The sequence below is a fragment of the Mixophyes fleayi genome, chromosome 3 (genome assembly GCF_038048845.1).
Source record: "Mixophyes fleayi isolate aMixFle1 chromosome 3, aMixFle1.hap1, whole genome shotgun sequence".
Taxonomy (NCBI): Eukaryota; Metazoa; Chordata; class Amphibia; order Anura; family Limnodynastidae; genus Mixophyes; species Mixophyes fleayi.
In genome coordinates this window covers 145123495-145267673 of record NC_134404.1, presented here as the reverse complement: position 1 = coordinate 145267673, position 144179 = coordinate 145123495, and the positions used below count along the sequence as shown (strand labels likewise).

The window sequence follows — 144179 nt, the reverse complement described above, 5'->3', positions numbered from 1 at the left end:
ATGCAAAAGAAATTCTCCAAAAGAGGTCTCCAGCTGGCGGCAGAGAGGATGTGAACCAGGTCACCCAGGTTTGTGCTGTAGTAATAATGGTAAATCTGTTGCACCAAAAAGTTTGTAAATTGCTTTGGCACAAATTAGTTAAGGTTTAACACATGTATCAACTACTGCTATGGCTCAGTTGATTAAGGCTTATGAGTATGCTCCAGGATACTCTACTCTCGCTAAAAAAACGTAATAGATTATAACTATAATAAGTTAAAATAAATAATGTAATAACAACCTCTCAAAGGGCAATAAAGAACTGGAAAGTTTAGGGGTAACTAACATGGATGCTAAGAAAATTACTTCAGTGTAGCCAGTTTCAATTTGAAGCCAAATGGAAAGGGCTTGGGGGACCAGGCCACAATTAACCCAAGTGTGCAATATTTACAAATGTCAGGAACTCCCCTACCGCCTCCATCCGCCTATCTAACAAGAGTAGAGAATTTAAGCCCATGTACTGATTCAATGCGCTTAGATCCTATTGCAATTCATAAAACAGAGTAGGAAAATATTCCTTATACTGAGGGGTACAGTTGGTTGTAATGTGATTTTTTTTTCATTCGTCAATTGAAATAATAGGTCTAGGACGATAAGTGTTTTTCATATTAAAAATGTGTACGGGAAGAGCTTCCGATTTGGAGTGATCTATTTTATATCCAGAAATTGCCCAATAGAAATGTAATACTTTGTATAAATTTGGGGGGGAGGTGTATGTGTATGTGTATGTATGTGTGTGTGTGGGGGGATCGATAGAGTAAGAAGTATGTCATCAGCAAAGAGCAACAGTTTATAAGTCTTACTTCCCACACCTATCTCCCCAATGTTTAGATAGCATCAAATAAGATCTGCTAATCACTCTATGATGACTCCAAATATGAGAGGCAACAGATGGCAACCCTGTCTAGTGGCTTTTCAAGTAAGCTCTGAAGTGGCCCCATTTATTACCAATCTAGCTGAGGGCTTTGTATATAAGTTCTCAATACCTTTCAAAAAATCATCACTCTCATCCCAGTATATTAGCAAAGCTGGTATTTTAAATGTGTATATTCTTTGGCTTGTTTTCCTGGCACAAATCCCACTTGATCATTAAGAATTACTGATGGGGTCACTTGATTTAGTCTAGAGGCTAAGATCTTTAATAGCTTCACATCATTATTTATAAAGGAGATAGGGCGGTAGCTACTGCAAAGATATGGGGCTTTACCAGGCTTGTGCATTAAAGAGACTTTGGCTTCTAGAGCTTGCGATAAATGTTTTGTAGCAACTTCCCATCATTTTTATGATTTACTTAAACCATAACTGAGGGCAAACTGAGCATTATTTTAGGAGAAAAATGGGACTGAGATGTTTATGGTTTATCCACTGACCAACAAAGTTAGGCAGAGATTGAATCAGCTATCTGATCATAGTTACCATGCCCACTGATGCTATCATGTTTAAATATTTGAAATACTCTGAATTCTGATGTCATCTGTTATAATTAAGGGTTAATGATGTCCTCACTAGTATTCATTAAGAGAATGAAATATTAGCAGTAAATTAAAGAGTACTGTGCCCTGTGTAAAAGCATTTGACTTGCAGCATTACAATTTAGACTATTTGGTTTTGAATTGTATAGCATACATGATACATGCATACAGTATATGCGATGTCACCAGACCATGCTGGGTGCAATATGAGTAATAACAGGAGAGCTACTGAATACTAAGATGCTAAAACTGTTCAAGCAAGTTCAAAATATGATTATACCAGTAAGATGGCCTCAAACATGTTTGCGGTTCGCTCAAGATTTGGGACCACTTCATTTGCGGTTAGATCTCACTGTAATTAAATATAAAATGTCAACTAGAAAATGCACTAGGATCATGGCAAACATTAAGCAGACTCTAACCATAGTGGAATCATCCTATTGCAAAGTTTGAGAATTTTCTCTGTTTTTTTTGTTGTGTGTGTAGATTTGACAAACTAATTTGAGAAGTGTTTTCAAGGCTCCAGCATCTTTACTGAATGAATATAAAAGAAGATTGAATTGAACGCATTTGAAATAACAATGTAAATATAAAAAGAAAATTGCTATACAAATTACAAAGTTATTACCTTTTTTACATTTAAAATCCTGACATACTACCCAATTGAACAGTTATCAACATTTCCATGTTTTGTTCCAGGTAAAACAATATAATAAAAACCACAGTTTAATTAACATGGTTTAATCTTGTTTTGCAAAAGTCTAATGTTATACAATGAATATCCACCATATTTTGGGAAAAATGTTGAAAACTCAATCATGACATTCTCTTTACAGGTTCTTAACAAGAAATATAATTACACTTTTGTGTCATCCAAAACACTGTAATGATTTTTCCTTTGGTAGCCTGATATTGTAGTCAGCTTTACACATAAATCTCTCTGCACTCTGGAGCTTAAAATATAATAGCATTGGTCCATATGAAACATGAAATTGAAATATGGGGACAAATGTGAGTTCCTGAAGGCAAACAAAAGATATTACAGATTTTTCCAGAGCAGACTTATTTAATTTACTGTTATTTTGCCCACTACAACTGCTTGGGCTTTGTACCAAGTAATTTCTAACAGAACAGCGTAAAAGGAGGATGTATTTTTATGGTCACATAAAGGGACTTAAATCCTCAATTATCTGATCTAAAGACAGAAGCCTTATGCTAGCCACACATGTTCTTACATCACTGTGCATAGCAGACAAATTTCCTGATACAGTACTGGATGTGGTTCTAAATGTCAATCATTTAATTTTAATTATTCAGACCATTATTATTCTTTATTTTTCTGGTGCCACAGAACTCCATAGTGATGCACAATGGGATAAAGCATTAATACACAATTAGCAGGGAAATAAGCAATACTGTGCAGAAGGCATAATAGGTAAGGTATATAACAATCATGTGTGACAAAGAACATGCAAGAGGCATTACAGAAGGAGGCTGAGGTAGATGAGGTTGGACAAGACAGGAGGACAGAGGGCACTGCTTGTAAAATCATACAATCGAATGGACTTATTGGTCACGCTCAAAAATCTGTTTGCAGGATGACTGCTACTCAGTGTTGGACTGGGGCATTAAGGGTCCACCGGGGGACTGCAATGCTAGGGGCCTACCAGAGAGGGTGTGGCCAGCCATCATAGAGGCATGACTAGACACTAGAAGGGGAGTGGTCAGCTCACAAAGGACAGCTAGCACCATAGTGTAGTATATAAAGAATGTAGTGTGACTATAAAGAGTACACAGTGTTGACCTGCCCCTTAGATTGGGCAGAACAGTCACCAAAAATCAGGATTGTCCCGCTAGACCAGGCTTGACTAACCTGTAGCACTCCAGGTGTTGTGAAAGTACAAGCCCCAGCAGGCTTTGCCAATATATAGCAGCTTATTGCTGGAAGGGTATGCTGGGACTTGTAGTTTCACAACACCTGGAGTGTCACAGGTATTAAAGTAATTCTATCGTTTTAAAATAAGCATTGCCCAATCAATTGTATGTGTTTCCAAAGCACATAGTGGTTTATTTTAGCAGATGTAAATAATCAACAATTCAATACATTATTATATTGGGATAAAGTACAGTACAGCACAGCCAATACCAAAAGTTACATACATACATACCGCTGCAATCGCTGCGCTTCCATGGGTCCCAATGGAACAGTGTATCTGTTAGATAACTGTGGTCAGAGTTAACTGACCCTGGTGGGGGATGCAGCTAATATATACAGTCAGTGTTTCATTGTGAACAATAGAGATGACGTAGCTTGCTTCCATAGGTCCAGGCACAGGGTGGCTTCAGGGTAAACAGTTCATAGGCTGATTCAATCTAAGGAATCCAAAGGAGGGGGTCGTCTCTCCAGGGGGTCTGCTCCTTTCATAGCCAGCATCATACAAAGGTTTATTCCCTAATATCAATAACTAAAGTATGCAATGTGCGATCTCTTCGCCGACTGCACCGGACAGCTGCTGATGATTAGGGCTTCAATATGATATCAGGCATGACACCTTTCCTATAACCTAAACCTTTAATAACACTAAAATGTACATATAATCATATTATATAAACTAATAATAAACCAAATGCTATCTGCTCATAAATTACAGTGTAACGGAACCAATATGAATTGTATAAATAACTAAATGTTGTAATGCTAGTGTGTGCGTGCATATTTTACCACGCGATCGCATCACGCCACGTATTACGTGGCGTACGCTTCGCAATACGCACGGCAAACCAATATTAAACCAATATACTTTCGTTCATCCAATTATACGACTTCAACAGTCCACCCTTTGATAGTATAATAAACTATCACCTTAAAGATGTTATATGCAGGATCTCAGTACCACGTTTCATTGTTATGTAATACAAATCTCCCTTGGCCACGCTGTTTGTAGATCTAAACAAGTTATCATAAGAGAGAGTCTTAATCCTCTAAACGATTTCTTCTTTTACTATAAACCGTATACTTCTGGAGCTTGGAGATAACCTTTTGTATGCCTTTCAAGGGTGCAGTAAAACACTTAATACATTATTTGGAAAGGTACAAGGTACAGTAGAACATGTATCAGCTATACAGAATTCTCTACTACAGTTCTTCAAGTTTAACAGGTTTTTCTGTCCAACACATGTCTTTAAGTTCAGAATACATTTAAACACTGCATGTTCATCAATAGCATCATCCTATGTCTATCGATAATGTCATATACAATCTCCTTCAGCTTGCGTTAATATAAACACTTCTAATAATGTCATCAGTTCTTTTTCATCAACACTTGTGGGCGGGCTATTGTCTGCTCGTTCTTCCCAGTCTCCCAATACTCAGTTTTAACAGTGATCGGCTTGCAAAGCATTGGGAGACTTCAGATTAAGGGACCTAGGTGTCCTACTTTTTTCCTTAGTGACCTCCCGCCTATAGTTCGGGTACCTCAAGAATATTTAGTGGAAAGAGAACTAATCCTACTTGATATAATCACTGAGGCACATGTGAGCACGCCCAGCACTTTGTTTGGTCTAAAACCTTACCCTCCCAAGAATGATAATCATTCTCAAGGATGCCTGCTCAAGTCCGAATATTACTGGACTGGCATCGCTGGGTGTATCTCTTTTCTAACCATGGGGTCGCCGTACTTACGGACGTAATGCTACTCAGACAATAGCCCCTCGCACTTTCTCCAAGCTCGAAGGTTTCTAAATTTTCCTTTACTCCTGAATTGAATAGAGTAATTGGCTGGACTGAATATGCTACTAACTTCTTCCTCCCCAATACCTCCTTATCATTACCTGAACCAGTCTCTGTCACCTGCTAATAATCAAAAGAATTAACCACCCTGAGAAGAGAATGAAATGAGAGAACACAAAACAGGAAAAACTACAACTTCATGCTGGACAACAGTCTTAGCATTTGGCTCAGGTGCTACTAACTGCATTCGAGGCCTTTCAGTACAGACTCATGAGTGCCCTTGGACCCTTCTCTGAGTGTTGGCCCCTCTGCAGTGGGTGGAATGGGCACCAGTGTGTCTCTGCTACCCTTGAAGCCGTGATGCTGGTAGCCTACACCTGGTACCTGTCTGTCAAATAACGTAAGCTTAAGAAATTTCTGCTCCACAACTTACTCTCCCGATCCAACATCCTGACAGTTAGTGTGACTTTTCAGGAAACAGTGTTTTGGACGTTCTTTGTTGTCTCACTATTTACCTTCTCTTAAGGTCTAACCTAGCCTCCCAGTTACAATCTCATCTCACGAGGGGTCAAGAACATTTCAAAAACTGACAGGTTAGGAGTCTGCCCAGGAGTGATCTTTTGGTAGCGGGAAAGGACTAGTGGCCGAAGCTATCAGTCACTTCAATCAAGTTCCAACTCTTATTCTATTCAATTCGTTCTACCGAGTACCATTACTTTATGTTCACACTGGTTTATGGTTAATTGAAAGTATGTGATTTGTTACCACTACTCATACATTATACATCTGTTATTAATAACATGAATACCCCTATCATCTATTATAACTCTAGGACTATCACATTTAATAACAAAAGCTTTGAGTATGACACAGTAATACATTAGACACATTTCAATATACCTTTACCCAGACATATTTCATTGGTACACCAGTGTATACTTGAGGATCCTGTATGGTGGTAATTGGATGACGTGTATTTGTTTTACCTGGAGGAAAACCCATCAGCAGGAGGGATATGGGATGGCTCTATTGGTCTACCTTGTCCATCTCTCCAGAGTCCACCAGACTCTTCACCACATCTCTTCACCTTCCAGACAGTTTATCCCTCAGGTAACACAAATCTTCCTATATTAACCAATATGTGTATGCGTGCATGTGTGTGTGTGTGTTCACATTTTAAAACTTAAAACAATACAACGAAAAACAAAACAAAACATAGATTTGTTAGCTGTCACATAAAACCCTGCTGTCTATTTGACAGCTATGTTCGCCCTGGTGTGACAGCCATGTATGGTTGTGTGTAAGTGTGGATCAGCAGTTTCTATACACATGAAAACAAAACCCCTGACTGTTTCTGTAACTCATGTCAATCTAGTGTGTGCATCTCTGAATTTGTCTTATGTAAAAAAATAAAAATATATTTTAGCCCATTTGTTGAGACTGTGTCTGATTCTATCTCTACCAGAGCAGAGAGAGGGAGAGGGAGAGCGAGGGAGAGAGAGAGAGGTACTAGCGTTTGTGTAAAGAATGAGAAATAGGAAAGCAATGAATGATGGGAATATAAAGATTTGAATACAAACATACATGCAGAAAGGGAGATTTTTTTACAACAAAATGACAGCTGGATTGGACTCTGACTCTATGGGGAAATGGCTGTATTCATTTAACTATGATCCCTCCCAAGAATGACTAGGGGGTCTTAACCGTGCAATCCAGTGTCGTCCGTCATTTGTTCATTAAGAACTCGGTATCTCATTGACTACATACCTTTTCAACGGACTTTCCTAACTTATAATAGAGAAATGTAAAATTTAACTGTTGATGACTCATCTGAGATACCTAAACGATATTTTGGAGCAAAGTATGTATATACTTCATTGTTGGATAGTGATTCTCAGCCAAACAAATTATCATGAGACACTGCAGCCTAAAACAAAGAGTGTTCCATTTGTCTATTGTTAATTAGTCTTTCAAGAGTAATTCTTCTATTTCTCTATCTCACCCCTCTAATCATTAAGTCTATACTCCTTTTTTGTCCCCTTTATCTGTGAGAAGAAAAACAAGATAGTTATCTTAAAACAGCAAACAAAACAAACATTTCCATTCTTTTCCATCGGCCAGCGATTTAGGAAAGCAAACATGTGACAACATAAAACAAACAAACAAAATCAACAAAGATTACCTTTTAAACTCAGTTTCTTCCTAAAAGTACACACTAATACTTACCATAGATTGAACCCCCCTGGTTGTAGGACTGCAATGTCTGATCTGAACTCTGGAGTTGGTTATAGTTCTCCCCCAAAGTATTAGTTGTTACAGAGTGTGCAATCAATTGTAGGGGAACCTCTGAGAGAAGTGTACGCCTCTTTTGTGGATGTCTATGTGATTTCCAACCCAGGTATCCGTTCTTCTCTCTACACAGTTCCTACTCATGTGTCCCTTCTTACGGCAGTAGAAACACGTCCCTGTCATGTCTGCACACTGTTTTGCTAGGTGTCCTATTTTATTACATTGAAAACACTTCCTCAACTCATGTTGTTTCTCTTCCTTTTTACAATCTCTTGCGAAATGGCCTTCTTCGTTACACTTAAAACACCTGATTTTTCTGTTTCTTATTATGTGGGTTGTATGCTGGTGGTCGGGTGTGCAGACCCTCTAATGCTGGGATACTTACCATCATTACCCTATCACTTAGTGTCTCTTTCTCTTTATTCATACTTCTATCATGTTCTATAGCTGACTCCCTGAGAGCACTTACAGTGATTCCTTTCCAGTATGGTAATGAAGTTTGCACCCTTCTTTTCAAGTTTTCCCTGAGGCCATCCATTAGAACTTTAACAGCAACCTCTCTGTAGCGTACATTACCTTTTATGTCTGGTACCCCAGTATATTTGCCCATTGCTATCAGAGCTCTGCAAAAATAGTCTGTTGTATTTTCACTTTCTTTTTGCTGGATAGTAAATATTTTACTCCAGTCCACTATCACTGGGAAATATATGGCCAACCATGTGATTATTTGTCTTATATTGTCCTGATTATCATCCTCGGTTAAGGATTCATCCTCCTCCAACATACAATCCTTAATGAACTTTTGTATATCAGTATTGAGAGGAAGACAGGTTTCAATAATACTTGCCAATCGTTATTAGTTGGCTCATACATATTACCATAATATCTAATAAACTGCTGACATTTGGTCAAATCTTTCCTAGGATCAGGGAAATCAGACAAAATTGAAAATGTTTCAGACCTAGTGCATGTATCATGCTTTGTTACATGTTTTAAGGGAACGTCACCATCTCTGTCTGCTTTCCCATTGGGAACTGTTGTAGTGCAGACAGGATGTAAGTCTACCAAATGACTATGTTCTGAACTAGTTGCTGAAATGACTGCTGCAGTACAATGGATGTCTCCCCCTGTGTTAACCTTTTCATTATTCTCACCACTTTCAGCCGCTGCCCCTGCTGGTGGGACCATCCCTCTTCTTTGTCCTGAAACATTACTTTTAACATTACTTAAAACAACATACAGGTTACTAGTTACAGTTTTCACATTTTTGGTATTGGCTGTACTTCCGCCCCGACCGAAATTATCGGGGGCGTGTTTGCGCTCAGTGCGCCACACTTAGCAACGCACACTTCCGGAATGCTTGTTTCCGGTACGCTTACTTCCGCTGAACACGCGTTTTTCACCACACTCATTTCCGCTGTGCGTTCGCTGCTCTGCCACGTGTTACCTTCCATTTGCCACGATTTTAAACAATGATTATGTGCATTTCTCACTTTCGTTGACTTAATTAACCGTACTTTATCTTTTACGGTATTTAGTACCTCTGCATTAAGACTCCCTGTTGTTGGGAAAGGCCTATCACAATCTTTGGTCATTTCGACCCACGTGTCACAATACACAGTTGCGTATGCACCATATTTTTCACACATGAGAAATCTCGCTGACTCAATAAGACCTTCCTTAGGCAGTACAATGGCCATCTCTAGCGTATGCTTAGCACCCATGTTGAACAATAACGCTTTCAACAATTTGCTACAAACACTCTACCGCTAGAGATTACTCTTACTGGCCGTGGACGTATTTGCTCAAGCCGCGTCCACTCACTTCCTCTTGTATTAAACAAGGACCCCAAACACAGACAATATCACTGTGGGACCCAAGGGCTATCAGCTCCTCGATACCATGGCTAAACCACAAAAATCTGCTGAGTTTATTATAACTGGGAGAACAAAGTCGATACAATCAACCAGCCTTTCCAACATAATTCCTCCTAGCTGCTTCACCAATTCGCACTGATGGTTGTCATGCGGTTAGATCACACAGCCTACCAATACTTATTATTAGCAAACCTTGCAATCTATTGGTAGCGCTTTGCGAAAATTCGGTTTTCGCATTCGGTATACCTGCCCTGTATACCGTCCTTCAGTTGGGCAATCCGCCTCGTCAGACAGCAACTGAGTACAATGAATAATAACAGTGTATCTATGTTACAAAATCACACACTATACACCTTTTATGCGCAGAAAATTGAAAGTTCCCAACAATAGTAATAATGTCTCAGAGGTTTTCACAAGTAATTATACTATGCACATATACTACCTATCAAGACGATTGTTTAACCACGTGGCAAATCTACCGGAAGTTCGCGTACGCACAGCAGGAAATACACATACGCTCAGCAATGCAATACACTTTAAAAACGTAAAACAACAATAAAAAGAAACATTTTTCCTTCTTGTCCCTAGATTCCAATTAGCGTTCCTCCAGTCTATGCAACAACGGACATTCGGTTTCTCAACACAAAGTGAACCACAGGTCTTGAACACATTACGTTCTTTCCTGCCATGCGACGCGTCCGTCAATCCACCCTTTGTTGAGGAACGGAATACCGTGAACGTTGCATACCTGCCGATAACGTAACTCCTAAACTCACGAGCCCCCAATTATTAAAGTAATTCTATTGTTTTAAAATAAGCATTGCCCAATCAATTGTATGTGTTTCCAAAGCACATGGTGGTTTATTTTAGCAGATGTAAATAATCAACAATTCAATACATTATTATATTGGGATAAAGTACAGTACAGCACAGCCAATACCAAAAGTTACATACATACATACCGCTGCAATCGCTACGCTTCCATGGGTCCCAATGGAACAGTGTATCTGTTAGATAACTGTGGTCAGAGTTGACTGACCCTGATGGGGGATGCAGCTAATATATACAGTCAGTGTTTCATTGTGAACAATAGAGATGACGTAGCTTGCTTCCATAGGTCCAGGCACAGGGTGGCTTCAGGGTAAACAGTTCATAGGCTGATTCAATCTAAGGAATCCAAAGAAGGGGTCGTCTCTCCAGGGGGTCTGCTCCTTTCATAGCTAGCATCATACAAAGGTTTATTCCCTAATATCAATAACTAAAGTATGCAATGTGCGATCTCTTCGCCGACTGCACCGGACAGCCGCTGATGATTAGGGCTTCAATATGATATCAGGCATGACACCTTTCCTATAACCTAAACCTTTAATAACACTAAAATGTACATATAATCATATTATATAAACTAATAATAAACCAAATGCTATCTGCTCATAAATTACAGTGTAACGGAACCAATAGGAATTGTATAAATAACTAAATGTTGTAATGCTAGTGTGTGCGTGCGTATTTTACCGTGCGATCGCATCACGCCACGTGTTACGTGGCGTACGCTTCGCAATACGCTCGGCAAACCAATATTAAACCAATATACTTTCGTTCATCCAATTATACGACTTCAACACAGGTTAGCCAAGTCTGCACTAGACTCAGAACATTTGACAGACTGTCCTACCTGTTCTTGTCACTTTTACCATCTGTGGCTGCTGGTTTCTTTAGTTGCGGCTTGTCTGGATCCTGGAATGTTGAGGGCCCTATTTGGAAAAAATAATGGGTACATTTCGAAAATTTCAACCAGCTCCGGCATTAAATAAATAGGACCCACAATTAATACTTAGGCCTTCCTCCAGCCGCAACATTAAATAGTATTCCCATTTAATAAATAAACCTGATACCCCCCCTCCAAACAGCCCCAGCAAAAAATTAATAGCATTTACATTTAATACATCCATTTCCCACAACCATTTCCAGGATTAAATAATATTCACATTTAATATATAGCCCTCCTACCCACACTCAGCCCCACATTCAACTATAGACCCAAAACACCTCAGCATTAAACTAAAAGGTCCTATCAGCCCCTCCCTATAGTGTTCTCTGTGCAGCCCTCCTCCCTATAGTTTAGTATAGAACTGCAGCCCACCTATAGTTAGTATAGTCAGCCCCCCTATGCCACACAGTAGTGCCCCCAAATATTATGCCACACAGTAGTGCCCCAAAACAATATTATGCCACACAGTGCTGCCCCCAAACAATATTATGCCACACAGGAATGCCCCCAATGTTATCCCACACAGTAGTGCCATGTTATGCCACACAGTAGTAAAAAAAATTCACAAATGCCACGCTATAGTGTCCCCAATTCATATTATGCCTGCAATAGTGCCGCCCAAATCATTTTATATATATATATATATATATATATATATATATATACATATACACACACACAAACAAGTTAACCCGTGCATGATACTCATGCATTCTAGTCAAGTCAAGCTACTTAAGGTGTTAAAAAGGTTTTTGTCATGCATTTGGGCCTAGCCCAGGCCTCCTCAGGGGAAGAGCGTTACTTCCCGACGCAAGCGCCCTTTTTTAACGTGGTTTTGTCCACGTCACCACCTCATCATTTTTCTCCATCACCTCATCCTTCATCTTCATCGCCACATCCTTCATCAAGCTGCTTAAGGTGTTAAAAACTCCCCACTGTCACCCCCAGCAACCACCAACCACTCCCAACTGTCACTTCTCCTTCAAGAAATATATAGGTCAGTGTATAACTCTGCCCAGCAGGTGGCGCTGCAGCTTGTTTTTTTTTTTTTCACACACGCCACTAGGCATTTATATAGTAGATATATGTATATATATATTTATATATATATATATATGTATATATATATATATATATATATATATATATATATATATATATATATATATGTATATATATATATATATATATATATATATATATATATATACATACATATATACATACACACACATACACATATATACATACACACACACAGTGATAGCACAAAAAATATAAACAACTTACCCATATGTTGATTGTAGAAGCCTCTCCTTGATGCTCCCGGCAGGCTCTCTACTTTTGATGCTCCCACTGCCGGGAACATCAGGCAATCAACTGACAGGGGGAGGGGGCAGGTCACAAGATCGCAGCTGTGATCGCATTTGAAAGATGACTGGCTGTCAGTGACAGCAAGTCATCTTTCAAATGCGATCGCAGCTGGGATCGCATTTGAAGCAGCGGGGACACCAGGGAGGACAGCGGGCTCCCTAGTACGGACAACGGGTCACCACGGCAGCACCGCCCACTTTTGAAAGGGGGTGTGCTCGTAAGGCAGCGGGGCCCACCGGTGATTTTTACGGTATCCAGTAGGCCAGTCCGATGCTGCTGCTACCTGACTGGTCTGCTGTACTGAATATTACTGGATGGATTGTGTCCTCCTGTGCTGTTAGATACAGAGGCTACTTCAACATACATGGTAAGGTCAAGCTCCTGGCTTCAGGCAAAATGGAGATACCACCCTCCGATTTGTTATCAGGACAAAGACTTAAAAGGATATTTACAGTTTTATATTGAAAGTTGGGACATGTAAACTTTCCCCTGCATTGCTCTCACAAAGCCATTTCAATGGTTCCAACACAACAACTATTGGGACTGGCACGACGTTGTGAGAGCAGAAGATTGGGCCCACACGGCTTGTCATCTGCCACCTGCAGGTTCCTCATGTAATCATAGATCCAATGATTTACTTTTTAAAATTTTAGGCAAGCAATTTGATTATAGTAGAGAATGAAATATTACAACTTTTATTGTTGAACAAGGAATTGCTGCTGATTTTCAGAAACTCATTTATATTCTAAAGACCTTTTTAATCCCAGACTCAGCAGTGAACAGCACAGGCAGCCTCAGCTGTTCTAGTCTAACACATTTACAGATAAATAAGAATCTAGTGACATATGACAGTGTGAACTTTCCTGTTTAATACTGCCATCTGGTGGATATTACCATATATATATTTTACATTTTTCAATAGCTTCAACAGATTAAAGAGTATTTTAAAAGATTACCAATTTGCTGCATTTACATTTGTAGTTAAAGAAACTCTAAACCAAAAAAATTAAACCCTGGTTTACATCATGGTCCCTGTCTTTGTGTATGAATCAACCAATCCACACAATGCATTTCTGCCAAGCAAGTCTACCTAGCTGCCAACACAGTTTACTTTCTTAGTTAGAGAAGCACCTTCCTCCAAAGAGAGCATGGTGTTAAGCATAACCATTTTGGTAATTTATAGATTATTCAGTTCTATAATACACAGCTCATCATACATATATTAATATCATACTTGTTTACTCTTCCGGAATTTCTGGGAGTACTCCCAGAGAGTAGGCATCCTCCTAGGTCTTGGTGGAGGCGGGGCTTAATGCTGCAATTCCCGTAATCAAGCCCTGTGAATATGAGCATTTCATAGCAGACAGCGGGATAGTGGTACCACGCCCCCTGCTGCACTTGTCATATGACCTCCCCTCCGGGATCTCCCAGAGGGGAGGTTTTAAAGGTGGACAAGTATGAATGCAAGAGGATAATTTATATAGAAGGGAGAGAAAAAACCTTAAGGTTGAAAGTGCTTGGGAGGAACGTGAGCTAGGAAGGGAAACAGGGTGGGGATTGAAAAACACATTAGGATAAACAGAATTGTTTTTTTGTCTTTTTATTTGTATCTTTGTGTATGTATAAGAAATTAGTGAAACCAAGGTGTGCTCTTTTAAATTAATGAAATGTTTACAAGAATAATAAAATAGTTTGAGAAAGTGCTGCCAGGACAATTAAGACCACTATGTATGTGAACACAAAAGATAGTCCGTCACTCTAAAACAAACAATATATAAATCACTGTGTCAGCATATACCTAAGTAAGAGAATTTCATGCACAGTAGCTATATTGGGGTTAACTCTCCTGCCCACGTCATGTTATCTCCTGTAAGTGAGGTACTTCCTCCTAACTCCCTTGTCTTGGCTTTCACCCCCACTCGAGACCACACTATTTGTTTTCTTTAGAATGTAAGCTCTCACGAGCAGGGTCCTCCTTGTGTTCTCCTTCTACTATTCCATCACCCTCTGTACTTCTTGGCCTGCCTCCCTAGCCCTGTATTGTTAAGTGCAGGCCTACTTCATGCTGGTCATTACCATCACTCACACTCACTGGCCCATAAATAATTTGATCTGCATTGATGTTGTATCTGTAAATTTGTTCAGTGTTGGACTGGGGCATGAAGGGCCCACCGGGGAACTGCAACGCTAGGGGCCCACCAGAGGCGGTGTGGCCAGCCATCATAGAGGTGTGACCAGACACTAGTGGGGGAGTGGTCAGCCCACGAAGGACAGCTAGCACCATAGTGTAGTATATAAATAATGTAGTGTGTATATATAAAGAGTACACAGTGTTGACCTGCCCCTTAGATTGGCAAAACAGTCACACAAAAAATCGGGATTGTCCCACTAGACCAGGCTTGGCTAACCTGTGGCACTCCAGGTGTTGTGAAAGTACAAGCCCCAGCATGCTTTGCCAATATATAGCAGCTTATTGCTGGAAGGGTATGCTGGGACTTGTAGTTTCACAACACCTGGAGTGCTACAGGTTAGCCAAGCCTGCTCTAGACTCTGAACATTTGACAGACTGTCCTACCTGTTCTTGTCACTTTTACCATCTGTGGCTGCTGGTTTCTTTAGTTGCGGCTTGTCTGGATCCTGGAATGTTGTTGGGCCCTATTTGGAAAAAATAATGGGTACATTTAGAAAATTCCAACCAGCCTCAGCATTAAATAAATAGAACCCACAATTAATACTTAGGCCTTCCTCTAGACCCAACATTAAATTAATAGTATTCCCATTTAATAAATAAACCCTCCAAACAGCCCCAGCAATAAATTAATAGCATTTACATTTAATACATCCATTTCCCACAACCATTCCCAGCATTAATATTCACATTTAATAGATAGCCGCCCTCCCCACACTCAGCTCCACATTCAATTATAGGCCCAAAACACCTCATATATATATATATATGACACACACATATATATATGGCACATATATATATGTCATATATATATATGTGTGTCATATATATATATATATATACATACATACACACACACACAAGTTAACCCGTGCATGATACTCATGCATTCTAGTCAAATCAAGCTACTTAAGGTGTTAAAAAGGTTCTTGTCATGCATTTGGGCCTAGCCCAGGCCTCCTCAGGGGAAGAGCGTTACTTCCCGACGCAAGCGCCCTTTTTTAACGTGGTTTTGTCCACATGTCACCACCTTATCATTTTTCTCCATCACCTCATCCTCCATCTTCATCGCCACATCCTTCATCATGCTGCTTAAGGTGTTAAAAACTCCCCACTGTCACCCCCGGCAACCACCAACCACTCCCAACTGTCACTTCTCCTTCAAGAAATATATAGGTCAGTGTATAACTCTGCCCAGCAGGTGGCACTGCAGCTTGGTTTTTTTTTTCACACACGCCACTAGGCATTTATATAGTAGATATATATATATATATATATATATATACAGTGATAGCACAAAAAATATATACAAGTGGCCGAAAGCTACTTACCCATTTGTTGAGTGTCCCCATTTCATATTATAGCAGCAATAGTGCCACCTAATTCATATATATATATATATATATATATATATATCTATCTATATCTATATCTATCTATATCCATATACACAGTGATAGCACAAAAAAGATATACAAGTGGCTGAAAGCGACTTACTCATTTGTTGATTGTAGCAGCCTCTTAGTTCCTTGATGCTCCCGGCAGCCTCTCAGGCATCAATCAGGCAATCAGCTGACAGGGGGAGGGGAGGGGGCGGGTCACATGATCGCAGCTGCGATCACATTTGAAGCAACGGGGACATGGAGGACGACAGCAGGCCCCCTAGTGGGGACAACGGGTCCCCAGGGCAGCTCCGCCCACTCTTAAAAGGGGGTGAGGCAGCGGGGCCCACCGCTGATTTTTCCGGAATCACGGTGGGCCAGTCCGACGCTGTATTTGTTTATTCAGAAGGTCTGGTCTTCCTATTTTGTTCTTCATGTAATGTGTTATGGATCACTGTCTTCCATATATATCCTGAATGACGCTGCAAAACTTTTTATGGCGCCTTACAAAAGATAACAATAATAATCATAAGGATAAAAACTGTCACTTTCAAACAGAATCAGATGTTTAATAAACGCTATATAAAACAAACAGTACCCTACTATTAAATGCATACGTATGAGAATTCTTCTGCATCTACAAAAAGTTTCAGAACATAGTATTCTTACATCATACTATGGGACAATGTCTATCATAGAGTTATAATACATATTACCATCTCCTATACTAGATACATGATGGGAAGTGGAATCATATTAACAGTGGGGCTAGACGACCTCCAGGCCCAGTACAAGTTTTGACTAATAAAACTATATGTTTTGTCCGACAACGTGGAAGTGTAGGCGTGTTTAATTATTTAAATGACTTATTAGCATTGTCAAAATAATTTATGGCACATGAAATGGTTTAAAGCACAGAAAAACTTTATGCTAGTCTGTCTTGCCTCTATTAGTACAGTAAGTGACAGTTACAATTACTGTATTTGAAAGCCTTCAGCTGGTGTGACCAAATCCACTTGAGGTTATTTACAAAGTGAAATTAATAAGTATGTAGGGTACTATATAGTAAAAAAAAACAAAAAAAACCCAGAAAAATAGAAAATTTGGCTCAAATTATTTACTAATGCAAAAAAAGAACACTGCTTTTGTTCATTGAAATACTCACTGCAGTTTGTGGGGTTTAAATTAGAGATGCTCAGGCTCAGTTCCTTGGAAACCGAACACACCCGAAATTAGGGGATCCGTGTACCTAGCCGTGTCGGCTCGGTACTTTCCCGCTTTTTCGGATTCCAAAACGAGGCAAAACGCCATTGCGACGTCATCGGATCTCGGTAGTTTTGGAAGCTATAAATACCGCCCTCCATGGCGATCTAGCGCCATTTGAGAGAGGGATACAGAAGGGGTAGAATAGAGTGTAGAGCAGTTGGGCAGGCAAAATTAGAGTATTTAAAGAGGAGGGTGGTAGCAGTGTTAAAGAAAACTCCATTGCTAATTGTCATTGCTGAAATACAAATATACTAGTCCTTGCAAGTTTTTCTTCTGAGTTTGCACCAAAAAGTGTACAGTGCTATATACACCCAAAGACAAGCGCTCCATTGCTAAGAGTCACTGCTGAAGTACAAATAGGAGGGCTAGCAGGCTTATCTTCTGAATTTGCAGGCAAATTCTACTGTGCCATAAAAGGTAACAGACAAAGAAGAGTGCTCCATTGCTAAGAGTCATTGCTGAAATAGAAATTATAGAGTTGGCTGGCTTGGTCTAAATCTGCAGTTACATTTTACTGTACTGCTCACTCAGAAACAGGAGAGGTGGCAGGGATCAGTGCTGAAAGTGAAATTGTATTAATAGGGCTGTCAGTGTTCTTCAAAGTGACATTGTATTGTGCCATAACTCATACAGAAACAGGAGGGGTGACATTATTGTTGTCACTCTCCAGTCTCAGTCATGATGATACTAATCCCTCTACCTCATGTGCTAAAGCCTATGTTCAAGTGCATAGTGATTTTAAGTCAGGGAAACAAAAATGTAAATAAAAAGTTTATACCTTTTTAAAGAAAAAAACCTCTCTGAAAAAAGGTGAAAGTTTACTGTAGAAAAACATAGATGTCAAGATACCATTCTATCCAAAATATTACCAGGCATACCAGCATCAGGTACCTCCCTCCTCTTAGCTAGATTTCGGAACCTGCAATCTACACTGTCATCATATTCACCCTCATCATTGTGTACATCTTCCTCAAACAATACTAATTCATCCCCGCTGAAATCCACCATCACAGAAGTCTGTGTACTTTGATGTAATTGACGATAATGGCTTTCCTCATGGAATTTGTAGTTCATTTTATAGCAGAGCTATCATGATTTTTTGGCAATTCTTTTAGAGCAGAGCAAATGTCAAAATGTTGTGCTGACTCATCTGCATCACCACTGGGTGTCTTGGGAAAGCTAAGTTTTTCTGAGAAGCAGTTGTCAGAGAAACTGAAGGAGGAGACGTCATTAAAAGATGTTGATAGCTCTTGGATCCTGGCGAAGCGAATTAAGTCATAGATCTACAATTACAATATAGTTAGCAGATTTGCTTAGTTTAATTTCATCCTTCAATTTCTCTAGCTGCTTCTCAAAAAGTATAATTAAGGCAATCACTTGAATCAAGCTAACCGTGTCTGCATTCTCTTCACAGGTGACTACTTCACTGGACTAAAGTACATTCTCCCTCAAATTCTGGTCTTCTTGCAGCTGCTGCATTCTCCTACATGCTGTTGCAGAATCCCAAAAATGACCCTAAATATTTTGGGACACCGACAGCATCTCATGCATGTCATTGTCATTTTGTAGTTGCTGAACCGCTGATGGGAATCGCTGTTCTAAACAGAAAACGTTAGTTCCAGTTTTGTAATTGCTCACTGCTGCTTATAAGTCTTGCTATCATTTGTATGGCTGTGCCCCTAGTTGCTACTCTGAGTGTACACCAAGATTGAAGTGTCATCAGGTGTGTGTGTTTTCTGTATAGAGCTCGAGAAAATCTTGTAATGGCTGCTTGGCTTATAAGGAAGATACAAGGTAACTTACAAATCGCCAAGGTCTGCGTCAATATTTAATGGTCTTTGTATCTCACGTCCACATTGGTGGTACGTGGTTAGACCACGTAATTGGTATGATAGTAGCTTGCTGATCTTGTTGGATCCATCCATTTAAATAAGTTCTACATGTGAATAAAAATTATGCACGTGTGTAAAAAAATATATACTATTTAATAGTAGGGTGCTCAGCCTACCAGACATCATCCAAATTATACTCATGTAGGAATTTATGGTTGGGTTATCCATCTATCTTCAGGCCGGGGATTATATTAAAGTCTCCCATTAGTATTATTGAACCTTTTCCCTTTTTCCGAATTTCATTAAAGACTTTTTTTTAATGAATAGAGTTTGGGTGCATATATTGATGCCAAAGTGACATCTGTATTATTTAATTTGCCTACCAGAATTATATCTATATATAGTGCCCCCACTAGAAGATAATCTTTTTCTTCTATTGGTCAATATATGGTTTTCTATTCTCTAGGGGTAGCACTCTCTGCTGATATGAATAAAACGGCATACTCTAAATTTGAGCATTTAATAGAATAGAATTCATTTTGAGTAGACAATTCATCATATCCCATTACTCCTTATAATAATAGTAGGGAATCTGTGTGGGGACAAATACAGTAATAAGCAAGGCTGAGCCAGAAGGTTGTCAATGTTTGAGCTATGTGAAGGGTGGTAATAGGGGAACCTAGTGAGGTTAAGATGGTGGTTGACGAAAATTATAAATTTGCCTGAAGAGGTGGGTTTTAAGAGAACACTTGAGTACACCAGAGGAAAGTGTTAGTGTGCAAGAGAGGGAATTCCATAGATTGGTTGCAGCTCTAAAAAAACTCCTATAAACGGGAATGGGAGCATGTAATGAAGCAGATGAGAGGCACAGGTCTTGTGCAGAACGGAGTTGTCGAGTTGGGAGATATTTTGAGACAAGTGAGGAGATGTATGTTGGTGCAGTTTTGTTGACGGCCTTGTAGGTTATTAAAAGTCATTTATATTGGATTCGGTAAAAAACAGGCAACCAATGTAGAGTCTGACCGAGTGCTTCAGCAGAGAAAGAATGGTTTTCCTTGCAAATCAATCTAGCTGCTGCGTGCAGAATAGATTGTAGGAGTAAGAGTCTGGTTTGGGGAAGACCAGTAAGGAGGGAATTGTCAGTGAGGGAGAGGTTGAGTGTATGAACTTGAGTTTATGCAGTGTCTTATGTAAGATGTGTTTGTATTCTGGAAATGTTTTTTTTAAATGTATGTAACATTTAAAGCACTCTGGAAGAGATGGCAGACAGGTGATGTATTTGAGGTTTTGGTAGTGTTCTGATATATGTGTATTGGAGCAGTGTGGGGGACCTGGATTTGGTGACATATCACCAGCTAATAGGAACAGAGAGAGACAGTAAGAGGATTGTACAATGAGTGACATATTTTCTGGTGCCAGGATGAGGCTGTTCCAATTAGCGAATATAAATAGAACAAAAGTTAACTAGAGGGGAGTGGAATAATGATGGGGTAATATGGAAAAACATTGCAGGAAGGGTGAAGGATGAGATAGTCCTGAAGATAATGCCATGAAAGGAGACCAAGAAAAGCAATTTGTTAAACATTGTGATTTAAGAGTTAAAAACAACAAAATTGTGGGAATTTAAAAGAAATACCTAGTTGCAATGTCTGCTTTGAGAATTCTCTTTTACATGGAAATAGTGGAGCCTCATTAGAATGTCTAGGAGCACTTTCAGGCATGCTTTTCAGCTTTGAGAGGCAATGGATACAATCAATGAGAAGGTTTATACGTGGCTCAGAAGGGAGCAGCTTCTTAAACAGTGTGATGGCAAAATCGCCCAAATCAGTATTGTTGACAGATTTAGGGATGCCACAGATTTTAATTTTACTTTGTGATATGTCCTCTATAGCGATTAGTTTAGATCTTAAAAGCGGTTACTTCATTCTGTGAAATGGGCATTTATAAGATTCTACTAACTCCCCCATCTTATTCTCCACATGATCCATACATCTTCCCAGATCTGAAATGTCTTCTTTCATTTTTCTAATTCTCTCAGGGACAATTGCAGGGTAAAGGCTATATTGTTCTGTTAAATTAGAAGTTCAGAGGTCAACATATCTTTGTTTAAGAAGCCATTTATTAGGAATATGTTATGGCAATCTTGAAGCACACAGTTGTTCTATTAGAGAGCAGACTTAATCCAAGAGGTATTTCTAGGAAAAGTAGTGGAGCAAGAAGGGGTGTGTTAATCTCAAAGTAGGTCTGAATCTCTTATTGTCATATAGAAGTCTCATGTAGACTTCTTTGGGTCTGAATAAACTTACATCAGCTCCAGTAAGCATTAAGTGTTAATTGTTCATTAAAGTGCCTGTTCCATTCCCCATATACAGCATTCAGGAAAGAACTGCTCCAACTATAGGTTCGGCACAAAGACTCACAAAAGGCAGAATCTAATTAAGTGATTACGAGTAATTGCTGAAGGCCTCTTGTGCGATTCAGGTACCAGAGACCATGACAGAGTTATATCAGCATCACCTCTCACACAGGTTGTTTTGTAATAGAGTATCACTTGGTCATCCTTGTTTATCTGGCAGGGAGAGGTGATGATCTTCATGCGAGTTCTGCTGTGGAAGGAGGCGGTTGGGCAGACCCCCTGCCACTGAGATGTATAAACAGATTTTGGTAAGAAACTCTTTCACCTCTTAGAGTGAGGATCCTGTACAATCTGTGTTTATGATGCTAGCCTTTGGATAAGCATATGGGTGCTCCAATCGTACCTAGGTTTGAGTCCGAGGGTGGACCCCAATATTTACATCTAGTTACTGGCTTTTGGGCTGCTTACTCTGTAAGTTGAAGTTCTAACGGAGCAAGACTAAATGGGCAGTATACATTCAGGAGCTTAATACCTCTGACTTCCAAGCCACACTAAAATAAGTTTATTTTATTTTCTCTATGCTATATAAGCCCTTAGAGAAGTAACAACTGTAGCTGCCTATGGGTAATTTGTGTGATTAGCCACAGTTAGAGTTGGTAATTATGGAGAGAGAAAAAAAAGAGCTGGCCTTCTTTGAACAACATAATATTTAGTGGCCACTAAACTATAAAAAGGTCACTGGAGGAGCACAGAGAGTGACTGGGAGAGGTCAGAAATACAGGCGGGAGAGGCGTTAGAAAGGAATTTGTAGGCAGGCAATGCCAAGCACTTAGAATTTTATGAGAAGCCAATGCAGGGATTGACAAAGAGGGGAGGCAGATGAGGAAGCATGGTAATTGCAGAGAAGTTTTGCATTCATGATAGGAGGTGACAGTTTCATCACTGACCTGACAGAAAGAGGTTGCAAAAGTCAAGGTGAGAAATTTTAAAGGACTTCGACCAGGAGCTGGTGCCACCTTATGTAATGAAAGGATATGTTGCGTAGGTGGAAGCAACATGACTTGGAACTTGTCCAAGTGCAAGAAATAACGGACAATATGTAGTTAAGGTGACATCTTGGGTAGTGGGTAGAATTATAGTGCCATTGATTGTTAAAACTATCAGGCAGTTGTTTGAAAGGTAAAATAATATATAAACAGTTACATTTTTATATGCATTTTAGATGCATTTTTGACATTTGTGAGCAGATGGTTGAAACAGTTTGAGATGTTGGCCAATACAATGGTAGTGAGTTCAGGGATGGAGAGATAATGTGGGTCTTAAGTGCATACAAATTGTACTGGAGCACATGTGAATATAAATGTACAATAGTGTAAAATTGAGAAAAGTAATGGGATATGGACCCTGGGTACTCCAAAATAGTGGGGGAGAATGAGTGCTTCATTTAAGAAAGCCATGAATGATCGGTTGTACAAATATGATGAAAACTGGGAGAGGATAGTATTTTAGAGAATAAGGGAATAGTAGAAAGGGTGGTCAGAAAATGCAGGAGAGATCCAGGACAGAAAAGCAAAAAAAACAACAAAAAAATACCATTAGACAAATCTGAGTATTTTTATACAGAATCTGTTCCAGACCATAAAAAGGATCTTTGGTAGTAAGGAATGGATGTACCTTTCTTTTATTTCCTCAATTTAATATTTTGTTGTGTACCAAATCTAACAATTGAAAACATGTTTCAAAACAATTGTTTGACAGTTCTAGTATTATTTATTAGAATATAAACCAATTCATACATAAATTGACAAAATAGCATTTTGTTTAAGGCACCAAGCATGGAGGAAAAAAAAATATGAACAATTTGTTGTTTGCCATTTCAAACTAAATCATAGGAACTTTGAGAGCATCACAGCATCTTAAAATTTATCTTGGTCCTACTCTGTTCTTGAAAGCTCGCATGGATTTTGCCATCATCGGTGCAATTTCTAAAGGACGAGAAAACAAGGTTTTAGAACAATTACTGAAAATGAAAATCCGATGCTCTAAAATATTCAAACACATTTCCCTATAACAAAACTGAAAAAAAGGTTTATATGTGTCTAGTGCAGTCCATTTTTCACACATTCTGCATTCACCTGTATGAAGTTGTGGCTTGACAGTGATTAATATTGCTAGTTTTTCCTTTAGTTGCCTACACTTTTCAGTAAAACTAAAGCTGTCAAAATTGACCCCTTCACTAGGAGAAAAAGACTATCCCCAAGTGAGTGTTGCAAGTTAAGGACGACGTCAAAAAGTAAAAAAATAAATAAATAAAAAAAAACATGGACCATTCACTTAGTTTTTGCCTCTTCCTTATTCCGAAGAAATATATGATAATGCTGGTTTAAGAAACTGGGGAGTTATGTTTAAAGTCGGTCTCCTGTAGGAAAGCTACAACAGGCCTGTCAGCTTGTAAACGCAGTGATGGGTAACCTGATATACTTTATGTGCACCCCACAACTTTCAAAAAAGTTTCATGCATTACCCTTAATTTCAATAGAAAAAAATCTCCAAAATACTTCCATATGATCCCTAAAACTTATTTTTGATCCAAAACCACACCTGCTTGCCACAAAATTAAACCACGTGCTCCGACTCATTAGCAGTACTAGAGATCTCCCACTACTAATTGAGTAACTTACACATATTAAATTTAAATAAATTTTATCAATGGCAGCCTAAAACTTGCTAACCATCAATCCGGAACCTTTAGAATAAGGTGGCAGACCCAGGGCGGGATTAAGGGAATGGAGGCCCCTGGGCTAAGGGGGCCTCCATTCCCCCGTGAGGCCCCCCTCCCCCCGTGATCTGAGCTGCCCGCCCCCCCAGCACTTACCTCCTTCTCCGGCGCGCTGTACGCTCTTTGCTGAGGAGATCTCGTAAGAGTGAGACCCACGAGATCTCCTCAGTAAGGAGACTACAGCGCGCCGGAGAAGGAGCGCAGTGAAAGTGCTCAGCAGCACTGATCGCGCCGGGGGCGCCCCCGACCGATCAATACTGCTGCTGAGCACTTTCAAGGGCCCCCGGGCTGTAGCCCAGTTAGCCCTATGGTTAATCCGGCCCTGGGCAGACCACATGGTGCAGAAAGCATTGTACTCTCTCCACCTCTAATGTGCTTCATAACCTCAGCATTACGCAGAAGTAGCCACATGATACGGAAGCTGGCTGCTCCCATTCAAACTTATGAATACAGCAAATCAAAGCAGAGAGTAAGTCAGAATGGGGGATTAGAGCTGGGGTCTCAAGTGAAGATTTGCTAGGCCACATGTTGCCCATCACTGATGTAATGCATAAAGCAATTTGAAGTGTTAAGCCATTTGGAGTTGAAAAATTGTAACCCAAGAAAATTCTGGGTGTGTGCCACTAGTTTTAATCTGGGAAAGAAACTATTTGATAGCATGCTGTGCTAGTTAAAGGGTAAATCTCAGATTATGTATAAGCCTAGGTATGGTGCATTTGGGTGATGGAAGAGGAAGGACAAGAAGTGAAATGGAATAAGGAGGCAGAGTGGGAAAACACATGGTGTAGGCACAATAACTAAGGATAAGCGAGAGATAAATTTTGCTCCTGCGGAACCTGAATGACAAATTAAAGCCCATATCTGGATATCTTTCAGAGGAGAAAACAGAAGGGTGTGTCCACAGTACCCCCTGGCAAAAAGGGCAGCAAGTCAGAAATGATGAATACAAGAGCCAAAAACAACAAATTGGTTCCAGTGACTGTTAAAAACCGCTCAAAAACCTAAATTACACTGCACACAAATATGTCCCTAAGAAGTCAGACAGTGAGCATTGAGCTTTCCAGTATTCATCCAATCAGTATACCTGGGAACATGTGGCCAGTGATTCTTCAGAGCATGAATCAAATCAGTCTGGGAGGGATATGTTGCTGATGTTAAGGGCATAACATAAGGGTCCTATGTTATCTGCTTATTACAGTCATATGGCTTTCCCCATACTGGCGCATGCGCAGAATAAGCCCCCCCCCCCCCCCACACACTTTTTCCAGCCAGTCCCCTCTCACCTTTGTCCTGTAACTGCTGTGCCACCCTGCAGTGGTGGTAGTTTTGCCACTGCGTGTGATTAAGACTTCTGACAGGCTTCAGAAATTCCTGTGCACCCATTTAAGCTCATCCAGACGCTTGTAGATGTCCCTGAGCTCTAAACAGTGGGGTTTAATGATGCTTTGAAGCATTATAACACTTGTTAGAGGTTTCTCTCTGCTCCTTTACCATGTATAATCATGTGACAATCTGACGTATGTCAGTTTGCAGGGAGGAAAGTTCCTGGCAGAGCCTCACTTCGATAATGGATACCAGTGTCTGAAAGTCTTCCATGGTCGGCAGGGAGTTCGGTTGCTGAAGAATTTCTCACAGCTCTGCCAGCTTTTTTCCTCTTCAAGTGTAAATACAGATCCAACACTATATTGGAAGTTCCTTACGATAATGGAGGCATTTTCAGAGGTCAGAACAAGGACACATCTCTTCATATTTAACTTCTTATTTTGCACATTATGTGGGTTTTCAGGTTGCTGGTATAAGTTTAATTGATACGGGCATTAGAAAGTGTCAGATTCTGCCCACAGCCCACATCACTGTATAGCAAGCACTCACATGGATGAGAATGGGTGTTATCCACAAAAGTGTACAAATTCTACACACCATGAGGCTTACATATGCCCAATGGCAAAATTTATTAAAATTGTATTAAAAATCTGGTATCAATGCAAGATTAAACTTTGCATTTATGTACAACACACCAATTTCTGGCAATGATGTTTAAGTCCCAGCAGGTGAATCTGCCAAGTTGGTTTAAGAGTCTGCATGAATCTTAGAGTTATCCAGTTACAATATATGCTGTACTTTTCTTTTGTGTACTCTTCGTATAAGTCATTTGGAATGAACTTCGCTGCATATACACCGATTCTGCGGGGGGCGTATTAGCCATTGGGAAAACTAGCTGTTTCTCACAGATGGACATAACCATCAATCCTTGTGGATGATTCAACCTTTTGGCCTGAGAACATAACTGTCTGAATGCCCAATCTGGCCATACACAGAGGGGCCTAGTTGGATGATATTTGGCTGCCTAGTTCTTTGAGCAGAGCAGCCAGACCCCCTTACTGCTTGACTGATGCCCGTTAGCAGAAAATAATACAAGCACAGGTCAAGTTTCGACCGCATATACCAACATGGTGATGTTCTATTCAATTCAAGCATAGAATTATTATTTTAGGCCACATATTCTGGAATATATGGCTGGCGTTATTTTCATTTAGAGAATGCACCGATGCACTGAACAATAATCAAATTCAATAATTATTAGAGATGCTTCATTCTCCGAGAACCAAGCCCACCCGATCTTTGCCGATCCAAGTACCGAGCCGAGCCAGCTCAGTACTTTCGCACGCCCTCGGAAGTAAAAACAAGGCAAAACGTCATTGTTGCGTAATAGGGCTGTCAGTGATCTTCAAAATCTGCAGTCACATTGCACTGTTATTATAGCACACACAGAAACAGGAGAGGTCTCAGTGTTGTTGCCAGTCTACGTGCCATTGCTAATGGTAATTCCTGAAATAGAAATAATAGGACTGGCAGTGTTCATTAAAGTCTCCAGTGACATTCTACTGTGCCATAGCTCATACAGAAATAGGAGGGGTGGCAGTGTCCTTGTCGCTCTCCAGTCTCAGTCACGATGATACTAATCCCTCTACGTCATGTGCTGAAGCCTATGTTCAAGTGCAGAATGTTTTTCAGTCAGGGAAAAAAAAAAAAATGTAAAAAACAAAACAAAAACTTGTAGGTGTTTTTTTTTTCTTTTCTTTAAAAAAAAACAAAAAAAAAACCCCCAAAAAACACCTCTCTAATAAAGGTGAGGGTTTGTTGTAGAAAAACATAAAATTGCCTACATGCCATTCTACACAAAATATTAACAAGCATTGCAGCATTAGCTAGCTCCCTTCTCTCAGCTTGATCCCATCAACTGCAATCTACACTGTCATCATCCTCACCCTCATCAGTGTGTACATCATCCTCACCCAATGATAATTTATTCCTGCTGGAATCCACCATTACAAAAGTATCTGTACTTTGATGTAATTGCCAGTAATGGCCTTCCCTGTGGAATTTGTAGTTCATTTTACAACAGAGCTGTCACAATTTTTGGGCAATTCTTTTAGACCAGACCAAATGGCAAAATGTTGTGCCGACTCATCAGCTTTCCCAAGACACCCAGTGGTGATGCAAAGTTTATTCCTAGCAGCCATTGCACTTACACAAACATCATCCTCATCAACATCCTTGTTAGCACCCTCATCAGCTACACAAATATCCCCCTCAACCTGTTGCAAATACACAAATGTAGGATACCACTTTGTATCACCAGCTACACTAAAAGGCATATCGATGACAACCTGTTTGAAAAACTAAGATATCATTGCAACCTGGCTTATCCCGTTTGGATATCCCCTGAGGATATGTAATTTATGATAATACCACCAATATTGTGAGAGCATTACAGCTGGGTGAAATCCATCACATTCCCTGTTTTGTTCACACAATCTACTTGGTGGTACAGTGCCTTTTGAAAAATGACAGGGATGCTGTCTGTGGCCCAAATAATTTTGGGACATTTTTGGCATTCTGCAACAGCATGTACGAAATTGCAGCAGCTGCAAGAACAATTTATTTTGTCCTGCCACCAACTGAAGCAGGAAGTGGTAACAAGGTGGAATTCCACACTTTATATGCTTGTCAGGATGGAGGAACAGCGAAAAGCCATCTACGCTTACTCCACAAGCCATAACATTGGGAAAGGAGGGGGATGTATTTCAGTCCAGCGCAGTGGAAAATACTTTCCATGTTGTGCAAGGTGCTGAAACAATTCAAAGTAGTAACCTGTGAACAGAGTTCAGACACCGACAGCTTGAGCAAAGTGATTCCCTTAATTAAACTTTTGGAAAACAGCCTTGGAAAATTGAAGGAGGTGATGAGACAAAGAAATTACGCTAAGTATCTCAAACTTGTAGATGAAGTACAGGATCGAAGGGTTATCAACTTCTGGAAATCGTATCACTACATTTTGGCAACTATGCTTTATCCTAGGTTTAAGAGCTATGTCTTCTCTTTATTTCCCACTATGCCAGATTACAAACGATGCAATGAGCTCCTGGTGAGCAAGTTGACAGCTGAAGTGGTACCTGACACGACAGCGTCCCCTCCTTCAGTTTCTCAGGCTACGGCTGCTAGGAAAAAGCTAAGAGTTTCTAAGAGACCCAAGGCTGAAGCAGATGATTCAGCAGAACATTTTGACATTTGGTCTGGTCTAAAAGAATTGCCCGAAAATTGTGACAGCTCTGTCATGAAATGAACTACATATTCCACAAGGAAGGTCTTTACTGGCATTTAGATCAAAGTACAGAAACTTTTGTAATGGTGAATTCCAGCCAGGATTAATTAGTATTGAGCGATGATGTACACACTGATGAGGGGAAGGATGATGAAAATGTATATTGCAGGTGCTGGGATCTAGCTGACAGAAGGAAGCTTGCTGATCCTGGAAGGTTTATTAATATTTGGGAAAAATGACATGTTGGCAATTTTATGTTTTTCTACAGTAAAGTTTCACCTTTACTAAAGAAGTGTATTTTTCTTTAAAAAAAGGTAAAAGCTTTTTTTTTTTACATTTTTGCTTTTGACATTTATGTTCGAGACTTCCGTAATGGTCGTTTCCTGCGGGGTTGAATTAATATTGTGTTAGGATGATGTACACACTGATGAGGGTGAGGATGAGACTGAAGATAATGACAACAACATCTTGCCACTGTAGAGTTCATTGACAGCACTATTACCTTAGCTGCCTTAAGCCCATTGGTTTGTTTGGGCACCCCACAAAACAAGGTAACAAACACTTTACACATTACTATACCCATTAGCAAAAGTAGTGCCCAGCAACAGAAATATTGTCAGTAATACAGCCAGCAGGAGTTATATAGCCAGGAAGATGCCATGCAACAGAAACATTGCTGCTACTACTACTGAATATTTCTAGCAATGTGTCCAGGAGCACTGGTCATCTGACAACCACCAGAAATATGTCCAGCAACAACAAAAACATGTTCAGTAGCAGAAACATGGACATTAATATACCTAGCAGTCATGTCATCGACTGCTGTGGTGCTGTTTCCCCCACCTCCTTTGTCCCATACTGATCCTACAATAGTGCGATATACTTATCAACAGATCTCTTCTCTTGTGAAAAGAGATTCCACAGTTGCTAGATCACCACTGTGGATAGTTGTTTGCTTTGCTAGTGCTCCAATGTGTGCCTACTTTTCCAGTCTCCTTTTTCCCCCAAAATCTTATATTCAATACTTGTTTTCCCATACTTAAAACTCCTGACTTTGACAACAACCGTATGTTGGCAATCCTCTATAGACTAAAGCACTAGCATTAATAAGCCACTCCATGCTCAAACACAATTGCTTATTATAACAGGGCAAAATCCTGCTGTGCCAGAATTATTCAATAAAAAAAAAGTTGACATGAAAAAAAAAAAAAGTTGTGTGCAAGCTACTGTCCTCAGTTCTTAGACACAACAAACAGAAATCTGCTGTATGTTGAAAATATATTCCTTACATTTTAAAAGCCCCAAAACCTTTAGCATGAGTATCTGATAAGGTTATTATCTTCTCTAGAAGACAAATGGGTTTTTAATTTAAAAGGAGCACAGGCTGGGTAGTTCTCACAAGAATGGCCGCCATCAGTGGGGTACAGGGTGTGCCAGTGAACGGGACCCAGACTGACCAGAGGGCCCGTACTCCCAGGACCAGTCACCAATGAGATGCCTTTCTAGTCACATTACTCTCCCTTTCTTCATCTCTTCTCCATCCCAGTCAACCACTCTAATCCTACTTCCACTTCCTCTAGATTGTTCACCACTCCCCTCTCTACATATGTGCTTGCCTTCATTAGGTTTGGAATGTAGGCAGGGGCGGATTTGGCCATAGGCTGGTGATCTTTTGAGGCCGCCTGCTATTCTTTCCATTCATTCGGGGTTTTTTTTTGGTTTTTTTAATTTCACCACAAAGGGGCGCCCCAAAGGGCGACAGTGACGCACTCCTGGAAGTAAATCGCCAGGCTGCCATTCACTGAGAGTGGGCTGCAGCTTGCAGGATCACCACACGCAGGAAGGAGTTATCCTATATAGCGCAGCGTCCTGGAGCTCAGGAAGGCGTGCTCACAGCCCTTCCATTAACCAATGCGGAACAGACATCAGTGTGAGAGGTGAGTTGACTCACATATAGGACTACAGAGCAGTGTTTAGTGTTTTAGTGGGTGTCACAATTTAAATTGGTACAAAAGTATGTGGGCATAACATCATCTGGGGGCACTACTGTGTGGCAAATCTGGGGGCACTATTGTGTGGCATATCATCTGGGAGCACTACTGTGTGGCATATCATCTGGGAGCACTACTGTGTGGCATAATATGATCTTGGGGCTCCAATGTTTTGCATAGTATGATTTGGGGGCACTGTTTGGCGTTTAGCATTATATAAACTGGAGGCTCTATTGTTTGGCGTTGCATGAACTGGGGGCCCTATTAGGCACCCTACTCCTAGACTTTGCTATACACGCCCTTTCGGCAGCGAGCAGCGGCACAGAGTTTCCCTCGGTTTCCTGGGGTGCACACCCTAATGGAGGGTTCTGCGCACTCCTATGTGTAAGTGATCTGAACTGAACATTCAGAGTACTGAGCTAATATCAGATAATCATTGGCAACAAAATTTTCTTGTGGAATAGTTCTGCTTCCAGCCTACTGCATCATCTTCCTGTGTCTTCTAACATCCGAAATTGTATTTCATCCTCATTATTTGGTAGCATTTAAGGTGTTTATTCGTGTTATGAGACCATGTTACATGTTTATGTTTTGATTCTACTACAGAACAGTGATACTCTCACACCCGACAGTGCTGCTGTCCTTGCAATATTCCAGCACTGGCATATTTCTCAATTTCTCTACCTGGTCACTTTTAAGTAGGTATTGCAAGTAAATTCATTAGGAATTGAATGGATTATCCTGCAAATTTGGAAACTCGCAATTACTCTTCTGTATAGCGTTTACTTATTATTATTATTACTCTCTATTTATTACGAACATGTGTTACATCTGTGTGGAACACCAACATTTTATTCATGCACGTCAGTCCCTGTGGACATTACAATATAATTTACCTACCACATACTCGCACACGTGAGGAGCAATTTAGTCATTGTTAAATGCTTGATGGGGGGAGGCTATAGGAAGGGGAGAGGGATCTCAGAAGTGAATGAGTTAGGAGGCTGGCATGGCCTGCCTGTGCGGTGTGTGAAACGTCTTTTTGTTTACACAATGTAGTCTCATTCCTCTTGCATCTCAGTCTTCAGTTCTTTACATTCATTGGAGAGAATTCAATTGGCTGCCTTACTGTTAACAGTAACGAGGCCGTTATTACGGTATTAGTGTGCATAATTACTGTTCGTACGGTAATTTTTTAACGCTGGTTTTTGCTCGCAGCTCCCTGAGCCGGGTTGAATTTGCTGTATTAACGGTAATGCTCTTAACGCTGTGATGTTCAGGGGGAATTTAATTCCCCCCATTAAATACCTGGGGTATAGCATCATCATAATTTATTTATATAGTGCCAACATATTCCGTAAGAAATATGTTATAGCCTTTCTTTGTGTCTATTTACTTGTGACGCCGCCTACCACTGCGTGTTGCATTAGCCTCGTCTGCCACTGATGACCGATGTGGTTACGGATAATTGAGTTAACCCTGCGTACTTTTGTTTTGGTCCCACCATGTGTGGCCAATTCCAGAATTTTTCCAGGGCCACTAAGTTCCCAATCCGCCACCTGAATGTGGGCAAGTGATATTGGGCGATTAAATTGGGAGGCGTTTTTTATATTATGTTGGGTAGGTCTGAGGGGCATGTGGTGAGGTCTGATGGCAGGTTGGGAGGTCTGATGGCATATAAAGGGCATGTGGGGATGTGTGGGGGGAAAATCCTTGTTCCGGGCATCATGGCTTCATGCTATACTTCTTCACCAAGGAGGGTGGGGTGGTCTACCAGTTTCAATTGTACTTGGCCCCACAATTTCTAAAGGCAGCCCTGATCACAAGAATCTTAAAAAGAGGGAAATAAAACTGTTTTCAGATCTTACAATATATAAAAAGACACAAGTAAAACAAAAACCTGACACTTACTTTTCACAGTTTTCTTGGGATCTTGATTTTGACTACCAAATTGGCTATTACTCACAGGCACACTGGTAGTAACGGGTGCACTTTGGTTTTGATTTGAGACAGTTGTTCCCTTTGATTCCAATTTTTGTAACCTGTAAGATAATAAACACAGATCAGAAAGAGTAATTATAAAAAAAAAGGGAGAAAGGGAGAGAAATAAAAAATAAATAAATCTCAAAATGTGTTAATGTATGTAATGTAAAGAAAATTACACACACACATACATATACATATATATATATATATATATATATATATACACACACACACACATACATACACACACACACACACGAGTTAACCCGTGCATGATACTCATGCATTCTAGTCAAATCAAGCTACTTAAGGTGTTAAAAAGGTTATCATGCATTTAGGGCTAGGCCAGACCTCCTCAGGGGAAGAGGGTTACTTCCCGACGTAAGCGCCCTTTTTTAACGTGGTTTTGTCCACATGTCACCACCTCATCATTCTTCTCCATCACCTCATCCTTCATCTTCATCGCCACATCCTTAATCTCCATCGTCTTACTGGTCTAAAACCTCTCAATACACAACGTTTCTGCTAAACACCTTATCGCTGTGCTCAATCAGTCTTCCTTGAAGGGCAGTATTCATAACCTGCACTTTCACATCACTGCTTCTCCGTACTCGTGAAAATGCGACATATAATTGTTCATGACCAAAGACAGGCTCTGGTAAATAAATAGCCACACGGTCAAGTGTTTGATCCTGTGACTTGTTAATGGTCATAGTAAATGCCGCCTTCAAAAGGGAACTGCCGCCGTCTTAGCTTAAACGGCAGTTCTGTTTCGGATGGACATAAGTAAATCCGAGGTATCATCACCTTCTCTCCTTCAGCAAAGCCAGTCAAAACTTCTGCTTGTATCACATTCGTTTTCAGTGCTTTCACTACTAATCGAGTGCCATTGCACAGTCCTCTCTTAACATTCAGATTTCTCAATAGCATAATAATGCTTCCAACTTTCAATCTTAATCTGTGCCTTGGCATTCCGGAAGGAATCAAGAGTTTGAGTCCTCAACTCGTAAATTTAGCCTTTACTACCCCTCCCACGGGGGGAAGGGGGGATGATGGAAGTTAACTGACTTCACTATTATAATTTTTTTTGTCAAATAATGTCAGTATACCAAATTTCAGGTCAATTGGATGAGCCCTTTCTGAGAAAATAGTTTTTTCCACACACACACGCCGCTAGGCGCATATATATATATATATATATATATATATATATATATATATATATATATATAGTCAGGGGAACAGGTATCATCTCCCGGGTGAACAGCAGCAGTAAAACACACGAGTCCAGAAGTTTCTGAATAACAGCCACAGCCAGTTTATTCACCAGCTTGAAAATAGGAACAAAACACAAATAAAATCCTAGCTGTCTGGCTTCTAGCTAATACATTTATGGAGGCCCTCTCTCATGTGTAGGACCTTATGTCCACACATACACCAAACCACATGCAACTGTTGCTCCCTGCAACAGAGTGTCTCGGGAGGCAGCTCACCTCTCCCAGGTCTGAGACACTGGCTGCATATCCCAGCTGCCTTATTACAAGCACCTCACAGGTGCATCCCTTGATCAGTCTGTTAGAGACTGATAGAACAGAAGACCCGGACTGGGCCTTATGTATACAATGCTGGAAGTCTGGGACACATACCTCTGTATCTAGCCTCCTTCCAATGACTCTGTCACAATATACATACACACAGTCCTCTCGAGCTCTCTTTTAAGCCCAAAAATGACATCATCAGCAATTTCAGGACCTGCCTGATTTTCTGCGTTTACCTTTTCACAGGTAAAGATACAGACAAAGGGATAGCAGTTGAGTCACTCCTGATTTAAGTAGGGACAGGTATTGTTCTGTGGCTGTACAGCAGAGTTTGTTTAAAGAGGAGAGATCACAATCCAGACATATTTACATTTAAATACACAATGCAGTTCTCGGTAATTAAACATAGAGCTCACAGCTAAACAAAGACAAGAAACCCCCTGGTGTGATGTACATTCATACAGGACTGGCGGACAATAATCCTTTTTCCTAGGCTGGAACAATGGACTAGTCTGCAAGATAGCAAAACCATGCCGGCATACATTTTAACTACTTTCAAAATAGAATATATACAAGCTTAAATATGACTGACAAATATGGGGAACCAGAGGGCTAGAAAAATTATATGTTTTTATAATTCGCAGTTTGTGAGAAACGAGGTACAGATAGGTTAAGGGGATATTAATACCTCATTTCCCCACAATATAATATAATATAATATAATATAATAATAATATATATATATATATATATATATATATATATATATATATACACATACATACACACACACACACACACATATATAGATACCTCCACTAATACTCAAAACAAACCTATCATAAGAGGTAAAATACACTGTTCAGTGTTAACCAGACATACCCTTGCATCTGATAATATATTAATTCCCCACACCATTAAAAGACTTTAGAAGCTCAGCTCGCATTAGGATGTGTGTTTGTGGATCTCACACAGCACAAAAATCTGAGACTTCATTGCTGTGAAATCACTGGCCCTGCCTCTTTATATAAAATCAACCAGTTCACACAGTGCCTTTCTGCAAAAAATATCTTCTAAACCATTCAGCAGGGATTGGGGGAGAGGACAGGGGGGGGGGGAGATATATATACACACATACTTGGCAACTCTCCCAGAATGTCCAGGAGACTCCCGAAATTCGGGTCGGTCTCATGGACTCCTGAGAAAGCAGGCAAGTCTCCCGCACCCGCCTAGCCTAAATGACACGATTCGCAGTGAATCGCGACATTTTGGCCCTCCCGCGACGAAAATGCAGTTTTGCGGGGCCAAAATGACGCGCTTGACAGCGCCCACCCGCCTTCTAGTCACGCCCCTCTCCCGGACTACACTTGCCGAATGTAGGCAAGTATGTATATATATCTGCAAAAGTTTTTGCAAGGTGTGGAAAAAATGCTGCAAAAGTAAGAATGCTTAAAAAAAATAAAAAAAAAAATAGAAGGGGTAATAGTTTATTTTTAGTAATTAACAAAATGTGAAATGAATGACTAGAAGAGCAATCTAAATCAAATCAATATTTGGTATGACAACCCTTTGCCAGAAGGATTTGAGCAAGTCTACATCCACAGAAGTTCTGTGGTAAGTTCCCCAAGATGTTTATAACAACCTCCCTGCAGAGTTCCTTCTAAAACTGTGTTTAAGTGTACTCAGAAGAATTGACACACACACACACACACACACACACACACACACACACACACACACACACACACACACACACAACCACTTCCTTGGACTGAAACCTGAATTAGTTTCTTGGCTATTGGTTCTTATATTGAGTGCTCTTACATTATCATAATGAGGTTTTTCTTTTTATAATTAAGTATATTTATTCCAGTGCCTCTGTTTTTTTGAATATACATGTGGCTGGATCACTTACAAATAACTTATTGTATAAAGATATTTCAATTAGTGGTATATAATTGCAAATGTACTGACTTTTGTATTAGAAATATATTGATTTCTGATGCAGTAGGCATATGTTGGAGGAAGTGTGTGTGCGTGTGTGTGTGTGTGTAATGATCTTTGTAAAAACCCAGTTACCCAATAAACATCACTGTTTGAAGATTCTGCCTTACACCTATTGCCAGCAGTATCCTGTGACCAACAGATAAGAGCTTATACTCTAATTGTTTCCACAGATGTCCTGTGTTGAACCCAGCGTCCGTGTCAACGCTCTGCCCACTACCCAGCAGTCCTGATTCAAAGACAGGAGGTACCAGTCAGCCCACAGCAAAGAGGCACTGCAACAGTTATACCAGCTACCCAGCAGCGGTTCTATGCGCCATTAAAGGAGCCTAGTGGTGGCAGCAGAGTCCTCCTACAACTCGTTGGTATCCTTTCTGCCATCCAAATGACAGAAGTCACAAATATAACACATTGGGGACATCTGCACTATTGAGCATACCTGTCCCATTAAACACTTCTTTGTTTTGGAAAACACTCTTTTCTTGGCTTTTATATACGGATTAGTACGGGCTTAAAGTTTGAAGCACTCTGATGCTTCCATTATATATCTTGAGAGCCTCACAGAAGTCGTTACTAATGGGGGAAGGTAAAGTAATGGTCTAGTTCCCATCTCCATTGGGTTGCAAATTAACCTAAGTAATAAGAGAACTCTCAAATCTGCTACCAACTAAACTAATTAGAGGCGGTCCACTTATCGCTGAGGACATATTTTTCTGGTAAAACACATAGGTTTATAAACACAAAACACTGTTGTTTTTACATTCACCTCCTTGCATTTTAGCCAGCACCCAGCTGACATCTGTTCCTTACCTTGATTTACTAACATTAATGGTCTGCTATTACCCACAACTGGTTTACAATTGTATTCTCTGATAGAGTTATTGTGGTTTAAACTTACTTTTGACCATTATATTTGTTTTTCTATCATGCTATCCAATTTTGCACCTTAAGATTGGTTTATTTTATTCTGAAGGATTAGGCTCATTATACAAATGTATACAGTCAGGACCATCTAAACTAGAATAAAATGTCGTCTCAACAAGCCCTTTTAGCGCATATAAACAGTAAAGGAAATTTAAAAGGTGATTAAAACTGTAAAACCCCTCAAGATAACAGGATCAGGTGAGCCAAGTGGGGAATTTTATACAATTCTACAAAACAAAATAAGCAAATATTTACAGGTATTTTTTAATGCAATAATAAAAGAAAAACTGCTATAAATACACGTTAAGGTCATGATCAAAAGCCGGGAAGAAACCTTAAAATTACAAACCTCTTACAGGCCAATTTCACTATTGATCGTGGACTATACAATCTGAACATAAACCCAAGCTGAGAGATTTAAGTTGACTCTACCAGGGCTCACACATAGAAACCAAACAGGGTTTCTATGGGGATGAAATTCCATTACGAATATGAGAGAAGTTTTAATCGGACCTGGGGTCATTAAGAAAAAATATTTTACATGTGGTGTCAGACCAGGATTCAGCTATTCCTGTTATACCTTTCCAGTCTTCTCTCATAAGGGGCTTGGACAAAATCCCAGAGTAAAACCTGAGAAAATTAGAAGGAGGCGGCAGGGGGTACCATGGGAGAAAAACTTCCTCACCCACAATAAGAACCAGTTGGATTCAACAATTTTGGTCAATGAATCTTCATTTTGTTGCTTTATAAAAGTTCTCTTCAAGAACCATTATATATATTTGTTGTACCATTGTTGTTACACATTTCAAGCACTAGTAAAACTTTATTTTTATAGAAATCTTTTATTTTGCCTTTTTAAAAATGGTATAACCATAAAGTTTATACAAATAAAGAGAAAGTGCTCAAGGTGGTGTCACAGGCACTAGGAGTTGCTACCAGAGTTTCACCAGATGGTACTCTGCTGGAGAGGCGGGGATATGGCACGCACCTCAAAGCAGGCAGGTGAATGATTGGAGCGACACAACAGCAGTAGAGTAGAGATAGTCTGAGGCAATCAACGACTTGGAGCTGTAAACTGGAGACTGAAGATAATGTAGACACGAGGAGTGGACGTGGATATGTGATGATAAGTAGAGGAGGAGTCAGTGGTCTGCGTACAGCAAGTTGTACCACTGCTCTGATGGGAAGAATAGGATTGGTGCAGGTAGGTAGCAGGGTAGTCGGTGGTCTGCGAGTAGCAAGTTGTACCACCGCTGTGATAGGAGGACTTGTTCAGGTGCAGGTATGTAGCAGGGAAGTCAGTGGTCTGCGTGCAGCAAGTTGTACCACTGCTGTGGAGGGAGTGAGGACTTGTCCAGGTGCAGGAGAGTGAAGTTGAAAGGCAAACTGTGGCTGTATGGGAACAGCGCGAGTATAGCAATGTCTTGGAAGGCACAATGAATAGTTTGTATATATAGTTGATGCCTTGCAGTGAGGAGAAGCTGAACACAGCAGTTTATGCACAATGACGCCAAGTAGTAGCGTGAGTAGGTAACGAGCTTGAGTGACAGCAGTCCTAACTGGAGCAATGCGGAAACACAGTCTATATGGGTACCTGTACCTTGCGCAATAAACAATAATGGATGCAACTGGTATGTGAGTAGCATAGATAATAGTCAATAGTAGTAACGCATACCCAGTTGTGTATATCCGGAATCAGCTGGGAGATGAAGCGTTGTAGCGGTATGGGAACCGCCGCTAAGTTGAGCAGGGAAGCAGCGTGGAAGCTGTAACACGATCAGCAGGGTGTCAGCGTTGGAACGGTCAGAGGACCGCTGCTGAATAGAGCCAGGAGCAGCGTGGAAGCTGTCACACGATCAGCGGGATGATAGTGTTGTAGCGGTGTGGGAACCGCCGCCGAGTTTAACCAGGGAGCAGTGTGGAAGCTGTAGAAAGAACAATCTGCACACAGTTTGGAAACTGTATAACGAGTAAAGCTGGAAGCAGTCTGGGATCTGCACACACCTATAGAAGTTCACTGGGAATGAGACTTCAAGATCAGGCCCCTACCTAGGGTTGCAGGTGCCTCAAATAGGGTGAGGTGATTGATCTGTCAATCACCTCCATGGACAGGTGAAGCTACTAGCGAGACCTGCGCATGCGCAGATGGCAGGATAGCGAGCGGCCACGATTCCACACAGGTGTAGCGAGAAAAGATGGAGGACCTCGCACCAGAGTAGAGGCACTCACGGTCCGGTGAGTGACAGGTGGTATGCGAAATAAAGGAGCACACAAACACACACAATCTAGCAGATGACGTGAACAACGTGCCATATCATGTGCAGCCATCACTGCTTATTCACATACAGAGTGAGTGAGTAGGTGCAGCTGAACAGACATGGGTACCCGACACGCCATGTCAAACACGCCTACTCTGCAGTGAGGTGTCCCTGAAAATTATTTTCAAATGTGGTCTTGTGTGAAATTCGCCTGAATAAACCCCTTTGACTGCCTGAATTTACAATATAATCTATATATTATATGTGAGCTCCCCCAAAGATTCAAATAGTAACTACAGTAAGAAATGGTTGATCAAGCTTCCTTATAACACCTTGTGTAAAGCATGTAGAGGTACGTAAACTAATTACAAAACTTTAATTATAACATTAAACAGCTGCAGGATCATTGCCAACCTTCACATGTACAAGACTAATTATAAACCTGTTACATTGTAAGGAGTATTCAGCACAGAGGTCTCACAACATAATTCAAAAACTAACTCCATTCAAAAACAGTAGAGAACGTGCGATTGTATGTATGAAGTAAATGTTTAGTAAAAGCATGTAGCATGTCCCCTGCAGACAGGTATTTTAACAGTAATGAGAAAAAGTCACATAACTATTTTATAATAATATTCAGGACAGATTTTCTATGTAGGGGGCTACAAAGTATATGAAAACAAACTTAAGAAAACTCTAGCCATTGCTTAATAAAAAAAAAAAATCAGATTCAATAGATATTAATACATGATTACGCTACAAGATGAAAACAAAAACTTATTTATTTAATGTGCGTCACAAGGCATGGCAGTGTGAGTGACAGCAACAGCAGGCTACCGAATTCCCTAACATTTCCAAGGTCGTGTTTCACGCTATGGATACCCAGCCAAAATAGTTTATTACCTTCAGGTACACAAAACAGCATCTGCTTGTAACCCAAAGTGGTACAGTACACTGAAAGAGAAGGTATAAACTAGAAATGTTCACCGACACCCGTGTTCTGGTTTTGGATCTGGATTAACTTCGTGTTTTGGTTTTGGAAAAACCACCCTTTGCTGTTTTGGATTCTGATTTTTTTCTAAAAATCCATATTTTTTTTTGCTAAAAGTCACATATTATTGCTTTTTTTCAGTGTCAGTAAAGAAAAGTGCTGCAAAATGGAATGGTGCTTGGATCATGAAATCAGTTATGGTTCATTGGATAACTGTGGTAATTCTACAGCCAAAACATGGCAACGAGCTCTGCACCCCTCCCCTAGGGGATGCGTGCTTTTATCAGACCCAGACCAATCCAGGGTGCCTGACAATCCATTAAAGAGCCATTGTAATTCATAGCAAAAAGCAAGCATCACTAAGCTTCTAATCAGCCCCAATTCCCCAAAAATTATAATATAGTTAGGTACCTTTGACGTAAAGTGCAGATTACAAACACTTTGTGCAATACTGATTAAACAGCAGCAAAGTGGAGGGTAATACATATATACGTCTATTTAGACATCCATACTTACATTACCTCTGCAAGCAACGTTGTTCTTTGTTAATAAAATGGTTGTCTTTATTCAAAAGAATTAAAAGTAATCCTCCACCATTCTTTGGATGTTGATAGTTAATAGTAGTAGAATCAGGTGGAGTTACAGCAGAGGTGTCACTAATTCTGGTCAATTCTTTTACAGTAGACAAGACCAAATGTCAAAATGTTGTGCCGAGTCATCTGCATCATCAATGATGTCTAAGAATTTTGCTAAGCACATAACAGTATATAGTACATGTAGGTAACATTGGCACACAGCGGTAGCTGAAAGGAAAAGTGGTGCAAGATGGAATTGTACTTGGATCTTCCAACCCACCATTATGTTGGATCTTAAAAAGGACATCCACACTTTAACAAACCAAGGACTTCAGTGACAAAGAGTGCCACTTTTGAGGCTGATGTGCTTGGTTTGTTTGGGCCCCCCACAAAACAAGCTAACAATGGGCTTAAGGTAACAGTGCTGCTAATGAACTCTACTGTGGTAACATGTTGTTGTCATCATCCTCACCTTCATCAGTGTGTACATCATCCTCACACATTATTAAATCATCACCACTGGAATCCACCATTACAGAAGTCTCAGTATTTTGATGTAATTGGCGGAAAAGGCCTCCCATGTGGAAATTGAGGTACATTTTTATAATCATCTTTTCCACATTTTGAGGAAGTAGCCTCCTACACCGATCGCTGACAAGGTTCCAGGCAGTGCTGAAAACTCTTTCCGAGTACACACTGGAAGGTGGGCAGCTTAGGCAGTGCAAAGCAAGTTGGTACATGTGTACCCAAATTCCCTTTTTTTCCTCCCAGTATGTAAAGGGACTGTCTCTGATGTGTCTATTTCTATGCTGTTGTGCAAATAATCTTCCACCATCCTTTGGATGTTGATAGTAGGATTAGATGGAGTTACAGCAGAGGTGTCACGTTTTTTGGTCAATTCTTTTAGGCCAAACCAGGGGGTAAATGTATCAATCTCCGGTTTTGTCAACTCGCGGGAGTTCGGCGAGATGACAGCTTAAATTTAAAGCGGCGCTGCCTTGTAAAGGCTTCCCTTTACAAGGCAGCGCCGCTTTAAATTTAAGCTGTCATCTGGCCGAACTCCCGCGAGTTGACAAAACCGGAGATTGATACATTTACCCCCAGATGTCAAAATGTTGTGCTGAGCCATCTGCATCATCCCTAGGTCTCTTGGGAAAGCTAAGTTTTTCCTAGCAGCAGTTGACTGAGAAACTGAAGGAGGAGACGCCGTCTGGTCACAACACTTGAGCGGTCATCTTGCTCACCAGGAGCTCCTTGCATCTCTTCAGATCTGGGTCAGTTGGAAACAAAGAGAAGACATAGCTTTTAAACCTAGGATCAAGCACAGTCGCCAAAATGTAGTGATCAGATTTCAAAATTTTATAACTCTCGGATCCTGGCGAAGTGAATAAAGTGCTTGATCTACAAGTCCGACATACTTAGCATAATTGCTTTGTTTAATCTCCTCCTTCAGTTTCTCAAGCTGCTTTTCCAAAAGTCTAATTAACGGAATCACATGACTCAAGCTAGCAGTGTCTGAACTTCCTTCACAGGCGACTACACCTTCAGCACCTTGCACAAAACGGAAAGTATTCTCCACTGCGCTTGACTAAAATACATCCCCACTCCTTTCCCAATGTTATGGTTTGTGGAGTAAGCGTGGATGGCTTTTCGCTGTTCCTTCATCTGCAGAAGCATATACAGCAGGCCTGTCCAACCTGCGGCCCTCCAGGTGTTGTGAAACTACAAGCCCCAGCATGCTTTTCCAGTAGACAACCTGTTGATAGCTGGAAGGGCATGCTGGGACTTGTAGTTTCACAACATCTGGAGGGCCGCAGGTTGGACAGGCCTGATATACAGGGTGGAATTCCACCTTGTCACCACCTCTTGCTTCAGTTGGTGGCAGGGCAAATTAAATTACTCTTGCAGCTGCTGCAAACTCCTACATGCTGTTGCCGAATGCCGGAAATGTCCAGAAAATTTACGGGCCACAGACAGCATCTCTTGCACGTCTCTGTCATTTTTTAAAAAGCTCTGCACCACCAAGTTTATTGTGTGAGCAAAACAGGGAATGTGATGGAATTCAGCCAGCTGTAATGTTCTCACAATATTGGTGGCTTTATCACAAATGACATATCCTCAGGAGAGTCCAAGCGAGATAAGCCATGTTGCAATGACATCCCTTAGTTTTAGTAACAGATTGTCAGCTGTATGCCTCTTAGTGAAGCCAGTGATACACAGAGTAGCCTGCCTCTGGTAAGTGTGACGTAGTTGGGTACATGCTGCCGCTATTCCTGCTGGTGAAGGCGAATCACCAACCCAGTGGGCTGTCACAGTCATATAATCTTTATGTCTGTGATTAAGTGTACAGTGGGTAGAATGGCATTTTGCAGCCCAATAATTACATTTTTACGAACCTTCTGGTAGAGGGGAGGTATAGTTTTTCTACTGAAATGGTGTCGTGATAGAATTTGGTAACGGGGACACAAGACCTCAAGTAATTGTCTAAAACCAGCTGCATTAATAGTGGATATTGGATGCAGATCTAATACGAGCATAGTCGCCATGGCGTCTGATCCGCTTTGTGACTGGGTGACAGCTTTCATACTTGCTTCCTTTTGCAAAGGATTGTTTAATAGTCAATTGTTGTAAACTACTAGTAGTCTTCTGGGATAAAGATTCACCCCCAGCAGCAGTGGGACGAACGCTCAAGAATTCTTCTGAGGAATCCAGGATAGTGGAGGAGTCATCTAGCCTTGGATGCAGGACTAACTCCGATCACAACTGAGGATATTGATGAGGACGGTGTTATGGGTGTAGATTGCAGGTGTCGGGATCTAGCTTACAGAAGGGACCTAGCTGAAGATAGACTGCTTGTTGTTATTTTTTTAGTATTAGTTTCCAATTTTCCCAACAGCTTGCCATGAACTCGCTACAAATGGCGTAATATGGATGAAATGCTTAGATGGTTAAGGTACCTACCTCGACTGACTGTGGCTTTACATACGCTACAAATGGCTAGACGACAACTGTTGTCAGGATTTGGGTAAAAATAATTACACACATAAGAGGTGGATTTTTTGGTCTTATGTCTACGCATGACAATGGCCTCCTTCTTATCACGTAAAAGAACTGCTTCCACGGCTGCAGGACTTACACAAACATCAACATCTTCATTAGCACCCTTGTCAGCTATACAAATATCCCCCTAATCCTGTTACAATTCCAAAGTGGGATCCTCAATTTGTGCTTCACCGGCTACACTTGGGCTGTTCAGGCACACATCTGCAGAAATGCTGAAAGGGGCCTTCTTTATAGGTACACTATCAGAATGATCAGGATTACACATAGCACTTGTGGATGGACTCTCCTCAGGAATTGGTGACATTTCTGAATCTAAACATACATTTTCCTCTAATGCCTTACTGTTTTCTTCCAGCTCTGCTTTTACACGTAAAAGTATTTGGACACCACTTCTGAAGTCCGAATGACAAGGTCTTGCTTGGTCAAGACTGACCTAACAAGATGAGTTGCAGAACTAGCACTCATACAGAAAGGTGAAGGCCTCATTCTTTCTATGCCACTGCATGTGTAGAATGACATGTTGGCAATTTTATTTTTTTCTGTAGATAATTTTGCCTGGATTACAGGTCTTTTTTGCTTGACCAAGGTGAAAGGTGTTTTTTTTTACATTTTTGTTTCCCTGACTTAAAAACACTATACACTTTAACATAGGCTTTACCAGATGACAGAGGGATTACGATCATCATGACTGGTGCCAGCAGCTGCTTGGTGCTCCTGGTCTTCTGTGTACTGCTGTGAATCCATTTTGATAACACTGTACAATGTGACTGCAAATTCAGAAGAACAAGCCTGCCAGCCCTAGTATTTCTACTTCAGCAATGAAAATTAGCAATGGAGCTATCCCGAATGTCACTGGAGACTTTGAAGAACACTGCTACCCCTCCACTTTCTTTTCTAGCTATGACGCTGCCCAACTGCTCTAGAGACTGCCAAGAACTGTGCTACCCCTGCTGTGTCCCTCTGTGAAATGGCGCTGGATCGCCGTGGAGGGCGGTACTTATAGAATCCAAAACTCGCAAGGTCAGACGTCGTAACAATGCCGTTTTGCCTCGTTTTCAATTCCGAGGGCGCGCAAAATTACCGAGCCGCCTCTGCTCAGTTCTCGGATCTGCTAAGTTTTGAGGAACCGAGCCTGAGCATCTCTAGTATAAACCAGTGTTCAAACACAGTTCTAAAGATAAACTTGGCTTAGAGAGAAAATCAAAATATCCTGCTGTATGATTTAGTATTTGGTGGGGGAGGGTTAAAACCTAAAAAGTAATTAATGAAAGTGTTGAAGAGGGGAAGATAATGACTCATGCTCACTGTTGGGTTAAGGAGAGCAAGGCAAAAACATGGAGCAAATTTGATTCTGGACAAACCATGTCACAATGCAAGGGGTCTAAATTAGTTTATTTTATGTACAAGGAAAATACTGGCTGCTTTTTCATGTAGGACTCAAATACTTGATAGTATTATGTTTACATTACATAAATTTAAAAGTTGATCTAGGACATGCCCTAGCCCAACTATAAATCTGTCCACACATTTTAAATTTACGTTGCGCTCCAATGCAACATGGTTTTGGCCAGATGCAAAGTTATTTTTTTTTTTGGCTTTGCTCTTCCTGTTTGCTAAACCAACAGGAACTGCCCAAGTCGAAACTCCTAACCACTCTCGAACACACTATTGCAACTGTTATGGTATCTGTCTTATATACCATTTTGGTCCCCCTCCTCCAGGGTGATTATGTCCATTCACTCACTGTAGATGAAACTGGCCCAAAGCATCATGCGAGGACCTCAAAAGTAATCACTGGAGATGGCTTTATCAAACGGACAAATGTTCGTTCTAATTAAACACATACAATAGTCCCCCGATTATACATAACACACACTCCTAAAGATTACAGGTTACTTTGTTTGAGGTCCAGGCATGGTCATGCATAATGAACATTCTTCTTTGCATATCTGTAGTAAGCAAAGCATTGACTGGACAGTTAGAACAAAGGACAGGATATTTCCCATACTGCACGAGCTTTAATGTAATTACGCTGGTCAGCCTGAAAAATTATCTGTACAGTATTGGAGAACTTTGAAAGTTATAAACAAAGTGGGAAATTAAAGGCTAAAAAGTACACATTTTTTACAATTAATATTAACGCGAAGAAAGCTAGGTACAACAATTATGGTTTAAAAATGAACCCATAATTTCCTCACAAGCGCATTGCCTGGTTTGTGGGCAGACATAGACAATTTTTTTCTAGTGTTTTGGAAAGCATTCATCCTTTGCTGGGCCACTCTGTTAGAATATTCCCCCGGCTAAATGTTGCCATCCATTCCCAACATGGGTAGAAGGGAAAAGGGTAGCCCTTTGTACTTTGCCCATTTTCTTTAAGCCCATCAATTCGGGTCTTCATCTTTTTTACTAAATTTATCTTTCATATTCTCCTCGTTTCTATAATTAACAGTGATTTTGCGATCTCTAACAATTTTTTGTAAAGGTTTTGAAAACAGGCCAGTTCAAGGTCAATTTGCCTTTAATCATACCTCTCCCAACTGTAGGTGGTATGTCCATGTCAATGCCACCCTGTACAGTAGATATGAACGAGCGCTGCACAGGTCTTTAGGGGAGGAGAAAAAGACTTGCCTAAATTACCAAACATCGAATGTTGTAGGTATTCTTTAATTTGATGATTAGCAAATACACCCGTAAGTCACTAATAAAATAAATAAAATTGCACTTCATCATTATTACTGCAAGTCAATATTTAATACATCTCACCCTGTATATCCATGCTTGAGCTTATGATTAAAACCTACTTGTATTTGTCTATCGGATGAGGCTGTGCAATAGGCCCAGCAGTTCCATGAATCTCTTGCTTGCGGCGAATGTTCCGCGGAGGCTTGGCTGCGCCATGGATGTAAGCCAGTTTCACTTGTCGCCCTGCAAACATTTCATAGCTGTAACTATTATGGTATTTATTCATCTACACCATCAGTTAGACTTACAACATTACTCTTATGTTACTTAAAAATCAAACCGCATTTTCAGTTTATCAATGGGCATACATTGCAAATAGTGGCATTGTACAAGTACCCAAGAACCTAACTCCAGTCCAAGAATCAATTGCTTCATTTACTATCTCAACATGGCGGTTAACAAGTGTTTATTTCTGTGTGTCTAATTTACATTTTATTATGACTGCATTCCTTCAAATTTTTTTTTTGTCCAACCGACTCATGTTCATAAATTAACAGTGCTAGAAACAAATAGCTGCTAGAGATATGCAAAGTTCAAAACTTTTGTTAAAAGAATGCCTGAAAGAAAAAAGAATTATTTTTTTTACGAGAATGAGAATTAACAAAGTGGAAAAAAGAAAAAAGGTGGGGAATGGAGAAAGGGGAGAAAAAAAATGTAAAATGGCCTTTTCTGCCATGTGGATAACGTATCCACAGATATAGTTAGAGCATCATTGCAGCCTCTGAGTTGCCAGTTGTTGCTCCAAGTGATGTTTATGGGAATTACTTGCAACAGAATGCATCGCGAGGGAGGTTTTGCCTCCCGTCACTTCACTCATGAAAACATCACCAAAAGGGATGAGAATTTTTTTTTAAGCATGAATACATGTATTGTGTGACAAAACGAGTGTGATATGTGAATTATAGCAAATACTTTGTATAGCCCTTCTTTTGTTTCCCCAGCTCATCAGACTACAACTGCATTGTCCAATTACATGTGGTTAAGGGTACATTGTAATTCAATGTAAATATGTATATTGTGTATTATATATTGATGACTTGAAGTAATGTTATTCATTGTCCTTAAACTGAAGCCAGGAGGGTTATTAGTAAAGATCAGGTGGTGTCTAGGATACAGGTGAGAGGGTTGGAGCTGCATTCATTCTCCCCCCCTCCTTCCTCTACAGGAAGCATGGAACAGCTGGGGACCCTGTGACATCACAAAGTAGTGTAAGGGGTTAATTTTAGGAGGGGCTCACTGCTACCTTATCCTTGGAAGTAGGGGAAGCCAATTAAGCATCAATTGTTCTCCTTAGGACTAGTCCAGACGTTCTGTCTGCATCCCAGCAGGGGGCTTCTGTGAAAGGACATCTCATCTTCACTGCCCTGTCCAAACCCCCTAGTCCTGCACTGGCCAATGGTTAAGAAGAATAGACCCAGGGGTTTGCCCAGGGAGGGGAAAGACTGTGGAAATTAGACCTGTGATATAAGGAACAACTCGAGAGGGGGAAGGGGGTTCAGTGTGGGATTTCATTCATGAAGGTGCATCTAGTTTTGGATTGTCGTTTTCAAACTAGTCTCTATATATGCAGCTGATAGAAATCCATGGGTCGTGAAGTCTGGACAGCGGGTGACTATATCTCCTTAAGTTATTGGGGAAGGGACAGATAATGTGGTAAATCTGCCTGGCATTTATTTACTGTGTGTATATAACATTCTAGTGTTGTTTGTATGACAATAAATATACTGTTGTATGTTTATAACTGCATTTTGCCTGAGTGACCATACGAATCCTAGAAGGTACTGGGTAGCACTGGGTCAGATAAACCCGGTATCTTCACATATTGCATCACTGTCAATTGTGTCTGCTGCCTTCATGCCATATTAGAACAAGAAGCCTCACTAAGGCGTTATCTCCCAGGTGTGAGAATATGATTATCTCTTTATCCCAGTGGTTGGAAACCCCTAATGCCCAGGAGCAGTTTCTGCAGTACGGCAATATATTTCAGTACAAGTAGCTGCAGCTAGTTTTATTTAGCAGCATAAAGACAAAACATAACAAAAATGCTAGCGTGTTCTACTCTAACCAACATAATAAAGAACTCCCTCTTTAAAGTGAAGGACCTACTGTTCCACACACATAAAATAACAGAAATTACAGATAATAATGACAATGTCTCTCAGCAGGCCTCGGACCTGTTCCCCAGGAAGTGAGAGTGTAAGGGAACAGACTCACAACCTTTTATTAGCACTTCATGGGTGCAACTTCTGATTACCAGCAAAAGGTCTGGTAAGCTAGTAGCCCTGGAATGGGCCTAATGAATAGAGCCTGTCCTCTCTCCATTCATAACCCCAGGAACCCTACACTGACTCTTCCTGCAGCCAAAAACAATCTCTGGGTAAATCCTTCCCAAGCACAAGCAATCTCCCTGGGGTCTTAAAACACACAAGACAGAAACCTGCAGTGCAGTGAATGATTCCATGATAAACTTGCTAAAGACTCTATTAACAATAAAAAGTGATCTGGCATTTCAGGGCACTCAGAATAGGAGTTATTAATGTTTGTGTTCAGCAGTGTGTAGAATGTCCTGAGGTAATGGTGAGTAAGAAGAATATTTTCAATTAGACAGTGTACTTCTTTCCACAAGGAAGCTAGTTTAGGACAGTGCCACCGTACATTGGAAACAGTGCCCTCATTCCCAGACAGACTCAAACATATAAAAGAGAAGTATTTCAGAAAGATGGAATGCAATCTTTTAGGGACAAGGTACCAGCGATAATAGATTTAATATTCAATCCTCTATGGCAGTCATTACAATGGGTAGAATCCCTTTCCAGTTTAGGTAGAGACAGGTTGGAAAACACCCCAAATGGTCTATAAGGGAGCGCCTTCTCTTTCACTATGTCTTTTCCTTTCTCAAGTAATAGGTGGGTCAGGGAGTGTTTTATTTTCTTCTGTAAGCAGAGGCTAACTTTTTCTTCGTTCCCTGTGATGTACCATCCAATGGTGTAACCAGAGGACAGGACTGGCTACCTGGGGAATACAAGTCTGCTACTTCCAGGAGCAGATCTGATGAGGACATTGAATCTGGAGGAGATTTTTGGACCTCGGCAGTCTGCGCAGGTATTAGCCCTTAGTACTATGGGCACTAAGATGGACCCTAGGTCAGAGGAAGGCTCTAAACTGTTTTAAAGCACTCCCTGACTTGGAAAAAGTTGTGCCACAGTCATTTGGTGGGCAACAATCTGAGCTGGCAGCAGAATGGAACCAGAGTCAAACCCTGCAGAGTCTTGTTTCCATATGCATTAGTTGCAATGTCATGTCACTTCACTATTCTTGTAGAGCCTTGGAAAGGGAAGAAGGAGAGCAAACTATAGCAGCAAAGAGTCTGTGGAGCCTGTGATAAGCCTTCAACAAAGGGTTTTTTGTACTACCTGCAGTTCTCAACTCAATAGAAACACTTGGCCCTCTGAGCAGTATAAGAATTTATAGCCTGGATGAGAGAACCTTTTGTGATTCTACAGAGAATATAAAAAGATTCCTCTAGTAATGTGAAGTAATTAAATACCTTGGATGTTCAACTTAGACAGATTTTGTTTAGGCATTGTGAAAGTCAAAAAATTGGATGAAGTAAATCAAATTGATTAATATTGTTTTACCGTGCGATTGTGATCAGTACGCCATGTGTTATGACGCAATCGCACGGATAAATAACACACACATATATTTACACTCACACATTCATTATGCAAATAGTTCACCTTAATAAAGTTCCAACACACAGTCATTTATAATGGAATGTAATAGATTTAATAGTTTAATTTAATAATGTTAAAACCACTTTATTGATATCTAAGGTTCAGGATTTAGGAAACATATCATGTTTAGTGTCCTTTTAATCCTCTTTTTTACCACTGGACATCCGCTACAAATCAGCTATGCGATCGCATATTGCATATGCAAGATATGGATGATAGAGGAATAATGATCAGAATGATATTGTGTGTGTAATGCAAATAGACCAATTTAAACCAGCTTTTTGGCGGGAAGACACGTATGCAGCTGTTGGAGAGTTGACCCTCATCCTTGGAGAGCATTGTTTGAACCGACCTATGACCTGCATTACACTGGACTGACCCGAATCCTGAACCTATGGAAACACGCCAAGATATCACTACTGTTTTTTTTATGTATCACAGACTGTATATAAACCAGGCTATGAGTCCACTATAAAGTCTACATTGACCACAGACTTCAGGATTGAATGGCTGTAATCTGGATCCAGGGCAATTGCGTATATGTATTGGCTGTACTTATTTTATTGAATTGTTATTTGTTGCATCCTGCTATATTTTGCTATTAAATCTAATTGTGCGTTGGAACCACACAAATCGCAGCGGACAATGATTATTGGTAAGCGATAAAATGACTTTAATAGCATATATACAAATCTATGGTTATGAATAAGGTACCAAATGCCACAGACGCATTAATCCCTTTTTGAAGATCACAATAAAAAGGATAGAATCTTTACTGTACATCAAGTGGTGAAATAACTTATTCATAAAGAATGGGCTAAAGTGGAAAAGCATCAGTCTAATTTGAAGAGATTAGAACACACGTATACATTTAGTGATGGGGAGGAAAAGAATTGGAGCTTGGTTTCAAAAGTGGATGCGCTTATAGTCAGTATGACTACTGACTACTATCCCTATTGCTTCTGGAGAATACCATGGATAGGAAGATGGAGTTATTTTTAGAAGCAGTTATGGAGAAAGGCATACAATTTGTGTTGCATTTTTAGATATGATTGCATTCTTAGCAAGCATAATGGCACTTGAAGTGGTGGCTAAGAAAACGCTCTGGTCACAGCCTAGGGTAGCAGATGTTTAGTCAAAAGAGAGTCTAATCAATCTCCCAGTTGAAGGGTCCCTGCTCTTTGAAGACAAATTGGACACTGTCATATAGAGTATGGTTGTAAATCTAACAGCTTTCCACAAGACAAAAGATCTAAGTACTCTTCCTCGTCTAGTCAGCCATTTAAAGAGGCAAGATATTATAAGCAAGTGAGAAAATAAATCAAGCAGAATGTTTGTAAAGCCCCCCCCCCCCCCCGCCACTTCAGGGCGCTTATGCTAATAGAGTGGTCCTAATTCTAAACAGAGTGAGTCCAAATTTTTGGCCCATACATATGAGTTTTTAAATTGAGAGATAACTTACAAAGAGGTACCCTAAAACAAAATGGCAATATGGCACCAGCATTCCCCATCAGCTGACACCATACATGCCTCTCAAACCCTTTCAAGTACCTGCTATGAACTTATAAATTGATTAAGCAACTTACACTCCTGCACTGTTTATCTTCTCAATTCAATTGTCTTTCAGGTTGCCTAATTTCATATCCCTGTTGCAATACATCACAGGGAATTCCTCAGTGTCTGGGTTTTAGGCCAACAATTCCAGTTCACCTGCTTGCCATTTGGGCTGGAGAAATCCAAAAGAACTTTTACCATGGTGCTAGTTATTCTGGTGGCGGAACTTAGGAAACAAAGAGTCATGATATTATCCTATATGGACCACATTCTGATGGGGAGCTCAGAGAATAGGTATATTATTACAGAACAGCTTAAGTGATAGTCTTTCAAAAAGAACAGGGCTGGATTGTGAAAAAGGTGTAAAGTCATCTCATCACAACAAATAAAGATTCAGGGGGTCCAGATAGACTCTTTGTTCTGTATGGTGTTTATCAGAAGAAAGTTGTATTAAAATCCTGTCTTTGGCATATCAACTGCAGATTCATCATCAAGTGTCCATAAGAAAGGGACTTTAATTGTTCAAAATATGTTCTTCCACTATTGGGCAAGATGCGGAATCTCCAGTTGGAACCTCTAATGCAGTGGGATCACAGAAAGTTCACTGAATAATGCCATCACTCTTTCAAAAGCCACTAGGAAGTATCCGAGTTGGTGGTGAAGCCCAAAATTAAAAAGACAAGAGGACTGCCATTCTGGCTCTAAAATTGGAGTACAGTGTCACAGGCTGGGAAGCTCACCTTCAGGGACAAATGGCACAAGGTAAATGGTCACAAAGCAAGCAGATACTTCACATAAAATGTTTTGGAAATGAGAGCAGTGTGGAAAGCAATTCAGCACTTTCATCTTCATCTAAAAGGGAAGTCTCAGAATATTTTCCAACAAAAAGACAGTGGTAGCCATCATAAATCAACAGGCAGGTACCAGAAGCAGAACTTTGATGGTGGAAGTAACAAGAATTATCTATTGACTGAAGAAAATATGAAGTCAATCTCAGCGTTTCAAACAGAACATAATAGCCAATTATCTCGAAAACAGGTTTTATCCTGGAGAGTGATTGCCATAATGTCCTGAATTTTCCTGATGTAGCAATGAGCAGACATGCTAAGATAACCCAGATAAAATGCCTATTGATAGAATGAGAGCAGAATCTTGGGCATGTGTTCCTTCCATTTCCACACATCACTCAAGAATAAACTGAAAAGGAGAAGGCAGAAGAAAAAGCAATCCTTCAGTTTTGGCTTCACGTCTGTGGTTCTCTATAGTCTGGGAATAACCATGGCCTCTACCTCCTTGGCCAGAACTCCTACACCAAGGCTCAATTCTTCACTCAAAACCAGAGTGACTAGCTTTATTGGCTATACCTGAGCAGTTCCCGTTGGAGACAAGAAAGAAGAATTCTTCAATAATCTGTTACATTATCTGGAAGTTTATCACATAGGGTGACTAAATTCTATCCAACAACAGCTGCTATTTGATAGGTTCTGGACTTCCTTCAGGATGGTCTCTGCAAAGGTACTGCTTTATGCACACAAGGTTCAAGTGTCTGCTGTGAGTGTGTTATTGCCAAGTTAGCTTCAGAAGCTTTGATTAGTCACCACTATCAACCAATAGAGAGGATCCATCCCCTATCCCTTCCAGCTCCATGGGACTCAATTTAGTTCTCAACACATTGATGTCTGATCCTTCTGAACCACTGCATGGGATTTCTTTAAATCAGAAGGCGCTAAAGGTGGTGTTCTTCGTGGCAATTAGTTTTGCTCGCAGAAATAGAGAATCACAAGCATTGTGGTGTTAAATACCTGTGTGTCAAAAAAGACAAAGTATTTTAGGAGCGATACCTTTATTGGCTAACTCCAAAAAAAAAAATTTGAATATATTTTCTAGCTTTCAGAGCACAGAGGCCCCGTCATCAGGCAAGTTTACAAAGGAATGACTGAAGAAAAGGCATAACATTTAAGAGCTGTTACACCAAGAAATTTGTACAGGGGGGGGGGAGAATACATAATTAAAATAAGCTAAAGTAATAAAATGAAGGTTTTCGTTAAGGATGGAAGAGTAAAAGTCCTAAGAATTCAGAGATATGGAGTCACTTTGCTGTGGGGTGTGAAGTGTGTCCATGTAGTGGGTCATAAATCCAGATGTTAGATTGAACCCTTGAGTTAATGACTGGAATGTTCTTATCAGTTTGAATTCCCATATTTTTCTCTCCCTGTCATTTTTAAAAAGACCTTTTAGTATTAAGACTTTTAAATCTGTCATACTGTATCCTGGTCCAGAGAAGTGTTTACCCACGGGGGTGTCCAGAGACTTCCTTATTGTGTGTCTGTGTAGATTCATCCTGGATTGCAGTTTCTGCTTGGTCTCTCCAATGTATGTTTATGATAGACTGATGTTTGTATAGTATTGTTTTTATTGTATAGGGTCATGTCCAGGAAATGTATCTGAGATCGTGAGTAGTTGAGAGTGAGTCTAATGGTTGGGTGAAATTTGTTGAAGTTTTTATGGAAAGTCAGCAGCTCATCTTCAGAGCCCATCCAGATTAGTAGCAAATCATCAATTTAACGGATGTATGATAGAGGTTTCATTGTGCAAGTTGATAAGAATTCCTGCTCTAGTTTTGCCATGAAAAGATTAGCATACTGAGGTGACATCTTACTACCCATGGCACATCCCATACACTGCAGGTATGTCTTTCCCAAAAGAAAAGGAATTATGATCAGCTGCAGGGTCGGCTCCGTGGACAGACTTTTTTGAAGGTAGTGTTGGAATGCTGATATGCCATCCTTGAGGGGTATGTTAGAGTACAGAGACTCCACATCCATAGTTGCCAGTATTGAGCCTTCTGGTAGTGGACCCAGGGCTGAGAGTTTGCAGAGAATGTCTGTGGTATCCTGGATATAGCTGGGTGTTCGTCTCACCAAGGGTTTTAGAACATTCTCTATCCAACCAGAAATATTTTCCGTTAAGGTCCCAATACCAGAAATTATTGGTCTCCCTGAATTGCCTTCTTTATGTATTTTAGGTAACATGTAGAAGGTATCCATTTTGAAATTGTCTGGTATAAGGTCCAGTAGAGAGGATGATCCAGGTTTGAAATCATTTATGATCTTTATAAGTTCTTCTGTGTATTGTTTGGTGGGGTCTTCCATAATTAGAGTGTAGTATTGTTTATCCAAGAGCTGTCTGTGTGCTTCCTGAATGTAATCTGATGTGTTCATAATTACTACAGCTACTCCTTTATCTGCTGGTTTAATGATATTGTTGTTAAATTTTAATGATTTTATAGCATTTCTCTCCTCCACATTGAGATTGCGTGTCACTTTGTGGTTTTTGTCCAAAATCTCAGATTTAACTTTTTTTCTGAAACAGTCTATATAGTGATCCATAGTTTGGTTGTGTCCTGGCTGTGGGGTCCAGTTTGTCCTCTTTTTCTTTCTAGGATTTTCTTGCTGCATATAATTTTGTGATGCGATATCAGTTTTGTTATAAAATAATTCCCTTAGCCACAATTTTTAGAAGAATTTTTCCACATCACTGCAAAACTGAGCCATGTCGAGTGGTTTTGTGGGACATAATGTAAGTGCTCTGGCTAAAACACTCTTTTTCACCGTGCTAGGCTCATATCATGAGAGGTTCACAACAGATGACGATGTATCCAAATTGTTATGTGAATTTTGCTTTTTGTCTGCACACTGAGACCAGCTTTCATCCTTAGTCTGTTGAGTTTATTTTCCTTATTGTTTATTAGGGGATTTTGCAATTTATCAAAGAAATCACGTAGTACTTTCCTGGTTGGATCTGACACAGGTCCCTGTATTGTGGTATTTAGGGAATTAATCTTATCTTGGATAGCTCTCCTCTTGTTATAGAAAAGTCCAATAAGGTGATTTCTCAGTCATTCAGATGAACTGTAGCAAAGTTTTTGTGAGAAGTGAGTATTGTAGGTGTGTCGAGTTGGATTCCTGATCATGAGGTCTTTGGGAATTAGATTCTCTTTTTTGCATCTGGATAGGAAGAAGACGTCGCTGTTCAGTTGTGCCAGTTTCTTCAATAGGTTTTTAAGATCATCTGTGTTCGGTACATTGGGGGTATCTTCAATTTTCAAAATGTGTAGCAAAAAATTTTTTTTTATTATTATTATTGCAGTACCGTGTTAGCCAGAGAAATCTATGTGATGTTAAATACTTTTGTGTCAAAAAAGACAAAAGTATTATAGGACTGCTACTTTTATTGGCTAACCAAAACCGTAAAAAAAAAAAAAAAAGGGTGCAAGGAACACTTTCTGAATATCTATGCAGATAAGGCGGTACATACAGCCAGTCCAGTATTTCTACCTGAAGTAGTATCTAAAATTCACATCAGGAGGTTGTACCGCCACCCTTTATTCTCAACCTAATGGTGGAAAAGGGATTAAAAACTGCACTCCATGGACTTGGTGAGGGCAGTTTCCATAGATTTATCCAGGACAGAAGGTTTCAGAAGCTTTAAAAAGCAACTGGATGGACATTTATCCATAACCTTTGCTAATCATTAGTTTCAAAATCAGTGGTGGAAGAGGAAATTTAGAAGTAGCAGTATAGAAAATCTAATGGGGATGTGAATGGAATGTGATAATTTTACAATGAAGGCAGTAATATAAGTGACAGTATGGCATATCCCCATATACCAGCCAACTTTCACCTCTGATCTAGATATTTTCTCCTCCACTGACACTCAGTATGGGAGACATGTTCTCCATACGTCCACCAAATTCATAAATCTGCAGCATATGATTTGTTTGTGCTTTTCCCTACTGTACTGATAGGGTACATTCAATTGTAATACCTTACATGGAGGATTGAAAAAGGAAAAATGCAAATTGTGCTTAGCGTTAATGCCTTTTCCTCTAAATACTCCATGGCAGCCCAGCTTCCCACCCATGCTTGGTATATTTAGATTTTTCAGAGACAACTTGGGAAATCACTCAAAGACAGAAGGGGAGAAGTTTTCTTATAAAGCATCCCAGGTGTATTCTAACCTGTCTACCTACATTGGAAAGGGATTCTACCCATTTTAATGGCTGCCATAATTCAAAGAAAGGTAATTTACAGTAAGCATAATTCATGTTGTTGACGGCACTCTCACTTATATTAACACAGATAGAGGTTTCAAGATGTAAACTAATTTTTTCCCAACTGAGCTCATGTGAATCTTTAGGTGGTTCATTACATTTCAGCATCAAACGATAGAAGCTTTTCTGCCTGAGTCTTTAGCACTCATCCCCACTGTACTTGCTGTTCAAGTGATAGGCATCACTGCTGTAGCTGCTCTGTATTTCACATGTCTGTGGCTCCGTGGATATGGAGCTGGTCCAAGCAATGGCCACACCTATATCCTCTCTTTCGTGCTCCCACCTCATTCATTACGTTTAGCGGGAATGAATGAGGGGAGGGGGGGGATTCAGCAATTTCTGGAGCGCTTTTCAATTGGGAATAATCACAGTAATAAAACAACAATACAGACATACGGAGGTAAGAGGGCCCTGCTCACAAGCTTACAATCTATGGGACAATTAGATCATATATTTTGCTATCTTGTCCTCTCTAGATTCAGGGCCCCAGTTATGATCCAGAATATGCACTTAGTATGAGTGTCCCATCTATATCTCCCTTATTTAATGTCTTATGTTTGAGGGTGTGCACCCATAGATCTAAGTAAGGTTGCCAAATCTTTTAAAGCCACACTAGCCATTGCTCTTAGCAAAGATTCTAACTTGGCATGGTACCAATAGACAGCCACATTCTAGATGCCTCTTTGGGTATGCACGAATATAATTTGTAAGCAATTGAAACTATTGTACACTGGCAGCAAATTGGAAACACTGGAATATGAACACAGCTGCTTGTCTGTAGTGTTCTAGTTACCTAGAAACAAATGTGCATCTACAATATTGGTCTAGAAAGGAGCAGAAGTAAGAAACTCCTGAAAAAACAACGAGATCACCTTCACTTCTTTCTGGTTTATCAGTACACTTATCCAGTAGAGTATGTTAATTTGCAGACAGCCATAATTACTAATATTTAAGTAATATAGTGAAGTACAAATAAAAGAATAACAGCTTACATGAGTCATACAACAACTGTACAAACCTTTTGGTTTTCCAGAATGTGCAGAGCTGATATTTTGAGTTATCATTCTCAACTTTTCCTCTCTCTCACTAAAAAGTCTTAAATACATCTCACGCCAAGACTCATATTGTAAGAGCCGATGACCTTTAAAATCTCTGTTACAGTGCTTATTCCACAAGTGGCCAGAATCTTCAATAAACGCCTTTGGTATAAAATAAAAATATTTTAGAAACAAGTTAACAAGAGCATTTTATACAGTAGAGAGCAAATAAATAAATAAAAAAAAAGAAAAAAAAAAAAAAAAGAATCAAACAAGCCTTTAACCACACCGCCATTACTGTGACAATGTAAACTGCTACACCAGTTTGCACATCAATGGCATTGAAGCAGCCTTGTCACAATGCCTATGTTAGTTAAACATTCTACTATACCGGATTACATTCTTCAATTCGATTCAACTGCTCTGGAGTACAGCGCTCAAGAACTGGCTGAAGAATTTCAAAAGGTACACCCCCAACTTCTTGGATTGCTGCAAAGCAAAAAAAATAAAATGTGCTGTAGGTTTAATAGTTATAAATGCATACCGTCAGAATCACTTATCAGCTCTCATAATCGCAATTTTACTTTTCCAACAAAACCAATTTTTATTTCGAAAGGCCATTAAAGGCCACAACCTATGGGTCAGATATCAAAATGGGAGTAGTACAGGCTTATTTTCCTTTATGGGCCTCTGATGTGGCAGATGCCAAAATGAGTTGGCAGGGCTTTACACAGTATTTTGTTAAAATTTTGCTGGCTATTGAAAAAAGTCACATACAATTCGGTCACATCTGGCCAGTATTACAATGCAGTGCTTCATTGTGATTTATGTATATACATGTTTATTCATATGGAACTGCTCAATAAATTCAGTGCCTTACGCTTTAAATAACTACCCAACCAAAGGTCTACCAACGTAGTCGTTCGCAGTCCCTACAGATCACATGGCATGGACAGCAATAAGCACTGCCCAAAGCTGGAGTTAAATACATAAGATTGAGTTCACTTAAGTAATAGCATATAATAAGGACAGTGAAAGAGCACTTGTAGAAGCATTGGTTTGCTTTCCTCCATGCCTCCAGCTCATAGCATTAAAATCCAGTGTTAAGACCAGAAGGAAGTCAGATAAATGTGGAAGACTTTTGAATTTCCTGGACGAGTTGACGGACTCAAATCAACAAACTTGAAAGAAATGTAGATGATCAGTAATTTGCACCCAAAACAAAGCAGTAGCAGAAACTAATCCAACAAAATAAAAATGAATGGATATTTCACAACTTTTCAGCAACTTGTTACTTTGATCTGCCTGTCATGACAAAGGGAGATTGTAAGATTGCTGTGTGTGCCATCCAGCATTGCTACTGGATTTACTTGTGGGCTACCCATTTATTGCAATGAGCGTCTGTCTAAAACTGTGGTTCCTATGCATGCCCTGAAGCAAAGTAACTGCAACTTCCCTCTGGAATTACAGGCAGATAAAAGAACTATGCAGCATAATAGCTAATGCGGACTCCCACTCCACAGAGCAGTAGCAAGTGGTACAGGCAGGGCCGGCGGGAGGCGGTGAACAGAGTAAAGCTATGCCCGAGAACCTTCCGCTTCGCCTGCCTTCGCGGCTCGTCTACTGGTCCAATAAAAAGATTACTTGGTGCTGAATCTGGTGGAGGCGTCCTCTTTTCCTTCACATAGACTGGTCGGGTGTGACATCATCACGTGCCGACACTGTCAGTGTGGAGCCGCGTAGAGAGAGCCAAAAGAATAAAGAAAAGAAAGTCGTAGAAAGCTAAGTTTAGAACGGAGGGGAACAGTGTGATAAATGGGCACAGTGTCATGAAGAGTGGGCAGTAATGTGAGGAAGGAGGCGGCATATTTTTCTATTCTACACTTCTCACCAAACTGATTTGTCAAAAATGTAACAATTTATTACAAAGAATACATATTCTTCATTTATATTATTCATAGGCGGGAATTCAATTAGCCACAATGTTCCTCGGAACATCGCAGCTGTGCATTTTTACCATTACTACGGTAAAATCTCTGCTAATTTTTCCTTGCACAAAAAAAATCAGCGGAGATTTCTGTAAAAATCCTAATTGAAGTCCTTTTAGCAATATAGGTTTGCAGTTTAATGTATTTATTTGTATTACTTTCTTTATTAAAGTTTATTATATGGTTTGTATTAAAAGAAGAAAAGCATTATTGAATAAACAAATAATTTATACAACCGGAGGGCACGAGTTTATTTATTTTCCGGTGGGGGCACCAGACATGCTGGCACTGGCCCCAGGTAGATCGATCATTTATACAGGCCCAAGAGTTTACATAGATCATTTACTTTTGGTATAGATGCATTTACTGAGCTCAAAATAAACAAATAAATATATATATATATATATATATATATATATATATATATATATATATATATATATATATATATATATATATATATATATATATATATATATACATATATACATACATACACACACATACATATATATATACACACACACATATACATATACACACACACATATACATATATATATATATATACACATATATACAGGGGGCGCCAAGATAGTGCATTATAAAACATAAACAATGCAAAAAATCCTCCAAAGATAGGTTTTCTCCGTACCAGATAATAGTAGAATTAAAGCCAATAGGATGAAATCTCATTGGAAATACTGGAACTTGTACCAGGCCTGGGTGGCAGAGTAATATCCAGATACACCTATGGATTTGAATGCAGCAGGTTCCCTATACGGCTTCCTTGGTGCAGCAATCTCCATATATATATATATATATATATATATGTGCTAGGGAAAGACTTGCCTTTAAAAGCTGTGTGCAGGTAAGTCTTAAGCCCAGATAAAATAGCATAGCATTTGATCATGTTAGGACTGACCAGAATGGGAAGACTTTGGCGTCAGTTGGTCAGCTTAAACATATATTGCAATATGTGGAACTAACATTCCCTGTTTTTAATATAGAACAGTACTTGGTACAGCATTAATTATGTGTTTGGAGAGTGCAGAGTATCCCTGTTTTCTTGTCTATACAATGTGGGCAACCCCCTCTTGCACCCCAGTCTGTACATGGTGAGTGCAGAGGACCTATGTCTGTTTTTGTTTATATATATATATATATATATATATATATATATATATATATATATATATATATATATATATATATACACACACATACATACACACACACATACTATCATGTCATGTCTCATTTGTTAGAATTTATATGATGACACTTCAGTTACTCGTAAAACCAAGTATCCACATAAAAATGGGTAGTTGGCTATGAATATATTTCTAGTTTACCTTTTATTGACTAAATAGTCTAAATTACATGCTACATTAGGTTCATATACACTTTTCCATAGTGTGGAGTGGCATAGGGGCATTAACATCTATAACCACACTTACAGTCGATATTATTCTGGAGAATGCGGATACATTGCTCGTATAGCGTTAGCATCTTTGGAAGATAAGTTGTTTTGGAACCAGAGTAGACCAACATTTTTGAATTTAGACGGCGCCCCGTAAAACCACTGGACTCTGAGCTCATTTCAGGTAACGGCTCTGGAACATTCCCTATGTAAAAAATAGAACATTAAAAGCAGAAAACTATAACAGTTCAATAATGCTGAAAACAATAACAACAAAACATTATTTAAATACTAAACATGTATATTGACTAAGGCTTTTAAATGTACATTGTTTAATTGGACAGGGTCCAGGAAGCACATGGTATACAAGGTTACATAGTAGTTGAAAAATAAATCTGTCTGCAGGATAACACATCGCTGAACATATACATACTGTATGTTAGCAATAATACATCTATTTATACACGCACACAGTGATATGGACCTCCAAGTTACTGGAGACAATATATACACATTTATAAAATTAGATCAACAGGATACATTCAGTTTCACTCCAGGCAAATTCTGTCTCACTTCTGCAATGGGTATGTACACATATATAATTACACACAAATAAAAGCTTGAAGACAAAAAGCAAGCCAGCAAAAGTAACTTATACAATGTAGCTAGAGCATTTTACACCTGAGAAGCAAAAATGCCAATAGCATAGCTCCCAAGTTTCCCGATTTAGGCGGGACAGTCCCGATTTGAGGGATCTGCCTGGCCATCCCGATCGGGACAGATTTGTCCCGATAGATGGGAAGACTGGGTGATATGCCATGGTGAGCCAGTGTCTTTGGTGCCTGCGGCAATTGAAGGGTGATTTTTGGGGACAGGAGGGCTGTTGGGGGTGGCCTAGCGCTTAAGAGCAAAGGATATGCCCACAGGTTGTGTAATCATGCCTACTCCATCATGACCACGCCCCCTAACATTACTTAGAAACGCCATCTTTCTGAGCTGTGTCTAGACTTGGTTATTTGGAATGTTGGGAGGTATGTAATAGGCGCTTCAAGGGGTGTAACATTTAATCACCAGACCAATAGCAAAACTTGGGAAGGTGGAGTCTGGCAATGTTAGCTCATCCACTTCGAAATATCCTGGCTCTACACTTCGGAGCAGAAGTGGGGGCCAGTGGATACTCAGTGAAGCATTATTTGGCTTGCACTAGAATCCTAACAGTGGCTTCACTGCACATGCCCCACCCTTATATATGCTCAGAAAAGAAGTCTGCGGAGCAAATGGTCCATCAATGTGTCACTCCAAACCCCCCTGACCGTTGGTCCCATAGTAGCTGCATGGGTTGATCGATAGGTAAGTAGTAGTAGGGGAAAATGTGTGGGTTCTTTTAAAGTACAATAGTAAATGAATGAACGGCCATCAGATCAGTATATCATTTTATATACAGTTGTTCAACAGGTGGTTCTGAAATCATGTTCACTTTAAAACCACACAAAGGGAATAAAACATTTTTCCTTACCTTTGCATTCACTGTAATGTGGTGGTGAAGGCAAAAGAGAGTAATCCAGTAAGATTTTAGGAAGTGGGACATTAAGTAAATCTTCAAGACAGCTCTTCTTCACCTGAATAATGATCACCAAAATGATAAATGATTAAATCACCAAAAACTCAAAGAACATTTCCACACACAGTATCTGTTATTATAGGTTCCAATTGTTCATTTACATGTTTAAGTTAGTGAAAACTTGGTTCTCATTAATAAACCACTGGTATTTTAGGCAACCACATCTTTGTTACTAAACATGTATTTTTGGTGAAACATTTCCAGTTTTAATTTTATTCTCAGAAATATGCCCCTAATTACCCATTTCTTACACATTTTATTGTTTATCTTCATTTTTTTACATCCAATCATCCACATTTATTAATCACCTCTTTTATCCTATTTTACCATTTTATATTATTTTAGCTCGTATATTTTGTACCATTGTGTATTCTATCATAGATTTTACACTTTATTTAGTTCCTTACCTCTGAATTCTGGTATTAGCATTCCTATTACACATGATATTATTTTCATCTCATAGACTCACATTATACACAGACACAAATACACCCTTTTATGTTCATCCTCTTAAACACACATCACACTGTGAGAATACCCACACAACACTCAAAAATACCACATTTTAATTATTACTTCATTTCCATCCCCAACCCTCACTTCTATAAACTCTCCACAGTATACCCCTCAAATACACTTTACTACAATCATCTCTCCTTTTATCCCTTTACCACTCATACCTCCCAGTTGTTGACTAGATTTTTTTCACTTTTATTTTATATTGTGAGTCTCCTAAACTCCTATTACAATCTTGCTTGTTTTCCCATCCAAACACCTCTGGGAAAAGCCATTTCAACACCAGCCTGGTCATTTAAAGTAAGTAAACCTGAAACAAGACTCCATCCAGACCTCTATGGCAACAAAATGGCCAAGCGGTTAATAACCACTACATACTTAATAACATTTAAAAAAGGACCTATGTTACAGAAAATGGAAAAGGTCTCTTAAAACGTAAGCGAAGAAAACCTAAAAATATAGCGCTTAAGAATGCAGACTCAATTAAAACAAAACAATGTACTGTAAAAGCGTACTGCCATTGTGCATTAGTTACAGGCCCCTGCTCACCTCTGGGTCTCCTAGACACTGCAAAGGTGGTAGTTCCTCCACTGAATCTGAAGAATTAACTTTAGGGACACTAGAGTTGAAATGGTTTCAGGATAAGGAGGAAATAATATTTTAAGGGTATACATATCCCTCCCTTTGCCATATATGCCCACAAGCCAGAATGTGTGTGCCATCTGAATCACTGTGTAACTATATAAGCTTAAGGTGTAGCTTTGAAACCAGAATATATCTGGGCAGACTATAGTCCCTATTGTGATAAACTGAAAAAGATACCTAATCTGAGTGTATTAAGATATCCTTAACAACATTCAAGTGCAATGAGAAGATAAAGGGTGTATTGCAATTGCCCAGAATTAACCTATTACCGTATATACTCGAGTATAAGTCGACCCGAGTATAAGCAGAGGCACCTAATTTTACCTAAAAAAAAACTGGGAAAACTTTTTGACTCGAGTATAAGCCTAGGGTGGGAAATGCAGCAGCTACTGGTAAACAGGAGACATATGTAAGTGATGGAGGGGAACTAATACCTTACAGGTTCTGGTGGATCCAGCAGGACATGGCAGATAGGTTGGGAAAATTGGAGTCTAAGATCTCCCTGAATATGTTAACTAAACTAACATTTTAGTTCCTGTTTTTAGCAACCATTGCTACCAGCGCCTGAAATATAAAAAAATAAGCAAATTGATGCTGTAGTGATTAAAACCCCTCTGTCATTGAATGCTGATTGGTTGTGGCGGGCTACTAAAGTTGCTGCACCTTACCAGAATCATGGAGTTTTCCTCCCCCAGGGTCTCCTCCACTGCGCTGTTGGGATCGCTAGATTTTTATAATGAGTGTCCACAATTAAGGGTCCAATGTGCAAATAGGCTGCAAGTCAATGCCCCAGTTCCATGTCTCCTCACTGCGCCAGTTAATGCCAATGACCTTTGAGGTCTCAGCAACAATAGCATCAAATGTAATCAGCTTGAAGCAGTGCAATAAGTGATCAGGAGGAGGAGTTCAGACTTTTACTTACCTCCGCAGTGGAACGCATGTGCGTTCCACAGACAGGAAGTTCGGCATTTGGAACGCAAGTTTGCGTTCCAAATGCCGAACTTCCTGTCAGTGGAACGCACATACGTTCCACTGTGGAAGTTAAAAGCTGAGGGACGGGAGAACAGGAGTTCACTCGTGTATAAGCCGAGGAGGGCTTTTTTCAGCACAAAAAATGTGCTGAAAAACTCGGCTTATACACGAGTATATACGGTAAGTCTGACATACTAATAAAAACCATGGAGAAAATAAATAAATAAAAATAGTTGCATTGCTATTTCTAGCACTGCGTATCCAGTTGCGCTGGCTCCTGTCGTTGTGATTTGTAGGCTTTCTGAACATGTGACACACATGCACAAATTTGGGTATATATGCTTCATTTAGTACTTGAATTGTAGGCATAACATATGAGTATTTTGGTAAAAGCCAAAGTTGGAATTCCCCCTGTACTGAGGCATCAAAACATATTTCCTTTATATTCTAGTTATGTGGTTGAATTTTATTTCCATTTATTAAGTGAAACTAGATCTTAGATCTATGAATGTTACATATTTTGTACCAAAATAAAGGGATTGTTAGCAACCAAATGCCATACTCTACAGCACTGAATGTCTCCTTTCCCCTTTTCAAAATCCTCATGCCCATCGGCCAGCGTCAATTAAGGGACCGGGCAGTAAGGAGCAAGGGAAGCTGTTGGGCCTTTAATAAAGATCAATGTAGGACCTCAGGTGTCTTTCCCACGAGTGCTTTGTTTGCAAAAACATCCATTTCATCAATAAGTGCTTCAAAGTAGTAGGGCAGCAGTGGAAATAGGGTTATGGCTGCTCATGCCATTGAGGGTGCAAAGAACGGTGCCATGGATCACTCAATATTCATAGTGATATGATTTTTTTTTTTTTTTTTTTAAATCATACCCATGGGAAAGAGTTGGGAGTGACAGGAATTTGCACTCAATGAAGGAATTTAGGGAGGTGATGCAGGAAAAATTAGCTAAGGAGAAGTTCTTGGGCTGCATGACAGCCCCCTTGCTTCTCTGGTTGAGAATCTCACCTTTACCAGTGGATCCTAAAGGAGTTAGCGGCATTTAAAATGGTTCACCAGCTCTTATAAAATCAGTTCACAATGCCATCAATCCTGACTTATGTAGGGTAGTGCAGACCTTTTAGCATGTAGTGAGCAGGTTCTAATGGACAAGGCAGATATTTAGTTTGCTTCCGACTGCTCCAAATACAGCCCTCCTACTGGGCTGCAAAAGTTGAAGTTCAATATTTTGTGGATTCGTACCACTTCATGGACTGAGCAATTTCCTGACAGTTATTTAAGGTGTTCAGTTCATTTTTAGAGTGGGTGGCGAGAATATAATTTTGCAATAGGTGCGTTTGCTATTATCTGGATGATTTTCTTTTTGCTGATCTGGCAGAATCATCATTCTGCAGAGACACATTGGGTTGCTTTCAGACCTGGGCTTGGGAATTTGGCATCCCACTGGTGCCCGATAACCTTGAAGGTCATTTTAGACAGAGATTACCACCACTCACTCTGCTTTCAGTTAATAGGCTACTCTTATGTATTTCAGGCACTCTTGGGAAACTTCGCATTTGTGAGGTGACTCATGTCTTGTACTTTGTATACCACCTGTTGATGCCGCTCGGGGTGTGTCCAGGCCACCATTCTCTGGGGCTAACCACAGAAGACCACAAATATTTGAGGTTGTGGTTAAACCTGAAATCATACAATGGGCATACAGACTAGTTCTAGCAAAGGGCCACACTAAGCTGCAGATCTTTGGGGTATGCATCAAGGAGAATAGAATTTGGCATTTTGTTTTACTGATTGATGGCTGCCAGAATGCAGCCATCAATCTGAATTATTTCCAATGCTGGTTGCTATGAAATGGTAGAGGCTCAGGATAGGAACTATGCTATCTTTCAATCTACAAAAAGTAAATATATTGGTAATAGAGGCTTTGAATTCCTGATCTGCCCAATCCTCTCGTGGGGCTCATTATATCATCGGTAATAAGCTTCCGCGCACACACTTTCCAGGTTAATGTTTTCAACATTTTGCTCTTTGCATCCACAGTCGGACAACACCCCCTATAGATGCCCTAATCACCTTGAGAGTTAGCAACCACTTGATTGTTTAACCGATTCAGGGACTGAATTGGTTAAACACATGGACCACATACTGCAGACACTGCGATCCCTGGGTAGTTTTTACAGAGACCAGAAGGCAAAGATCCCATGGGAATCTTAAGGTTAGGTCCCTTAGATAATGTACACTCAAGCCGAGGGGGTTATGCAGGTAGCCAAGTAGAGCGAGTATTTGCAGGATTTCATTCTCTTTGCAGTGTTTAAGATAGATATTACTACACCATTCAGCAAATAATGTCCAACTGAATGAGGCTCACATGTGCTCAAAACAACAGGCGACCAATTACTCGAACTTTTGGATATGATTATTTCCCATCTCCTGGCAGCTCACTAGTTGGAATATGAAGCAACTCTGCTTCGTATGTCCTTCTTGACGGCATTTATGGGCTAACAAAAGGTGGATTAGTTTGTCCAACAAGGAAGTGTGAAGGAAGTCTAGGCATGTCACACTTCAAGCTATTGAGTGCTAGAGTGGCTTTTCTTATTGGGAGGTCAGAAGCTGATCATACAGGAAAGGGTAGTTGGGTTACATTGCAGTTACTGCACAGCACACTAATGTGTTATTTTTCCAACATTTGTGCCTTTCGACATATTCACCCTCAATTCCCTGGTCCACTTCTAATTCACAGTGACTTCTTTATTCAATAGGTTTTAATTTGTAAGCATTCTAAAAGTTAGCCTATGTATACTGAAGTGTGATACACATGGTCTATAATCTCCTTTCACTTCAGGGTCATCACAAAGGCCAATCAGTGACCTCACGCTGGGCAGCTATTTGTAAATTGTGTAGATGGGGGTCAAGCAAGTAAAAGCATGCCATGGTCTAGATATGCTGAAAGGTCAGCCGCTTGGACAGACCATGGGTATTCCTGAGAATCAGTCCATCCTACAGTTGTATGGGACTAGAGCATCCAGTGTTTGAATGTGCAGAGGAATCATGTTGGGGTAAATGACTTACGTTACATAAGTTTTGTGGAGCTGGCCCTTAATAAAAACAGATCTGGTAATGTGCAACAATAAATTAGACAGCTACATGGTAGTCTAATCATAAATGATTACACACTTAACATGGAGGCAGGCTAACCATCTTAGGGCCATCAATATGTGACAAACATGTTTTATAAGCAGAATAGGGTGCACATTTTTGGATATAGATATTGACACATTCAACCTACATATTGAAAAAGCAGTGCAGCGAGTCCTGTATGTTGGGGAACCGAGAACAATCTAAAAAGGTATAAATATTTGATAATAGTTAAGGGAAGGTGCCATACTGATTGTCCCATGCATGCCTGAGGTCAGTAACATACAAGACTGTGCTCATTAAATTGGGGGAACGTGAGATCCCCAGTACAGAGCTGTCATGGTAGTTCTGAAGAGTTCTCCACCAGTAGGAGGATACTGTTGTGGATTATATATATATATTGACTTTATGATATGGAATTTGGGGACCCTTGGGGCACTGAGCTGCCAGGAACGCTCCTCTTAAAGAGTAAAATTGTCAATTAAGACGGTGGCCATTTTCTTACCAAATCAAGGTGTCATGTGTTTATGACACATCGTGGCAGTTTTCATGGGGGCAGGGGGTAGTTGGTTTTAGAGACTCAGAAAGCTTAACCATTCTATGGTCATGCTGGAAAAGTGGACCTTTGAACCTACCTCTGCTACACGATCTTGTAGCTCTTCTTTTTTGTTTTCCGTGTTATTTTGGTTTACAGATTTGGACAGTTCCACACTGCTGTATTGCTTGCACACCTGAATTTTTTTGGGAGGTTCGTTTAATGAGTTTGGCTTCCGCTTCCTTTTCACTGAAACTTGGTCATAACTGAGATACGACTCAAATGACATTGTGGGAGCCTCAAATTCATCATTGGACAAAATACTTTCTGTTTTTTTGTCAACACTTTCCTTCACACTGCCCTGGCGTGCACCATCCTTTTTATTATGGCTGATGTGCTCAGAAGGCTTGCATTCATCCTTTGTAGAGGACTTGTTTTTTTTTCTAGTGCTGGATGATTGAGAATGTTTCTCCAACTTCTCCTGGGGCTCAACCATTTTGGACTTCTCTCTTTTTGAGTGGGAGTTTGAATGAGATTTGTCAAGTTTGTGCTCTTTGCTTTGCATATTTTTTTCAGGCATCTTTTCTTTGGGAAGATGTTTTTTTTCATATATATTAGGTTCTTCAGTTTTAATGGACTCCTTCCTTTTGTTGACATCTATTTGAGATTCACATATCTTTTTACTTCTCCAGTCTCTCTCTTTTGAAAGCAACTTATCTTCCAAAACATGTTTTTGTTCATGCTTCGATTTTGGTTTTTGGTCACTAGAACAAAATTATATGCAGGTTTGTACAGGTCTGTAATAATGCAATCATATGTCCATAATTTAAAATCCAATATGCTTGTTTTATACAATTCTGTATCCATATTTAACTAGCAGATTTGGTGAGAACATAAACATATACCATGATACACATGCTGCCAATATATTTATAAACAACTAAATAAAATCTGTATAAGCATAGTTCTGATCAGCGATAATTAGGAAAATTTATTTATTATGAACATCATCACAACTATGACCTGTATAAAACCACTTGTGTTTGTGCTACCAGATAGTCAAGGAGCTTCCTAGTGATGATATATTTAGCTAGAGTACATAATTTAAACTAATGTATTTATTGCAAAAGTCACAAGTTATTTGAAAGGCTCTAATCCTGACTTTGAGAATCTTAAAAGCTACTCTCCACTGGGTTAAACACACAAAAAACAAACACACACACGTTTTAAAAGTTTATTTCCCAAAATATATACATCCAAACCAGAGTTTCCTGATCATTGGGAGACAAAAATAAAAATAGTTTCATCACATTTTCAAATATAAATTAAAATGATCCTGAGCATGCACCACACCAGAGGTCTGAGCCTGAGCAGTGTCATGGACACTATTTCCATTTGATGCTTAACATATGCATTTTTATATGTTTTATTTTACATAAATTAGGTCGCCAATAAGAATGCTGGTCACCATTTTTTTTTATTACATTGCCAAAAAAGAAAGAAAGAAAGAAAAAAAAAAAAAAACCAGACAAAAAAACAAAAAACAAAACCTTAGACGGAGGGCTGTCAGTATTTTTTTCTACATGCGCTATAAATGAGAACAGAATCACTAAAACAACACTTACCTTTCCTTCACCTCAGGAACCAATTGCTTCCACTGAAGAACAATAGATTTAGCAATGTCGCCCACTTCAGCGTGTTTGCGAAAGCTGTTCACGGTTTTTCCAACTCCAGTTTCCTTAAAAACAAAAAAACATCTGTTATCTTTGGTTCCCATGCCCAAACATCTTCACCTTAATCGATCATCATTTATTTATATTGTGCCAGCAGATTCCGAAGCGCTTTACAATTGGGAACAAACAGTAATAAAACAATAGTGGGTAATACAAACAGAGAGGTAAGATACACAAGGTTAAGTGCTACATCATATTGCATATTTGTCAATGCTAGAATGCAAAGTTCAAAAAGTATTGAGTGGACTGTATGTTCAGTCATACAACTATTTTGGTCAGAAGGTAGTTGTCTTGTGTTAGCTGTGTAGTGGGTGGCAATAGTGTAACTTAGGGAGATTAAGAGGGTGGTTGCGGAATATTATAAGCTTGTCTGAATGTGGGTTTTCAGTGAATACTTGAAGGTTTGAAGACTATACGAAAATCTTATTGTGCAAAGGAGTGCAATCCACAAAGTGGGTGCAGCCCGAAAAAAGTTGTGTAACAGAGATTGGGAAGATGCGAGGAGAGTGGAAGAGAGACAGAGTTGGGAGATAATTTGAGACAAGTGAGGATATGTATGTTGGTGCAATTTTGTTAATGTCCATGTATGTTAGTAAAATATTTTTTTTATTGGCTTCTTTGAAAAACAGGCAACCAATCTAGACACTTACACAGTGGCTCAGCAGAGGAAGAATGATTTGCATGGAAAATCAATCTAGTTGCTGCATTCAAAATAGATTGTAAGGGTTTGAGTCCAATTTTGGAAAGACCAGTAAGGTGGGAATTGCAACAGTCGATGAGGGAGAGGAGTGCATGAAAGAAGGTTTTTGCGGTGTCTGGTGTGAGATATGTATGTATGTATTCTGGAAATGTTTTTTAGATGTATGCAGCATGATGTAAATATAGAGTTGTTCTGGGGAACAAAGGATAGTTGTGAGTCAAGGATTACACCTAGGCATCAAGCTTGCGGGGTGGGATTTATGGTCATGTTGTCAACAAATATAGAAATGTCAGGCAGGAAGCTTCAATTGGTGGGTGGGAATATTAGGAATTCTTTTTTTTTCTTTTTTTTTTAGAAAGATTGAGTTTTAGTTGGCGAGAGGACATCTTGCAGAAATACAGTCAGTAACGCGAGACAAAACAGATGGTGAGAGATCAGGAGAGGATAGATAAATTTGTGTATCATCTGCTTAGAGAGGATACTGAAATCCAATGGAGCTTATTAGTTTTCCAAGAGAAGTGTTGTAGATAGAGAATAGCAGAGGACCTAGGACTAAGCCTTGTGGTACTCCAACTGATAAAGGAAGCGGAGCAGAGATGGATCCAGAGAAATTAATGCTGAAAGAGCGATTAGATAGATAGTATGAGAGCCACCATAGGACAGTGTCTTGAAGACCTAGGGATTGTAGCGTTTGTATGAGGAGAGAGTGGCCAACAGTGTCAAATGCAGCAGAAACATCCAGGAGAATTAAAAAAAAAAGAGTAAAGGCCTTTAATTTAGCTGTGATCAAATCATTGACAACCTTAGTCAGCACAGTCTCTGTGGAGTGTTGAGAGTGAAAGCCTGACTGAAGAGGATCCAATAGGCTACCTGCAGAAAGAAATTGTGTGAGGCTAGTGTAGGCAATTCGCTCGAAAAGCTTGGAGGGGCATGGGAGCCAAGAGATGATAATTTAAGAGTTTGGGTCAGAATTTTGTTTTCTCAAAATTGGAGGCGTAAATCACTGCATGCTTGAATAGTGATGAAAAGATACCAATAGAAAGAGATAGATTACAGATTTTAGTTAGAAATGGAATGACTACAGGAGACATGTACCTATCAATTTGTGAGGGTATGCGATCAAGAGGACAGGAGGTAGAGTAGGATGATAGGAAGAGTAGAAACTTCCTCTTCATTTGTGGGATCAAATGAAGAGAGTGTGTCAGAGGGTGCTGGGAAGGAATTGAGCCGATTGCTAGCCGAGGGAGAGGATACCATTTCAAGTCTGATCTTATCAATCTTGTCCATGAAATAGAAAGCAAGATCCTGGACACTGGTGGCAGTCAGATGGTTTAGGGTGGGACGGTTTAGAAGAGATTTAAAAGGTGTTAAAAACGTGTTTGGGGTTAGAAGCCTGAGCATAGATGAGAGATAGGGAGAATGCTTGTTTAGCAGTGTCCAGAGCATTTCGATAGGAGTGGTAGATACCAGTATATGTGATGAAATAATTAGAGGTACAATATTTACGCCAGTGACGTTCTGCTTTATAAGAAAGTTTTTGTAGATTTCGTGCTACTTTAGTGTACCACGATTGACAACGACGTCTACACGGCATGTGAAGAGTCGCTGGAGCCACTTGATCAAGGGCAGATGCTAGAGTATGGTGAAAATGAGGAACTGCCTTATCAGAGAAGGAGAATGTAGAAGTTTGGTAGAGAAGGTGTTGGAGAGAGGTGGGAAAAATCAATAGAGTTAATATTCCTGCGGGTTTGGAAAAGTTTGACAGAATGGAAGTTAAAGAACTGGGAGCGGGTAACTAATAAGGTGATGATCCAAGAGGGGGAAAGGAGTGTTAAGGAAATTAGAAATGTAGCATAGTCTAGAGAAAACAAGATCAAAACAGTGGCCATCCTAATGGGTAGCAGATTCAATCCACTGGAAGAGGTCAAGTGAGGAGGTTAGAGAGAGTAGTTTTGAAGCAGTATTGGAACGTGGATTAGTAATAGGGATGTTGAAATCACCTATGATGATGGTGGGGATGTCAGAGGATAAGAAGTGGGGAAGTCATGCAGAGAAATGTTCAAGAAATTGTTGGTGTGGTTCGGGGGGGGGGGGCGGTGGATGATAGCAACACACAGAGAGGGAGTTAAAAACCCTAACAGTATGAAATTCAAAAGATGTGAACGTGATGAGGGTACATTTGGTATAACTGCGAGTGTGCACTGTGGGGGGGGGGGGAGGAGACAACCAACCCCACCTCTTTGTCTACCTCCAGGTCTGGGGGTGTGGGTGAATTTCAGAAGTTTACTAATCTGAAACTATGGTGTACCCTAAACAGTGCACATCATGTATACCAGAGTACGTGAAAGGATGTTTTCCCAAATGATGCATATTGTAGAAAAGCATTCAACATCATTAACAAGAGTACACAAGTACGATACGATTCAGAGGTAGATAGTGCCATAATGTTCAAAATAGGACGTGCACTTGACAAATACATTTAAGTCAGGTACAGTGGCCTGCTCCCAAAAAGAAATCTAAGTTATGCCTACCACTCATTCCTTTTTTTAATAATATACCATGGCAGCCACTCCAGTTTAGTAAAACACAAATGACATAATGCTTCCAGCAGATATGCAAGGCAGCTTCTCCTCTTCCCCCTACATCTTTGACCGATTTTCCAGAATCTCTGTAAAAAAGTTCTCAAACATGGGTTGCCATTGAGTATATTGAGGAAAAGGAGTTAACTGTAAACATAATTTGCATTTTTCCTCTTAAACCGGCCATGTTAGCAATTAAAAAAAAAAAAAAAAAAGGAGTGTACCCAAGAATTATGGTCGGATGGTCTACAAACAAATCAGCCACATATACTGCAAAATCATAAAATGTATTCAATGGCTGTGTTAAGAACATGAATCATTAGAAGAAAAGACATGCAGATGATAATGTCTAGTGAAGGCGTGGATAGAAGTCCATCAAAATGCTTTGCAAAGCTCTGTCACTGAAGCCTGAGCTTTCTTGTACAAAATGTTTTTATGGTGTTGAGGGCTCAGGATCTCTGGCACCTCATGTCCATTCCTCTAGTATGCCTGTATAATCACTTCTCTGATTCAGCTGGAAATGGCTTGTTTAGAAGGAGCACACTATTTCCAATGTTCTGTAGAACTGACAGAGTGGTTTCGTGCCTCTACAGACTTCTATCTTGGCTAAATAGTATAATGAGTGCAGGTTTCTTTCCTTTCCATCAATTAGCTGTCGACAAAAAGAATGGCCGTGCAATCTTTTGATTAATGTGGAATGTAGACAATACATTTGGCAGAAAAAATGGATTGGGTCCAAATGCCACTTTATCTAAATAGGGTTCTTTGCACCTTAGATTATGCAACTCTCCAACCTTGCGGGCTTATACTGCCACTAGGACTGGATGAAGTTTCACAGTATGCAAAGTGGAATGATCTTGCATTCATTTTTGGGCAGCACGGTGGCGAAGTGGTTAGCACTTCTGCCTTACAGCACTGGGGTCATGAGTTCAATTCCAGACCATGGCCTTATTTGTGAGGAGTTTGTATGTTCTCCCCGTGTTTGCGTGGGTTTCCTCCGGGTGCTCCGGTTTCCTCCCACACTCCAAAAAAAAAAACATACTGGTAGGTTAATTGGTTTCTATGAAATTGACCCTTGTTTCTCTGTGTGTGTTAGGGAATTTAGACTGTAAGCCCCAATGGGGCAGGGACTGATGTGAGTGTGTTCTCTGTACAGCGCTGCGGAATTAGTGGCGCTATATAAATAAATGGTGATGATGATGATGATGATTTTTTTTACAATGTCCAATACCCATTGAGCTGTCACACTGTGGGTTCATATTTATGCATATTGTGAAATTCTGCCTCTTACTGGGCTAAATGGAGACTGTTCCTAGCAATAGACATTACAAAGGACTGTTTGGATGTAGCAGGAATATTCTGCCTGGTGTATCGTCTCCCTAGCTTAAAACAATCTCATTTACAACAATCTCTGGGGTCTTTGTCAAGGTACGACAAAGACCCCAGAGGAGGGGTCGAAACACGTTGGTTAGCAAGATGTTTCCTGATTTGCAGCAGTGCTGTACTATCCGGATGAAGGTTGATTGTCCAGCTGACATTGCCCGGGATTTTACATCTTCATGCTGGTTTCCTCCTTCTATCCGGTACGAGTGCATCAGCTAGCTTATTTCAGGATTTTTTACATATATGTCCACTCTAACAAGTGGTTTTATGATTGTATGTGTTTTATTATAATAAATCTCAAAGGTATTACGCTAGATCCTCCTCTCCCTTCTCTTTTATACATTGATCGGGTAACAAGTGAATATGTAACAACATGTTATGGGAGAATTCTACATGGAAGGAAGCTATACCATGCGAATGTTCTAAACTGTTTACATCATAAGTCATTAGTAAAGAATGCGATGTGATGTCATACAATTCCACAATCTGTTAGATACCAGATATTCATATTTGCCTTCCAGTACTCACCACAAGAATATCCAATGAGATGTCAAGTTCCTGTAAGCTTTTAAGAGCTTTCGAAATCTAGAACAGGATAAAATGAGCAAATTTTATTTGAAGTGGTAACAATAATATGCAAAGGTCTCTTTTTCTCAGTACTGTAGGCAAAATAGCTATGTCATTCTCATGGACATACAACACAGGACTGAATACTTTTTAAGTTCTACCTATTGTAGTTAATACTTTAAGATGCAATTATGTACACTGATTAAGCTTTAAACAGACTCAATCTTTCATTGGGTCTCCTGATATAAATATTTTATACATATCAAGCTTGTTGAAAAGAAAAATGCAGTCATTGATCATTCACCTTGAAAACAATTCTGCAGTAGTGCATTGCTTCTTGCAAGCTGTACAATATAACAAAAAAGGCAAAAAGGGGGGCGTGGTTTGGACGCCATTCGGAGCGGACGGAGATCTTGCCAGCTCTCCCTTGCACAGCTTAGAAATCCCCCTACATCGGGATTTACCCGCCCTGTATGCGACTCTGCAAGAAGAACTAAGTTGGGGCAACATACTCCTGGACCCACCGAGGCAATATCGGGTGCACAGCCGGTGTGTGTGGCCTCTCAGGAGCGTCATAAGCTGCCTTCCCTGCATTTCACCGACCCTTCCCCTGCTTCCCTTACGGAGAACGGATCGCGGCAGAACTCACTTACCGGGCAGTCACCTCTATCTCCGGACTGGACCCGAGGACCTTGCTCCGTGGCCCCTGCCTGCCTCTACAACCCCTTGAAAAGGGACCTCTGACCGGGAAACGCACATAAGAAACCGGGTAGGTGACTCCCGATTATCCCCTTGGGACACTTGCCAGCCAATGTACTTAACTGTGTACTGATCCATGGAGGGGGCCTACTTGAGTACGGGCTTGGCGGGACGAATCCGGTGGGGGCGAGGCCCATCAGCGGGAATCGTAGCCCCTAATACTGTGTGCAAAACAACCTGCAACTAAACAGCTACTATATAGCTGAAGATTAGTGGGGGAGAGCTTGGTGTGTTACGCTGACACCGAGACCTGAGCGGCGCACCAGTGACCCTATATTGCTATAGCTGTTTTATCTCTATCCAGTGCAACTTGACAAAGTGCTCCAGCTCTTGAGCCCTGCATTTATATCCTCTTGCTATAAGTTTTGTTTCTTGACCTAATCGACGCATAAATACTTAGAGCTGCTGAGAGTAACACTTGCATCTAAAAGCTAGGACTTTGCTGCCACCTGCTGGTTAAAAATAAGATTGCGGCTGTACAGTCCTATGTAAAATATCCGGCACTACACAGTGGAAAATAATTCTGTACTTCGAGAGATTAGAATATCTCTTTGTTCTAATAATGGAAGTCATTTGAATTAACATACAGGATACCCACCCAGCGTGACACTCTAAGCAATCAATCGTTTAGGTGAGTCCACCCTCAAATTATACAGGCTCTACATATTAGATCTTCTCTCATGGCTCCTAAAAAGATTAAACCTACTGTCTTGGCTCCTCCACTTAAATTTCAGCCAAAGTCAAAGTCGGCGTCAAGCTCACCCTCCACCTCAAGAGGCTCTCCTCCAGCTGCCCGTATCAAGGAACTAGAGATTTCCCCTTTACTTACGCTTGTCCATGATTTGGGAACGGATGCCGCCTTGGATGCTCCATTAACAGCGCGCATTCTGCACTCTACTTTACAGCAGATGCTGACGGCTCTTCGGGCTGACTTGTCTTCTGAAATGAGAGCGGCAATTGGAAGCTTGAAGGCAGAGATCACTGAAAATGGAGATCGGACAGACCACCTTGAGACAAAGATGGGGGAAGTGGTTGCTTTTAACAATGACCTTTCATCCTCACACCAAGCCCTCCAGAGCGAGGTTGCTTTTCGGAGAGGCAAAATGGCAGACCAGGAGGACCGCTCTTGCAGAAACAACATTAAGATCAGGGGCATCCCAGAGTCTGTTTCCAATGCAGACCCACAAGACTATGCCGTCTCTTTGTTTAAGAAGCTAGTTCCTGTGGGGGACGACAGAGATTTCCTCTTTGATCGCATCCACCGCCTTCCACGCCCTTGATCTGTGTCAGGGAATCTTCCGAGAGACACCCTTCTTCGGGTCCATTTCTTTCATATTAAAGGAGGCTATACTCCGTGCAGCTCGGAACCTGTCTAATGTGGTGACGCTGGGGGATCTGCAGCTCTTTCAAGACTTGTCACTCACCACCATTAACCAAAGAAGAGCTCTCCATCCAATAACGACTGCCCTGCGAGCAAACGACATCTCGTTGTCACGGGCACTAGGAGTCTTTACCCAGGGATCACCAGGTGATAGGCTTACCAGAGCAGTATAGGTGGTAATATGGTACTCTGGTAGCAGGGTGATCACGGAACAGGAAATAGCAGATGATGAGATGCTCAGGAAAGTCTATGACTAGCAGCACTGGCAATATGGAGGTAGTAATACACGAGGAACTGTATGGACAAAGGACACGTGAAGGTAGTCAGTGGTCTGCGGTAGCAAGTTGTACCACTGCTATAATGAGGAGGAATGTCCAACAGAAACGAGGAGGTGATGAGAGTCAGCGGTCTGCGGATAGCAAGTTGTACCGCTGTCTGAGTGAAGGAATGGAATCCAAGTGGAGGTATCCGGGGAGTCAGTGGTCTGCCACTAGCAAGTTGTACCACTGAATATATATGTGAGGAGGTGCACGGGGAGAGACTGCAACACAATATATACACGGGCACCTTGACTTTGATCCACAGTAATATGCACAATATAAATGTATAAATGACTGAACAACACTGCCAATATAGAAAGTCTCTTGAAGTAATCCAGCATGAGATAACACAGTCAATGATGGCAATAGAGTCAGCAGATAGTACACTCCAGAGGAGAACCAACACAGTCAATGATGGCAATAGACTCAGCGGATAGTACACTCCAGAGGAGAACCAACACAGTCCAGCAAGGTATGCAATACACAGCACAGTCAATGGGAAGTATGCATACCGTGGTTCAGGAGAAGGCAGTCAGACAGGAGTGCAGAGATACCTGAAGGGCAGGAGGCCGGCAGGATGCAAAGTCCCTGGATGGGTGAAGCGGTGGTCTAGCAGGTGCAGCGCACAGGTAGGTAGACCAGCAGGGAACACAGGAAGGCGTGGAGAGCGGATCAGCAGTGGATGGATGAGTAGCGCTGAGAAGTAACAGCAGCGGGTCTCTGCGGGAACACGGAGGTAGCCAATAGCAACCAGCAGGTGCAGTAACGATGGGACACCGGAGCAGAGTTGAACTGGAACAGTTGATCACGGAGAGTAGCGGGTAGCAATAGTGGCAGCAGACTCAAGGAAACACGGGAGAGTTGACAAAGGTTGAAGACTGTAGTGCACGGAGGCAGCGGATAGGAATCAGCTAGCAGTCACAATGATGAAACACAGACGAGTTGCAGGTTGAAGACTGTAGTGCACGGAGGCAGCGGATAGGAATCAGCCAAACAGTCACGATGATGAAACACAGACGAGTTGCAGGTTGAAGCCTGTAGTGCACGGAGGCAGCGGATAGGAATCAGCTGGCAGTCACAATCATGAACAGGTGAGTGGATGTGAATGGAAGACTGTAGTGCACGGGGGCAGCGGATAGGCATCAGCTAACAGTCCCAATGATACATGGTAGAGTTGAAGTGATTAGAAGACTGTAGTGCACGGAGGCAGCGGATAGGAATCAGCTCACAGTCACGATGATACAGTAGATGGTAGAAGTGGTATGGGAACCACAGTAGTAGAAGTGGTTTGGAAACCACAGAGGTAGAAGTGGTTTGGATACCACAGGAATCAGCTGGGCTGAATAAACGAGGAAACACAGGAACACCTTCAGAGACTCATGGGGAATGAGACTCCAAGATCAGGCAACGTGGTGTTGACCACAGGTGCTTAATATAGGGAGGTTGCCTGATCTGCCAATTAAGTTAAAGGAACATACACTGGAGGTATAGAAAGGGCTGCGCATGCGCAGTCCCTCAGGATGGAGGACGGCCACGGTTCCTAAATGTCCGGGAAGAAGCACTCACAGTCCGGTGAGTGACACTCGTACAGGTGGGGTTTTCCGATTAAGCTGCTGGTGCGCCATGAGGAGTCCTCATATGTTATCTCATCCCTTGAAGCTGGCACCAAACTCTTAGAGGAATGGCACATATCTCTCCCACCTGAAACCGCTTCTAGCAAGACCCCGCTCCAATCAGAATGGACTCGTGTCTCTAAAGACTGAGGTCCAATGATATGGTTGTATTCGCAAGCCATACAACTTCTACCTCTGGCTTGATAAGTATGACCACTAGTACTCTTGATATTTAATGTTTAATACTTTTCGTTTATACCTTTATTTTTCGATGCGTAAGTCACGAAATGTATCAATCAGGTTTATTTAAGGATAATCTGTGGCCTTGCGGGGTTAGGAATGCCGTAGTGGGTGGCCTGGTGCCCCCGCTGCGGGGTCCGTATTGTTCTGTCGTAAGATATATATTTCTTTCATACTATGTTAGAGGTTTAATATGATGTTATATGGACGTCATGTTGTTCATATTGTGTTGTTATAATAAGGTTCTTGTTTCTGTTCTCTTATGGTACACCAGAGATTTAAGTAGGTGTAATCCGTTGGCTAAATAGGTGATTCTTTTTCTCATTTCTACCCTTTGAGTGTTACGTGGGTGGGATCCTGTACTTGTCCCACCACCTCCCCACATGGTAACCAGTTTGCCACACGCTTCCCTCTGTGGCAAATGCTCTGGCCCCATTCTACGGGTCAGTTCAGTTTTTTTCTTCTTTTTCTCTTTTGTACCCTTCCACCCCGGTTCCTCCATCTCCCCAATCACTCACACCACACATCATAGGAATAACTCAGGCCCACTTGCGATAGCCTTCTCCTTTCGGGTCTCATAACCAATGGTTCGGTTCTACTCTCTGAATGTTAAGGGGCTTAATTCCCCAAATAAACGCCGTCTGGCGCTTACTACATTCCATAAACGTAGAGCAGATATTATAGCCCTACAAGAAACACATTTCTCGTCCCGGGCTCCACCACAGCTTAGGGATTCAAGATACCCCGTGGGATACTTTGCCAATGGTCCATTCAAAAGGAATGGGGTGGCCGTGATGTTCAGTGCTAATGTACATTTTAACCTCCAATTAAAAAAAGAGGATAAATCTGGCCGCTTTATAATTTTGGTTGGGCTCCTAGAAGATAAACAAGTGACATTAGTTTCTCTATACGCCCCTAACTCCCGCCAAATCCCCTTTCTTAAGATACTTTGTGAGGAGATACAGAAGGTGCGTAGAGGCCACCGGGTCCTAATGGGAGATTTTAATTTGACTCTAGATCCCAAGATAGACAAGTCTAGGCCATTAAGATTATCAGGCCCAGATCCAACTTTAGGCCCTTCAACAGCCTTTCGTAAATTACTGGCGGAATATGATCTCTGTGATGTTTGGCGGGTCCAGTCTCCAAATGTACGGGATTATACCTATCATTCTAGTGTACACAACACATATTCTAGAATAGACATGGTTCTGACGGACGAGTGGATGCTGCAGCACACTAACACAGTTGAGATTCTCCCCATTACATGGTCAGACCACGCCCCAATAGAGTGGACCTGGACTTTAACTTTAACAAAAAATCCCCCCGAGGCCATGGCGGATGCCGGCCTATCTACTTACTTTTTTGGAGGCCAGGCTCGGTCTGTCGGAGGCATTGTCACAATATATCCAGGTGAATAACCCAGAGGATACATCCCTTTCCACTCATTGGTGCGCACTGAAAGCAGTCCTGCATGGCTCAGCTATTCAAATAGGTGCACGCTTAAAAAAAACAATATCTCTTTCAGCAACATACGCTGGAATCTAACCTCCACACCCTAGAGGCACAGAATCAGACACGGCTTTCTAAAGCCCTTCAAAAAGAAATGTCATTAGAAAACAGCTTAATACACTTTTTATATCTCGCATGAAATCAGCCCTTACTAAATTGCGTCAGAAATTTTACTCTACGGGCAACAGAGCCAGTCGGCTCTTGGCCCGCAAACTCAGAGGTAAGCAAGCTAAAAATCGAATTAAAGCTATTTATGATTTGAGGGGTAATAAGATCCACAACCCCGCCGATATAGCAAATCAATTTGCTAAATACTATACCAAGCTTTACAATCTTCGAGATGAGGGCGATACGGTACAACCAACAGAACTGTCCATATCTAACTTTCTTCATGACCTTAATCTTCTTTCACTGGATCATGAAAGCCTGGAACTGATTAATCTCCCTTGGTCTCAGCGAGAGGTTGAAGAAGTCATTAAGCGCCTACCTAGAGACAAGGCCCCTGGTCCGGATGGCTTCGTTAATGCTTTTTATAATACATTTAAATCGGAGCTGGCCCCGCTTCTTACCAATCTCTATAATGATGTTATGACGGGAGGTAGCTTCCCTGCTGAGATGTTAGAAGCACAAATAATAACGATCCGCAAACCTGGTAAGGACCACTCTTATTGTAAGAACTATAGACCTATAGAACTAAATACCGACCTAAAAATTTATGCTAAGTTGATAGCTGATTGTCTGAACCCCTTACTACCTCAGCTTATCCATCCGGACCAGGTGGGCTTCATATTGGGACGCCAGGCATCAGATAACACACGGCGCATTTTAGATGTGGTAGATCTTCTGGCTGGGACTGGGGAGAAGCTTGTGATGTTATCCCTTGACGCAGAGAAAGCATTTGATAGGCTACATTGGCTCTACATGAAAGAAGTTCTACTCAAATTTGGCTTTCAGGGTAACATCTTACATTCAATATTAGCTTTATATCAGGGACCTTCTGCGAGAGTATTTAGCAATGGTTTCCTATCCTCCTCCTTCTCTATTACTAATGGAACAAGGCAGGGGTGCCCCCTCTCTCCCCTGATGTTTGTCATGGCCATTGAACCCTTAAGCTCATACAATTAGACAGGCTTCTCATTTCCCAGGCATTACCTTTCACTCCCACACACAAACTATGTCTGTTTGCAGACGTGTTTCTGTTTGTCACCAGCCTGGAGACCTTGTTGTCAGCCTTAAAATGTATTTTGGAGGATTACAGTTCAGCCTCATTTTACAAATTGAATATTACTAAATCTGAGGCTCTACCTATTAATATTCCACAATCCTCACTATAGTCCTTGCAAAAGAAATTTCCGTTTGTATGGGTAAAAGACTCTCTGCCATATTTAGGTATACATATTCCCCCTACCTCATCTACAGTATTCGAAATTAACTTCACTCCAATTTTTTTCGCATCTCGCCTGTTTAACTAAGAATTGGCTTGACTTCGAGGTCTCCTGGCTGGGTCGTATAGCTGTCTTTAAAATGATGCTTCTACCAAAATTAATGTATATTTTCCGCACTATTCCATATATCGTTCCTAAACGAATGATGGCCCGCTTCCATACCCTAATGTTGGCATATGTGTGGCGCCAGAAACACCCCCTACTTTCCCATAAACGCATTTTATAACAAAAGAAAAAGGTCCCAGGGATATAAACATCTGTCGAAGTCGTATAATTTGATGAACGAAAGTATATTGGTTGATATTGTTTTATTGGTCGATTGCACTCAGTATGCCACGCTACACGTGGCATATTGCGATCGCACGGTAAGATACGCACGTACACACACATTACAACATTTAGTTATTTATGTAATTCATATTGGTTCCATTACACTGTAATATATGAGCAGATAGTAGTTAGTTTATTATTAGTTTATATAATATGATTAAATGTACACTTCAGTGTTATTTAAGGTTCAGGTTATAAGAAAGGTGTCCTGTCTAGTATCATATTAAACCCCTTTTCAACAGCAGCTGTCCGGTAACTGGAGATTCAGGCGGGAAGAACAGAGCTCATCCCCTGGAGAGATGACCCCCACCTTTGGATTCCTTAGATTGAACCAGCCTATGACCTGTTTACCCTGGATCCATCTGATGTCTGGACCTATAGAAGCAAGCCACGTCATCTCTATTGTTCACTCTGTAACAATGATTATATATATATATATATATATATATATATATATATATATATATATATATATATATATATATATATATATATATAATAATCATAGCTGCACCCCCACTAGCCTCAGTCTACTCTGATCACAGTATTCAAGGGTGAACTACTGTTCACTGGTGCCCGTGGTTAGCGCAGCGGTATGCATGTATCTTTTGGTATTGGCTGTACTGTATCTTAATATAATAATGTATTGAATTGTTAACTATTTACATCTGCTAAAATAAATCACTTTGTGCGTTGGAAACACAATACAATCGCCTATGCAATGCTTATTTGAAAACGATAGAATTACTTTAATAATTTGGGGGCTCAGAGTTTGGAGGTTATGTTATCGGCAGGTATGCAACGCTTACGGTTTTCAGTTCCTCAACAAAGGGTGGATTGAAGGACGCGTCTCGTACGGGAAAGAACGCAATGTGTTTAAGACCTGTGGTTCACTTTGTGTTGCGAAACCGAATGTCCGTTGTTGCATAGTCTGAAGGAACCCTAACTAGAATCTAGGGACAAGAAAGAAAAGTGCTTCTTTTTATTGTCGTTTTGCGTTTTAAAGGGTATTGCATTGCATAGGGTATGTGTACTTCCTGCATTGAGTTTGTGTACTTCCGGTATTGTTGCCACGTGTGTAAACGGTCATGATCATAGTCTGTTATCTATGCAGTGTAATCACTTGGTAAAATCTTAGAAAAGATAATGCTAGTGTTTGGGAAATTTATTTTCTGTACAGAAAACAAAGGTTATGTGTGTGTATGTGAATGCCATTTATACATAAACGCAAAAGTATACTGGTAACGGAATATATGTTTTTGCTTGCGCGCTCAATACTAATCACGACGCTTAGTGATAAATAGTAAGTCTGTATCCTGTCCGCACAACAGCAGTTCTCAATGGGAAGGCGGACAGAGATGGTATAATTCTCTTTAAGCGGTGCGATTTGACCGCATGGTAAGGCCGTGATTGAGTATTGGGAGGGCAGCGGGGTACTGTTGAAAATTGATATCGCTTTGGTTCAGGTGTGTCTGACAGGGCATGGTAAAAAAAGGTGACCTGACAACAAAGGTTCTGTTCTAAGGGTGAGCAGGATATAAAGAAACCTTTGTGTGAAGTGGTGTTCTGTTCTAACAAAGAGCAGGTGATAAAGAGACACCACAGAGTATACATGGCAGGTGTGCTCGAAGCGAAAATAACAGGTTTTCGCAGCATTCCCAATAGTAATCGCAAAGCTTACTGGTAGTTAGTACCCGTAAGCGGTGCGATCGGACAGTATTCAAGAGTGAACTGCTGTGCACTGGTGCCCGTGGTTAGCGCAGCGGTATGTATGTATCTTTTGGTATTGGCTGTACTGTACTGTATCTTAATATAATAATGTATTGAATTGTTAACTATTTACATCTGCTAAAATAAATCACTTTGTGCATTGGAAACACTATGCAATGCTTATTTGAAAACGATAGAATTACTTTAATACATCAGCAAAAAGAATCATATAATTTTTCACTGTAGGGTATCTTCTAGGGTGTAAAAATAATAACTGAAGACAAAGGGGATAAAACAAAGATTACAGCAATGTTACATAAAATAGGAAAAACCTCACAATATTTAATGTTTTATATAGACATCCTATTTTGTTAGTTATTTTTATATTTAACCAAACGGTTTGTGTTTTACCCGATTAGTGGATGACGGTAATCATTACAGTTTCTACTAAAGGTTTATTTCTATATTCAGAATAATGGTAGGTACTGACAGGAACCTATTAAGATTCTGAACATCATGAAAGCGGATTTTCAAGGTTATTGCAGTGTAGCTAGAGGCCCCTCCTGCTCATTGCCAAAAGGATTAAATGACCATTTCAGTCACACACACAAATGTGATGAGATGCAGCAGTTTGGTCCCTTGCACCAAGTTGCTGGATCATTTGTAGTTAGGACATTTCCACACACAGGCCAATATTGGCCATCTCCTACCATCATATGAACACATTTATATACATGTAGCACCCATTTCCCTAGCACACTAAACGGGGTGGCGAAATGTTCTCTCTCTCTTCAGTGCCTCCACAAGAGTCTTCTACACAGTATAGTGGGATGCGGACTGTGTCTGAATCCACCAGGGGTTGACTCGGGAAACCCCTTGTACCACACAACACTAACCCTCTAAATAATAATGTACTGCACACTGTGGTTGCAAACAATCAACTGGGTGTTTATTTTGAGGAAAATAAATTGGAGGCGGATTTAAATATAGGGAAGTTATGAACGGGATAAATGAGACAGCGAGTAAGATATTAATCAAAGGCAACAGTACAGTAATAACTAAACAACAAAATGTCCGCCACACATACATTCACTGGCGCCCAAACTCTCCCACAACGTACCCACACAGTGTAAAAATATAAATCAACAATAATCACAATCCTGACAATATTAAATAGTTTGTGAGGTTAACTAATTAATGTTGGTGCATTTGTTGTAATGCTGGTAACTTTCATTATAATTCAGACAGGTAGCACAGTCTCTGATATATGTGCAGCATTAATAGGGTCACAATGTTTAGTGTGGTTTTACTTATCTCTCCCCCTTTGACTGAAGATGAGAGCATTTGCCACTGTTGGGTCATGGACTAACTGCAAGCCTGATCTTGCTAGCCGTCACTCTCTGCTTATACACAAATTGCTAATAGTGAGAGTCTCCCTCTCCGCACATAGGCTCACTTTGCGGTGTTCTCTCCCTCAGGCTGCTTAGGTGGCTGGATAGTGGATTTTCTGTAGTGATCCAGCTACAAGACCTCTCTATGCAAATCTACGCCCAGCTTCTCTTTGTATAGCTTGGGTATCCCGCTCTTCCTCTGTACACTCAGCTGTTTCGGCAGACTCTGCTTTCCACAAACACACACCTCACTGCTTCTCCTGTTGCTGCCACCTCTCTCAGATCCCCAGCACTCTTGATGTCAGCTTTTTTCTTCCGCTCTCTTTTCCCCTCAAAGTCTCTCTGGTATGGCTGACCTCTGCTTCCATAGCAACCTCAGCACTTGGCTGCTCAGTATAAGCCAGCCTGGGGTTGTTTTCAGGCACTACGTGCTGTAATATCTGTCCAATATCTGCTTGGATATTGCAGAATGTATGGACAGTATAGAACTGATGCAACTTCACTTGCTGTGCCACTGCATGTTACATGGCATATAATTTTGTGTCTTAAATAAAAAAAAAGAAAGTAAAATTAACAAAAATGGCACTCATTGCCACCTTTGCGATTATTAAAACACAAGTGCAGCAAACAAGGGCACCAAAACATTGGGTTTGACAATGACCCAAAATCATTCTGGCACCAATGCTGTTTTGGTAATCTGTAGACTTCCAAGCCCAATAACAGACATAAAATCTCTGCAGGTGCATAGCCTGTTCAACCTCTTAGTCATGTAGCTTTATGCAAACACCAAAATGATTTATCAAAAACAATCATCAAGAATTAGGATATTGTTATAGGCCTTTAAAAAAAACGGGATTTATACTTACGATAAATCTTTTTCTCTGAGTCCATCTGGGGGACACTCCTTAACCATGGGGTTGAGTCGGGGGGAGGAGTCTGGCACCGAAAGAGTTAACTTTTTTCAGCTGACAGCATATCACCCCCGCCAATTCCCACATACCTCAGTTTGATTACAAAAGCCATTAGGAAGATAGGCCAATCGACCAAGACACACCACTCAGAGGGGGGAGTGGAGACAAAACAACGAAAAGACGGGGGGGATCGGAGTGTCCCCCAGATGGACTCAGAGAAAAAGTTTTATCGCAAGTATAAATCCCGTTTTCTCTTTCATCCATCTGGGGGACACTCCTTAACCATGGGGACTTACAAAAGCAATCCCTCTGAAGGGTGGGACCGCTTTGATCTCCTTGCACGCAGAACACTACGGCCAAAGGAGGCGTCCCCAGATGCAAATATATTAAATTGGTAGAATTTTGTAAAGTTATGGACCGAGGACCAGGTGGCTGCTCTGCACAGCTGGTCTGCCGTGGCTCCATTACGAGCCGCCCAAGACGCCCCAACCGACCGGGCAGAATGGGCAACAATACGTTTCGGCACAGGGAGATTAATACTTTGGACATAAGCCTCCCTGATAGTCAGGGTAAACCATCTAGCAATAGTTTGCTTAGATGCTGGCCATCCCTGTTTGGAAAAGTCAAATAACACAAATAGAGACTCTGTCTTACGTATCTTTGCAGATCTCTTAACATATATATGTAATGCCCTCACTACGTCCAAATATTTATTTGACTTTGTTCTTCTGTTTGGTTCTTGTCCAGCAACCACCAGCTGAGGACCTACCTCCTCTACTGGTACCTCGAGCACGGGAATGCTCCTCTGGGATGGGACCCTGCCCAGGGTAAGGTCGCGAAAGATGTCACCATCTTTCCCAGCAGCTTCAAAGACCTGGCTACTGACAGCCTCTTGTGTGACAGGATCCTGCCTGTCCACTCCATCTAGGACCTCAACTTGTCCTGTGGAGACAACCTTCTGCTGCGTACCAAGTCCCTCACTAGTCTCAAGAAACTCATTCTTAGACAAGGGATTCTCTGTGACCCTTTCAGACTCTAGAAGTTCGGTCATAGACTGAACAACTAGTCTAGCCTTAGCACCCTGAATGGGTGTGACTAAAACCTTTTCCCTTACTGGAAATTCTAAGCCTGTATAGCTTCGTCTGAACGAAGCAAAATCGACAGCCCTGAGCTCCTTCTGATTTGACAGAAGCCAGCAAGGTAATTTTTTCCAAAACCTGAGGTGAGCTGGTCCCATGAATTCTATCACGATATTCTGGACCTACTCGTCTACCGAGGACCCTGTCTGCTGCCGGGCAAACCCAAGCAGCCGTCCCCCCCACCCCACCCTCTGGAACCAGAGGTGGGTGGTAGTCATGCCGCTGGTGTATCCGGCAGCTTGGCGGAAGAAGCTCTCCACGCCACAGGGGCAAAGGATGACCTTGCCCTACGAAAATGTCTCCTGGATTCCACGGCCCCTGGATCGGTAGTCTGGCCTCTGCCAGACCCACCCCCGTAAGGAGGCTGTCCGAAAGAACTAAACCTAGTCCTAGCCCTAGGTCTTGGAGTATTTACAGGCAAGGACGTCTTCTTGCCCCTTGAAGCCTGTAAAATCCAAGAGTCTAATTCTGGACCAAATAACATCCCACCCGTATACGGGATGGATTCTAATGATCGTTTAGACTCTGAATCCGCATTCCAAGCCCTTAACCATAACGCCCTTCTAGCTACTACAGCTGTAGCTGAAATAGACGAAGCTATGGAGGCCGAATTATGGGCCGCTTCATATACATAGCCCGCTGCCTCCCTTAGCTGCATGGCCAGAGGCAGTAAAACTGAATCCTGCAAGGCAGACTGTAACTGCCCTGCCCAGACTTCCATGGCCCTAGCTACCCAGGTAGAGGACAATGCTGGCCTGAGGCTAATACCGGCGGCCGAGAAGATCGACTTCAGCAGGGATTCTAATTTCTTGTCAGTTGCGTCCTGTAAGGTCGCTGACCCGGGTACAGGTAGTGTAGTCTGACGAACCAATCTCGCCACAGGTGTATCTACCTTTGCCACCTGTTCCCAACGGGTCATATCCTCCTCCTGAAGGGGATACAATACGTCAAAATTCCTTGGCATAGAGAATCTTTTATCTGGATATTTCCAAGAGGCCTCTACAATATCCCTCAACTCAACTGAGGTAGGGAACCTGACCACCTGCTTAGAAGCCTTCTTAAAGAGGGAGCGGTTCAAGGACTTCGTCTCCTCTATTTCAGCAAACCCCAGGGTCTGACGAACTGCTCTTACCAGATCGTCCATACCCTGGTGCCTAGAGTTTCCTTCTGACTCTATAATGGACACATCTAAATCGTCCAACAATTCCCCCTCCTCCTCTGAGGAACTCTCAGAGTCTGACACTGACCACAGCGCTTTAGCTGTTTGTCTATGTCTTTTAACACTATGCTTGTGTCTGGGGTTCTCCAGTAAATGGGTAAGCCAGTCCAGGCTTTTAGCCACCACTGACCAACCCACCTCTCCCATCTGGGAAACCCCCGGGAGGTCTGGGGAGGGAAATACACCGACCCCTGGGGAAAATGACTCATCTGTCATTCCTACTGTTATACCCTGAGAAACCACAGATGTAGCTGGGATCTCAACTGGTTTAGATAACAGATTTACAAGGGTATTAACTCCCTGTGTTAAGGCAGCCGCCCACTCAGGAGGATCTACCGTTATGGTGGAGGTGTCTATAGGCTGTTTCACAGAAGCCACAGTGCAGGCTGCACAGAGCCACCCCTGATCCAGCCGTTCACTTGTTAGTTTAACATTACATTTTGAACAGACATTATGTTTGGTACGTGTTGTTTTGCTTTTATCTGCCATCACAAGATAAGAAAAACTAAATCACGTTTCAAAATTCACAAACACTTCTCCAATTTATCAGAAAATACAGATTAGGTTATATTAACATATCATAGTATTTCTGATTTAAATAAGACAGGCTTGGAGAACTTTATAGTTTTCTCATAAACAACAGCTCTCTCAACACATCATCGTCTTATAATATACATGTCTACACATGCACACACATACACACAGAAGAAAATAAAAGTGATACTCAGCGGGGAAGATAGGATAGAAGGTGCTCTGCCTGTGACATGCACCGTATCTGGATTCCGCTTAACACTAACTGGATCCAATGTAGCGCACGTTCCTGTAGACTCTCCTTTGCCTTCTGCTCCACTATGTACAGCAATTGGCCCACAGCCCTTTAAGATTTGGAGCTCAGCCTATTTAAACCTGGTCAAAATCTGGGGATTATTAGACTGCGCCTCTTACTGTCTGTGCTACTCCAGGTAGAGAAAAAGGATCCACTAAATCCGCTAGAATTGTGACAGCATGGGTTCATGTGATAATGGCTCTATTTGCACATTAAAACAGTGGTGGCAGACTAACATCTAACTGAGAAATGATTACAAGAGACACCAAATACGGGCCTGGATTTGTGAAATGACCAAGTAGGTTATCCAGCCAACATCAGCGACTTGAATGGACTAGGTAAAAAATATAAATCACAGTATTAAGTTCAAAAAGAATGACATCAGGTATGTGATGGGCCGGCTGAAATTGGGCATAGACTGAATACTGCATATGCACTTCATACAGAAGTGTTCTAGGGACAACAAGCAGGGGAAACACAATATTTTTGAATAATGGCAATGGTTGTAAGTCTAATTTTGACATGATAATCAGGGGTTTCCTGCTGAAAAGAGTTTAAGAAGTGTGATGAAGTAGCAGACAGAGGTGATACAAGTGAGTGACTAGTTATTCTGGGTGACAGCTGACAGGGAAAAGTCTGAGTCACACAGAGCTTTCTAAACAACATGATATAGGAAGAATACAGACCATTTTTGGAAAACTGTAAATGTAAAATTAATTGCCCCACGTGTTTCTAGATTAGTGTTCCATACACATACCAGGACCAAATTTTTTCGGCCCAACACAATTTTCAGCCCCAAAATTAGATTTACGCATTTGGAAACCAAAAGAGGGAATTGTTTGGCTATACCTGGGTGTTTTTTGGTAAGATTTTTTTATGATCCGATTTTGTGTGCTTGACTATTGAAACATATGAATACTTGAGTAAGACGCTACACATAGCCTTTCAGAAAGTAAGCACTGCCTTATGAGTGCTGATGTGGGTGCACAGATTATGGCAGACTAGGAGTGTTTGGGGGTTGTGGTCAGCACTTATTTTTTCAGTGTTGGGAGATATAAATATGTACAATAAAAAGTAAATAAAACATTCCCCAAATGCAGACTACAGACTGGAAATTCTAGACATGCTGTTGAGGTATTTAGGAAGCAGGATTCAAACTACCAACAGCACTTAAATGTAAAATACAACATCCTTAATACAGTTACACTTTCACATTTACAGCAATTTAACCGTACTCTGGGATATAAAATATAGTAGTAAAAATCGTCAGAATGATGTACAAGAGTAAATCCATTCGAGTGCTTTAAATGCCACATTTAAAACTAAAGCATCCAAATTGCTTCAAATTTAAATCATTTATATGAGTATTGCGGAGAGGATGTCACGCGAGTACTTTTATCCTGGCATTATGGGGTTCCCCGACCTCCAGGCCCAGTAGCACCCGCACTCACAGTAATGGTGACAGTAATTCCACCATCCCCTTTTTGTATTTTAAACGCTAACAGCAGTAGGTCTGTCTAGATACAATTAAAAAAAATATATCATATTTAGGTAGGGTCACACAGAGGATTTTAAGCTCCCATTACAAGCTGTGAGCCATAGGGTGACACTTTAGACTATAAAAATAGGCATGAGCACATCTGAAGCTGAAAAAGTGCTTCTGGGAAAAAAGTGTCTATGTGCCACTACAGTAACACCAGATTAATCTGCTGTTTCCTCAATACTAGAGTTACATTTGAATGACATTCTGAATGAAAAAAACAAAAAACAGGAACCATAAATAACTCATTGATAGTAAAGTAATATTGTTTTTCTGGTTACATCATGTCAAAGGCAAAAGGGAACAAACCCTTTATCAATGTTTATCAGTGGCAAGTGGATTTTATATTCCCACAATCAAGAGGTAGAAGAAGGTTAAGTTATTGCATGGATACAACTTTGTCCTCTCCTTAATACGAGATAGCTGGTTTCCACTCAATTGCAGCGAAAATAAAGGAATGATCTTTAAAAACATTTCTATATTGAAGAAATATTCTCCTGCATTTTTATTTTTGGGGGGAGTGGAATGGTGACTGAAATGTCACCCAGCCCAATTAATTGATATAGAAGACTGTTCTCTAAAAATCTCTCAGGCTATGTTATGCCAGGGTTTTGGGTGAGCAGAGGTGTTTGGCTTGGTTTTGCTCTATTATATCTCTGAAGGGTTTCAATTAAGAGGGAAATTAAGCAAACCAGGGCATGAATTGACTGAAAATAGGCTACAAAATAAATAAAATCAGCAACTACTAAGAGAGTCTTAGTACGGGGTTGTATCTATAAAGCTTTTTTATGAATCAGGGATTGTGGATATCTTTACACAATGTTTAAAGAACAAAGGTTTGTTACCCCTAGTATAGTTCACAAATACCCCATCCCACAATGGACTCTGGAGGTACATTCAATACTATAAATCCAGTGCACAACAATAGATCCGCATCACCACACAGCGATTACATTAATATACATGACTTGATTGAGGATTATTAGTCAATGGCCGATGGTTAGTGCTCCCCTCTTCCTCCTTATAAACTATTTTTTACATTGCACTATACCATTTCGTCAGTGGGACAACATATACAGCAGGATGACAAGAGGCACATTGTTACCTTAGCAACAGAAGTACTTAAAAGCGCACTACAATTGCTTGACCACAACCGCAAAGTAACCTGTCCTGCAATCAGCGATGATAGAATAATAGACACAGGTGTCTAGTGTTTTAGATTTGTGTCTGACCTGCTGTAGTACATTTTCATTGCTTTACTATATAACTGGTAAAGGGAAATGGAGTCATTGCAGTACAGCTAAGATATACTGGAGTCAATTGGCTTGGTTAAAGCCACGTCCGCAAGCAGAACACAATCTTCTACATTAACCTTGAGCAGGACATAAAAAACAACATAATATGCACACCATACCTTGCATTACAAATTCTAACTGGTCACAAAAAGATGAGAATCATTCTCTGAATAGGCTATATTCTTACCAATTAAACAAAGTCCAGTATGTCTTCCCTAAATGTATATGGAAACCCCAAATTCTTGAAAGTTGAAGTCAGTAAAATTGTCAGAAATTGTTTTACCACCACAATAAAAGAAAAGCTTATTGCAAAAAATGTAATTTCCTTAGGAAAATTGTTAAAAATAATTGTATTTTATTTTTCAGACACCTGCAACAGATGTTGATCAGGAAGTTTGGGGAAATATAGTTGTTTGTTTAAAATACAGCAAATTGAGTTGTTTTTACATATCTTTAACATACTTGCATATAATTTCTCTTGGATAGTGTAGGTCATAGATCTTTAGATCTCTGGTAATAATTTTAAGGAACAATCTATACAAATTCTGAACTAAACTCTGTAGTCTAACAATTGCACAGTTTTAGTAAAAAAACAGTTACATTATAAAAACAAAATTAAAAAAATAAAAATAAAAAAGTAATTGGAAAACTGGCATATCTGATCGATAAACTTTGGGAAACCTTGTATGGGAAGGGCCTCTTGTTCTCTAGGAAGCTTGCAATGGCTGAGTGTGCAGTGAGGTCAGTAGCTATGTATGGGAATGCCAAAGGATATAGACAGCTCAGTTTACATTGAGCTATAAATGGGCAACACAAATGCCATCAGCCACATGGGTAAAAACAGGCTGACCTCACAAACCTGAACCAAGTAAATTGAACAGCAACAGATGTCATCGTCCCTTTTACTGCAGGTTCTCTTTCTCTCGGGGTGTCTAAATGTTACGTTTTCAAAGTCTCTGATAATGAAGGCACCATGTGAGAGAATGTGCAGGCCATGACAAATGCTAGCAAGTGCAATAATTGCTTTAAAGGTATTTTATTTTTCATCATAATTTCCTGCTTAGTGTGGTATAGACAGATTCCTAAAGGCTATGTGCTGGAATAGCATTTGAGCCCACACATGCTCTTGTCCACTTCACACAATCTTGCCTGATAAAAGACTGGAAACTGTGGCACGGTACTCACATTTCTAAAAGCAATATAATTATGATGCAGTCCCCAATGAGCAGCCAATTGCACAGGCCAAATGGCCAAGCATCAATGTCAGCTTTCTTAGCATAAATGCTTTTTTTCACATACATAATTTTGTTGTAGAGAACTTCCTGGTAAGGAAAACAGGTATTCAAAGTGAAGCAAAGTTTTTCTGATTATTTGGAGTAAATGACTAATGTTATTCAGGTACAGAAAGGACAGTCACCATTCATTTTAATAAATATAGTCAGAAAAGTAGGTCCATTCTTATACATAAGGGAATTAAACAGATTTATAAAGGTGGTTATAACCATTGGCGTTGCATTCCTACATATAAAGTACCATTTGGCTCCTTACTTATGTCTAGACCCCCACCACATGTTTTGGTCTTGTTTCAAACACTATAACCCTGTTTTGCTATTGTATTTTAGCAAAACCAGAGTGATATTTTGATTTCACTCAAAAAATTAAAAACTGATGATGGGGAAGGGGAGTCACAAACAAATGGTACCTACATCCAATATTAAATGGATTTGTGTACCAGGTCTATGGAAAACTCTTGCCATTAGACAAATGGCGTAATGCATAGTTGAGTGTACACCAGTTTAATCATTGATATTGCAGAACCGAGAGAGCTCTGGCAGAAAACGGCTGCATGTAGTGGCCCACAAGGCTCCGGCTAAGGAAGATAGGTGAGGCGGCCTGCAGTTTTACTAGGTGGTAGAATAGTTTTAACAGTACATTGAATAGAAACAGAACTTAAAGCTGAAAATAAATTACAGTACTCATGTTCTTGACATTTGGAGACACGAAACAGATTTATGTTCATATTGCAAATGTAAAATTACACTTACGCCAGGAATACCCACTGTACTATACACGATCATGACTCCATTCCAGTAGCAAGTGATACAAATAGATGCAGCAGATATAATGAGAAACCAACTTAGTCACAAGTTAAGAGCACAAAATTCAGCTGCTCAAGAATGTAAGCAAATCACTATTCAATTTAGTGAATATTTGCCTACTTTTGAAAAATAATGTCCAGATTGGGCAAGTAACACCTAGGCTCAGCATGTGTCAAAGGGACATGTGTAGCTCCACCCATGGGCGTATTTAGCACTGACTAGGCATGTGTCCATCACTACCAGGTGGAACCTATAGCACTGCTGGCAGAGGAGGTTTATCTATGGGTAGCATGCTGACAAAGCCTGTATATGGTGGCAGAGCTGAAGGGAAGATTATTTTTATTTTACTGTAGCATGGTGATCCAATCGCTTGTGATAGATAACAGGGGGAAATAAAGGAAAATAATAATATTATTAAGAAAATAAAAAATAACCCTCCTTGCTATTCCCCGATAGGTTACATACTTGCAAGTGCACATGCGCTAGCTCAGACTCAAAGCATCACACCACTTGGGAGGCATAGCGGGGATCACAGAGGTTAGCTTACCTTCCTAGGAGTCTTCCCAATATTCCGGGAGACACCCAGACAGATATTCAAGGAGAGTGGTAGAGACAGACAGATCTTTATTTTATAGCCATTTTGTGATAGCAGTCCTCAAATGAATTTGTGTGGCAGTCATTTTCTTGTAGTGCAACTATTTCTGTGTGCTGGAGAGAAGCCACCATTTTCCTGTAGTACAGTAGGGATCTGGGAACTTAGCCTACCTGCTTGGGAATCCAGGAGATGTACAAATATCCTGGCAGTCTCCAGGTCATTCTGGGAAAATAGGCAACTACAACTCCCATGGTAAACTTCCTTACGTAGAGAACATTGGGTGAAAATGTGAAAAAAACATTATGAAAACTCATGAAAAGGAACAAGTTGGTGTTTTAACATTTCCTTCAATGAATTGAAACACAGGCAGTTATGTGAAAAATGCAAGGAAATTGTATATGCCGCATATGAACATTATTAAACACATTTAATAAAGCCTGCCCCTGGCTGGTTCAATATCAGTCAATAATGCACCTCAGCACATCTATTGTAGTATTTTACCATAGGATAGGTTGAGAGCAGGAGTAAAGTTTAAGATCAGGGAAATGTTAAATACACAGTTAATTAATAATAATTCAGCAGTTTTATATATTGGATTTAGGCTACAGTTATGAGCAGCAATATAACAATGTTTGCCCCAGACGCTCAGGGTTGCCTGATTTAAACAGCTAATATGGACTTGAAAGAGGGGATGTTTGTCCCACAATTATAGGGAATTTTACTGGCTGATGTCTCATGCTTGTGGATCATATAAGTCCAATTATTAAAAAGCTAAAACCCTTACAGCACACAAAATTTCATTTATCTGCTTATCAAAACATTTTATAAATGGTAAAGAGAGAAGAGCCGAAGAAGCGTTCTATAAAATCCATCCTTTATTTAGTCATTCTCATATGGACCCGTAAACCAATGAGGGCATAACAATGAACTAAACATGCAAAAAGTATAATTCTATGTACTACAATTCTATGTTTACGTTTTAAGGAATATACAGCTATTTCAAAAGCCCCCCAAATGTCTGAGATGTCAATATAACTAGTTATATCTCACTAGTCGTTATAACTTCTTAATATGCCATGCGACTGTGGATGCCATTGTAGTCCATGACACCGAGCAGAATTATAAATCATAAATATTAGCCTGAAGAAACAAACCAAGGAAAAATGATAAATACCACAATTATTCTTATAGCGTGCCACAGTGATTTATGTTAAAAAAAAACTTTTTCATTAGATTGTTACTTTACAATTTAATCTTCCCAAGCTGCTCATTTTTATTAACAAAGCCCCAGGGAACTGTGTGCTCAAACAACTTTGCAGGACTCCTTCATCTCTGCAAAAGTGGTCTCAGCTTATTTGGCTTGATAAAACCGTTAACCAGCCAAATACATCTGCTAAACTCTACTAACCAATAAAAAGAGAGTTTGCAGATTCCTGATGTTGGACACAGTCACGTCCCATTGGGCAGAACAGTTTGGTTTATTAAGAAAAGGAGAAAAAAAAATGCGGAGAAAGGAACAAAAGACCCCTCCAAGGCCAGTCCTTATCACAATTATTAGATGTAAATCATTTTTATAACTTCCTTTATCAGTACAACCTTGTAATTATCCCCAAGCTTGAGAAATGTAACAATTCCTCCATTTTTACACAATAGATTTAGTTTAATTCAGCAAAGCAAACTCTTCCCATGGACAAAGCCAATGGAAATTATATTATGTATATAAAATTGGGGGTGTAGCTTAAGAGTTTGGTTGTTATCTAAAATTTTCTGATAAATTAATCTGGTAAAGCTTTTGCTGTAAGTAATTTTGTTCTCTAGTCAATTATCTAGCACCATTTGACTATACCACCACAATAAAAACAGGAAAGAGAGGTAATGACCATTTTTGGTTAGGTATATTGCCCAATGTTGTCATAGTTCAAACAACTATTATACTGCTACCTCCTCAAAGGAGCACTTTCTTCACTGGTAAAGGACACTTAAGAATGAGAATTGGATTAAAGAGCAGATGAAATATACTATTTTAAAGGCTGTACATTACTGTACTCAATACCATAACTGAAATAACTGAAGGGTTTATGCTTCATTAGATAAGTCCATCATGCTGTTTTACCTGTATGCTGCCGATTGCCATATTAAGGGGGAGGGGATTGTGTTACTACAACTGAGCATAAATGAACTGTGCGATTGGTAGAGAGGCAGGGTCAGTGATATCACAGTAGCTCAAATGACTGTAGTCTCAGCTTTCTTTTACCTGTAAACTGCACTTTTTAAGCAGAACTGATGGGGAGAGGGCCAATTAATCAAGGGCTACCTAGCTATCAAAGGCTATCGTAGTCAGTCACTCCCTGTCCCACTGGTGAAGAGATCCACTGGCTTTCTCAGGCAAAAGGCTTTGCATGCGGAGGCCTATTTAACAAGGATATCGATAGCAGATCGTGAAAGGAACAAATGCTTTATTAGTCAATAAAACATTTTGCCCTAAGGTTTACATTTAAGTGTAACTGAAAGAGCAAGTCTTGGCTTTCAGATCCACTATGCACGCGTCAGCCAGCTAGCCAGGTCACATATGCCACACGACTGGCCCAGGGAAGCAGTAAGTGAAGTCTTACCACCCACAGGCCAATATTGCTAGGCAGTCAAGTATCACTTAGCTGTTCTGACGATATTTTAATAATAAATTGCGTGATAACAAAACTTCTATCACTGTAATAAGCAGCAACAGAAAATATGTGTTACTGCGACAGAATATTAAATACAGACCATAGAGAGCAACATCTGACTTTATGTCTAGCCAGATCTGTTCGGACATTCAAGTGGCATTAACTCTCATCCTCATCTGCACATACAAAATATTTTTTGGGTGTTAGTTACACTTTTATTACACCTGTGCTGAATAACCAGAATGTTGTTTCGCTAAGCACTGAAAGAATGAAGTTAGAATGACAGAAATACCTTCCAGTGAGTGTCAGTTACAAGCAAGCAATGCAGGGCTATCGAACACAAAAGTATTTTTTCCCTGCAGTGCTATCATCCACCTACTTTAGTTTCCTTTACAAAGGGGACTGATGTGTGCAACAGAGACGGAAGCTTTTGCAAAGGAGAAAGTTGTTGCTTTTAGTGATGGATGCATTGAGTAGGATGGAAGCCTTCCTTCAGATCCTATACTCTAGCTGCAATATGGCAGTCATCTGCGAGCCTAATTAACTAAAACATCATTTTGTGAAAATAAAAATTAATAAAAAGGGGTGGAGATAGGACAATATGAGGTGTTCGCAAGTGTGTAAGGTAAGTCAGATCTTTTTCAAACCACAAAAAACTCAGAGGTGTATCAAGTACTTTCAATGGGATATATTTTGCTAAATCTAGGTACATAATATAAAGCAAGAACATAGATATGAAGCAGTGTATCTGAAATTCCATAAAGGATCTCTCATTTTTATGGAGTTATAGAATATCTTAATGATGGCAAAATAAGGAGTACATTAAGGAATCAAAGTGAAAACAATAAAAAAAATAAAAAAAAGTCAGGGGTTGTCAAAAATGTGATATCACAATGATTATGCAAAGAGTAAAATCAGATGGAGTATGGGATGCTCATTGAGTCATGCAATTATGTATTAAATATATGTATAGGTAATGAGAGAGTTAACTGTGCAAAATAAAATAATATGTCCAAAGAAGTCACAAGTGGTACACATAGGTATATATTATTTAGGGCTATACAGTTCTGTACTGCAATATAGTATACATGTTGATCCAGCCCCTGGCTTGTGTCTGTCACATGTAGAGTGTTACACCAAATGGGCTTAATGTGCAAGAGGATCCCTGTCTTCACTATAAGCAGCTCTGCACTTCCCCCAACACCTGCTCTAATAGTATCCTGCCCAAAATAGAGAGCCTAAAATAAACAAACCAGGCTCTGAAAACTTCCTGAATACCAAACACTTAATGGCTGCAAGTGAACCTTAGATTTTGTGCCCAATTAAATTCTGCAATTACTTCTGCCATTCACAAAGCAATAGCACATAAAATGCTTCTAATGTTCTCCGGAAAGATGCTAAAAACATAATATCCTAGGTTTGAAATGGCAAAGAGGAGCAATTTAGGTGTAATATACTGAATCAGAATGCTCAGATACTGAACAGAACTTCCCACCTAATTTATTCATGAATAAGAACTGAGAGGTTTTGTAACATTTAATTCAGCACAGGTCACTACAATCGCCACATAAGTTCAGTAGTGGAACATTTTATACTGGGTGGAGAGGTCTGGCACATGCATTTTTTTTTATTGTGTCCAAAGACACACAACACACACAGCAAAATATACTTACACACATGCTAAAATATAGGGTGGATGCTATGAGAAATTTAGGAGCCAAATGGATATTTATGAAAGCCATTGGAAGAGTTTATGCAGATTTAAACATTAGATGCAGAGTGACATTTTGGAAGGAAAGAGTGTCAGCTGGTAGAAATGCACATTTCAGGTCTCAAGGAAACATTTGTTTATTTTTCAACAGTGTGTGCTGTAAATGATACCTTTCTAGGATCCTGTGTATGTCCAAGCCGCTCTTTGAGCTGCTGGACCCTCTGCACCTTAAGCTGAGTGTCCATCTTTAAAGCAGCTGCTTGCAGGTAGTGGCTGCTGCTAGTTTCTACTCATTGGATTCCGATGTCAAGTGACATCACTGCACCATGTGACTGCCTAAATCACATGCTATGGAACACCATGTGACTTCATAACACTCAGGGTATGGTATTGCTTAGAACCAGTGGGGAAGAGGAATAATTTGGAATGTCAATTCTATTTAATTTTAACAATCTATTGTAGGGTGAATTGTATAAATTAAACTGGAATTTAATATTTTTTTTATTTAGGTGCTCAACTTGATCATTTGGTTGCTAAGTTTTTTTATGTTATTTTGCTAGTTAAAGCTGGTAGGCATGCAATTATAGGCATGCACTATAAATGTTTCTGTGAGCTAGGAGTTTCATCAAACATGTATCAAGGGAATGTCAAAGATAGCAGTATGACACACCTTTAATTTCCTATTTAAAATGTTAAAACCTGTCAGGCTGTTAGGAATCCTTTTAGCTATTGCAAAAATGTTGAAATCTACAGAGTAGTTAACCATTAATGTTGCACAGAAGCTGGTAAGTTAAAATTTATTCAAATATAAAAAAAAAATAAAAAAAAGTTTACAAATCATTTTATTGTCAATTGGGGAATATAAATAAAAAACACAAAAAAAAATAAAAATTCACCATGTTAAATGAACATTTCATAATCAAACAAGATTCCTCCATAATCCTATTCATCCAGAAGATAGCATTAAATTGAGTGTGCTTTTAATGTGTTATGTTATCTTCCATGTCAGTTTACATAATATTTTACAGCAAGAGAGCTGTATAAACCTAGTGACAAATTATTTTTAAAGGAAAAATCCCCTTTTGTGTATATATAACCCCAATCCTAGCAGTGTTTGATATGTAAATGTTCTATGTAGAATATACAGTCATGGCCAAAAGTTTTGAGCATGACACAAGTATTGGTTTTCACAAAGTTTGCTGCTTCAGTGTTTTTAGACCTTTTTGTCAGATGTTGCTATGGTATACTGAAGTCAAATTACAAGCATTTCATAAGTGTCAAAGGTTTTATTCACAATTATATTAAGTCGCCAAACTGTTCATGGCTGTGTTGTTAGACAAAATTGTGAGTGATCCCACTCCCCTGGCTGAGAAGCAACCCCACACATGAATGGTCTCAGGATGCTTTACTGTTGGCATGACACAGGACTGATGGTAGCGCTCACCTTTCTTTCTCTGGAGAAGCATTTTCCAGATGCCTCAAACAATCTGAAAGGGGATTCATCAGAGAAAAGGACTTTACCCTAGTCCTCAGCAGCGCAATGCCTGTACCTTTTGCAGAATATCAGTCTATTCCTGATATTTTTCCTGGAGAGAACTGGCTTTTTTGCTGGCCTTCTTGACACCAGGCCATCCTTCAAAAGTCTTCGCCTCACTGTGCGTGCAGATGCACTCACACCTGCATGCTGCCATTCCTGGGCAAGCTCTGCACTGGCGGTGCCCCGATCCCACAGCTGAATCAACTTTAGGAGATGGTCCTGGCGCTTGCTGGATGTTCTTGGGAGTCCTAAAGCCTTCTTCACAACTATTGAACCTCTCTCCTTGAAGTTCTTGATGATCCGATAAATGGTTGATTTAGGTGCAATCTTACTAGCAGCAATATCCTTGCCTGTGAAGTCCTTTTTGTGCAAAGCAATGATGACTGCACATGTTTCCTTGCAGATAACCATGGTTAACAGAGGAAGAACAATGATTTCAAGCACCACCATCCTTTTAAAGCTTCCAGTCTGTTATTCTAACTATTATATAAAACGACAAACACACATATACGGGACGCTAATTTCCCTAAAATGCTAGATCGAGATGCTGCTGTCTAAACGGGATCTGGACCCGTTGTAATGGGTAGAAACTAATAGAATAACATAAGATAGCGCAAAACTCAAATCAGCATAAAAGTTTAATATATGGAAATATAGATCCAATAAAAAATAAGCAAATTGCTTAAATACACACTGGAGTTAAACAGAGACAATATTGTGGAGACTACATAGCATATATAATTATTGACTACATCGCTGTCATAACATCACTTGTTATCAATAGAATGCATCACATAGTATTATATAACCAGGTTCAAAGAAACCTCAAAGAGCTTGTATATACCGCCAATATTAATGAGGCTGACTTCCAGATGGATCCACAAAGCTGTGTGTATAAAGTCACTCTCCTTAGATTCTCATATGAGTGTATAAAGATCCTGGCTAGCAAAAAGCAATAGACTGCGGAGATAGACGTATATTGCCGATTTGTGGGCGGGCTCAATGGCCTCCGAATATGACACTGAATGAAATTTAATCAGGTTCAAAAAAACCCACAGGAGGCTTATATATAGTGCCAGTATCGTTGGGCTGGCTTCCAGATTAATCTGCACAACTGTGTGTGTAAAGTCACTCTCCTTGGATTGTCATGTTGCAGTATGAAAATACTGACTGGTAAAAGACAATATGCTATAAAAAATGAGCGTGTATGGCCAGCTTATGGGCGGGCTCAATGGCCTCCGTTCACAGCTCTGTATTCACATACGTAGGTATAAAGGTTTTGACTGGCATACAACGCTTTGCTTTTATAAAAAAGCATATATGTCAAACCTGCATGTCGGGCTCAATGTCCTCCATTCGCGGCTTAAGCTTTATCAGTGGCCGCTCAGATGAACCATAAAAACGATATATAAATGTTGAATTCACTTAGTCCTACCCCGGGGTAAAAAAGGTAAGAAGTTTCCAAGTCTCCGAATCTCCAGTGAGTATTATAAAATCCGCCTGACGCATTTCTCGGCACTAGCTTGCCATTTCATCAGAGGCAATTAGCATGACAGAGTGATCTTCAGCCTTGTCACCTAATGTCAGCTGGTTCTCTTGTGGCAGGCCTGAAATGCAGTGGAAGTGTTGATTTTGGGATAAGGCTTATTGTCATGAAAAAGAGGGACTTTGAAATTAATTGCAATTAATCTGATCACTCTTCATGACATTCTGGAGTATACGCACATTGCCGTCATATAAACTGAGGCAGCAGACTTTGTGAAAAATAATATTTGTGTAATTCTCAAAACTTTTGCCCATGACTGTATATAGCACTTAACCTGTTCTGAAGCTCTTGCAATCGTCAGTGCCATAGGCACATGACTAACTAGGACTCTCCGTCATCGGTCCTATATCATTGCATTTGAAGAGAATAGTGGGGGGGGAAAAACTATGCGCTATTAATTTGAAACCTAATGAGGTGGGGTTTGTTATGCGGTGGATGGGGAGTGGGGGTAGACAGAAGACTGACTAATAATGCAAATGCAGAATTTTACAAAACTCGTTACCCACAATACAGGCATTCCTCAATTTCAGTGGGAACAAAATGCTAAGAAAGTGCCTATGACCATATTTATTTTGTCCTTTACAAGCCTGTCTATATTCTTTTCAGTGAGGTGGGGAGCTCAGCAACAGCGGAATGTACCTGGCCGAAAAGGCTGCAACAGGGTAGGATGTTAGCCATTCATGTGAGGAATCATTTAATTAAGAATATTCACTATTCCTTTTTAATTCACATGTCTGGATGATTACAAGATGATCTGCAGATATTGTTATTAAGGGACTTGTTAATTATACAGGTACCATACTTGTCATGGAGAATGAGCTGTTCTTGATTCTGCCTAGTGTTCGCTGCTGCTCTTCAATATATATAAATATTGTTTCCAGAAAGTCACGGTGTCTACACATTCGCTCATGAAGCAGATAACTGAATTCCTGGAAAGACAGATGGGTGGAGTTTAGCGTCTGCTCTGTTTTACACTATTATTTTTCCAAGCTGAACTGATGCATGTAGTTGAATTCTTGAGCACACAGCTATATAGGTTAGTAACTAATGTAATACCTGCATGTGATATGATATATTTAAATGAACAAAGTAGTTTCCTGTAGATGGGGATTCAACTCGGGATTCAGAGATTTCAGCAGTAATTTACACTACCCCAATTTGCAATTCCTGTTGCAAATTGGGGTAGTGTATGCGCAGGGGTCGTGCCTAGTGCTTCTGAAGTGCTTGGAGCAGCCACCAGGACTCTTCCTGGTGGCTGGTCCCTCCCCGGGAACCAGCCACCTCTGTTGCGCACTCCTCAGCTCCCTCCCCCGTTATGCTGTGCACTGTCTCTCACCCCCTCTCACAGCAGCCCCTACCCCACTGGCTCTCTCACACTCATGATTCCCACAACTCGCGGCACCCCCGTGACCCCCCCCCCCGAAAATCGCGGCACCCCCGCGACCCCTCCCCCCCCCGGAAATTGCGGCACCCCCACGACGAGTTGTGGGAATCATGAGTGTGAGAGAGCCAGTGGGTTAGGGGCTGCTGGGAGAGGGGGTGAGAGACCCAGGGGGAAGGGGGTGCTGGGAGGGTAAGTGAGAGAGCCAAATGGGAAGAGGGTGCTGTGAGAGGGGGTGAGAGAGCCAAAGGAGAAGGCAGTGCTGGGAGAGGGGTTGAGAGAGAGCCAAAGGGGAAGGTGGTGCTGGGAGAGGGTGTGAGAGAGAGCCAAAGGGGAAGGGGGTGCTGGGAGAGGGGTGAGAGAGCCAAAGGGGAAGGGGGGTGCTGGGAGAGGAGTGAGAGATCCAGGGGGTAGGGGCTGCTGGGAGAGGGGGTGGGAGACCCAGGGGGGAAGGGGGTGCTGGGAGAGTGGGTGAGAGAGCCAAAGGGGAAGGGGGTCCCGGGAGAGGGGTGAGAGAGCCAGGGGGAAGGGGGTGCTGGGAGAGAGTGAGAGAGCCAGGGGGTAGGGAGTGCTGGGAGAGGATTTGAGAGAGCCGAAGGGGGTGCTGGGAGAGGGGGTGAGAGAACCAGGGGCTAGGGGGCGGTGGAAGAGGGGGTGAGAGAGCCAGGGGGGAAGGGGGTGCAGGAAGAGGGGTGACAGAGCCAAGGAGGTAGGGGGTGCAGGAAGAGGGGTGAGAGAGCCAGGGGGTAGAGGGTGCTGGAAGAGGGGTGAGAGACCCAGGGGGAAGGGGGTGCTGGAAGGGTAAGTGAGAGAGCCAAAGGGGAAGAGGGTGCTGTGAGAGGGGGTGAGAGAGCCAAACGAGAAGGCAGTGTTGGGAGAGGGGTTGAGAGAGAGCCAAAGGGGAAGGTGGTGCTGGGAGAGGGTGTGAGAGAGAGCCAAAGGGGAAGGGGGTGCTGGGGGGTGCTGGGAGAGGGGTGAGAGAGCCAAAGGGGAAGGGGGTGCTGGGAGAGGAGTGAGAGATCCAGGGGGTAGGGGCTGCTTGGAGAGGGGGTGGGAGACCCAGGGGGGAAGGGGGTGCTGGGAGAGTGGGTGAGAGAGCCAAAGGGAAAGGGGGTGCCGAGAGTGTGGGTTCAAATGATCATTCAATAGTTATGGTTTTTTTAGATATATGTTAGAGTTTTATTTCATGTGGGATGATTCATGAAAATTCTGCCCTTACTATTTAATTGAGGGAAAAGGGTTCCTGTTAACTATATGTGTGTAAGTATTCTGTTGTTGCTATTTTGTGGGAGATTTGAAAAAAGCAAAACATTGATTTCCTACAGTGGCGCCTGTATAATTGGTGGTATTGCTGTAGTATGGGGTGGCGTGGTGGCGGCAATGCTGTAGTGTGTTTGGGGCTTAGTATTGTTAATAAGTAGGAGAGGGTATCGCTGTAATGTGGGGGGTGATGCTGGTTGCTGTAATGTGGGGGGTGATGCCGGATGCTGTAATGTGGGGGGTGATGTTGGTTGCTGTAATGTGGGGGATGATGCTGGTTGCTGTAATGTGGGGGGTCATGCTCGTTGCAGTAATGTGGGGGGTGATGCCGGATGCTGTAATGTGGGGGGTAATGCTGGATGCTGTAATGTGGGGGTGATTGCGGATGCTGTAATTTAGGGGGTGATGCTGGACGCTGTAATGTGGGGGTTGATTGATGTAGTATGAGTGTGTGTGGGGGGGTTATTTATTGCTGTAATTTGGGCACTAATAATGTATTGTCATGGTATTTATTGATGTAATTGGGGTGCTAACAATGCAATGTTGAGGGTCATTAGGAGAAATAATTCTCCCCCACACACACACACTCATACTACATCATGTTGTACTGCACCAGCAACGCACACTGCGCCAGCATCAGTGTGCAACAATATAGTGCATAGAGCCCACAACACGTGGGCCTGTGTGCTTTAAATGCCAGGGCTGATTTTTAGTCCCAGTCCGGCCCTGGCTTGGAGCTTGCATGCGGTGGCTGAATCAGTTGATATGGACTGAATAGTAAATAGTTCAAAGCTAATAATAATAGATCTAGTTTGCATTAAGTCTATTTATAATACAAATAGGGGAAACCTCTTTAAGACTTGGATGACTCCTATAGAACTTATCTGATTATAAAAAGACAAAAAAGTGTAAATTGATTACAAAAATAATAAGGAAATAGTATTTCACCAGCTATCCACACCTTGTATAGGATGCACCCTGATGGTATCTTTGTTTCTATGGCAACATTCAGAAATTACTATGTTTAGCTGTGATATTCTAGAAACGCCTAATTGCTACTGATTTAATCATAACGGGCTGAGCCGATAGAAAACATTGATTGGTTTACAATCCAATTTATGAGTCCCAACTAAAGTATTAGCCTATATATTTTAGGATTTTCTGTTTATATATGTGTAATACCCCGTGTGATGTTATTTAGAGTAATACGTTGAAATTGCACCAGAGAGGTAAGGAGATTTATCCAGAGATTTAAAATGACACAAGTGTATTCTTAACTTACTTTCTTTTATTAATAAGAACTACTCTGTTATTTTTAAACATTATCTTATCACTTTGAAACTATTTACAATTGACAAACCTTTACATTTACCATACTAATAACACTAATAATTTATTGGAATTCTATGTTTATGGATATTTCTGCAAGAGCAAATTATTAATCTTCACATACATATATATATATATATATAATTACCTAACATTAATACATAATTTAACACGATTAAGAGATTAATTTCTCAACAGAACTTTTAGACCCACATCATATATTTCAATAATTATTTGTAGAGGTGGTGCACGTGGTTGGGGCCCATAAATTACTTTTTCACGCCAAATAAACTGGTGATCTTTTGTATTACACAGTCTCTTTTGTGTGTATTCACAGACCTCTCTATTTTCTCTCCTCTCACACTGTCCTCAGTACATAGCGCAGTCTCTGTTTAGTGTGATTTCACAGATCTCTCTACTGCTTATTTGTTTTCTGCACTTTCCTTTTTACTCACACCTCTCTTTGGCTTACTTCTTCTCTTCTTATACTTTCTTCACTTTTAATCTGCTTATATATCGCTTTGTCCGGTTTTCATTCTGTCCCTATTTTTCTCTCTCAGTCTATGCAGACACAGGGATCTCTCTCAGCGATCCTGAGTATCGCACTCCTTTCGCTCTGTCACCCCCGGAAACCACCAACCACCCCCAACTGTCACTTCTCCCTCAAGAAATATTTGTATTTTTTTTTAAATCTTTATAAACATTTTTAACAATTAACAAATTAAATCAACAAATTAAAAACATATAGATACACCCCAGGGTACTCAGATTTTGGGGTGTCACATACTTCCCCACTAAAAACATGCGTGTCCGTACGCACTAGAAATTGCCTGAACATTTTTTTACAGACATTCACTTTTCTCATGAAATATTTGCATATTACAGTTTGATTTGAGACATTTTTCACGTAATTATATGACACAACATTGCTCACAGTCTTCATGACTTAACATACTGGTGTCTATACCTAAGGGGTGGAACTCATTTTCTGGTTCTAGGTTACTATTAGGTTGCATTGGACACAACTTAAGCTGATCCCTGTGGACCAGGCTTTCCCGAAGACCATCTTCTCTTGTCACACGGTAGACAACTACCCCTTCTCTAGATATATCAGTTACAATGTATGGAATTGGTTCCCACTGATAGTCTAAGTTACTGTGCCGCTGGTTTTTCTTTTTTAGCACTTTGCTCCCTATTGTCACTGCATTCTGTACTGGAGTGGCATTAGGATACTGCAGTCTATATCCCTATGGTCTCCTTAAGTAGTATGGTGAATAGGGACATTTCAGGTAAGGGTTTTCCAGCTTAGGACACTCTGCCTCTGGCACACTTTCAATATCTTCTGACTTCTCTCCATCGGTTTCTCTTTTTTGGTAGTTTTGCTGATAGTTTTGTGGAGGATCTTTGCAATATGAATAATGTCTATAATAGATGCGATCTGTTGCATGTTTGCTGCCTTGGACTGGAGTACCACCAGGGCCAGTTACATTAGTTGCCTCAGCACCTTTCCTCCCTTCTATCACATCAAACTCTACAGTCTCTCCATCTCCCACACTGCGAAGATACTTCTGTGGGTTGTTCTTCTTAATGGCAGTCTGGTGTACAAACACGTCTTCCTTGGTGTCATTCCTGTTTATAAATCCATAGCCCTTATGCACATTAAACCATTTGACAGTGCCCAAAACCTTTATATGGGGACCAGCGAACTTTTGATAACTCTGTAGGAGCCGAACAGTATGTTGAAAGGCCGGCTTTGCGGGCTGCACCATTGTCTTGGATTTACTCTTGAGGGCTTCTATTAACTCTTCTGGACAATTTTGAAGAACATTCATTCCAATGATTACTGGAGGTACATCACTTTTCTGGACATTGGTGATAACAAATCCCTGCTGGAGTAAAGTGCTCTTTCCTATCTGCATGTCGGTCTTCCAGTAGCCACGATATGTAATTGATTGACCATTGCTAGCCAGTAGGTGTGGCCAAGTGCTAGGTGCAGACATAATTTCTTGCTCCTCCCAATGGTGTAGGAACTCGGATAGGCATATCGTTGTCACCTGGGAGCCCGTGTCCAAAACTGCAGGCAGCACAACTCTGTTTATCTGGACCTTTAGGTGGGGGCATTCTCCTACGTAACAAGGACACCCCTCTTGTGCAGTTGGCTCTATTGCCATGGTTCCTCCCGAGAATCGGTCCTCCTCCATCGAGGTCTCGTCATTTAATTGCTCACTTTGTTGGCAATTTTGTTCTATATGGCCGCTCCTGTTGCAGCGGTGGCAGATGGGTCGTCTTTGGAGATCGGAACGGTCAGAAGCTCTCCTTTCATTTCTCTGTGGAGGCTCCCACCAATCACTGGTGGCCCTTCTTCTCTCTATTCGCCACCTAGGTTCTGTTACTGGGGGATTCGGCGGACTCTTGAGGTTACGAATCTCCCGACACATCTCCGCCATTCCAGTGGTTAACTCCTCAATTTGGGATTTTAGTACTCGAAGTGGATCAACGGGTGAAGTTTGGATGCTTTGAACTATGGTCTTCCCAGGATTTTTGAATTCTTTGTAACCTGGCATTTCTGGGAATGGTATCTCCCGTACAAGATTGCATCCCACCATCTGAATAGTGGCCTCTTTGAAATCCCAAAAATTATGTTCTGGTAATTGCATACGAAGTAATCTCAATTGTGTCTTAACATTATCATTATTCACTCCATCAATAAACTGATTCACCAGGGTCTCCTCCACATTCCTTACTTCATCTTCATCTAATGCTTGTATAGCCCGTAAAGCCTCTTGCAGGCCTAGCGCGTTGTCTCAAAGCATTTCCCAGAGTAGCTGCTTCCGTACATAGAACTTAATCTTGAGTTCCGAAATGGTACTGACCTCAAATGTTTTTGTCAATCGTTGTAGAATTTGCTCTACATTTTTCTTTTCTCCTGAGGGCCAGGAGGTAACTTTTCTCAAAGCAGAGCCTTTGAGTTGTCCAATAAGGATCTCCACCTGTTGCAATTCAGTAAGTGGGTATAAGCGAATCATAGATCGTATCTTGTTCTTGAATTCAATTAGGTTGTTGTGGTCTGCATCATGAAGATCCCCAGAATAGATGGGTAACCAGGGACCGCCAAAGTAGTATGGCAATGTTATGAGATTAAGTGGAAATGTCTGTGGGGCTCTGGGCCTGGGGCCACTGTCACTTGCTCCAGATGTTTCCTCCATTTCTTGCCGTTCTTGTGACATTATCTGTACTCTGGAATGCTGTTTGTGACGCCAAAAATATGCTTGTATTACCCCGTGTGATGTTATTTAGAGTAATACGTTGAAATTGCACCAGAGAGGTAAGGAGATTTATCCAGAGATTTAAAATGACATTATTATTAATAAGAACTACTCTGTTATTTTTAAACATTATCTTATCACTTTGAAACTATTTACAATTAACAAACCTTTACATTTACCATACTAATAACACTAATAATTTATTGGAATTCTGTGTTTATGGATGTTTCTGCCAGAGCAAATTATTAATCTTCACATATATATATATATATATATATATATATATATATATATATATATATATATATATATAATTACCTAACATTAATACATAACTTAACACAATTAAGAGATTAATTTCTCAACAGAACTTTAAGACCCACATCATATATTTCAATAATTATTTGTAGAAGTGGTGCACGTGGTTGGGGCTGTGATATACAAAACCCCCTGCTCTTGTGAGAGTCGGGAGGGGAAGAGGGTGTGAGCGAGGAAGATGGCGGCTCTTAGTGAGGAGGGGAGGTACGGGCTGTCCTGCGGGAGGAGGACACAGGACCAGGTCACCGTGCTTCAAGTTAAACTCACTGAGATCGCCTTCAGAGTCTTGGAGAGCCATCAGAACACTAAGAATTCGATACCTGCATGACCATCTATTCAATTTCAGGGACTTCAAGGATGTATCAAGATCCCAAAATCAGATTGCCCCAATGAAATGCACAACTTTAACTTCTATCTGTCAAATGTGGGAAAAGATAACCCCTTAAGACAGCTTTGACTGTATCCAGCAAACAGTGTCAAGCACTGGTTTGTCTAAACTGAACTGTTTGGGAGTCATACACAATAAAATCACAGTATGTGCCACTAATGACTCCTACCGGCTAACAAAAGACCATATGACCCAGGCAGAAGAACAAACTAGAAGTTGTAGTACAAAAGTGATAAAGCCTGGTGGTCCATTTGTAGGGAAGAGGGTCCAGATTCGTAAACCAGCAAATAATATTCTAGATACAGCACCAGAAAAGAAAAGGTCCACACCCATTAATCCTGCAAGCACCATACGGAAGACTAATATCAGCAGCAGTATTGCACAACGGCCATATAGGGAAAGGGTGATTCATCTGCTGGCACTGAAGCCATATAAGAAACCAGAGATACTCGCTCGTTTACATAAAGATGGCGTTAATCAAAAAGACAAGAACTCCCTTGGTGTTATCCTGCAACAGGTTGCCAATATGAACACCAAGGACAATTCATATACACTTAAGGATTTTGTTTACAAAGAAATACAGAGAGATCGGCCTGGATACTTGGAAGGAAATAAACAGTTATTAGACAGAGTTCTTTCTAGAAAACTTAATCAGCCTCAGAATGCTCCCAGCTCCATTCAATCAGAATCTCCTCGAGGTGCTACATCTACATCTCCAACTCCTCAGAAACGTTTTCTGGATACGGAATTCATTGATCCGTTAGTGAATAAGAAGCAGAGGATATCTCATCTTACAAACAGAGTGCATCCGACTTTAAATGGCCATTTGGGTTTAACCAATGAAAAACCAGCACCTGCACCCCTTCCACCCTCAAACCCCCAAAATATAAACTCTAACTCCAATTCTCCCAGTACCCCTGAGGGTTGGGGGACTCAAGATCTGCCCATGGACAGTTTCAGTCAAAACGGCAGCACCTATGAGGACAGCAAGAAAAATATACTTCTAGGACTGCTCTGGATAACTCTCTACCAACTCCAATTAAGTTGGGAAGCTCTGATCCAACGGATGATAAAAGCGTCATATTGCACAAAAAGGCAAAAAACACAAAAAAACACAAGGATAAAGACTGCAAAAAACTGGACCCTGAACCCATGGAGGAAGACAAGCCAGTACACCTAAAAAAAGAAGAGATTGTAAAGATGGATCAGAGTCCAAGTCCAGATGAGAAGAAAGATGTTCAAGTAACCTGCACTTCGTCCGATCCTTCATCTACCACCGAGTTACCAGATTACGTAAAATACACTGTTATTGTGTCTAATGAGCAGAGACAAAGTTACAAAGAGGACTTCAACTCAGAATATGATGAATACCGGAGTTTGCATGCCAGAGTAGAAAGTGTCACTAGAAAATTTATGCAGCTTGATGCACATAGGAAGCGTCTTTCTCCTGGATCTAAGGAATAGAAGATTGTACATGAAGAGGTTATCAAAGAGTATAGAAAATTTAAAGAGGCAAGTCCGAACTATTATGAAGAAAAGTACAGATGTGAATATCTGCACAACAAATTTGCCCACATTAAAAGACTAATAGGAGAATTTGACCAACGACTGGCAGAGTCCTGGCACTAAAGCTCTGCTTACAAGATGTGAATACTTAACGTTATTTATTGAAAATTCCAGATGTGTTACGCTAGGATAAAGCAAAGAAACTTTCAGGAGTTTCAGTATTAGCAGCTTTTTTTTTTTTTTCTTCTTTCCTCCTTTTTCTTCTCCTGGTGCCCAGCCTTCTTTTATCCTGCTTAATTTAAAGCTGCTTTATCTTCCTTGTCCTTTGGATATTTATCTGTGGAATCGGTATGGCTACTGGAATTCCAGTGTCTATAATTTGACAAACTGCGCATTCTAAGTTTTATGTAGCATAATGATGTGCTTTTGGATAAATGTCTGTCTTCTGACCTTTCTTAATGCAAACCCTTTGCCTTTAAATGGTAGAAGATTCAAAAAAAATTGCAGGAAATATATTTAAAAAAATAAATAAAAAAAAATTAGAAAAATATATAAAGGGTTAAGGGGGACAGAAATGTATATGTAAAAATAAAATCTTCTGTCCTTGACTTTAACTTTCAAATCATACCCCCAACTTCAAAAGGATGCCTTAATGTGTTTGCCTGTTTATATCTAGTGTAGTTAAGTATTCGCTACACTGCTTCCCCTCTTACTAAAGCAACGGGAAGCACATTGTGGCCTATCAGCGTCTAGGAGTGTGCTTGTACGCGTGCAAGGATTGCATGGGTGTGAGCATGCATGATGAAATCACAAAGCTGCTATGTAATAGGCCAAATGCTCAGGTTTTAAACAACTGATGAGTGGTTTTGTAGGGATTTTCCTATGACTTTGCTATTTCTATTGTGGAAAACAAAAGCATTTTCATTTCAAGAATTTGTCAGCATTACTAAAGGAGTGCAGGGAGGGCTAATTAGCAGAGCCCTTTCAGTATAGGGGGTCTACTTGTGATGGGGTTTAACCAATAAACATTTTGGAGTGACAAATTACGAAATGTAACCATGTAGGTAACCTATTTATATACTGATATATATAAAGTATTTTTAAAATATGCTTGTAATACCCCGTGTGATGTTATTTAGAGTAATACGTTGAAATTGCACCAGAGAGGTAAGGAGATTTATCCAGAGATTTAAAATGACATAAGTGTATTCTTAACTTACTTCCTTTTATTAATAAGAACTACTCTGTTATTTTTAAACATTATCTTATCACTTTGAAACTATTTACAATTGACAAACCTTTACATTTACCATACTAATAACACTAATAATTTATTGGAATTCTATGTTTATGGATATTTTTGCCAGAGCAAATTATTAATCTTCACGACCGTACATATATATATATATATATATATATATATATATATATATATAATTACCTAATATCAATACATAACTTAACACGATTAAGAGATTAATTTCTCAACAGAACTTTAAGACCCACATCATATATTTCAATAATTATTTGTAGAGGTGGTGCACGTGGTTGGGGCCCATAAATTACTTTTTCACGCCAAATAAACTGGTGATCTTTTGTATTACACAGTCTCTTTTGTGTGTATTCACAGACCTCTCTATTTTCTCTCCTCTCACACTGTCCTCAGTACATAGCGCAGTCTCTGTTTAGTGCGATTTCACAGATCTCTCTACTGCTTATTTGTTTTCTGCACTTTCCTTTTTACTCACACCTCTCTTTGGCTCACTTCTTCTCTTCTTATACTTTCTTCACTTTTAATCTGCTTATATATCGCTTTGTCCGGTTTTCATTCTGTCCCTATTTTTCTCTCTCAGTCTATGCAGACACAGGAATCTCTCTCAGCGATCCTGAGTATCGCTCTCTTCTCTCCCTGTCACCCGCGGCAACCACCAACCACTCCCCAACTGTCACTTCTCCCTCAAGAAATATATATTTTTTTTTTAAATCTTTATAAACACTTTTAACAATTAACAAATTAAATTAACAAATTAAAAACATATAGATACACCCCAGGGTACTCAGATTTTGGGGTGTCACATATGCATCCGGGATAACATCAACAAGTACATGTTTTTCAAATTCAATTGTAATAATATATATTGACTTTTTGGGAAGTTGAAATCTGATTGGATAATGTGACTATAAAATGGAGTCCCAAACATTGTATCTCATCCACCTTGAGACCTATTTTATATAGCTGAAACACGGAGGATGAAGATGAAAATCTTGTGATAATTATCCTACCAGCATTACCATCTTAACTTGTAGAGAATATCCAGTGGTTCCAACACCCTGGGAAACTATAGATCTGGATACGCTGTGACTGTTTATCTATTTCTTCTGGTAGGAGAACTTAAACACATATTTTAAATTGAAGTGTTAACTTATTGTTTTTAATTTATGTGAGTTTATATTTATTGTATTAAAATTTTTAAATTTTAAGACAATATCACGCTATATTAACTTCCTCTCATTTGCATATATTCCACCCCCTTATAGGAAATTGAATTGAGAGAGGGAGAATTCCCCCGGGAGACTGTTTCAATACTAAAGACTCCTTTATAAAGAATACCTCTGGTGATTTCTCTACCACTAGGGGGCAACACATGTGACATCTTGATTATAGAGCATGGACTGGAACGGTGGAATTTTAAAGATTGGACACCAATCATTTTTATCTTTACACTGTATATTATTGCGTTTGTTTTACTGTATTACACTATATTTGATTATTTTTGTTTGCATGACATTATTGGATTGACCAATATGAGAAAAAAAGAAGACACAGACATACGCACACAATTTAAGTATATCTTACTTTTGTTTTTTCACTGATTGTAATAATCACTGTGTGATTATTCATTTTTCACTATTATTAGAGAATCCATAAGCGCTTAGATATCCTTTTCTATATATTATTTACAAAAGTGAAAAATAAAAGTAAAAAAATTACAGCACTGTTTTCATTCTAAAAAAATTGTATGGCTTTGATTAAAAGTACACCTAGTGGGCCTGATGGAGATATGGCCGCAAAACGGGTATAATTTATGCTTTAAGAAGTTGCACGCAAAAATGGAATATCTATGCCTATGGGGGGTATTCAATTGTTCGGCTTGACGGCCGAAAAACTCGCGCTCTAAAACTATTATCATTAATACGGTAATTACGCGCTGAATTTCAGCCAGTAAATTACTGTACGAACGGTTTTTAAGCGCAATTTTACCGTATTAACGGTAATAGTTTTAGAGTGCGAGTTTTTTCAAGCCGAATAATTGAATACCCTCCTATATGTCTTAAGCATAATAAGCAAATAAGCATAAATGCATGTGTGTGAGTAAAGCATGACAATACGCTATTAAGCGCATCATCATGCTGCTGATATGCTAGTAATCATCATAATGTTTTAAAAATAAATAATTTAAAGAAACGGCCATACTAGTCATACAGGTGTAAACCACCTTTGGTCTTAAATTGGTTTATATATGTTTATTTCAGATAGTGGAAAGCAGAATTACAGATTACCTTAAACTTATTTAATCATATAGTCAGTATACAGCATACTTGCCAACTTTGGCAAGTTTGCTTTTCAGAGATGCAGGGAACAGGTGGGAGTGTGGGGGCGGGGGCTCGACGAATCATGTGTTTGGCCCCGCCCCTAAATAAATCATCAGTTCTAGCATATCATGCCATTTAATTAGTTAAGTGTGTCCAGAACCCGGGAGATTGGGAGTCTCCCAGACATTCCGGGAGAGTAGGCGACTATGGTATACAGACAGGCCTTTTTTCAGGACACACTTTAATATAGGAATGTAAAACGTTAAGAGCTATCATCTCTTTGTCCCTATGCCATTCCCAACAGTCATGGGTAACAATGATGATGGTAGGAGAAGTATGAGGCCCACAGCTAAAAAGAGGAGGCACAGTTGCCCCATCCATCCCTACTAGTGCAAGTATGTACTTGCAAAAGCATTTATGCCTACAAGAGGAAATTTAGGGTAGATCTTAGGGCAAAAATACTATGTTATTAACTAATCTAGTATTTTAGATCTGCTGGTAAACAGAATGGAATCTCTCCTACATTGCAGCACATGGAAATATGCAGATAAATACATTCTTAGCATATATAATTATTTTTTTCAAACCAACCATATTTGTATTAATGATTATACTGTTTAGAATTGATAATTTATTTTATAATATAAATTGTTTTGTATGCCTTCTGTTCTTCTGATATTCTACATATGCATGTACGTATCCTGTACTCTGTTCTGTCTGTTAACATATGGCAAATACCATTTAGGAAGAGGGTACTTGCACCCAGATTCAAATCGAAATTTTTCTTGAAATCCACTTGGATTTGAATACGGTTGGATCTACCATCATGTTCCGTGGTCTTTTTAAAATCGAACTTGCATACAAGTTGTGTTCCTTTATGTATTGTGCAGGTATACAGCCAATTAACCTACTAGTATGTTTTTGAACTGTGGGAGGAAACCGGAGCACCCCCCACTACCTGTCCCCTGGATCCCATCCCCTCCCACCTTCTTCGCTCCCTTTCCCCCACCACCTGCTCCCACCTCGCTCATCTCTTTAATCTCTTCCTCTCCACTGGCATCTTCCCCTCCTCCTTCAAACATGCTCTCGTATCCCCCATTCTTAAGAAACCTAATCTCGACCCCACTTCTCTCTCAAACTATCGCCCATATCTCTTCTCCCTTTTGCCTCCAAAATTCTCGAGAGGCTCGTCTGCAGCCGTCTCACCTCCTACCTTTCTGAATACTCCCTCCTTGATCCTCTCCAGTCTGGTTTCCGCCCCCTCCACTCCACTGTAACTGCCCTGTCTAAAGTCACAAATGACCTCCTCTCTACAAAAGCCAGTGGCCACTTCTCCCTTCTCATCCTCCTTGACCTCTCTGCAGCCTTTGACACCGTTGACCACCCCCTCCTCCTTCACACCCTCCAGTCTTTCGGCCTCTCCGGCCCAGTCCTGTCCTGGTTCACCTCTTACCTTACTCACCGATCCTTCTCTGTCACCACCTCTGGGTCTCTCTCCCCCCGTCCATCTTTCCAGTCGGGGTCCCTCAGGGCTCTGTTCTGGGACCCTTACACTTCTCTCTATACACCTCCTCCCTGGGTGAACTCATCAGCTCTTTCAGCTTCAGCTACCACCTTTACGCTGACAACACTCAACTATACCTCTCCTCTCCTGATCTCTCTCCCTCCCTCCTCTCTAGGGTGTCCACCTGCCTCTCTGCCATCTCCTCCTGGATGTCCTCTCGATTCCTCAAACTTAACCTTGCCAAAACTGAGCTCATAGTTTTTCCTCCCTCTCATACCTCATCCCCTTCTGACCTCTCCATTACTGTCGACAACACCTCTATCTCCCCTGTCCCCCAAATTCGCTGCCTTGGTGTCATCCTTGACTCCTCTCTCTCCTTTGGCCCCCACATCCTCTCTCTAAATCCTGCCGCTTCCAGCTGCGTAACATCGCTCGCATCCGGCCCTTCCTCTCTTCCAAGATGCCACCAAGTGCCTTATCCACTCTCTGATCATCTCCCGCCTGGACTACTGCAACCTCCTCCTCACTGGCCTCCCCCATTCTCTTCTCGATCCCCTTCGATCTGTTCTTAACGCTGCCGCTAGGCTTATTTTCCTTTCTCGCCACTCCTCTTCTGTCTCCCCCCTCTACCTAGCCCTTCACTGGCTCCCATTCCCCTTCAGAATCCTCTTTAAGCTCCTCACACTCACCTACAAGGCCCTCGCCAACTCCACTGCGCCCTACATCTCCACCCTCCTCTCTATTCATGCTCCATCCCGCCCTCTCCGTTCTGCCTCTGACCGTCACCTCTCTTCCCCCCTTATAACCTCCTCCCACGTGCGTATCCAAGACTTCGCCCGCGCTGCCCCCCTCCACTGGAACAAGTTCCCTCCCTCCATCAGAACTTCCCCTAATCTGTTCAGTTTCAAACGGGCCCTAAAAACCCACCTTTTTCTTAAAGCCTTTCTGCCTCCCACTTAACTTCCTACCTTATCTTCTGCCTCCGTCCCCCTACTCTCCCTCTCTCCCCTGCGTCCTTCTGTCTGTCCACCCCTCCCCTTAGATTGTACGCTCCTCTGAGCAGGGCCATCTCTCCTCCTGTTTCCACCACTTCTAGCTCTGCTCTCCAGCTACTTAGCCCTCCTCCTCGAGGCTCCACTCCACATCCACTCTCGCTCTCTCCTCCCACCTGGTGGTCTCCCTGTCTTCCGCTCCCTCCTTCTTGGGCCCCGTCATTTGCGGATCCTACCTCCCCCTTCCCCGCCCTCTCTAGCTGTGCATTGAGCTTACTGAGTTGCTGTGCTTACTGTTTACTGTACTGTGCTGTCTCCTATTGTATTGTAATTTGTTTGTCTCTGTACGGCACTGCGGACACCTTGTGGCGCCTTATAAATAAAAATTAATAATAATAATAATTTCACAGTGTCTTTAAACAAGCTTATTGACAAGGACTCTAATAAATTATCACAAAAAGTGTCTGTTGCCGCCTTATTGTCACTAGTTGGTTTTTTTTGCTTTGTTTCTAAATCTAACATTTCAAACTCCAAGGGGCATAACACAACACACTCATGGTTATGCCTCACCTATGACAACATCCATTGCCTCATATTTTATGCTTTCACAGAACAGTTAAACAGCGCAGAACAGAACTTGGCTGTTAATTTAAATATGATTTCCAGGAATCTATGCTTTTCACATGCAGGAAATATTAAAATATTGCATTGTACATCACACAGCATAATGCTAGATGCTGAAATAATACCCAGCAATAAGAAAAGGGGCATTATCCATCAGGGTCGGACTGGCCTACCGGGATTCAGGGGAAATTCTTAGGTGGGCCCCACTGCCATATGGCCCGTCCCTACACTATGGTTGATGAACAGACTACTCCTCCCCAGGGACCAGCCGTCCTGTTGTTTTGCCTCCCTATATCGTAATGATCCAGATTCTACCCTCCTGTCCTCTTTTAGTGATCTCGTCACAGCTGGGTGTGTACCACATTAAATGCCTGCTGTCGCACATGTGCAGAAGGGGAGAAGAGAAGTCAGAAGACTCGGCATCTGCAGTGCCGGATGAAAGGAGGAAAGTGTGGATAAAGAGATAGGGGGGGGAATTAATGCAAAGTAGTTGTGTCACTCACCGGACCGTGAGTGCCTCTGCGCTGGTGCGTGGTTCCCTAGCCTTCCTGCCGGCGTCTGTCCTGAGCCGCGGCCGCCCGCCATCTTGATGCACTGCGCATGCGCAGCATCCAAGAACTTATGACTTTTGCTTTTAATCTCATTGGTGGATCAGGCACCTCTCCCTATTTAAGGCACCTGTGCTCATTACCTCGTTGCCTGATCTTGAGTCTCATTCCCTGTGAGTCTCTGAAGGTATCTCCTGTGTCCTACTAGTGTCTTCAGCTTCCTGCTGATTACCTGTGCTACTCATCGGTGGTTTCCATACCCGCTACTGATTCCTGTATCCTACTCGTGTCCTCAGCTGGCTTCTGATTACCTGCCCTACTCACCTGTGGTTCCCATACCCACTACAGCCGTTCAGCGTCCCTGCTGTGCCTGCATATTCTCGTGGACAAGCTTCTCTACTCATCAGCGGTATGCTTACTTGTTATTGACTATCAGCTGTTACCTTGCATATCCGCTTAGGACAAGCCTCTCTACTCAGCAGCGGTATCCATACCCGCTATAGACAATTTGTTGTTACGCTGCATATCTGTTTGGAACAAGCTTCTCTACTCAGCAGTGATATGCATACTTGTGATTGACTCTCAGTTATTACCCCGCATATCCACTCTGTGCAAGCCTCTCTACTCAGCAGCGGTATACATACCGTTATAGACTATTAGCTGTAAACGCTGCATATCTGTTTGGAACAAGTTCCTCTGTGCTCTCAGTGTCTTCATACCGTTATTGACTCTTTGCGTGCCTCCACTCATCCGCACTTGATCTACTCCACACTTACTAGCAGTGGTACAACTTGCTGTACGCAGACCACTGACTTCCCCACTACCTACCTGCACCTGGACAAGTCTTCTCACCATAGCAGTGGTATAACTTGCTGTACGCAGACCACTGACTTCCCCGCTACCTACCTGCACCTTGACAAGTCTTCTCACCATAGCAGTGGTACAACTTGCTGTACGCAGACCACTGACTTCCCCGCTACCTACCTGCACCTGGACAAGTCTTCTCACCATAGCAGTGGTACAACTTGCTGTACGCAGACCACTGACTCTCCTGTTACCTTCCTTCACCTGCTCACGTCCAACCTGGTCTCTGTGTTTCAAACCTGCCTTTCCACTATAGATGCAAGTCGCTGACTCATCTACCAATATAGCTGCAAGTCGCTGACTCATTTACCAGTATAGCTGCAAGTCACTGACTATCATCATTTCCATTGGCATCCTCTCTCCATCTGCTGTTATATACATTCCACTATTCACCCTGCTGCCAGAGGACCGCTGTGCAAACTCCGCCTCTCTGGTAAGCATAGTCAACTGGTGAAATCCTGGGCAAAGACTCCTAGTGTCCGTGACAAGTTGACTCCATCAGGAAATCCTTAATAACTGGGCCCCTAACAGACTACCGATTTGAACACTGTTAAGGGTAGAGTAGCGTAAATTCCTTAACTGCTAGAACCCCTTTCCAAGAAACTTGTTACGTTTCACAGTACTCGGTTACCCCAGGACATAAGCTTGGGTAGTAGTTGTTGATCTAGCACTTGCCCAGTGGAGAGGACAGAACACAGTAGGAGGTAGTAGACAACCAGGATGTTATTAGCAGAATGCTGAGCCAGACAGGCAAGAGTTAATGTGGAGTAGTCTGGCACTTGCTCGGTTGAGTGGACAGCACACTGTAGCAGGTACTGAACAACCAGACTGTAAATAGCACACAGACAAGGGTTAATGTGGAGTACAGCCAAGACAGAGGTCAGGACAGGTAGAGATGTAAGAGCATATCCATTTAACAAGCCAATAGGTCAGGACTGAAGAAGACAGCATAATCCTTTAACAAGCCGGGTCAATTACAGAAAGACAGTATCAGGTGACAATACATTAGGCACACTGAATCAAACAAATTGCCAGCACTGGACAGGTAACAGGAAGCAGTTTATAATGTCAGCAAAGCCTGTCAGAAGTTGTTGGATGATTATCTGCATGGCTGCAGCAGTAATTGTACAGGTGATGCTTCCAGAGTGTAAACATTGCACTGAATCAGTGAGACTTCAAAAACAATCCTGTCTCTTATCACATGTTTGCAGTAGTAATTGCACAACTTATGCTTCCAGAGTGTAAAGCAATTATGGTTGGTAGAAAATAGTAACTAGCAGAATCAGAGAAACTGGAGAAAATTATCCTATTTCTAGTGCAAGTAAGGCGACGGACATACAGAAAGCAGATAGATACTGTACTCAGGTTTCCTGCATTTGCTGTCTGTTTATATAGATTTATAATTTAGCTTAAGGATACACGATTTAATATTTGCCTTATCTCTATTTTCCAAACAGTAATTTAATTACATAATATATGGAAACACATGTTTCATTCTTATCTAATATTCAATTACATTTAATGCACCAATCGGAAAAGTAACACCACAGGAGAACAGACTTATGGTAATACCATTTAACTTACTGCCCACTGAGTGTATTGGAGTAAGTTATTAAAAGACTGTATGTGTGTCTGTAGCTTAAATATGTCTACAATTCTTCTCACTTTTAACTTCTAAGTAAAAATAAAAATAGAAACATAAAGTAATTAAATGAGGATTTAATTATTATATAAAGCAAAAAGTATGGTAGGCAAACTTCAAGTATATAACATATACCACTATATTGCTAATTTGACTAATGTAGAATGCTCTGTCTCCAAACACATAAGCACTCTCCTACAGCACTCACTACCACTCCATCCCTGGATAACTAGTCACTTAAGAAATATTCAAAACACACAAAAGTGCTGTGCAGCAAAGTTTATTGCACAGAGCCCAAGACTTCAAAAAGTTGAGCCCCCCACCACTGTCTCCCTCCCCCACTCTCAACAGAATCCAACAGCACATAACACCAGGAACTGAAGATTTATACCAACATCTGATCGAAAATAGAGAGCACCAAGAACATCCAGGAAAAACAACAACTACCACCAGTCTCCACCTAAAAGAACCACTCAGGAAATACACCCCACATAACCAAACAGGTGCACACTCTGCTAAGTGCACACCAACACCACCACTTCCACAACGCAACAGAGATTCAACACCGACACCTCCTCCTATACTGTGCCATGGAAACCTCTATCAAATCATAATCCACTGGACCAGTACCCCTGTAACCTCTGTCAGGAAGCAACCACTACCACAGACTCCACACTCACAAGTGCTGACGTCTAGGGGTGTCCAACACTTCAAACACTTTTCCAACTTTCCATAGTTCCAAAAGGACCATTGGCTGTTCTTCACCACCACCATGGAAAACATCAGAACACAAAGAACAAACTTAACAACATCTGCCGCATAGACCCGACTGATATACCAACAGAAGTTTCAACTGTGGAGAATTTCTGTACTAAATTCCAAAGCCTGGAGAAATTACCCATCACAGAAATTAAGCAATGGTAGGGCCACTCCTCACTAAGCCCATACATAGAACACAGACAAATACAGAAGAGGCTTAAGAATCCACAAAAGACCCATGTTCATACCAAGTAACAAAGATTTAGAAAAAGCATGGAACAACATCCTTGAAACTTGCTCCTACCATTTAATGGAACTCTTCATTAAAGAAAAAAAGGTCTTACTCGAAAAAATAAACACCCAACTTTCCGAAATACAAAATTCACTGAAACCTCTAGAAATTCTAGAAGACTTCAAACAACTAAAAAGACTAACCCAAAATGAAATAGAGGAGTAAAAAACCAGCAGACAAAGAAGGGGGTATTGTCATCCTAAACAAAAACGACTACCTAGAAGAAGCACAAAGATTCTTTGGCGACAACTCCACCTACGAACAACTAAGAAGTGACCCAATGTTCAGGTACCAAAGAGAACTCAACAAACTACTCAACGAAGGTCTGCAAAAAAGGTATTCTTAATAAGAACACTCCTACTTCAGCAACCCTCGCTCCACGATCCCAATATTCTACTATCTACCAAAGATCAAAAGAATATCAACAAAGCACCATGAAGACCAATAGTCTCAGGAATAGACACACTTTGATAAAGACCCAGGCAGTTTGAAATGCGTCAGTGCTGTACTCTCGATGATAAGTAGAACTGCCTTTTCTACTTGGAGCTCTTTTGATCACAGCTGGCGAGGACCCTACTGAAAGTGAACGTTGAGGATTAGTAGATCTTTTCGTACTCTGGTAGGAGGCCACTCTTCATACCATTGAGAGATATGTGATTTTTATGTTTTATCAAAAGTTTTGAATTTTATATTTTTAGATCAATAAATATGAGTTTTTAGAGGTAATGCACCATATTTGCTATTCCTCTTTTTTTTTTTTCTGACAACATTGTGAATCATCAGTGTATGAGCATTTTATCACATTCTTTGTGAACTTACGAAGCCCAGGGAGGCTCATGCTACATGTGTATATAATTTAAGTGTGAAACATTAATAAGTGGTTCTGGTGAATGTAAGGACACCATAGTAAATCATTCGTGGTGGCAGAAAAGGTGTATTCATTGCTAAGTGACTAAGGTGACCCCAGTCACGGCCAGCTGTTCAGATTGCTGTATCTGGGACAGGCTGGGCGTTTGTGACCAACTGGTTGGCAGCTTGGTGGGATTGATAATGTGTTTCTTTTTATCATATGAACTTAAGTGAATTAGTGGTGTGTTTCTAGAGAGAGTCAGCATCCTAAATTTTAAAAGACATACTGCGCAAATAGTTTCTGTTCCTCCCCTTCTTGTTTTCTTTCTATTTTTTATTTGGTGGAAGTGTGAGGTCCAGGATGGCCCCTGACTATAAGCAGATGAAAAAGGATGAGCTTTTTACTTTTTGTGTCGAAAGAGGAATAGCTGTTGTCCTCCGCAGGAACCGAGAGCAACTGATTCAAGCGCCTGTGGAGGCTGATCAGAAACCAAGAGTTGAAGGAAGCAGTGGAGAAAACCTCTCTGCTTCAGGAGAGCAGTCAGCACTGGACATTGCCACAAATACCTCTGTTGAACCAAGTGAGGAGTCTACCCTGAACAGTTACTTTCACACTGCTTTCAAACAGCTGAAGGATGCCGATCCTGCAACATCACTGCGGCTGTTCTAGCAACTCCAAGAGATTGCAGAACGCCGAGCAGACAGGGAGACTGCCAAACAACGCACAGACCAGGAAGCTGCAGAGAGACAAGCCGTTGCAGACAGGGAAGCTGCAGAGAGACAAGCCACTGCAGACAGGAAGGCGGCAGAGCGACAAACTGAACACGAACTGTAGCTGGAGCTCGCCAGGCTCAGCAACTCGTCGGCAGACCAAGGTCTGGGTAGGAAAAAACCAGGCACGACCAATTTCCCGTGTTGGAAAAAGACTTTGACCTTGATGCGTCCCTGAGGGGATTTAAAAGGACTTGCCGACAGTTTGAACTGGACCCCAGTGAGTGGGCCAGCTATTTAACCCCTGGACGCTTTGGACGCGTTTGCAGACCTTCCCTGGGAACTGGATGGTGTTTATGTCGCAATTAAGAAAGCCTTGTTACTTTGTTTCAACATAAGTCCTGAGGCTTATAAATGGAAGTTCCGAGACTCAAGGTGCAGTCCCTCTGATACCTATGCTGTTAGCGCAATTGTCATCCATGATGCATCAATGGATTGAGGGGATTGCAGGTACTGGACTATGATGAGCTAAAGGATCTTATTCTCCAGGACTGGTTCCTCACACTGTGCCCAGCTGAGGTGAGAAAATGGTTGTGGATTGCTACCCTAAGACAGCGCAAGCGGCTGGTAGCCTGGCCAACAAGTACACAGTTACCAGGGCTCCTGTAATGAAGAAGAGTCGGGGAGCGCCAGGGCAAACTACGTGGAAAGAGAGACAACCTGAGTTCCCCATCAACCAAACCAGCTGTTGCTGCACCTTTGGGGGGGCGGAGAGAAAACCTGTTTTGGCAACTGGCCGCAGGTGTTTTACATGTGATGAAGTGGGGCACATCAGTGTCATTTGCCCAAAAAGAAGAAAACAACTCCTTCTCCTGTGGAGCGCAGGAAAGCCAGTGCCGGCCATCCTGTGCGCAGGAGGACCCCAAGAATGCCCCAGAAACAATCTGCAAGCGGTTAAGGCAGGACACCAAGTCGCACTTGGGTTGTTAGACTCTGGCGCAGACATGACTCTTGTACATCCAGCTCTAGTGAGCCCAGAGAACATTATTCCCGGGAAGACTATTGCTGTGTGAGGAGTGGAGGACCTACATTCTGCAGTACCCCTAGCCAGAGTGTACCTAGATTGGGGATCTGGCAGAGGAATACGAGACGTTGGGGTACTAGATAATCTGCCTGCCACGGTACTGTTGGGGACTGATTTGGGAAGGATGCACGCTGCTTATATAAATGAAAGTGATGTCATTTCTGATGCACTGGTGCAAAATAACCTTAATTTTTCTGAGGTGTACTCTGCTGACCAGCATAAAATAAGGGCAAAAATATGTAATGAAATGATGTGCTGCTGAGAATACTCATGCAGATTTGCAGGTAGCTGTGTTGCATAAGGACGGCTTATGTGCCAATGTGTTTGATGATAATGTTCTTGTTGGAGAGACTAACACTTTAAATCCCCTAGGTCAGTAGTGACCCGGAGAGCAGCACAGATGAGCTGTGCATTAACCCCTGAAAGAGTAGAGGGATGTTTGCTAGAAACTACTCCCCCTCCACCCCCCTCCATCACTGTAGAAGCTGCAGATTCAGGCAGGGATTTGAATGAAAGACTTTATGCTGTATGCAAAACTGAAAAGCTCGAAAGTGACACTTTTAAATCAGAACAAACACTGATCCCAGTTTATCGACAGTAAGTGGGAGGGTCAGTCAGGCCTGTCTGTAAAGTAAGGAAGATAGAATTTTTGGGGAAAATGGCCTATTGTACAGAGAGAAAAATGTCACGAGTATGATCCAGATGTAATTGCTGACAAGCAACTTGTACCTCAAACCTATAGGGAAGGGTTGCCGAAAGTAGCCCATGAGATATCCCTAGCAGAACATTTGGGTGTTAACAGAACTAAAGCTTGTTTGGTACATAATTTTTATTGGCCTGGCATGCTGACTGACATAGCCAAGTCCTGTTGCTCATGCCATGTATGCCAGGTTGTTGGGAAGTCTGGTGATGTGGGGAGTGCCCCTCTCATTCCCCTGCTCTTCATATCAGAACCCTTTGAGTGGGTTGCTGTGGATATTGTGGGTCCCCTAGCCATTCCCAGTAGCTCAGGGAAAGAGTACATTCTGACTGTAGTGGATTATGCTACTAGGTACCCAGAAGCTGTAGCTCTGTCCTCCATTCGCTCAGACAAATTAGCAGATGCCCATATAACTATTTTCTCCAGGGTGGGGTTCCCAAAGGAAATGTTAACTGATCAAGGTACCCAGTTCATGTCTAACTTCATGCATAGTCTTTGTAAAAAGATGCAGGTGAATCATTTAATTACTTCCCCGTATCACCCGCAGGCCAATGGGCTGTGCGAACGCCTTAATGGCACCCTAAAACAAATGCTTAGGACTTTTGTGGAGTCACAGGGAAGAGACTAGAAGAGGTTCCTGCTGCACCTCCTCTTTGCGAGGTACCGCAGGAATTCACTGTCTTCTCAGGTTTGAACTCCTGTACGGGCACCAGGTGCGCGTCCCTTTAGATTTGATTAGGGAAGAGTGGGAAGGGAAATTGATCACCTCAGAAACGTCAATGGTACACTAAGTAGTGCAGTTCAGGGAAAAATTGCAGTCCTTAATGGGGATGGCACAGAGCAACCTGAAAGCTGTGCAGGGGAAACAGAAGCTGCAGTATGACCGCAATGCGAGAGAACTAATATTTGAGGTGAGGCAAAAGGTTCTGGTTCTGATCCCTATGCGGCAGAACAAGTTGCAGGCTGGGAGGGCCCCTACACCATAGTACAGCGCATTAATGATGTCAATTATGTAGTGGCAAAAGTTGAGGGCCAAAAGAGGCAGAAGGTATATCACATCAACCTGCTCAAAGCTTACCATGACAGGGAAGCTTGTGTATTAGCTATGTGTAGCTTGCCTGAGATCGATCGAGTCTGACTCCTCGGTAGATTTAGAAACTGCTGTCTGACTCTCAGCTAGAGCAGCTAGCTGACATGCTTCGGCTCTATCAGTCCCATTTTACAGGGAAACCTGGAAAAACACATCATGTAATCACAGGCAACCAGACCCACCATCAGACAGCCAGCATATCGTACTTCCCTAGAAGAGCTAGAAGAAATGAAAATGGAAATAGACGAGATTTTGAAGCTAGGGGTAAAAGTCTCACAGTTCTTGGGCTGCCCCAGTGGTACTTGTCTCAAAGAAATGTGGGGGCACCTGGTTCTTTGTAGACTATAGGAGGTTGAATGACGCCACAGTGTTTGATGCTTATCCTATGCCTAGGATATATGAACTACTAGATCAGCTTGCCAAGGCACGCTACATCACTATCATGGATCTCAGTTTCCCACCTGGATGACATTGTGGTGTTTAGCCAGACCTGCAGTACCTGATCCATCTGAATAGTGTGTTAGGCCGAATTACTGAGGCAGGTATGACTATCAAGTTAGAAAGTGCCAGCTTGGCATGCGTGAAGTGCAGTACTCGGGGCACCGTGTAGGGGGAGGTAACCCAGAGCCAGGTAAGGTAGAGGCTACCACGGCGTGGCCGACCCCTACCATGAAAAAGCAGGTCATGTCTTTCTTAGGTACAGCTGAGTATTATCGAAAGTTCGTGTCCCATTACAGCACCCTAGCCAAACCTCTGACTGACTAAACAAAAAAGAAGTTACCACAGATGGTTAATTGGACAGAAGATTGTAAAAATGCATTTACAGCTCTGAAATCTGCTCTGGCCCAGTCCCCTGTGTAACAGGCCCCAGATTTCAAACGGAGATTTATAGTACAGACCGACGCATCTAACTATGGACTAGGAGCTGTCCATAGCCATCTGACAGCACAGGGGGAGGAGCACCTATCATGTTTCTAAGCAGAAAACTACTCCCCCGAGAGGTGGCTTATGTTACCATTGAACGAGAGTACCTAGCCATTGTATGGGCACTGCAAAAGCTACAGCCCTACCTGTATGGACGGGATTTCACCATTATTACAGACCATAATCCCCTAAGCTGGCTGAATAGAGTTTCTGGGGATAATGGAAAGCTTTTAACATGGACTTTAATTTTGCAGCACTATAACTTCACCATTCAGCATCGGAAGGGCACAGAACATGGAAACACAGATGGCCTCTCATGCCAAGGGGCAGAAGTGGTGAATGGGCAGGAGAGACAGTAACAGGTCACAGTTCTCCATGCCCTAGGTTTAGGGGGATGTGTGACGATTATGCAGTATATCTAATGACTAATTGTTATTTACTGTTGAATTTATATATGACAATATATATTGTATGTAACCTTGTAATGTAATCTCAACATGTGCTTTGCTAGATGACATGAGTTTGAACTTATGCAGGTGTCATTAATCTGTTGAAAATAGCCAGACCAGGAAGAGATAGTGTCACGATAATGACCTTTGAGAATGCCGCTGACTGATATTGACACAACTAGACAGGAAGGCGTGGAGTTTAATGCACCGCCGATTTTCACCAGGAACCCCTGCAAAGAGGTATGGGCTTGGCTGCGTGAGGTGCGTAGGTCCCGGTTCTCCAAGCTAGTTATCAGTGCAGCAGGAGAGAAGAGGAATGTTCGTACAGTCCGGGTCGGATACCAAACGATTGCACAGTACACGGGGGAGATCCAGAGGGAAGGTCTGAAGCATGCCAGAGATCGGAATCCAGATAACAATGGAGCCAAATCGCAGGAAAGAGAGTGGTCAGGAACATGCCAGGAGTCAGGAACCAATAAATAACAACAGGAGCAAGGGAACAGGATAAAGCATGCTGGAATAGGTGAAACCAATACTCTGCCACAGACAGATGGGAGGAGGTGCCTGATATACCCTAATATGGCCCCTGATAGGTAGGGAATGATTTCGGCAGTGGAATGCATCTGCCGACATGCCGAGAACAGAAGCGTCCCCTTGCCTAGCAGCGGGACACGGGCCTTCTGCGCATGCGCGCATGGTGAAACCGGAAGTGCGTCTCATTGCCTAGCAGCGGGACGTGATTGGACACGAGAGACAGGCATCCATCCACAGCACCTATGCACAGTGCGGGGACAGCGCCTGACAGTACCTCCTCCTCTCTTTTCGGACTTGAGGTCTCTTCTCTCAGAAACTGGGCCAGAAGACTAGGAGCATGAAGATCTTTTTGTTGACCCAGGATCTCTCATCAGGCCCGTAGCCCATCCAGTGGACTAAAAACTGTGGTTTACCATGGAAGGTTCATCTTTTTAGAATGCGTTCAACTTCAAACTCATCCCCAGTTGTGGTCCTGATGGGAGGAGGATGAAGTGTTCTTTTGGAAAATTCATTGATAACAAGGTTTAAGAATAGAAATATGAAAAGAGTTATGTACTCGAAGTGAAGAAGGTAACCGGAGTTTGTAGGTAACGGTATTCAGAGCTTGAATATCAGGATAAGATCCAATGTAATGAGATGCAAATTTCATGGACGGCACTTTGAGTTTAAGGTTTTGAGTAGAAAGCCACACTTTATCCCCAATGTGGAGTGCAGGGATGTTCTTTCGATGGCGATCCGCAAAGTGTTTGTAACGATCCAGAGAGTGTTGTAACTTGATTTGCACCTCAGACCAGATTGTGGAACAGTCGTGAACCAAATCTTGAGCTGTGGGTACTGTGGAGTCAGGTAAGCCCTAGAAGGTAGGTAGTATCGGTTGTCTCCCGAATAGAATGAAAGAAGGCGACATCCCTGTGGATTCATGTAAGTGATTATTGTGGGAGAATTCTGCCCAAGGAAGAAACTTACTCCAAGCAGACTGCTGTTCGGAACAAAAGCATTGAATGTAGGACTCCAAATCCTGGTTGACCCGCTCAGTTTGACCATTCTTCTGGGAATGGTATCCAGAGGAGAACTTTAAATTGATTCCCAGGAGTTTGCAGAAGGCCCTCCAAAAACTAGAAACAAACTGCACCCCACAATCAGAGATGATATCCCTAGGGCAACCATGCAGATGGAAAATGTGAAGAATAAACAAAGATGCCAATTCAGAAGCAGATAGTAAGACCCTTGAGGGGAACAAAATAAGCGAATTTGGAAAATCAGTCAACTAGCCATATAAAGGTGTGATCAAGACTGCTTGGGAGGTCCGTGACAAAATCCATACTCATTGCCACGAAATCTGATGATGTTTACAGGATCTCCTGGTTCTGCCAGGTTGATACGGCTCACTCAGAGGTGCGGAGTCTAATAGGTAGGTGGTATTCACCAGGAACCCCTGTAAGGAGGTATGGTCTTAACAGCCCCTATCCCGCAGGTCGAGGTCCCCTGAGAGAGTACCGGGGAGAGGTAGGAAGAGCTAGGAGTTGAGGAGACAGATGAATCTGGACACCAGAGGTAAGTAGGACTATCAGCAATAGAATCACTGGTGCAGCGGTGGTCCAATATAGATAATGGAGTAGAGGCATGGAACTGAGCTGATACAACAATATTAACTCAGGATATTAGCAACAGAGTCACCGGAGTAACGGTAGTTCATAGGCAATAGAGAGGAAGTGTAGAACAGTAGCTGTCACGATGATAGTAACTCAGGATAATAACAATAGAGTCACTGGAGTAGCGGTAGTTCAATAGAGGCAACAGAGTTGATATGTAGAATAGTAGCAGTTGCAATGATAGTAATGCAGGATAATAGCAAGAGTCACTGGAGCAGCGGTAGTTCAATAGAGACAACAGAGTAGATATGTAGAACAGTAGTTGTCACAATGAACGTAACTCAGGATAATAGCAATAGAGTCACTGAAACAGCGGTAGTTCAATTTAGGCAACGGAGTAGATATGTAGAACAGTAGCTGTCACGATGAAAGTAACTCAGGATAATAGCAATAGAGTCACTGGAACAGACATAGTTCAATAGAGGCCGCGGTGTGGAGATACCAAGTTGAGACAATGGTAGTAACTCAGGAGTGGTAATGGAGTCACTGGAACAGCAGTAGTTCGTAGAGACAGAAGGGAGCCGGATCTTTCCTACCGAGGTAGAGAACACGAAAAACAGGCATCTGACAGGTGAACACAGGTGGTTTAAATACCCCTCCATGATACTATGGCCAATGGGAAGCGAGGAGGAGGTCTGAAGAAGGAGGGACGGGTTTGCCCATGCGTAGAGCTGATGGGAACATGGCGACCGCCATCCAAGATGTGGCCGGAACGCCGGACTCATCGCCTGCAGGAAGGAGGTACAGGCGCCGGTGGCATTTCTCCATTTTGCAATATAAGTGGTTCTCCCGTAGGCGAAGAAGCACTTCTTTCACATGAGCATGGTGGGAAGAAAGGTCCTCAAACGGAGCTGCGAGACCAAACTGGAAGATATGAAGTTCCCCGCGGATCCTGAGTCCACGAAGGCAGATAGAAGTTGAGGACCATCAGAGGAAAAGAGAACAATGGGCATGAGATATTCTGATTCTTTCTGGGGACAGGGAGAAGAGAACTGGGATCCTAGGCTGACCTCCCTGCAATCACCTAGGAGGTGGCGTTTCCCAGTCACTTGGGGCATACAGAGAGAAGGTGTCTAGGATCCCCACCATAACCGATTTTTCAGGCGTCTATCTTTTTCTTCAGGAGATAATCGCGAATGACCAATTTGCATGGGTTCTTCCATGGGGAGAGCAGGAGATTGAAATTGAGGTGCAAGGCGCAGAAAGGACCAGCGAAATGTTCCCATTCCTGTGTGCGTTCTTGGTGGCGAATATCCACTTTGGTGCATAAGGAAATTAAATCATTCAATTTAGGAGGCAGATCCCTTAATGCAAAGTCATCCTTAATCCTGTCATTCAATCCTTGCCAGAATGTAGCGATAAGGGCCTCATCATTTCAACGAAGCTCAGATGCTAGGGTCCAGAATGGGACTGCGTACTGACCAGCAGAGGGAGCTCCCCGACGAAGGTTTAAGAGACCAGTGGACGCAGAGGACACGCAACAAGGCTCGTCAAACACCCTGACAAAACTTTCAATAAAGATCACAGAATTCTGAAGCAACGGGTCGTCACATTCCCGTAATGGTGATGCCCAGGCAAGGGCTTGGCCAGAAAGGAGGGAGATTATATAGGCCACCTTAATGCTCTCTGAAGAAAAGTTTTCAGTAGCGAGTTCGAACTGTATAGTACATTGAGTAAGAAACCCCCGGCACTACTTCGGATCTCCGTCATATTTCCCTGGAGGTGGTATGTGCAACCCTCGGGAACTTGTGCAACTGGTAGAGCTAGTGGAGGCAGAGGCGACAGTAGAAGCTTCAATTCCAGAAGGAACCACGGGGCATATGGGTAGTGACCCTTGAAGGGTGTCCAGACAGGAGACTACACCCTGAATGCACTGTAGTAGTTGAGGCTGATTGGTGTCTTGCTGGTCCAGATGTTGGGCCAAGTGCAAAAGAAGATCCTGGGCCGAAGGTTCATCCTGGTTACTCATGGCCAGAGTATACTGTCACAATAATAACCTTTGAGAATGCTGCTGACTGATATTGACACAATTAGACAGAAAGGCGCGGAGTCTAATGCACCACCGGTATTCACCAGGAACCCCCGCAAAGAGGTATGGCCTTGGCTGCGTGAGGTGTGCAGGTTGTATTCCTCCAAGCTAGTTATCAGTGCAGCGGGAGAGAACAGAAATGGTCGTACAGTCCGGGTCGGATACCAAACGATAGGACAGTACACGAGGGGGATCCAGAGGGAAGGTCAGAAGCAAGCCAGAGGTCGGAATTCAGATAACAACAGAGCCAAATCGCAGGAAAGAGAGTGGTCAAGAACAAGCCAGGAATCAGGAACAATTAAACAACAACAGGAGCAAAGGAACAGGATATAGCACGCTGGAGTAGTTGAAACCAATACTCTGACACAGACAGATGGGAGAAGATGTCTGATATACCCTAACATGACCCCTGATAGATAGGGAATGGTGCACCTGACCGCCGACATGCAGAGAACAGAAGCGTCCCGTTGTCTAGCAACTGGACGTGAGCCTTCTGCGCATTAGTCTATGGCGAAACCGGAAGTGCAGCCCATTGCTAGGCAATGGGACGCAAGTGGCCACGAGAGACAGGCGTCCATCCCCAGCACCTATGCACAGTGCGGGGATGGTGCCTGACATATAGGCATCTGAGGAGTTTAAGAGCCCCAAGTTGTAAAACATCTAGCCAAGCAGGATGAGCAGAGGGTAGAACTCAAGGTCCTATGAACATTCCTGATCTCAGGACATCCCTAGCTCACTTCGAAAGCCCTGTGATATTTGGGAGATCAATCTGTCCTTATTGACTGCTAAATTCCAAAGGTGGGGGGAGAGAGCTATGTGGAAAAAGGTTTAAAATTTTCTGACTTAGACAATAACATGTGCATTTTTATGAGAGGGTCTATTAAGACTGAAATGTCACATGTTTCTCAAATGTGTTCCCTCACACACCAGGGGGTAAATGTATGAAAGTCCGTTTTTTTCAACTCGCCGGAAATGGGCGACTTTGCAGCTAAAATTTAAAGCGGCGATGGCTTGTAAAGGCAAACATGCCTTCACAAGCCATCGCCGCTTTAAATTTTAGCTGCAAAGTCGCCCATTTCCGGCAAGTTGAAAAAAACGGACTTTCATACATTTACCCCCAGGTTTTACCTAGTAAGTAGTGACTTTGATTTTATTTCCTATTTTATTTTCTGAAGCTTATTTGTGCAATATACTGTATGTCTTGTTATTCATTTTTGTAACTAAGCCTTGGAACCGTTTTTCAGATTAAATACATTTAATCTAGTGTGTTCTCTATGATTCTTTGTGAATTTGCGAAGCCCAGGGAGGCTCATGCTACATGTGTATATGATTTAAGTGTGAAACAATAATAAATGGTTCTGGTGAACGTAAAGACACCATAATAAATCCTTTGTGGTGGCAGAAAAGGTGTATTCATTGATAAGTGACTAAGGTGACGCCAGTCACGGCCAGCTGTCCAGATTACTGTATCTGGGACAGGCTGGGCGTTCTTGACACTCACAGACACGGGTATGAATATGTATTATACAGCTCTACTAAGCACTGAGGGGGAAGGTGGAAGCAATTTTTTAGGTATTTTTATTTTTATTTCTCTGTCTTTGATAAAGACAATCTGAAAAAGGAAGAGGGTGCCAACAAGTAAAATAAAGCATTGTCTATATCGGATCAAGCAAATAAGTTCTTATTTTTAATAAAGATGATTTATTTTCACATGTCTCCCACATGGCAGTTCAGATTTGGAGGTTAGCAATTTGAGGTATGGCCTTACCTGTGGCTAGGAATATGGCTAGCAGTGGGGCCGTGGTCACATTTTCTTATCTGAAACATTGGGAGGTATGTTAATGAGTGTGGCTAGAGTGTGTGTGTGTGTAGAAATGAAATAGTGTTTAACTCTGAGTGCCAGAGATTTGTGGATATTTTCAAACTAAGGTTAGGTACACACTGGAGAATGTTCTGACAGATGTTATATCTACAACGATTGAACCTGCGACTGATGGTCCTATCGGTCGGGTGATTCTTGCCTACACACTATACATGTTTTAAATGATTTGTGTAAGACCAACCGTCCGGGCAGCGACTTTTGACAGCCATACTGTCGTCTTCAAAGATTTTGATTTTGTACTCACTGAAATGACATATGGGCTCCCTGCAATGATATGCTGCAGAAATTTAAATAAAGGGCAGAACATTTCCGGCATAAACCTCCCAAAAACTTTCAAAAGGAAATGGAAACATGTCATCGCCATTCATTCTATAACACATCTTTGTGTACAATGTACGTTTGTTCGAAACTGCACAGCAACGATAATGAGTAATATTAAGTTGTGAGGACACCAGGGTTAGAACCAAAGCTCACTAGATACCCAGTCCTCTAGGTTCACAGGTCACGCAGGTAAGGAGACAGGAAAGAAATAATAATCCCTTTTATTAAACAAAGTGCACACACTTAGTAAAATACAACAGTGCTCCCCAAGGAGAAACTTGTTCCCCCACCAAATATATCAAGTGTCAGAAAATCACCAGTGCAAGTAAAAACTCCCCAACAAAGTCCCCAGCAGGTTACCTCCAAGCACAGAGTCCTAGCAGGCCCAAACTCCTGGTAATAAAATCCACAGTTGACAATCCAAGTGGGCCAGGGTTTCTGATCCTCCAGCCAACTCTCCACCAGCTTGGTGGGACCCTGGGTATTAGTCTCCCTACTGATGTAGGCTCACCAATGTTACAACTCACCTGTCCTCGCTCCAGCGCCGCGATCCTCTCCCTCTTCCGGGTCTGGTACCTCTTCCGGATACCAGACCCGGGCTTGCTGACTACGTATATATCTCCACTCCAAGTGTACCAGACCCAGGCTTGCTGACTACGTATATATCTCCGCTCCAAGTGTACCAGACCCAGGCTTGCTGACTACGTATATATCTCCGCTCCAAGTGTACCAGACCCAGGCTTGCTGACTACGTAAATATCTCCGCTCCAAGTGTACCAGACCCAGGCTTGCTGACTACGTATCTATCTCCACTCCAAGTGTACCAGACCCCGGCTATCCTGATACTACCATCCAGTTCCAGTGTATCGTGGGCTACCTCCTATCCTTACCTCTAGAGGCAGACCAGTGGACCGCGACCTGCGATCCTCCGCAGCAAAGCCCAATCCGCGGTTCTTGGTGAACACCAGGGTTTCGTTAGACTCCGCACCACCGGCCGGCCAGCGCTGATCTATAGTAAGGCAAGTACTCCATATTTATACCTACATTCTGCATTGTTGTACACGTTACATAATTTTTACAACCAATTCCCCAGAATCTACGAGTGTCTCCCGATGGAGTGGTAACAGAATCAGTCCTAGAGGTACACTGTCCGATCTCTGTCAAGAAGCTCCTGCTTCAAGCATTCCTTTAAGGCCCTGCGAGAATACGGTTACTCTCAAACAGTCCAAGTCCTCGCTGTCTCAAGATTCTCCAACAACACCCCCTCCCCCAGACAGCTCCTTTTTGTCCTTTCTCACAAGACATCTGATCCTGGCCATCTCCCTGGGTCAACTCCCCGCTCATTGTCCTCTTGTGATTGGTGGTGTGAAAAGTTTGGGTGGTAACAGGGGTGGAAATAGAGCATGACATCAGTGGTCTCCCACCTGCGGTGATGGTGCCATTTAGACTGTGTTGCAGAGTTGCTAGAACAATAGTTAGCAAACAGGGAGAGATCCCCTTCTGATTTTAGATAAGGTCCTGACCCTCCTCTTTTTAACCCCTTTCACTCCTTTTTGATGTCACAGGGTCCACAGCTGATTCACACTTCCTGTGAGCTGCCTCCTCCCTCCATCTCTGGACACCACAGCAATAACAAATCTGGCCACTGGGCGGCATTTTTTAACAGAGTGGGCCACGGTTGTTCAATTGGCCCACTGAGGACAGAACGGGTTGGCACGATATTCCCAATATAAGGCCCGGGTCTGTCACATAAGTGATGCAATTTTTTTTGCTAGATCCATTTCTATGGATATTGTCTACTAATAAATGTGTTGGAATAAAATAGTGTGGTTTCTTTGGTGTACTTGCAATAAATATATATATTTACTTACAATAAAGTCGTAAGTATGAAACATATTGAATGCACATGTATAGTTTTATCCAGGTGTATAATTATATAAGCAGACATTTCCAATACACATCTATAGAATACAAAGCTATGTGCTTTTCTTGTAGATTAGATGTACACAAGTGTTTCATTATGTAAGAAGACATATGCTATACACATCAATGCATTACACAGCTACCATTGCTTTTCTGTTAGAAGCACCTAATTGCCATTTGAGTGATGTGTGGACACCGTACCACGTGGGAGAGGTTAAGGCATTAGAAATTTACATACACACGCCCCAAAAGGAGTCGGAGTTGGGAGGAACTATCGGCAGTTGCTTGTGGAATTGGTTGTGAATTCATACACACTACATGACCGGTAGGTGATTAAAATTAGATTATCAAACAGTAGAACCAACCAAAGGAAACGACAATCAGTACTTTGGAACGACTGTCGTTTATCGTGTAAGTAAACTAACTCGATGTCTGACCAAACAGTCATATATCTGGTGATGGACCTGATAATTGGCTGATAAACCGCCAGTGTCTACCGAGCCTAACAGGGCTATCATCATCATCATTTATTTATATAGCACCACTAATTCCGCAGCGCTGTACAGAGAACACATTCACATCAGTCTCTGCCCCATGGGAGTTTATAGTCTAAATTCCCTAACATACACACACAGAAACACAGACTAGGGTCAATTTTGATAGCAGCCAATTAACCTACTAGTATGTTTTTGAAATGTGGGAGGAAACCGGAGCACCTGGAGGAAACTCATGCAAACATGGGAAGAACATACAAACTCCACACAGATAAGGTCCCTTTACTAGATTTGAGATATTAGATCTGTTAATAGAACTTAGGCCTTCTGTGACGAAACAAGTTTGATAACACCTTAACCAGTCTGTCACTCGTTTCTCACAAAATGTGGATTATAGCATGTACTTTTTATAGCCCTTGCTTTTGTTCCCCAGCTGAATAGAGTACAACTGCAGTGTCTAATTACATGTAGATAAGAGGACATTGTAGCTCATTGTAAATATGTATATTATTTATTGTATATTGTTGATATTGCAATGAAGCTGTTATTCATTGTTATTAAAGTAAAGCCAGGTTGGTTATGGGTAAGGATGATATTCCAGGATACAGGTGAGGAGGCTGTAGCTACATTCTCCTTTATCTACAGGAAGCAAGGAACAGCTGGGGACCCTGTGACATCACAAAGTAATCTAATGGGTTAATTTTAGGAGAGGCTGACTGCTACCTTATCTTTGGAGGTAGGGGAAGGCTGATTAGTATCCATTGTCCTGAAAAGACTAGTCCAGACATTTTGTCTACAATCTAGCAGGGAAGTTTCTGTGGAAGTACAGGTCATCTCCACTTCCCTCTCCAACGCCCTAGGCCAGCACTCACCAATGGTTAAGAAGGAGAGACCCAGGGGTTTTCCCAGGGAGGGGAAACACTGTGGAAATTAGACCCTAGATATAAGGAGCCACTCCAGGGAGGAGGTGTGTTCAATCGGTGGATTTGATCCTGGAAGTTGCTCTTTTGGAGTTGCTGTTCTCTACCAGAGACTACATTTATGGCTGAGAGAGATCCATGGGCTTTGGATTCTGCAATTCAGGATAGCTAGGTGACTGTAACTCCTTAAGCTAGTAGTGTAAGGGACAGATAATGTGGTGAATCTGCTTGGCAGCTATTTACTGTGTGTATATAATATTCTAGTGACTGTTTTTATTACAATAAATGTATTGTTCTACTTTCTAACTGCATTTGTCTGAGTGACTGTACGAATCCTAGAAAGTACTGGGTTGACTTCCCTGGCATAATAAGGCACCCCTGGGTGGCCAGCCAGTGTGAAGTGGCTATAATTGGGCCAGAAAAACCCAGTATCTTCACACCTTCCCATAAAGGATTTGTTCTGTAAATTATCTTAAATTAGAATTAAATATTACCCCATTGACTTTCCATACATTAACTCTAAATTAGAATTAAATATTACCCCATTGTCTTTCCATACATTAACTCTGACCCCACCCCATATTAAAATATGTTGCAATATTCTTTATAGTGACAGTAGTAGAAAACTATGGATGCCCCTATATATCTATATGACATTATTACTAAATTAGCATTTTGTACTTTGTATTCCTTCTAGCTTTTGGAACTTTCTGGATAATAAGTATCCAGGTAGCAAATACAATAAATGTGCACCAGTTTAAGCCTTATTTCTGTGAACATATTTCTCTTTATGCAAAAAGTCTAACTTCGTTTGATATTCAAGTTCTGCTTGTAATTTCTATCTCAATTTTAACTGAATTTTACATTTGCTCTTAAGTTACACTACATAGACAAAAGTATGTATGTGGGCACCCCTTTTAATTAGTGTGTTTGGCCATTTCAGTGTTAGAAACTTACCTGCTCCACGTTCCTGCTCCTGATCACCGCCACCCGCTCTGTCCAACCGGGCGGACTGCGTGGCCCACTGCGGCTATGTGACCATGGGCGGGGAATCTGAATTCCCCTTTTCTATTTTAGACATGCTCTGACACAATGCCTGTGTCAGAACAGCAGGGATTCTGCCTAGCGTCTGGCTCTCCTTGTGTTCCTGACTTGTACATTTCCCTGGTTTCCTGTGTATGACCTTTGGCTAGTTTTGACCCTGCTCTTGAATATCCCTTGTGCTGTCTGTGCCCCAGTGTATCCATCTCGTCTATCCATATTGACCACAGCTTCTGAATATCCCTTGTGCTGTCTGTGCCCCAGTGTATCTGACCCGGCTATCCATATTGACCACGGCTTCTGGAAATTTCTTCTGCTGAGCGCTAGTGTATCCGACCAGGCTTTCCTTTGACTCCGGCTTTGGACCCTCCTGTGTAGTGTATCAGACTCAGCGATCCTACTAACAACGTCTTTGGATCCTCCTGTGTGCTGTGTTGCTTCAGTGTACTAGATCAAGCTTACCTGTAGTGGTCTTGTCTGCCTTGCCTCACTGCACTACACTGACCAACTGACTAACTCGAGACTGTACCTCCTTAGCCAATCCTTTGGTCTTTTGCTACTACCATCCGTCTATCACCTATCACGTCAGTGGGCTTATCTAACGGCAGTGACCTGCGAACCTATAGCAGCAATATCCATTCTGCCTTGCAGTGTTTCTTCATAAGGATCAGGGGTGTTCGTTAAACTCCGCACATTAGGAAGGCCAGCGCTAACCCTGACTGCTAGAAATCTCCTGTGAGCATAACATTCTGCCACACTCATTGCTAACAAGTGTATAAAACCAAGCATACTGCCATGCAATCTCCATTCACAGTAGAATGGGTCTTTCTGAAGAGCTTATTGACTTTCAAATTGGCACTGAAGATGTCACTAGTGCCGTTACAAGGTTTCTTGGTGCCCTAGGCAAGTGATAAACCTGCTGCCACTTGTCCAGGTGCCCCGTTGTCTGATGCAGAACTGTGTCCCAGGAGCAACCGCAGGGCAGGGTGGGGGTCCAAATGATAGATTTTGAAACAAAGCAAAATAAAATACTTGTGACAATAAGTCGGCAACAGCCCCATCCCTCTCCACACACATTACCAAAACCAACCCACACATTATCCCAATACCATCTCTACACTCCTCTCCCCACACATTACACCATTACCACACCTACCCCTCTACCCACACATTACACCAATACCACCCCTATGCCTCTCCCTTCAGATTACCCCAATATCACCCCCACACATCTCACTACACATTACACCAATACCACTCCCACCCTCTGTCCACACATACCACAAATACCACCCTCACCACCTCTACCCGCACATTAAAATAATACCACCTTCATACCTCTCCCCACACATTACATCAATATCACCCTCTTCCTCTCCCCACACATTACTCCAATACTGCTCCCACCCTCTCCCCACACATTACACCATTACCACCCTCATCACCTCTCCCCACACATTACACCATTATCACCCTCATCCCCTCCCCACACTTTACACCAATACCGATCCCACCCCCTTCCCACACATTACACCATTACCACCCTCACCACTTCTCTACACACATTAGACCAATACCACCCCACCTGCTCCCTACACATTATATTCAGGCACTGTCTGGCAAATTTTAATCAGAGGGGCAAGCACTCAGCAGCGGTCCATCATAAGTAACCCCCATATCCTCCTAAATAACCCCTCATCATAATCCTTAACAACCTCATCAATCAATCCCCTTATCCTGTCATTAATCTCAAAATCATTAAATCTCTCAGAATTAAAATAACCTCTTTATCAACATTAACCTCCCCATCATGAACACCCAACATTACAAATTAACCCCTTTATAAGCATTAACTCCTACATCATTGCTCTCATAATTAATGACCCCCCATTATAGTCATTAAATCCTTTAGCCGTATCATAACAATTCCATCAATATCATTAACCTCTTTATAATCATTAACTCCTTCATCCCCATAATTCATTTACCCTGACATCATTAAAAAAATCTCTTTTATATTTATTAACCTCCTATATCATTACCTCCCTTAGCCTCATCAAAAGTATTCCATTAAGATTATTAACCCCTTCATCCTCAAAATTAACTCCCAATCATTACACCTAACCCCCTCAGCATCAACTTCCCATTATATTATATGCTCCTTCCATTCCCACTTACCTGCTGCTGCTCCGTCCTCCCTGTAATAGAGAGGAACTGATCACATGTCAGTTGCTCTCTATGTGCTTTCTCTCCCACAGCGCACACTGCAGGCCCGAGGTTATACAGCTGCCTGTCAGCTTGAGAGGTAGGGACTGTGTACTCCGTGATTGATGTGTTCCTTGCCGGGTGTTCCTTCAACAATGAGTGCCATTCGCTCCGTGCGGAGCACTTAACCGTGGGCATTTTCTTCGTTCTGGCCGGCTGCAGACCACATCAATACTTGGCACCTGCCCACAGTGGTGTGCCCAAAAGCCCTGCCTACAGCTGCCTAATGGTAGTGGCGGGCCTAGATGCGACATATTAAGTCAGTTGGGAAATTTTTGCTCTGTTAGAGCTACCCCGGTCAACTGTAAGTACTGTTATTGTGAAGTGGAAACATCTACAAACAACAACAGCTCAGCCAGTGGCGGAATTACCATTGGTGCGGCAGGTGCCGTGCACCAGGGCCCATGGAGATAATGGGGCCCACTGTATGGCAGATGCAGAGAGTCGGGGGCCCTGGTTCCCTCCTCCCCACCTCCCTACACCGGGGCCTACAGTTCGCTCGTTCCGCCTCTGAGCTCAGCCATGAAACAGTAGACTACACAAGCATACAGAACAGGGCAACAGAGTACTAAAACCGGGTACGGCATAAAAATCGTCTGTTGTCCGTTGCAACACTCACTACCAAGTTCCAAACTGCCTCTGAAAGCAACATCAGCACAAGAACTGTTCTTTGGGAGCTTCGTGGATTGGGTTTCCGTGGTCGAGTAGCTGCACACAAACCTCAGATCGCCATGCGCAATGCCAAACGTCAACTGGAGTTTTACACCGTCATTGTACTCTGTAGCAGTGAAAATGCTTTCTCTGGAGTGACAAATTACACTTCACCATCTTGCAGACTGACAGTTTTTAGATTTTATATCACAATATTAAATGTTTGTTAAAAGTATGGGACAAAAATAATACTTTTGACAAAAATCTCCAAATATCATTGTTGCTTTCACAGGCTTCCTTGAGAAAGTTGAGATGGTTTCCAAAACTATCA

At 41.3% G+C, this 144179-nt stretch overlaps 1 protein-coding gene and 2 pseudogenes across 1 annotated transcript; 1 reads left to right on the top strand and 2 right to left on the bottom strand.

The window, feature by feature from the left end:
* Window positions 1-23338: 23338 nt before the first annotated feature.
* LOC142142792 (elongin-A-like) lies at window positions 23339-101268 on the bottom strand. Its single transcript, XM_075200602.1, has 11 exons — window positions 101150-101268; window positions 76245-76301; window positions 70947-71059; window positions 69422-70085; window positions 63405-63507; window positions 61926-62093; window positions 58869-58966; window positions 58459-58639; window positions 47096-47219; window positions 32867-32997; window positions 23339-23564 (listed from the first exon to the last, which is right to left on the bottom strand). Exons 1-11 carry the CDS (start codon window positions 101222-101224, stop codon window positions 23503-23505), a joined length of 1776 nt encoding a protein of 591 aa, XP_075056703.1. The 5' UTR covers window positions 101225-101268; the 3' UTR covers window positions 23339-23502.
* Window positions 101269-108830: 7562 nt separating this feature from the next.
* Window positions 108831-109834, bottom strand: LOC142142791 (Y-box-binding protein 1-like; annotated as a pseudogene).
* Window positions 109835-111792: 1958 nt separating this feature from the next.
* LOC142144095 (RNA polymerase II elongation factor ELL2 pseudogene) lies at window positions 111793-114606 on the top strand (annotated as a pseudogene).
* The last annotated feature ends 29573 nt before the right edge of the window (window positions 114607-144179 follow it).

Coding starts and splice junctions, on each gene's coding strand:
- LOC142142792 (XM_075200602.1), bottom strand. CDS start 101,224: ATGGACACTCAGCTTAAGGTGCAGAGGGTCCAGCAGCTCAAAGAGCGG. Junction 47,220..58,458: donor ACATTCTGGAAAACCAAAAG/GTTTGTACAGTT, acceptor AAATGTTTGCAG/GGCGACAAGTGAAACTGGCT. Junction 23,565..32,866: donor TCCCAAGAAAACTGTGAAAA/GTAAGTGTCAGG, acceptor CTCGTCCTTTAG/AAATTGCACCGATGATGGCA.